The sequence below is a fragment of the Rhipicephalus microplus genome, chromosome 3 (genome assembly GCF_043290135.1).
Source record: "Rhipicephalus microplus isolate Deutch F79 chromosome 3, USDA_Rmic, whole genome shotgun sequence".
NCBI lineage: Eukaryota > Metazoa > Arthropoda > Arachnida > Ixodida > Ixodidae > Rhipicephalus > Rhipicephalus microplus.
This window is the reverse complement of record NC_134702.1, coordinates 117910590-118054768: the sequence shown is the minus strand read 5'-3', so window position 1 is coordinate 118054768 and position 144179 is coordinate 117910590. Positions and strand designations below refer to the sequence as shown.

The 144179-nt window shown below is 46.1% G+C and overlaps 2 protein-coding genes across 2 annotated transcripts; both read left to right on the top strand.

The window, feature by feature from the left end:
* Positions 1 to 10462: 10462 nt before the first annotated feature.
* Positions 10463 to 27638, top strand: LOC142803307 (neprilysin-1-like). Its single transcript, XM_075888436.1, has 4 exons — positions 10463 to 10774; positions 12701 to 12927; positions 21784 to 21912; positions 27030 to 27638. The coding sequence occupies exons 1-4, from the start codon at positions 10591 to 10593 to the stop codon at positions 27363 to 27365; spliced, it is 876 nt and encodes a 291-aa protein (XP_075744551.1). The 5' UTR covers positions 10463 to 10590; the 3' UTR covers positions 27366 to 27638.
* Positions 27639 to 49441: 21803 nt separating this feature from the next.
* On the top strand, positions 49442 to 129946 carry LOC142802920 (neprilysin-2-like). The gene is made up of 12 exons (XM_075888004.1): positions 49442 to 49629; positions 58409 to 58552; positions 68185 to 68469; positions 69908 to 70045; positions 74249 to 74428; positions 82168 to 82330; positions 85548 to 85643; positions 91432 to 91716; positions 95699 to 95896; positions 98648 to 98877; positions 103179 to 103307; positions 129535 to 129946. Exons 1-12 carry the CDS (start codon positions 49612 to 49614, stop codon positions 129847 to 129849), a joined length of 2181 nt encoding a protein of 726 aa, XP_075744119.1. The 5' UTR covers positions 49442 to 49611; the 3' UTR covers positions 129850 to 129946.
* Positions 129947 to 144179: the final 14233 nt, after the last annotated feature.

Here is a 144179-nt window from a genome sequence, read left to right as displayed (position 1 = left end):
ACCGCACAAACCAAACAGTTGAGCATTGCAATATCTCAGCTCACAAAAATGGTCGCGACGCTGCAAACGCGCATAGACAATATCGAAATGCGACTTCCGGGCGCAATGGGTCGCCCAGTACGAAGGACTGGGAAACCGTGCTTTAGGCCATTGCCCGACGAAGAGGCGCAGGATCAGCCGGACGGCAAATCAAAACATGTACAGTCACCATGGCTCGACACGAAACCACACAAACACAACGCCCACAACAGCATAACACACGAAACATGTTTACTATCTGGCAGTGGAACTGCAGGGGGTACAGGAGGAAACGGGTGCCTCTCCAACAATTCTTACGGAGCTGGCAACGACCGGACGTAATACTATTGCAGGAAACAAATGACCCGGTCAAGCTGGCGGGGTACAAATCTATAGACGAAGCTGTGACCGCGGGAGCCCCACCGGCCGCTGCAACGCTAGTGCGACGCAACCTCACCGTGGTGCAACGCGAACTTATGAACGTTAGCATACCGCATGTACTCATAGAGCTCATCCCGACGAAAGGGTGCGGCCCCGGCCTGTTTGTGCTGAACGTGTATAGCAGACCCAAAGCCAGACACCGCTTTAGCACGTTACTGCGAGAGGCGCGCGAGGCAGCTGCCGACGGGCCCTTGCTCATCGCGGGCGACTTCAACGTGCCCAACGCGGCGTGGGGGTACGGCTACGAAACGCCAAAAGGTAAGCGCCTTTGGGACGATGCGCAGAATGAGGGCCTCGAGCTCATCACAGACCCTTCCGCGCCTACGCGCAGGGGCAACAGCGTATGTGCAGACACCTCACCCGACCTCACATTTACCAAGAACGTTGCTAGCACGCGATGGCACAATACACAGGAAGACCTGGTTAGCGATCACTCAGTGATCGAGATCCAGGTCGACGCTGAACCTCACCACCGCGTTCATCGGGAAGGTACCAAGGGCAAGAACCACCGGCTGGTGGATTGGGACGCGTTTTGCAAAGTCCGGAAAGAGCAGAATCGTGGCAGTGCGGCTATTGAGGATATAGATAGGTGGACTGTGACGCTCAAGGGGGATTTAGAAACGGCGACGTGGGGGGTTCCGCCAGAGCACAGCTCGAAGTGGTAGACAGCAAACTCCTACAAATGTGGGAAGCCAAGCGCAGCATGCAAGACAGGTGGAAGCGCCAACGCCACAATCGAACGCTGCGCAGACGCATAGCACGGCTAAGCAGGGACATGGAAGAGCACGCGTTACAGGTATGCAAAACGCAATGGGAAGAAATCTGCTATGGGATGGAGAATCAGCTGGGACGGGCAAAGACGTGGCATCTCCTCCGGCACCTCTTGGATCCGGAGGAGACGAAAACATCGCACGCACATAAGCTTAACAACTTGCTGCACGACTACAAAGGCACCCACGCGGACTTTCTAGATGACGTGCGAAGCCGTTTCTTTAAGTAACCTAGCCCCCTCGCACACTCGGCATACGCCTGGGAGGGTGAGGGTAACGCGGAGCTAGACGAGAACTTCAGCGTTGCAGAGGTGAGGGTGGTGCTGCACAGGCTCAACACAAAGTCGGTGCCAGGCCCGGACGGGATAACCAACAAAGCGCTACGTAACTTGGGCGACGAATCGATAGAACAACTGACGGCTTACATGAACGAGTGCTGGACAGCGGGCGCTATACCGAACTTGTGGAAAACGGCGCGCATAATTATGATTTTCAAACCGGGCAAACGAGTACAGAATGACAACCTTCGACCGGTATCCCTGACGTCCTGCGTTGGTAAGGTCATGGAACATGTGGTTCTCGCTCGCCTTACCAACTACCTCGAGGACCGAAACAGGCTCCCACACACGATGCTGAGGTTCCGTCGTAACCTTTCCACGCAGGACATTATGCTTCAACTCAAGCACGATATCGTAGACAATCCCACACGATCCACCAAAGCGATACTCGGGCTCGACCTCAAAAAGGCGTTCGACAACGTTAGCCATGCTGCGATACTTGAAAGTATACGAGCGTTGGGACTGGGCGAGAGAACGTACCACTATGTACGGGATTTTCTTACGGGCCACCGGGCCCGATTAGCGACCGGCGGACTAAAATCGCAAGACATATACATGGGTTGTACGGGCACGCCGCAGGGCTCCGTAATCTCGCCCATGCTCTTTAACCTTGTGCTTGTCGGATTACCACGAAAACTGGCTGAGATAGAAGGCCTCCATCATAGCTTGTATGCCGATGATATCACCCTCTGGGTTGCCGAGGGAAATGACGGCCACGTAGAGCAAACGCGGCAGGAAGCCGTCGACGTGGTGCAGGACTACCTTCGCGACACTGGCCTCGAATGTTCCGCCACTAAATCGGAGCTCCTGCTCTATAGACCCTCGCGCAGGGGCCGTAAACCCAAGAACGCCGATGGCGCATTTGAGTGCGCATATAGAGAAATTAATGTACGCACATCAGACGGCGCTGTCATCCCACAAGTTAAGACCATTAGGGTACTGGGCTTGCGCCTGTCTGCCAACGGCCACAACGGCGAAACCATTCGCAGACTAGAGGGCACGGTCAATGAAACAATCCGGTTGCTGAAACGAATACCAAATCGGCATAGCGGAATGAAGGAAAGCAATACCATTTGCCTGGTACATGCTTTCGTTATGAACCATATAACGTACGTCGCCTCCTACCTCAAGTGGCAGGCGACTGAACGCACCAATTTAGATTGTTTCATCCGCAAGGCGTACAAATGCGCAATCGGATTACCGGTCAATACCAGCACGGAAAAATTTCTCGAGCTGGGGTTGCACAATACTCTAGATGAGATAATCGAAGCACACAACATCGCCCAGTACGAACGTCTGGCGAAGACCAGAACTGGTCGACACATCCTCGAGACACTGGAAATCAACTACCATACGCAGCGCGGCGAAAAGGTCGGGATAAACAGACGTATTCGCGAGCGCATCGTCGTTCTGCCGTTGCCTAAGAACATGCACCCGACACATCACATCGTTCGGCGCAACAGGCGCGCCCAAGACCTTGAAAAGAAAATCGGCAATAGCAAAGACACATTTTACGTGGACGCGGCCCGTTACGACTGCAACCGCGGCTTCGCGGTCGCGATCACGGATCATGTAGGAACTTGCGTCACGAGTGCAACGATAGGCACGGAAGAGACGGAGGCGGCCGAAGAAGCTGCCATAGTCCTCGCGATAGCCACCACGGACGCCGAGGTGATACTAGGCGACTCGCAGGCGGCGATACGCAACTACGCCAGCGGCCGGATCTCCCGCGAAGCGGCCCGCATTCTCCAAATTCACGAACGCAACATCTCCAGCAAAAACGAGTTTCCTCGTATGGACCCCCGCCCACACGGACCCTCCGCTTGCGGGCAACGCGACTGCCCACGCCGCGGCTCCATGACTTACACGCCGAGCTGCGACGCCTGCCGACAGTCCCGATGTCTCGCACACTTCGACAGCGATGCGGGAATGGACGCGGGGGGATCGCATAACCACTTTCAGAGCCATCACGCAACACTACAGACTGAACAGATGCAAATATACACCAACCCACGCGAAACTAAACAAGAAACAGCAGGTTGCCTGGAGACAACTACAGACACACACGTATCCCAATCCGGTGATCCTTCGCCTCTGCTAACCAGGCATTTATACGTCCGACGCGTGTAACGCATGCGGAGCCAGAGCGACGCTGCAGCACATGCTGTGGAAGTGTACCGGTAACGCGTAGTAGTCCCCTACGAACCCGGTAGACATGGCAGTCTCGAACCGCGAAGCGCGATGGGAGGCGGCTCTTCTCAGCCACGTACTTGCCGATTAACTGTGGGCCGTCCGGCAAGCCCAGGATGCCGCCATGGTCCAAGGACTCGAGGCCGTCACCTAGGCCGGGGTGCTTGTAGTCCCAGCCAGCTCAATGACGCCGGACATGTTCAATAAAGTTTTTACTCACTCACTCTGGCTCCGTGTTCTATCGTGTGGCTGGGAGCTCTTTTCGCACAAAACAAAAATCGGCAAATGTTCAGCGGTTGCACTTCACGACCTTAATATTGTAGATTTACTGTTTAAAATCGGGTCATGAAGTTCAATAGGGTTCGTCCTTTCCTTCAAAACAAAAAACGAAACACAGCGATAGACGAAGCCACAAGTGCCATTCGCCGTCCACAGTTACGGAGACAGGGCAAAGTCGTGTAAGACCCTACAGTACTATTGTCTCTGAACGACTGCAGCGCCAGAGTCCCCTCTAGTTGATTTTGACTGATATGTGGGGTTTAACGTCCCAAAACCACCATATGATTATGAGAGACGCCGTTGTGGAGGGCTCCGGAAATTTCGACCCCCTGCTCTAGTTGATTTTAATAAACTCTATGCCTCACCTGCTTGCGCTCGCTACACCTTTTCTTAGGCATTCCTCGCAGTGCCGTTACCAACGCCATTGCGCATGCGATCCCTCCTTTCTTCTCTTCTAGGCTCCCCTCTCCTACCTCGCCACGCCGATGCAGGGAGTGTCTGTTAACCTACGCTCGCTCTCCCTCTCCTCTAGTCATTCCTCCTCACAGCGTCTCGCAAAGACGACGCTGGCAGCGTCTGTTAGCGAGCTTCTTGATTGAAAAAAAAATGCACAGCTTATTTACGGAGTGAATGATGATAAGTGGGGTGAAACAACCGTCAGTGAATTCGATCATCCGTGCTCCCATCCATCCATTTGTTCTTGCTTCCGTTCATCCGTGCGGCCGTCCGAGTGTCCATGCTTCTGTCCATTCCTTCGTGCTTTCTTCTGTGCGTACATCCGTCTATCTGTCTGCACGTCTCTTCGGCCGTCCGTCCATCTATTGAACTCCCCGAGAACCGTCATCTCACATATTTCCTTCATATGTTCATCATATACATGTACCGCCATCCAGCGGACGTTCTAAGGACTGAACGAGAGATGGCTACCTACTAATACTACTACTACAGCTACTACATATATCGGTAACGCTCGAGACACGGCCTAATGAAGCTTCACCCTTGAAACCGACAGCTCGCGCTGCACAACTGTTTACTGGCCACTCCGTACTTATAGCCACTGTATGTGGACCTCCAAGGCAGTGCCAGTAGGACATGTGTCTTGTACGCTGTTGAACAATAAAAAATCGGACCGCATGCATAACCTGACAGCATGTCCTCAGAGTTAATAGTGAGAAGTGTGGCGAAGCATCCGTCAGTACGTCCGTGCTGCTGGTCGTCTATGCCTCCGTCCATCCGTACGTCCGCCTGTCCAACCACACATTCGTCCATCCACACGTCTCTCTTCCATGCGTGCGTCCCGCTGTCTGTTCGTCCATCCGTCCACTTGTGCGTCTGTCTATCCGTCTTTCTGTCCGTCCCTACGTCCATGTGTCTGACTGTCTGCCCGTATAATGAACACTCAAAGAACCACCATCTCGCATCTTTTCAACATGTATTCATTATATAGAAGTACCGCCATACAGCGGACATTCCAAGGACTATACGAGAGGTGGCCACCTTCTACTGCTATTACTACTACCGCACTACCACTACTGCGAATGCTACTACTACTACTACTACAGATAATGCATACACACATCGGGGATGCACGACCCATGGCTTAAGAAGCTCTGCACCTAAAAATACACCATCCCCTCAGTGATGATATTAGGGTGACGCGGAGCATCGCGAGTGTCTCCAAAACAATGTTCTCGTGATACGTGGTAACGAAAAAGTTTTTAAAAAATGGCAGCATATCCACGGAGTAAATGATGGAGAGTGGGGCGAAGCATCCGTCCATCCATGCGTCCGTCTGTGTGACCGTCCGTGCGTCCATTCGCCCGTCCATGCGTGCGTCTGTTCATGCGTACGCACATCCATGCGTCCATCCGTCGGTGCAGCCATCCGTGAGCCCGTCCATGCATCTGTCTGTGTGTCCGTTCGTCCATCTATTCAACACTCCAAGTACCACCATCTCGCATCTTTTCATCATATATTCCGCATATGCACCGCCATCCAGTGGACAATCCAAGAACTAAACTAGAGGTGGCACACGCTTACTTTCTTTATACGGCTTGCGCCTCTTGTGTACTTCCCACCTTTACCCAGATCGAGTTCATGGTATATACTAGTTCATTGTAATCATGACACTGCGTCTCAACGCTCGCTAAACCTTTCTAAATCTAAGGAGGTTACACCCAGCGAGTATAACGTAGCAACCCTTTCTTGTCAGATAGTGCTTAATGTACATGCCAATGGCTGCTAATCAGGAATAAGAGACAGGGGCATTCGGCTTTTAGTTAACGCAGACGCCACGAAATTTTTATTGTTCAACAAAGCACAGGAGAAATGTCCCACCGACACCACCTTACAGGTCAAAATGTAACACTGGTTCCACATTGCGACTACGACTACGACTACGAGGGACGAACGGGGGCCGCTCTAAGGAGCTTCGCCATAAAAAAATATCCCAACGCGCTCAATAATTCCTGCGCTTCATGCCGATCGACCGACGATGTCGGCCGAAGCAGCGGTCCCAAAATAAATTCGTAGCACACTGCTACAGTGATCACCATTCACTGAGATCTTTGAAATGGGGATTTTATATATGCAGTAACGTGTCATAAAATGGAAACTGTTTTCTATATCAACTGATCTGCTAGCAAAACTGACAGCAGCCCCGAGGAGCAGAAAAGCACTCCAGATCATTTCGCTGCGATAAATAAGTTGCCTTACGGTTCATGGCTTTCGTAGCTTGACATAGTCACAGTCAGGGTTAGCAAAAACAAAAAAAACTACTTCTAAAACACTAGCATTGCACGGAGAGGTGCTTTTCTTTAACAGAGCCGTACAAAAATGCGTGTGTGCCACTGCTAACCCACGTTTTGCGTCGTACCGGAAGCCGTCCTATTCCACAGTTCCTTGCGATTGCCCATATTACCGGTCACCTATTGCCAGGCCCGTGGGGCACTCGGAACACACACGTGCTGCAAAAGTGCCAGCCAGTACAAGGTTTTAGAATGCTACTGTAACGCCAGCCGAAAGCTCGTGTAAATTCGCCTAGTGACAGTCAAGGCATGTCGTATTTCAACCGAGTCGAAAGTCATGTTTTCCGCACCGTTCACATTTCTTTTCATCGTGATAGTTGGCCGTTACGGTTGTATCAAGCATGTGGGGTGCTTGCATCTACGCGTGAGTCGCAATAAGTATATCATATATTATTGACATGCGGCGTGCGAAAGAGTACGGTAATAGTTTTGTGCCTCGTACTACCTTCATACTGCACGCAAATCGCTGCTCTAAAGTGAAACAGCTGGAGCAACGCTTGAATAAACGCAATTAGTGTACTAACTTGTACACTTCACTGAGCTCGTAGTTTTTCCTGCTGATGGGGAATATATCCTAAGGAGGCGGAACTCGACGTTTTTCGTTGTGGATGGAAATCTGTGTCATCGCAAAACACCCTACTGGCACAATTCAACCGATGCGCTGTAAGCTTCACAGGCGGTGCTCAGCAATCTTTTCCACTTGCGCTGATTTTTTCGCATCAGATGATGCGAAGCGTTGACGAAGCGTGATGCGAAGCGTGAATGGTGGCGCAGCGTGAACAGGTGCTCTTTTGCATTTTAAGCTCTAAGAGCCACTGCATTCTAGGCCAGCGAGGCGCGCCTTGGCAGTTGCAACAAATTATGGCGTCTCTGGGAGCGAGGGTATACCACCGAAACGCCTAGGTGTAAGATAGGCGTGCTCTAGTCTATAGAGTGCTCGCGTTTTGATAACGTAGCGTCACTGTACCAAGCGTGCGCGCGCGTCATTGGTACATTGGAGTATAATGAGCCATTCTTTATGGGCTCGCGGCCGTTTTGATAGCTCGACATTTACCAAATTTAGTGTTAAGTGACCTCAATGGATGACAAAAGTATATGACTGGTGCGAACATGATAATCCCGACACGCGTGTCTTGTAAGAACATGACAACATACCACGCTCATAGCGTGGCTCGCGGTCGTTTCGCTAGCTCCACATATACTAAATTTGGTATCACATGATGTGAATAGATGGCGAAGGTAAACGACACATCCAAACATGATAATCACGTGGTCATCCAGCGCTACACAAAAAAACGCACGCCGTAGCGACGCCGTCCAAAATGGTGGTGTGCTGTGATCTACAACTAGTCCATGCAACGAACCCTACGATTAGGCTTCACCTGGAACGCTGACTAACGCGACAGAAGAAACGATAGACGCCGTAGCGACGCCGCTCGATAATGACTCAGTGCTGTTACGTACAACGTTACACTCATTAGTCAGGTGTCAGAGAAAGAAATTGTCACGGCTTTCTTTTTTTTAAAAAAAGGAATGAGTGCAATGGTAGCCAGGCACGCAAAGCTTTGTCTTTTGTGAGTGACTCGTCACACAATCCGTGATTCGGGTGAACCACTTCAATGCACCTCCATAAAAAATAGGCGGTAAAATACCACCAAATGCTCGCACAATGTATTGAATATAGTTTTGATGTACTTATGTGTAAAATGTCTTCGTGTTGACGATTCCGGCCGATTTTCAAAGATCACAGGAATCTACAGGCCAGCATTTCATTCAAAATTCACAGCTTTACCGGAAAGATGAAGCAATGAACGCGATAGCAACAAATTGAAAGGTCACGCGCAGAATGGAAAGCAAACCGAAGCATGCCCCACGTTCCTCACACACAAATGACGGACAAAACTGACAGGTACGGATGCACGCGAATAAGCGTCTCATTTCTTACTTCGCTGACTCTGAAAACACGTGCTTTCTTGAACGGAGACAGCAATGATTGGAGTGACCTTTGTACACCAAGTAACTACAGCATAATCATTCCAGGTAAAGCCCAAGGCCGTCCAAGGCCTACGACTTTCCCCTCCTCGCCACAGCTAGATAAGAGCGCGTGACGGAGCTCCGTTCTTCTCTAAGCCGGGAAAAGTGTGCGTAAGAGATTAAATCGGGCACCGCCGCGCAATGTAGCGACGCTAAAGCTCTGGATATTCTTGGGAAAGTACCGTGTTTCTTTTAACTGGAGCCGCCACGCTGAGCACCGTCCTCTCCCACCTTCCACCTCTCCGCTACACGCGCTGTCGCCCGGGAAATACGCACGAAACTCTTTCTTTTTTATGTTTTTTTTTCGTTGTAACCGGCTCTCGCCACTATTCTATCAAGAATGTCGTGTCACACTGATAATGAACGTGCTGTGCGTGACGGTGCGTGCGTTATCAGCATCACAAGGCATTCTCGATAGGAAAGTAGCGTGGGCTGGGTTATAAGGCTGGCGCCCGCACGGTGGCCGTTTGGGAGAGGATACTAATATGGTTTGGACACTTGGGAGAAGAGGGATGAACACTTTCGAGAGGAGGTTTGGACACTTTTGAGAGGATATGGAGGACAGTGTTGCTACTTTCTCTATAAGGGAACTTTACCCCGTCGCGGTGGTCTAGTGGCTCAGGGACTCGGCTGCTGACCCGCAGGTCGCGGGATCGAATCCTGGCTGCGGCGGCTGCATTTGCGATGGAGCTGGAAATGTTGTAGGCCCGTGTGCTCAGATTTGGGAGCACGGTAAAGAACCCCAGGTGGTCCAAATTTCCGGAGCCCTCCACTACGGCGTCTCTCATAATCTATGGTGGCTTTGGGACGTTAAACCCCAAATATCAATCATTGTAGAGGAACTTTATCGCGACGCGCGCTCATCGCGCCATCTCGCGGGTGATGCTGAAAACACAATTTCCCCCGAGATGCTCGTGAGCAGCGGTACGTGGAAGGTATAAGTAGCTTGCCATTTAAATGGTGAAGGATGTGGTCCGGGGTGGCTAAGTGGTTATCACCTCGCTTTCACGACGCACAGGTCCCACGTTCGACATCGCGCGCCGATGTGTTTTTCTTTCCTTTCATAAGTTTTCTTATATATAAATACGTATACATATACGGTGCGTGACATTGACGCTGATGCCCACGCCGACGTCGACGCCGACGCCAGGGGCAAAATCCAGCCAAGAGGGACTATATTGTTGTCGCAATAAAAGCCCTCGCGCCTCCAGCAGGCGACTGCTCATGGTGGTGGGTTTCGGGACACCGATGGAGTCTTCCGGTGGCTTCAACCACCCGTGCTCGATGCCCCATCTAGCTCCCCTTAGTAGAGATCAATGGGCTGGACTGACTGACACTTTGCCTCACTCATTATCGTTTCCTGTGTGGATATGCTGTGATTTTTTGTTATTTCTTATATATTGTTCATTTGACCAACTTGCACATAAAAACCATACGAGCTACAGGGTCTTCGTTCTTTCTGACCATTTTGTTGAAAGTGAATTAACTGCGTTCATTTTTGTTGAACATTACCCAAGAATTAGGTCACTTGTAAAGAAATCAACTTGTTAACTAAAGATGAATATAGCCGGTGTAAAGTGTTAACCTTCACTTGATTAATGTTCACCCTATTATAAGTCAGCTGAATGTAATTGACCCTTGTACTGCTATTATGCCTGCACATTTAGGAAGAATGCCTTTTGCGTATTTATCTACTAAACAGTACGACCAGCGATGCTAGACGAGGTGAGGCACATGGTGTTTCGAGTCAAGGCAGTCTTCTCCGAGGCCCTCAACTCCTCAAGCTGGCTGACTTCCACTTTTCGAACACGTTTCAAGAACACGCTGGACGGAATCAAGGTTTTAATAGGAAGCCCAGGAGATCGAATAAAACCCGAGTTCGTCGAAAGATTTTACGGTCAGTACACTCTATGTTTTGTCATCAGCTCTCTAGACGTTAAACATCCACCGTTAAAATTACTCCTAGTGAGCAAAGTGACATAAAACATGGAAATTACCATATGAAGGACAAATAAGTTGAACGGAATAGGCAAGGTAAAAGTGTTTGTGGCACCGAATACTCATAAGGCAAGTTTCCGAGGTGATTCTGCGCGTCACAATTCTGGGCATTCAATGCAGTCACTGAAATAACTGAGCGTAGTAATACACTTCACAAAGCTCACAATAAGAAATATACAATGCAGTATGATGTAGTAGAATAGATCATTGCCGCAAGCTTCTTGATAAATTCGTGTATAATCGCGAACGTGCGGTTTCATGGAAGCGTGTGAACGTTTTGCATTTATTAAGCGTAAAAAGTCAACTCAGTCGTTCTTATCAGAAAAGAACTAAGCTTTTAGTTTCCACAAGCTACCATCCGCTATGCCTAGAGACGCAAATCGGACACATCTGATCATCTACCTCACGGCATCAGATATTGAAACAGGTGTTTAAATATAGAAGGCGGAATATTTGCTTCCTTCGGCGTCGTTGATTGATTGATATGTGGGGGTTTAACGTCCCAATGCCACTATATGATTATGAGAGACGCCGTAGTGGAGGGCTCCGGAAATTTCGACCACCTGAGGTTCTTTAACGTGCACGCAAATCTAAGCACACGGGCCTACAACATTTCTGCCTCCATCGGAAATGCAGCCGCCACAGTCGGGATTCGAAACCGTGACCTGCGGGTCAACAGCCGAGTACCTTAGCCACTAGACCACCGCGGCGGGGCTTTCTGCGGCGTCGTACTCAAGCGAGTACTGACAAATTGATTTTTTGTGTGTGAAAAGTAGCACTAACATTTCAATCTGATCATATTCTCTTTATTTTTGGACTCCGATTTTCTCGCAATTTCCACACGTGTTTTACGCAGCTGCATGATGAACACTAGTGGTGCAATGTAGCTTGCGAACCACTGTGAAATAAGAATAATGTGCCACTAATCTTTCGTGCAACAGAGGTTTAATATACGAGCGTAATTTCCATTCAATGTCCTTTGAGATAATATGAGAGGCGTGTAGGCTCTTACGTTTTGCTGTTTTTGATTAGGAATTGATGACATACGATGGGGTTTCCATAAAAGAAACATAAAAAGGTGTTTTCTAAATTTTTATTATTAAGTGTCATACAGAATGAGTACACCTAAACTCAAAGACTGTACAGAGAATATAAACTTATTTACAAGACAGTTAAACCCATACATAAATTTGCACTATGATTAACAACAAACTTAAAGGCAGCCTGTCACATTTCATTAAACACATAATCATTTTACCTTAATACTTCGTTGGTCATTTAGGTGATATTGCTCCCGCTGTGTCAAACTACTCTTTTTCAGTACGCGTATGCAGTGTTCAAAGGTCCAGATTCGGGTGCACGTTAAAGAACCCCAGGTGGTCAAAATTTCCGGAGCCCTCCACTACGGCGTCTCTCATAATCATACGGTGGTGTTGGGACGTTAAACCCCACAAATCAATCAAGTGTTCAAAGGTCATTTGTTATGTTTCGGGTAAAACAATTGTACGGGTAATATGTTTCGGGTGAAAATAAAAGTTCGTAATATTGTTCCAGTTTTCCGGAAACAAAAAAATGTACTATGAATCATTCCCTGATCTGTTTCCTTAGCTAATTCGCCATCCGTCATAGAGATCCTGCCCACGCACGTCCACAATATTCATCCCATTGTAGGCAAACTTGTGCATACCCCATGACACATGCTGACGTTAGTTGTCTTGCTACAATGTTATACTTTTTATCATGAATCACTCGTAGGTAGTTTTCCTGAAGCTTCCATGCATTAAGAGTGTTTCACATAACAATGTGTTGTCATTTGTATGCGCAGAACCCCTTCACGACGTACCAGTCGACCGACTCTTCCCCTCATGGATACAAGGTCGTCGTCTTAACACTCACTATCAGTGGAAAGAACAGAAAAGTTGGCTTTATAACGAGCAGAGCGCCCGTGCCTTTTACACGGGGAGTACGGTTGTAATTCCAACGGGACATGTGCATCAACCAATCTTTTACGAGTACGGACCACCCGCACTCAACTATGCTGGCATAGGGATGGTAAGCACTCATTTTCTTTTCTATTAGGCATCAAGCATGCTGAACTTCTGGCTCATTCCTCTCACTTTACTAACCAGTGCTACCGTATTCTAGGGATAAATCAACTGCTGGTTTTTACATCCACAAAAAACAAATTGTTAAGAAGGACCGCTTTTCATTCCTGAAAAATCTCTTCAGTGTTCGTTCTCGGAGTAAACCTCGCTTTGCGCGGATATATTTTGACGCCTAAGTGCATCTTCCAGCCATCAGGAACGTGCAGCTATCGGTTATGGTTAAAGGGCCACTCACCAGGTTTGACAATTTTGAGCTGACAAGTGCATTGCGTAGACGAGGCGTTCATGATCACGTCTGCCAAACTTTGCAACGCTACGCGCCACGGAAATGGGTCAAATAGCAAGATGAAAGCTGCCCCCCTCCCTTCTGCCGGCGCACGCGTAGAGAATGAGGGCATGACGTAGGCGTAGGAATGGCCCTACGTACACGGCAATGCAGGGACGTTGGTCCTCTACGTAGACGAGTCTGCTCTGACGTTATCAACAGTATACCACGTGGCACGTCAAAAATTATTTAACACAACAAGCGTAGTTTATGTATTTGTTGCTTGAAGAGATAAATAAAACTTGAAATGAATAATGAGACGCAGTAAAAACTGTGCGCGTTTTTCTTTCAATTTTTTCCCGTGAAATGCTACGAGATGCGGGGCTAATGTGCCACCGTTGCGCATGCGTTCGTTTCCCCGCGGTCAGCGCATTGAGCAGACGTCCGCCGTGGAACGCTCCTACGCGTTCACGCACTCATTGTGCTCATGTACTCTACCGCGTCTAAGCCAGCGTTTCCAAATCATCCCGCAGAAACAGGCAGAAGGCCACAAAACAACACTGTTCAACAAAGCAACGCTGCTCGCGTGCTCGGGGGCTGGGCTTGTTCGGCACGTCATGCGCACGTCACCTCTTGGTCGGATGCCGGAGAGCGTGGGGAAGAAATTTGGCTTGCGAAGGCTAAGCGGTGTAGCACCAAGGATTTCGAGCTCGCCTCCTCTCACCCTCGTTTCGCGCCACTTCAAAAAACCTGTTTTCTCCGCTGGTAATGAACCGATTCAAAAAGTTTTTGTGGCAAAACGTTCCTCATCGGGCACCTAACAGCTTTCTCTGTCTAACTAAAATTCTGTATGGGGCCCGGTAAATGGCCCTTTAAGGCTCCAGTAAACGCAGATGAGTGCGTGTGCCGGGACAATACCGAGTGTGAGCGAACTACGCCTACGATGACTCCGGACCACAGCCAAGAGATAGCACTGCGGACATGCCTCGTCCACCTAATTTTTTAAATCAAAGCAGCTGATAGTCAGGGCTTGTTTCTTATCCGTCGTCGCACCCACGTTTGTACTCGGAGTGTTCGTTGGTTGATTTTTGGGGTTTAACGTCCCAAAACCACGCTATGATTATGAGAGACACCGTAGTGGAGGGCTCCGGAAGTTTCGACCACCTGGGGTTCTTTAACGTGTACCCGAACCTCGGAGTGTTCGTTAAATGACTCTGCGGTAGAACTCTACCAGAGCACGTCCACTCGGGCGCATCCTCTAGCATGAGCGGAGACCGTCAGCGGTACTGCTCTGCACTGTATCATAAAGGTATTCACGCCTCGTTGGTGTCTCTGCTGTAGAGCGCTCGTTCCATTCCACCGCGTGGTCTGGTATGAGTGGAGACCACTAGCGGTGCCTCGCTGCTAGGTATAATGAAAGTTCTTACTCCTTCTAGGTGGCTCGTCGGTAGAGCGCTCACTCCACTCCTCCGCATGTTGTGGTATGAGTGGAGACCGCTAGTGCCGCTGCACTGCATTGTAAGATAATGTTTCCTAGTATATAGAAAGTAGTGACACTTTCCTTCATAACTTCAGCAAAGTATCCTAGTGTCCCAGACGTATTCTTATCCTCTCCTTAACGGCCACCGTGTGGACGCCGACCTTGTAACCCATCTCGCGCCACTTTCCTAAGAAGAATGCAATGTCATGCTTATAACACGTGTAATGTCCGTGACCTTTCTCGAGTGGCGGCCTGAGAAGCGAGATGCAGGAGACGAGGTGCATGGCGTGGCGGCTCGGTTAAAAAAATGACGGCACTTTCCAACAAAATATGCAGTGACATTACTGTCTAATAAAGTGCATAGATGCACTCAATCGCCCCTGCTCTGTCGAGGGTGGAGAAGTGCGTCGTCTGCTGCATTGGTCCCCATTATTTGGCCCGCTCCTCAGTGCACTTACTTCCAGCACACGAATTCGCAGCGTCTTGCTCTCGGGTAAACGTCCTTTGGGCTGGACTTGCCTTAAAGATAGCAAAATGATTCACGGATATTACTAGTTATGTGTTTCAGAGCCTGATGACCCATGGACCCATATTGACTTTTTTTATTAGATCACCACCACAGTATGTGTGTACACACACAGCGCACAAATATACCAAATAGGAGTTCACCTGCCTTCTCCCTTTCACTCCTTCATCTAAGACACTTGAAATATATCCATGCTACAACTGTGGTGTCCCGGGTCACATCGCACGTTTTTGTGACCACGGCCCATATCAGCGACAGTCTTGGCACATGTCTCACCAACCTTTCGACCATCCGCTCTCCACGTCATGGAAACCACGCGCACCTACCGGATCACGCTACCCCTCACCGGCCTCTGATCGAAGTTTGACACCACCACCAGCTCCCCGTGCTCCACGATCGCCATCGCCACGGCGACGCGCACGTACACCGCCGCCGGAAAACTAGTCGGTGCGGCCAGTGGGGGTGAGGCCGCGAGATCACAGGTGCTATCTACAGGTATACCCCCGTCAGCATTTATGTTGAAGAACAAAGTTCATGTAGTTGTCGATGGAGTGGCTACTGTGGCACTTGTGGATACAGGCGCGACAGTCTCGGTGATGAGTGTAAATTTTAAAAACCTGCTGGGACCAAAAGTGATGTTTTGCCTGAACCGTGGGGTGACATTTCGTGGTGTAAGTTGTGAGGTGTTGTGTCCGGTGGGAAATTGTACTGTGGACGTCTCGCTGTGTGGCAAGGTGTTTTGCACAGAGTTTGCGGTTATTCCGCGGTCTACTCATGACATTATCTTAGGTATTGACTTCTTGTGTGAGCGTGGGGCAACTGTAGACTGCAGAAGTGGGCATCTTTCTATACATGGTACTTTCCCAACGACGCTCTTGGAAAATTCCCGTCCGGAGGAATGCATCTGTTTCGTCTCCATGGACACAGTCGTTCCTGCATTTTCTGCTGTGTGTGTTCCCGTGACATGTTCCAGCAACAACTGTGGCACGTTTGACGCGACGCCCGAACCGATTCCCTTGGCATGCCTGAAAAAGAACATTCTCATTCCCCATTGTATAGGACGAGTCGTTGATGGACGGGCCGGTGTGGCGACAATGAACAGGTCCATGGAGCCTGCAATTCTGCCAGGCGGCATGAAACTTGCAGTATTTAGACCCAAATCATGTACGACGCTAGTTGCGCTTCTTGATGCTACAAGCCAAAATGAACATCTAGGCTTTGAAGGATCAGAAGATTCCCTATTGCTACAAATGGTCAGCAAGTCACTTGACCAAAGCGAACGTCATACACTGCTCGACGTTCTATCCAAGCACTCGAAAGTGTTCGATTTTTCTAAAAACACGCAAAGGCTCTTAATCCCAGCGTCCCGAATACGTCACCAGATCCACACCGAGTCGGCGCATCCCATTAGGCAGAAACCTTATCGAGTGGCACCATCGGAGCGCAAGATCATCAACGAGCAAGTCCAAGAAATGCTGGAAAAGGGAATAATACAGGAATCGGCAAGTCAGTTGGCTGCTCCGGTCATTCTAGTGAGGAAAAAAGATGGTATGTGGAGATTTTGCGTTGACTACCGCCGACTGAATTCTGTTACCAAGAAAGACGTTTATCCACTGCCGCGCATCGATGACGCTCTAGACTGCCTGCATTCCGCGTCCTACTTTTCATTAGTCGACCTGAGATCAGGTTACTGGCAAATTCCGATGCACGCAGCTGACAAAGAAAAGGCGGCATTCGTTACGACCGACGGACTTTACGAGTTCAACGTTATGCCATTCGGATTATGCAATGCTCCTGCGACATTCGAAAGATTTATGGACTCTATATTGCGTGGTTTAAAATGGCATATATGCATGTGTTACCTTGATGATGTCATAATTTTTGAAAGTACGTTTGACGAGCACAACACTCGCCTAGACCTCGTGCTAAGCTGCATTGAAAAAGCTGGCCTTGTATTGAATTCAAAAAAGTGCCACTTTGGCGAGCGACAGACATTGGTGTTAGGACATCTCGTCGAAAAAGATGACATTAGACCTGACCCACAAAAGACAGCGGCCGTTGAATCGTTCGAGCGTCCTAAATCTGTGAAACAACTGCGTAGCTTCATCGGGCTCTGCTCGTATTTCCGCCGGTTCGCACCCAAGTTTGCGGATGTGGTTCACCCCCTGACGAGCCTTCTACGCAAGAACAGCCTGTTTCAGTGGACCTCCGAGTGTGATGCCGCTTTTCACAAGCTGAAGTGTTTGTTAACTTCGCAGCCAATACTTCGGCCCTTCAATCCTTCGTCGCCCACGGAAATTCACACAGATGCAAGTGTCATTGGTATCGGTGCCGTTCTCGTTCAGCGTTCTGGTAAGAAGGAACACGTTGTGGCGTACGCAAGTCGGTATTTAAGCAAGCCTGAACGCAACTACACAGTGACCGAACAGGAATGCCTAGCGGTAGTCTTTGCCGTGCAATGGTTTCGCTCATACATCTATGGTCGCCCGTTCACTATCGTCACAGATCACCATTCCCTGTGTTGGCTGATCAACCTTCGTGATCCATCCGGCCGCCTCGCATGATGGGCCATTCGTTTGCAAGAACATGTCTTCACCATCTCATACAAGACTGGCCGTCTACATGCTGATGCGGATTGCCTCTCCAGGATGCCGCTACCATCAACAGATTGTGAAGCCGATAATTTTGACCACCTTATCGCTCCTCTGTCGTCTGGTTTTCACGATGCCGTGACTTTCGCCGCTGAGCAGCGTAATGACCCAAGCTTAAAAGCTCTCTTTCCTGGAGCAAGAAATTCATTAGGCGAAGGCCGATTCTGCGTCCGAAATGGTCTTCTTTACCAGAGAAACTTGTCCACGACGGGCGCCCGCTTTCTGCTGGTTGTTCCTGCGTCCCTCCAAACGTCTGTTCTGCGTCTCATGCATGATGACCCCACCTCTGACCATCTAGGCACCGCACGAACACTTAGTCGCACGAAAGAGCGGTTCTATTGGCCGAAAATGAGCAAAACAATTCAGAAGTACGTGGCCAGCTGTACGCAGTGCCAGAGCCACAAGCGGCCCTCCTCGGGTCTAGTTGGTCACCTGCAACCGGTAAAGTCTCCCGGTTCCCCTTTTGAAAAGGTTGGCATTGACCTGATGGGACCATTTCCACGCTCCTCAAAAGGTAACCGGTGGATAATTGTATGCGCCGACTACCTGACGCGGTACTGCGAAACGGCTGCCTTACGCTCCGCCACGGCATTCCAGGTTTCGGAGTTCCTGCTGCATTCAGTCATCCTCCGACACGGACCTCCTCGCGTGATAATAAGTGACCGTGGACGACAATTTACCGCTGATATTGTCGAATCATTACTTCGTTCGTGTGCCTCCAAGTTCCGACACTCATCTGCATATCATCCACAAACTAACGGCCTCACTGAGCGCACAAACCGAACGTTGATCAACATGTTGTCAATGTACGTCACCTCCGACCACAAAACGTGGGATGAAGTATTACCATTCGTCACGTATGCCTTCAACACGTCGAAACACGAAACGACAGGCTACTGCCCTTTCTATCTGCTCTACGCTCGCTCACCTCGACATACGCTGGACATTATCTTTCCTTTTGTCGTCCATGACGATTTAACAATTGCGGAAACTTTGTGTCGTGCGGAAGAGACACGTCGACTTGCCTGCTTACGTACACTGGCAGCGCAAGAGTCCTTCAAAACTCGCTACGACAGTCAACACAGGCATGTAACCTATGCCCCCGGTGATCTAGTGTGGGTGTGGACCCCAATACGCAGACGAGGCTTGAGCCAAAAGCTACTGGCACACTATGCCGGTCCTTTTGTGATACTCCGTCGTGTCAGCGAGGTCAACTATGAAATTGCACGCGTCACCACTAGTGGCCGACGTTCATGCAAGATGGAGGTGACGCATGTTGCCCACCTGAAGCCGTTTACACGAAGGATGCAAGAATGACTCGCCCAGAGGGCTTCGTCTGAGACGGGAGGAATGATACGGAGTATCACTACCAGGAAAAACAAGGGAAGCGCGGATAGAAAAGGAAGACGACGTTGCCTCAACTGCGATTCCCCTGAGTGGGTACGAGCCATGGCGGTGGAGATCATCATCATTATACTGCGATCGCGGACTCAGGGCCCATTAAAACCTTCCCATTAAGTTACCTTACTTTGTGTAACAATATTCTTGGATAAATAAATCGGATACATTATTCAAAACCTGAAGTGAAGAAAGGCAACCATTTGGATGTAATTTATCCACAATAATTCAAAAAAATTAACCAATGTCGTCAGTCTGGCAGCGTGTAATTTAGCTTGGTTCTCAATATTTGAAGGCGAGAAACATATAATGCATTTTTTTAGTGTTATAACCTTTGTGATGCAATGGCAGGGTTTTATAAGGGCCGTGTTACGTTTTGATTTACATATAAACGCATTGTGTGGTGAGTGTGTGTGAGAACGAGAAAGTGAAGGCATGCACCATTCCTTATCATCAGAAACTCTCAAGCATCTTCTTTTATTAAAAAAATCAACTAGAATGTCTATTGCACGCAAAGAAATACAACCGTCTCTCTTAGATTACTTGAAAGTTCTACCCGTCTTGCTTCGTCTAACGTAGGACCTCGCCTTTCCGGAAGAGTTAAAAGAATGTCCAATGAACACTCGCCAGTAAAATTTGTCAGCATTCGGAATAATGTGGTAAGCTCTGATTTTAAAATAATGTTTTCTAATTACAAACAGCATTTTCCAATCTGATGTTCATCGGTTGAATATAGCAAACATCCATCAGTGGCAGCAACCTTGTAAAATATCGTAGCGTCCATTAAAAGAGGCTAACAAACGTAGGTGTTTTGTATTCAAGTGTGTGTGCTTCTGTACATGTTTTTGTGTGTTGAAACCTTCTAGCCATTTAAAATATCTATTAAGTGTGTTGTCATGTTGTCATATTTTGATACAATTTTATATACTATTTGGTCGTATGGAATCTTCAAAATAGTAGACGAAAAGAACAATGATGAGACTGGCGGCGAGATTTGGAAGCATCGTAACTTTGGCCCAGGCAATAAAGTAGCCGCTTTTCCATTTTTTTTGCACGAAAAGCCTTAGTTTCTTCCTTATGGAACACATAAATATTAACGGGTGCTTTATTATTTATCAAGATGAGGAAAGAAAAGCAGCTTTTTTAGCTCTTGCCCCCAAAATGTATACTTGGTGGAGTTCACAGCAGCTACGAGCAGTGTTTCATGAGTAAAATACAGCCTTGTTAAGAGTATTATAAATTACAAGTACGAGATAAATCACAAAAAAGGGAATAATCGGCAGCATTGGAATGTTTTTTCATTGAAATAGAATAATAAGTGCAAAGTTTACAACTCAGAAAGTTTACAACTTAGAAAGCGCTAAACTTACAAAGTTTACAACTTAGAAAGCGCTGAATCTCCTCTTCATAAGTGAAATCTGAAGAACACCCCGCAATTTTCAAGAAAAATAAACCTCGCAAACACAGATCCCTAGTTATACGTAAATCCTTTTTTGAATTGCGAGAACAAAATGATATCACACTGAAATTTAGGGACGCATCAAAGTCCTAGTTCACACAAGGAATATTGTACGCATGATGCTATCATGCTATAATGCAGCGTGCTGAAGAACCCTCTAGGGGCATGAATGAGAGCAAATTTTCAACACGAACACAGGAAACAGAGAAATCCGGAGCGTGCCCAGTAAAAAAAAAAACAGAATAAGAAGGGCAGGGCGGGAGAGCACCACAAGGAAGGATCGTGCCTCCGTCTTGTAATTATTACGTCTGCACAGCTGAAAGTTCTGATAAAAGGCGTCCATGTGTAGCATAGCGGACGTCAACCACAACCACCGTTCTATCTTCTGACTGTTATCACGCGATACCAGGGCTTCAGTGACACGGGTACCGAGTTTATCTATCGGAGTGGTTGTCTCCGCTTCGATTTCACACTAGTATCTTTTTGAACTGACACGCTACGCTGCAGCTTCTGTAGTCGCTAAGCACGGCTACTGAAGACGCTAAGCGTTCTGAAATCCAGTGCTTGAAGCCATGCACTCAGAAGTGCCCCCGTTTGCTCTAAGCGCACAGGGTGTTCTTTTTATTGATTGATATGTGCGGTTTAACGTCCCAAAACCACTATATGATTATGAGAGACGCCGTAGTGGAGGGCTCCAGGAATTTCGACCACCTGGGGTTCTTTAACGTGCACCCAAATCTGAGCACACGGGCGTACAACATTTCCGCCTCCATCGGAAATGCAGCCGCCGCAGCCGGGATTTGAACCCGCGACCTGCGGGTCAGCAGCCGAGTACCTTAGCCACTAGATCACCACGGCGGGGCAGGGTGTTCTTTTTTTTAAGTACAAACTACATGAATGTTATTGCAGTTCGCAGCACTGATGACTGGAGGGATATTTTCATTGGGCATTGATGAATTGCTATAACGATACCATGTCGGGCTTAACTGCGACTTTTAATTACCTCTATATTTTTACATTGCAGACATTAGGCCACGAGTTCATGCACGCATTTGACGTGGGACACTTGCGCAAAGATTTCTGGGAGTCTAAAGAGGTGAAAAACGAATACACGAGGAGAGCGCTCTGCTTGCGGAGATCGCATAGATCAGTTGTAAGCTTTTTTACCTCTTTTATATGCTTTTACACCAACATACGCAAACGTAGGATGTTCCAACTATCGCGCAGCGCGATCTGAAAACAATGTAACGGGGTTACGCAGAGAAAGCATGGAACATACCGCACTGTACCTACTACAAAGTTTTTGCCAAGGGTGTTTCAATAATTAGTCGTTATTATGCATGTACTTGCATGAATACTTGTCTAAATATTATAATGTCATTGAGTCATATGTAGGCATATTCAAATGACACCTAACTGCGCTGTTTTATTAATGCAACAAATATTTAGTTTTATTTATTCAGATACCCTCTATACGAAAACGGTAGTGTTGGATAATGAATGATTAGAGTTTGTGACGATGACAGCAGGGTGGTAGCTGGTGATGTCATCGGTACGCAATAGTGAGTGTTCGATATGTTGGTCTGGCAGAACGACACCCAGACTTCGAAATTATGGTCGACGCGAGAAGAAACGTAACAGGGTGACATTAGAGGTTTTTTGTCTGTCCGGTATTCCGGTAACGCAAAGGATGGACGTATTACTGTATAGCGTGTCCCGTAGCTGCCACCACGCCATGCAGCGCCCTGTATAGATGAAAGGAGACAACTAATAAACACGTGGTTTCACACCTCTGAGATTCCGGGAGCATAACTGACTAAGCCTACAACAATGGTTGCTTCAGTAAATTTCTTGAAAACATTGCCAAATCGACACAAATACTTCACTGTCGAAGACTAACCCCTGTTTTCTAGAACATCCCTTCACTCAAGCTTCACCTTCACTTGAGAAAACCAGTGGAAGCGCCATCTCTAGGCACGGCAATTCACTGCATATCAGAGATAATCTGCTGCGATTCCTCAGGATCAGCACGTCATTTTCAGCTGAGTGCTGGCGCAGTAGTCAACTCTGTCAAGTGATGGAAGAAAGTGGAGTCGAGGACAGTTTGTGAATACGGTGATAAGGTGATGAATCTCAAGCAAGTGAAAGCATCTACTGGAAGCTATCGAGCTACAAAGCGCGCGAAGGCCACTCGATAGATTCGAGGTCGAAAGCAATCGATTTCAGCGGCGCACCCATGTCTTACAGGAAAAAAAAACACTCGGTACACGCTCAGTATTTTTTGTGTAGTGGTGGGCTGGAGTGACTAAAAACGTTTATTAATATTGATGATTTTATTTCAGGATTGCGTGTCGTGCTTATTTTTTTCCCCGTTGAGAAAGTAGGCTCGCGAAATCTGACAAATGCATGTAACTGCTTCCAACCTACAAAAAAGAGCATCACGCTGAAGTGAGCTTACCGCTAGCAAGAACTTTGCGCGCTTCCGTTGCCAGTGATATTGTTGCACTCTTCACAAAGAAAACGGAACCAGACGCAACAACATGCATAGCATTTTACACGAAGTCTTCCCACTCTGTTGTACTGCACTATTGATATCCACACCTCCAGGCCAACTGTTGCCATTGATAATGTAACCAAGTCACTGTCCTTATTACAGGTGGCATTAAAAGAACAAAAAGACGTGTTTCTTATGCTGGCGAGTGGTACAGTGGGTGAATCATTTTTTCACATTCCTTCATACAGGCTACCTCCCAGTGAGCATAGTTTCGGACGTTGTTTCTTGATGCGCCCTCGAATCTAGTCACCTTTATTTACTTCATATTTCATGAGATGTCTCATTATCTTGCAAATATTTAGGAATCACTACGCGTCAAGAAGAAGCGGCCTCAAACATGCTCAATGTGAGGCAGAAAGTGAAAAAAAAATGGTGTGCACCGCGCAGCAAATGATCGAGTTCGAATAGCTCAATTGTTAATTAAAAGTTTACGAGGTCGTGCTTTATTGAAAACATTATGAGCAAAGTGTTTTCATCTTTCTTTGTTAGTTTGATGGTGGAATTTTGAAAGAGCGGAGCAAAATAAAAATTGTCTTTGTTTTACGAACTTCAAAAGCAACCTTCCCTTGATACTGCACTTACTTTATCTAAAATTCTACTTTAATGCATACATTTAAACATGTAGCAAATTCCCCATATCAGACAGAAGCGAGGGCCCTGGAACAGAAGACGTGCTAGAAAACTACGGAACGAGTCCTCTGGTCCATCTTGGGTGTTTACACAACAAACAGACAAAATTCTTTGTTGTACAACTTACGTTACCGATTACACACAGGACGAAGTGAAAGCTGTTGCACGTGCTTCACGTTCTTTGCCATCAGCTACAAACAAAAAGGGTTATACCATAGGATACCTTCCACTAGACGGTGCCACATTTTTCATGCTGAAAGCCACCTTCCCTGTGAGCACTTCGGAGCTGCTAATAAATGCGGCACTCATTTCGTTTCTGGCTTGCTCGAAGTTATTAATTCTTGACACTCAGCAGTAAAAGGATTTAGCGGATCGAACATAGCCCCTACTGACAGTGTGGTTGCTACATTTCAGAAGTTGAAGGGTCATACACAGATTTGTACCAGAACACTTAGATTCGTGTTGGCAAGAGAGAGTGTCGTGCGTTCATTTTCAGGAAACAATGATGTGCGGCAACATGAAATGTGGTACATCGACGAAACGTCAGATTGCCGCTTGAAAGCAGCTAATAGTATACAATCCCACGCTAGCGCTACAAATCGGTGAATTAAAGGGCGTGTTATCAGAGCATCTGATTTTGATGGCCTCGGTGACACTACACAATACTTTCCTTCTTTTTTTTCGCAATTTCGCTGGCCGCACGTATAAGACAACGAGATTTACAAGACAACTCGAAAATCACCTGAATATTCAATGCTTGGAAGCAAATGGGGATACGCCAGGCTGTGCACCGGAACATACGGGCACGATTTACGAAGGCATTCCAGTGTCAGAGCTTCAAAAGCACGAGGTTTTCGGCAGTGTATCAAGCGATGAGCTGTTATACAGTCAATAGAGAAAGATACTGTCCGTATATTTGTTAACGTGCAGCAAACTTCAGTTTGGTGGAACGCTTCATCCAGGCCTCTTTGGCCTTGTACGACACTTCGCGTGTGCTGGACAAGCTGCTGCTGTCCCTGTCCGCATAAGCTGACCAGTGCCGACTCTCTAGAAGAAGGCAGAGGTTGTGGATGGAATTGACGCCCTGTGCGTCAGGGCATTCATTCCCTCGTCCAATAGTACGATTTGATGCAGGTCAATAAAGTTACTAGAGGAGGCTCATTGTGTTAGATGATCGATATTTAGCATGTAGGCGCAAGCAAATGAGTTAGTTTGCACTTACCGTCAAACGAAAATATCTGATATGTACAATGCAAGATCACGAGCATATGTCTAACGGCATGGTCAGTAGTAGTAGGTCGTAGCGCAGTAGCTTAGTGTTGGTGTGTCGTGTGGGTAGGATATTTCTTCAATTGGTGCCCTTGGGGTCATTTTTCAGGCAACTGCATGAACGGGGTGATTTCCAAGTTTAGATTCACGTCCAGGTGTGCAGACGATATACACTGAACTTTGTGCTTGAAGCGACACAGGAGACATGATATTTTTCGTATGCGCTGCCACAAGTCTCAGTGATGACACAGCAAGCGACCTGTGAGTCTATCAATATTGCTACAGAATCATCAGGTGACAATGTCGTAGAGCGTGCAATTGCCATTATGGGAGGTATGGCTTATGCCTAATCACTACACGTCATTCGAAGGGTGACGGATGCCAAAAAGGCACCTGTGTTTTCGGTCACCTGTAAACACATCACTGGCTTCTCTGAGTATCATAGCACTGCAGTGTAGAAGACTTGCACGCCTGTGGTGTCATCAACAAAATGTATGTCATAATCTGAATACGGGTACATCGATGACCTGCATGGCTGTGGGGATTCATGTTGCGTTGAATCGGAGCCACTTTAATTACAGCGCCAAGACGAGCAGCAAGTTTATGTCATGACGCCTCATTAGGTTTTCCAAGAATTGCGTAGCCAAGACAAAAAAGAATGACCCAGCCCTGATGCGTCTGCTTCGGGCACTGGAGCTGAGTTTTGCTGGGCCTCGAGTTGTTAGTTTAATTAAAGCATTGTGGACATATGTTGAAGGAAGTATTGCGCAGGTGCCCCTGGAAGTAAGCCAATAACCACCCTAAACTCCATCTATAAAAGGATGCTCATATTTTCGGTTCGGGCTGGTGTAAAATTATGTAAGGAACGGGATAAGTGAGCCGAAAACACATTAGTGCTTGTACCAAACGGAGGACATCCTTCTTACAGATACCTCTCCTACGATTGGTGATGCCGTGAAGCATGTGTGTAACTTGTGTTGCAGCCGAGTCACAGGGCGTGCAGCTTGCGAAGCCCGAAGTACGAGTGTTCGAAGCTAACTTGGAAGCTGCTTTGTGTGCTGAAGATAATGTGCCCTACTTTATTCTAGCTGGTCGGATGTAAAGTTATCTAGTAGTACCTGAAGTCTGGTACTTGTGACAAATTTCTATGCGTTTTATGGCTTTCTCTAGAGTGCCTTGTCACTGGCTTTTGGAGTGTCCGGAAGCCCAGTGCATCATGGCGTTAGCGTAAGAGGCATATATGTGAACGTGCGAATGTTTCAAGAAGTAGGACGACTTCCGTAGGTCCACTGCTGAGATTCTCACGAGGAATGTTATTCGACCATGACAATGCTAATAGAGATTCCGTTTGTTTTGCGGAAACGACGGGTTGTGGATTTTTTTTTTCAACTGAAGCATCCAGAGAAGGCATTCAAAATGGTGCTTCAACATCCGTCTCATGAACAGAACAAGCATGTGCGGATGTGCAAAGGTATTTAAATACCTGCCAGATTTCTCGACTCCGCGACAGCGCAAGGCAAAAATACTTTCACGAGACTTCATCAGTGCAGGAGTGTTTTTTTATCATGGTGCAGGCAGCTCTCGAAAAGTGCGTCCGTCGCGGTATGCTATCGAGTGGCGAAGCAGTGCACGATCTTCGTTTCGAGGGGGAGAGCCGCTCTTGCACTCAATTCCTTGCTTGTGCCAGTATTAATTCAGAATAAAGGTGCACTTAGTTCTAGAATAACGTCGATCATGCCAAATCGCCTTCTTGGTTGTATGTTGAGCAGCGCTTCACTAAATAACCTTATAAATATGCAATGTGACTGTTTTCGCAGCTAACTGCAGGTGGCCAAGAAGCGTTGAATAATACTTTGGACTCGGAGAACCTAGCTGACTTTGTGGGAACCAAGCTTGCTTATGCCGCCTACGATTCGTTGCCGGAAGAGGATAAGAGGGTTAAGCTTGCTGGCTTTATTGCGTCATCTGATCAGCTGTTCTTCATGAACTATTGCGTGGGATGGTGCGCCCGGTATGCCAGTCTACCGAAGCGCTACTCACCCTACCGTTCACGGTGTATAGTGCCACTGATGAACATGCCTGAATTCGCCCGTGCATTTGGCTGTGATGCAGGGACACCGATGAATCCTAATAACAGGTGTACTTTTTGGTAGTGCATGAGCATCGACGATATGTGTCTATATGTATTAAATCAAACTTGAAAAGTAATTGAGATGCTGAGAATGAGTAAGTGATGAAGGGTGAAGAATTTGTGAACTTCAGCTCTTGGACGGACCGTCATGACTGGGCGGAGTCAACGCTTTTGCTTGGGTTGTTATCATCCGTGCATTTGTATACTTTTCTTCATTCAACCAAAATCCGGCAAAATAGCCTGACCCGTCAGTTTCCTCATATTACAGGCCTTGTTATTGAGATATATAACACAAACGTACCAGCCTTTCGAATTAAAATAAACGCTGACCGAAACCGTATACTCCATGCTGGATGCCCTGAATTTACAGACCTTTTCGCGCGCATTGGGCTGTGCGGCAGGAACACTGATGGATTCAGATGAAAATTACACGCTTCGGTAGCGCACAACGCGTTTGAATTTTGATGTTTAGCCAAGTTGTATGCGGTTTTCTTCCACGTTTTAGGCCGAATAGACTAATAATGACTTTAGGTTACAACGAAGCTCTGAAAAATAGCAGGATGTGTGGTACAGTGATTGAAGTAGTTTGCAAAAAAAGTTGTTTCTTCTAAAAACTGCAATTGCTCATTGCTGCCTTAGAAAAAAAATACGCACCCCCCAAAGAACAGCAGGGCATCTGCCAATAAGGTAGCAATGGGGGCTAGTTGGTACCCTCCAGCGTATCACAAGCATGAGGGCATCTGCCCTGGATCTACGAAGGAGAGTTGTGATTCATGTTTTCTGTTGCAGCCTATGTAATCTTTCTCGTTGTGCGTAAATGTCTTGCATAAAACCAATTATAGATCTTCTTTATTAGATGAAATGATATTTTCCGATTAACGAAGATGTCACAATTTCCGAGTTACTGTGGCAGGCAGTCCAAGTCACCGGCTTACAATGAGCGTCGATGACTTGTGTTTGTATAATAAAATAAGACTGGAAAAGTAATTGACATCTTGAAAATGAGTGTGTGTTATTGCCCGGAGCATTTTTGCCAATCAGCGCTTGGACAGATAGCCATAGGTGTATGTAGGATGGACGTTTTAGTTTAGCTGTAATCAATCATACCCTCCTAGTGCTTCTTTACATTAGTCATAGCAGATGCAGCTAAAAGCTTCATACCACTAAACTCCCTTCAAACAGTATACTCCGCTTACCACCAAATAAAACAGGGTTTGTTATTCAGATATGGTGCACAAACGTACCAGCGTTTTGAATAAAGTCGAGGCCTGACTGAAACCGTAGACGCTATAGATGCAGGATTTCTCGAAATAGAAGAAACTCGTACTTCTGAGCACAAATTGAAGAACTGGGATAAAAACAACGTTCGTCCATAGGTGCACTTTAGTTTTGTTTTTTATCCAAATTGACTGTGGACTGATGTCATGGTGACATATTATGCTCAAGTGTTCAAATCGTTGATGGTCTTTTTTTTTCGTTTTATGAATGCTCCATGGAGTAATTTATTTTAGCAAAGAGTGTGTTTGCTGCCATGACAGTTGACCACAACAGCTTTGTAACTATGTTTGAGGTAGTTTATCTGAGTTTTGCAGCGAAAGCCATTATCTGATCACAACAACAGCGAGGTACGTAGTTGTGAACCGCCCCTGGCGTCCATAACGCCATCAGAAAAATAAGAAAATATTGGCAGATCCCACATGCAGTCGGAATCGATGATATGCCAATCACGAATGAGAAATATTGATATGTCACTTTAAAATCAGCACAACGTTACGAGGTTGAGGTAAATGACGCCGTACATGACTTCCGTGTTATGATTATCATGTTGGGATGTGCCGTTTACCTTCCTCATCTATTCACGTCACGTGATACAAAATTTAGTATATGTTGAGCTAGTGAAACGGCCGCGAGCATGCATGTGCGTGGTATGCTTTCATGTTCTTACACGACACGCGTGTCAGGAATATCATCTTTGCACCAGTCATGTATTTCGTCGTTCATTGACGTCACGTAACACCGAATTTGGTATATGTGGAGCTTGCAAAATGACCGGGAGCGCATCATGAAGGGCCCAGGCGTCGGCCCAATATACTCCAATGTAGCGTTGACGCGCGCGCACGCTGGGCACAGCGACGCTAAGTTAGCAAAATGCGAGCACGCCAGGCGTGCTCGCGTTTTGCTAACTTAGCGTCGCGAGACGCCAGGCGTGACCAGCGTCCGTCGGCGCGGCCCGATGGCAACCGTCGTGAAATGCGACATGCTGCATTTCACGCCGATTCGTTACCCAGACAACACTGCGTCTCCCTCTTTTCGTGATGGAAGGACGCCGTGCGCGCTGAAATGCGCATGCTTCAAAGCAACGCAGCGTGGCACGCGCCTGCGAGTATATGGCAGGACTGCAGACACCATGGTGTCTGACGTGGCACGCGCCTGCGTGACGCGACGCAATGAACGCTTGCGAGCAAGCGCACCACGTGACGTCGAAGTGTATTAGCGCCTTGACTTTGGCGTGTAGTCATGTTCTAACAGGACACGCATCTCATGATTATCACGTTTCACCAGTCACATACTTTCGTGATTCATTGGCGTCACGTAATACCGCATTTCGCATATGTGAAGCTAGCGAAACAGCCGCTATCGCATCATCAGTGTGGCATGTAGTCTTGTTACATGACAGGCATCTCTTGTTTATTATGTTTGCACCACTATCATACCTTCGGCAATCTTTCACGTCCCGTAATACCAAATTTGGTATAAGTGAAGCAAGTGAAACGGCCGCCAGCGCATCATGAGCGTGGCTTGTACTCATGTTGTTACATGACACGCATCTCATTATTATCATGTTTGCACCTTTCGCATACCTTCGTCATTCATTCACGTATTGTAATAACAAATTTGGTATATGTATCCCAATTGAAACGGCCGCGAGCGCATAATGAACGTGGCATCTAGTCACATTGTTACATGACACGCATCTCATGATTTTCATGTTAGGGTCTCTCGCTTGTGTTCGCCATGCAATCATGCCCTACCATACCAGTTTTGCAGCATGCCATGTGAACAAAACCACCGCGAGAGCTGCAGGACCTCGAAATGTAAATCATGATATACATAACATGCATGTCATGATTTTCATGTTATGACCAATCAAATATGATCTGCACACAGTCATGTTATGCCACACTAAGTGTGATATATATGCCATTATCGAAACGGCCAGGAGAGACAAATGTCGTAGGGGGCTAGATAAATAGATGGATAGATAGATACGCTCGAAGTCGTCGAAGCTCGCTATGAAATGCTTCGCATTTATTAATAATATTGTAAAGCAGCGTTTGGGCCACGGGACACTTCCTTTACTCGCCGAGACTCTGCCCCACAATACCGGTCAGGCTCGTGATGATGAGCATATATATATATATGAGAAAACGACAGCTATGACTATTGCACATGCTAACCCCCCCCCCCCCTCACGCGAGCGGCCAGCCCGGCCGCGTTTTAGGAAACAAAGCGTCAAGCGAAATACTTCATGCGTGCTACACGGACAACCTCCTAACCACGACATTGACGATCCGAAGAAAGCAACAAAGCTCGGTGAGAGTGACACGATAGTTAACAGTTGACGTTTATTCATTGATTATATAGGCTACATTGAAGAAAGACCGTAGCTTGTCGCACAATTCTTACGAATGGGCAACAGTTTATCCCAAAGTTTGAAGGATACATCGCGATGACGATTGTCATAGCCTTGCTTGCGATCTTCCCTTACTGACGTCTGTAATAAGGCGAGCTTGTTGCCGACATTCCTCAAGCCCTGATATGAAATGATCTGATATGGCTGCCGAGATATCAGTTAGAACATTCAAGATTGAGACGTCGATGGTGAGTGTCGTGGAACGGCCATCACGAGTTAGAAAAAAAATTGCCCGCAGCTTCCCTCGGGGGAACACTGAGGAGGATGCGGAGCATATAATTGGTTAACGGGGTGTTAAAGTGCGACTTACTTGGGTCGATGGCTAAATTGGTTAACGTGGTTGTGAAATGGGGTGTTAAATTGCGACTTACTTGGGTCGATGGCTAAATTGGTTAACGTGGTTGTAGGAGGGGGTGTTAAATGAGTGAACACGTACACACGTATGCGAAAGGACGGCGCTGGTCGAAGGGACGTCGATCATTGTGTTTGTGGATTCGTTGGAATTCATTTCACCGCGACCTTGGACGTCGACGCGCCGTACAAACCAACCGACGAGCGGCAACTGAGCGAGCGAGCGCCGACCTTGAGTATATATACAGCGATACAGCGCGACGGCGCATGCACTGTCAGCTGTTGAATGTTCTCGAAGGAGAAGCGCGCGCGCGGCACAGATGGCGACGTCGCGACGGCGCATGCGCTGTCAGCTGTCGAATGTTCTCGAAGGAGAAGCGCGCGCGGCACAGATGGTGGGCGACGGCGCGACGGCGCATGCGCGCGCGTCAGCTGTCGAATGTTCGAGAAGCGGTGCGGACGGCGCGGACGGCGCACTACAAGGCGCGAGTATAAGATGCTTCCGCATCTAAAAGTTGCCTGTAATTTCTTGAACAGCGATGCTACGGACAAACACCACTGAAGGCAATATTGAATGCCAGTTGTTCGGTGCGATATACATCAAAAGCATGTCTGTTAGTGTACAATGAAGTCTCTGAGTCATGCCATTATATAGGAGGTGGTAGAATGACGGCGTACTACGTACTGCGGGATAGGTTGTGAGCAGGTTTTCGATGATGTTGGACAAGAACGTCTTGCCACGATCACTCAGGAGGACGCGAGGTGCACCGTCTTGGAATACAATGACATTGGCTAAAAACTGGTTGCACCTGAAGCAGAACGTGTGCGTAGTGGAGCAGTTTCTGTGTACTTTGTGAGGTAATCGAAAGCAGTCACAATACAACCATCATCAATACAATACATCAGTAGCCGCTAGGTTGGATAATGTGTGGGGTGACGAAGTGCCCTGCCATCGTGACGAGCAATCACCAGACGTACTCGGCAATAGAGTGGTAGGGAGGCAGCGAGAGAGAGCGCCTGCATTTTGGTGTTTTTCACCATTTTTTATATGACATCAAAATATTACTCTTTCAGAGGGAGCACCCAATGATTCAGGCGACCAGACAAAGTTTTTCAGAGATGCTAGCAAGCATAAGGTGTGATGGTCTGTTACAATTGTGCTGTGGCGTCCGTAAAGATGTGGTCGAAGTTTCTGTATAACCCGAAACACAGCATGACACTTCTGCTCAGTTACCGAGTAGTTTTGTTTAGCAGCAGTGAGAACATGACTTGCGTACGCAATAACTCTCTCTCGTGAAGTGGCATCGCGCTGTGGAAGAACTGCACCTATTTCATGGCCCCTCGCGTCGGTGTGCAGACATGTCAATGCGTTCTCGGCGAAGTGACACAGAACAGGGTCGAATATGTTAAAACATGCTTCAGTGCTTTAAAGGCATCCTCGCAGTCGTCGTTCAAGCGAAGGCACATCCTGATGTCAGCAGCTTGTGCAGTAGCGACGCCATGGTAGCAAAATGACTGATAAAGCGGTGGAGGTATAGTGGCCAGGCCCAGAAAACTTCGTGTTTCCGATTTTCTGCTCAAGGGAAATACATAACGGAAGCAAGCTTGCCAGGATCCGACCAAAAGCCATTTTTGCCGAAAAGGTAGCGCAACACCTTCAAGTGCTTGTGGGCAAAATGGTATTTATTATAGTTTAGCTGGATTCCTGCGTTGCACGTCTTAAATTTGTGCAAACCATCGAGATGCCGAAGAACAGAAGAGGAGAAAATAACGATGTCATCTAGATAACAGAGCCATCTTTGTCACCTAAGGCCACCTAGAACTGTGTCTATCATGCGTTCGAACGTGGTAGGAGCATTACATAAACCAAACGATATGACGTTGAATTCATACGGCTCATCTGATGTTGAATTTATTGATTGATTGATATGTGGGGTTTAACGTCCCGAAACCACCATATGTTTATGAGAGACGCCATGGTGGAAGGCTCCGGAAATTTAGACCACCTGGGGTTCTTGAACGTGCACCCAAATCTGACCACACGGGCCTCATTCATTTCCGCCTCCATCGGAAAGGCAGCCACCACAGCCGGGATTCAAACCCGCAACCTGCGGGTCAGCAGCACAGTACCTTAGCCACTAGACCACCGCGGCGGGGCATAACAAATAACCGGCTCATCTGACGTTGCAAAGGAAGTATTAAAGACGATAGTGTTTCTTGGGGACCTTCGACGGAAAAAAAAATTGGTCTGTCTGTCTGTCTGTCTGTCTGTCTGTCTGTCTGTCTGTCTGTCTGTCTGCCTGCCTGTCTCTCTGTCTGTCTGTCTGTCTGTCTGTATGTCTGTCTGTCTGTTTGTGCGATTGTCAATTAAAAAAGCAATTCTTGTGCCTATCTGAAGTGCCACAAGAACGCTTCGATGTTATCAATGTCTGCCTTTATACTAGAAAAGGCACTCACAAGTAACTCTTAGTATTTGCGAATAACCAGACTGTAAGTTAAAACTGGGGAAAAATGACAGCATATCCACAGAGTGAAGGATGATGAGTGGAGCGACGCGTCATTGCGTCCATCCTTGTTTTCATCCATCCGTCCGACCAGCCAGCCGTGCGTGCGTGCGTCTATGCGTCCAGTCACCTGTCCATCCATGCGGCCGTCCGTTCATGCGTCTGTCTGCCTTTCCGTCCGTCCAATCGTCCATCTGTCTGTCCATCCGTCCATCTAGTGAATACTTCATGTACTGCCATCTCGCATCTTTTCATCACGTATTCATCATATACAAGCACCGTCATTCAGAGGACACTCTAAAGACTAAACGAGTGGGGATTTCTATGACGACATGAGACGTTTGACACACGGCATAATGAGTTTCGCCCCTGAAATTCAGCGCCTTGTAGAGAGGCAAGTGCGTCGGCGATTCGTGGCATCGGGTACACGTCTTAGTGTGTGGCAGTAAGTGCTCAATAATTAACGCAGAATCGCACTGAACAGCCCTTCTTCCGGACCAGCACTATTGGTGATAACCATGAGCTGTACAAAGGCCGGATAACATCTCATTTCAACATATCACTAACGTTGTCCTTGACAAGGTTAGTGAAGACAGTCGATATGGGTGGTGACACACAGTTGTATTGCCTTCACTTTCAATGCGATGCACGGTGAGAGAACTATGGCCGAAAAGCCTGGAATTGACATGAAATGAAGCGCTGTGTTCTTTAAGTATACCCAAGTGTTTTTGCTTTTGCGCATCTTTGAGATTTGAATTTATTGCGCCTGCTAAAGCAGCCATTTTAACATAGTCATCATTACTTATAAAGGAAGATGGCGAGTCTGTTTCAAAGGGCACCAAAAAGTGGTTTGGTATCTGTATAGACAACCAACGGCCGTAACTAATATTGTCCTAATGAAAGTGCACCGGGCTAGGAGGACTAGTAGTTCCTCCATAGATGTAGCGTCCACACGGTCCTAGGAACATATCACCAGTAATTATCTTGTCCGATGTCAGGGTCGAAATATTGTCATTTTTTGATGGAATAAAACAGTCATCAGCAGTGATGATGCGCTGGCTACGAACAATGTTATCAGATGAATGCACCGTATTGGCCATGCGAATGACCCTTTAACGGAAATAATTCATGGCTGAAGCTGAGGCGTAATAATTTGATTGATATGTGGGGTTTAACGTCCCAAAACCACTATATGATTATGAGAGACGCCGTAGTGGAGGGCTCCGAAAATTTCGACCACCTGGGGTTCTTTAACGTGCACCCAAATCTGAGCACACGGACCTACAACATTTCCGCCTCCATCGGAAATGCAGCCGCCGCAGCCGGAATTCGAACCCGCGCCCTGCGGGTCAGCAGCCGAGTACCTTAGCCACTAGACCACCGCGGCGGGGCGAAGCTGAGGCGTAAATGTTCCATCTTAAAATGAGTGCATTAGTACACAAAGACAGAACGAGGAACTGTATGTGGTGAAGTAGGCCCTCAATAAAGACTCGTGCGGTGAAAACACCAGATGCCAGCACAAAAACCGCATTAGCACGGCGAAAGTAGATCGGTGGGCGTTACGGAGAAGTTTGATGCAGTCCGGAAAATGAAGCTTTCATTCTGAAGCCGTACTGGGCAACGAGGAATGGCACATAGACAATATGAAGTCACTGCGCGAAGAACGGAAAGTACCAGCTGCATCGAAATGCTGTGGATATAGTGAGCTACGCTGGTAAACTTAGTATGAACAGCTATGTTATGGAACACAGCCAAACTCAATATAGCTGCGCCTTTCATATTGTTAGCGTTGATGGTATAATCTTTATATGTGGCCACGAATTTGGCAGTATTAGCAAATCAGTCAAGGTGAACGCCAGGCATTCAAAGAGAGAGGCGTTGCCCAGGGGGCAAGAACATTCAGTGAAGGCTGCATTGTTGACCAATGCAGCGGTGATTGCTGTGAAGGTGATGCTGGTGCAGCAACCTGGGAGTACGTGGGCACTGGAATGGTATGACGGCTCAGGACTTGCTCACAGATCATGTATGCTAGTTCCTTTCTCATAATGTTGCGGATTGTACCTGCAGAAGGCGTCGGAAGGCGCTCAAAATAAGACGAGATAGCTGGTAGATGCAGCTTCTCGCGGATAATAAACCATATAAACGCACACAGCTCACTGTCATGCATTGGGCTGAGATTAGCTGCGTCAGGTTACAAACAATTGAGCTGACGGCTATTGAGTCGTTGACACATACTGGTGATATCCGCGACTATGGTGAAATTATTCTCCCCTAGAGCGTTGAATGCTATGGCGCCTAATATGCCCTTGAGCAGGATGTGAACGTGGTCATGCTTCACCATCGAGCGGTCGACGCAGCAGCATAGGGCAAAGACATCTTCAATGTATAAAACGTAGGACTCGCCGGAATGCTGGACCCGCTAAGGAAGCTTCAGTTTTGCTATTCGCGCAAACAGAAGGGTTCACAAAGATCCGACGGAGCAGCGGAATCCAGCTGATGGTTGAAAAACAAAGTCTTGGCAACCCCTGTCAGATGGAGCGACACGCGTGACAGTTTCACAGAATCATGTCAATGATTAGGCGAACTCATGTAGTTGTACTCCTCCAACAAGTCTCTATCGTCTTTACCGCGAAGGCCGGTGAACGCAGAGGGATCTTTTTGAGGGGTGGTGACAGTGCAAGAAGTTTTGACCACGGGAGCAGGCCGCGTGGGTGGAGACGTGTTGTAGTGCTCGTCTTGGGACATGACCGTGGGTTGATTGTTTAGATGGTAACCCTATTGAAGTTTCAGGAATCATTTGTAGTTGTGGCTGACGAAGAATTACTGGAGAAAAAGGACAAAGAGACCGAGTAGCGTTCTCCACCACTTGTAAAGCAGCATTTAGAGAAGAGTAAAAAGTTGCACAGAAGCACACACCCATGCTGAAGATTGGCCAAGAACCGGGTAGCTTTGATAAAGAATTTTAAGTATATGATTAAATGTCGTCCAGTTAAATGAATAATACTACCATAATAAGCAGAAATTTATAATATAAATAAGCAGAATAAATAATAAATAAGCAGAATAGAATAAGCAGAATAAACGCAATTTAGAAAATAGAGTGAGTTTGCCCAACAATATAACTCTCCTTGAACATTTATAAACTCCGCCCGGGCATCGGCAACCTTCTCGTCACTGTGGCCCACGGACAAGGCCCCAAACTAAAGCACATTCGGTACATTAAGATCTTGTCTAGGCAGTTGGAAAATGGTACCTAAAGTATTATTACGCAACGTAGAACATCTTTTGCAGGAAATTTGATAATGTTCCGTTGTCTCATGTACGCCGTAATAATAACAGTTAATAGAAGCCGCCAGACCAGCTCTGTGCATATAAAGTTTAGGATATGGAGTCTGACAACGCAGTATAGTGATTGCAAGTTCAAGACTTCTTGGTTGACAAAATTTGCTGCTGCCACTATAAACCCACAAACTTTCTATTCTCATCTGCCTACCCAATTTTCTCTCTCCCCTCACCCGCTTGACTTCTCTGGCACTCGAGTCAGTGACCCTTAATGACGAGCAGTGATCCTGCCTACGCGCTACGTGCCCGGCCCATGTCCATTTATGTTTGTAGATTTCATTATGATATGCCCTGACCTACTATGCTCTTTTCTTATCTTTTAAGGTTACGCCGACCACTTTCCTTTCCATAGCTCTCGGCGTCGTCTTCTATTTACGATGACCACTCTTTGTAAGCCTCCAGGTTTCTGCTCCGTAGGGTGAGTACAAGCAAGATGCAGCTGTTCTATTTCTCCCTCTGCAGAGATAGTTGTAATCTACCAGTCATGATATGAGAATGCTTGCAGAGTTTGATCCACATCATTCTTGTCATTCTAGTTATTTATAAATATATTGTGGTCCAGCTCCATGGTTAATACCAGTCATAAGTGCACTGGCACCGATCTCAAAGCGCTGTTCTTTTCTGAGGTCGGTGTACATTACTTTCGTGTTCTGCAGAATAATTTTAGGACCTGCGTTTCTGCTCTCCTTGTCTGATTCAGTAATAGTGAATTGCTATTCCTTCCCTGAGGTACTCAGCCATGCAAAGGCATCAGTGAAGCGCAGGTTACTTATGTGCTCTCCATTAATTCTTATTACTAAGTCTTCCAGTTTTAGGCCTCTGAAAGAACTCCTGTAAGCACACTGTAAATGGCACTTGGGAGATCGTTTCGCATTGTTTTACACTCTTCTTTATGGATATTTTGTCGATTTCTTTATGGAGCACTCTGGTGGCAGTTGATCCTCTGTAGATTTCTTCTGGCATGTTTATCTATCCTTCCTCGACGCGCTCATCGCGCAGTGTTTCAATGAATGCTGGTGTCCTGCATGCACTGCATACAATACAGCAAGTATGATGGGTGAGTGTTGCGCGAGAAAAGCTCACGGAACATCTTGCCTACTATACGAAAAACTCTTAAGACGCAAGGAAAATAAAGACGGAACGAAGCTATGAAGGGACATAAGTGGGAAGGAACACGTGTCATCGTGAACACGGGGCCTTTGTGTGTCGATTGGCGTCTTCGCTCTCTTCTCGTTTCCTTTAAGCTCGAAAGTCGCAGAGTGAATTTAGGGTCATGGATCTTTGTTGATCTTTCACAGCCGCTTCTTCTGAGGAAAAGGTGAAAAGTACCACGACGTTTTAATATATCATGCTACTCAGCCGCAGCACGCCATCCAATATATTAGACATTGGCATTCTAGAGGGACTTTTCGGGGAACAGAGAGCAGGGCGTAGTTTAGCCCAGTGACAAAAATGACATTTTGCAGAAATGGATAAATGAATAGACTTTATTTAAAGTCCAGGTGTTTCACCGGGCAAAATGGGGGAAGGTAATAAACCCCTTTTCTTTTCCCACTCTCCGTTGATTATGATGGCGGAACCTCAGGTGACCGCTCGAATCCTTGCACTCGGGCGGCATCTTCAGCTTGCCGGACGGCCCAAAGCTGGCCGGCCAGCTCGGCGCTTGTGAGTGCCACCTCCCGGCGGCAGCGCAGCTGACGCTGCCGATCGGCAACAGTGACCGCAGACGCAGCGGAGGTTGGACCCTGCCATCGCGTGGTGGTGGCAGCAGCAATTGGCCTCGGATTTTGTCCCTGCCTAACATGCGTCGCGAAGGTAGCAGCGGCAGTGACGTTTACTTTTTCAGCACTCTCCCAAAGCATGTGCTTAAGCGTGGCCCTTTCCCCGCACGCTTTACGCGCGTCCGTTGGGTATAGATGAGGATAACACAGGCGTAGGATCACCGGGCTGGGGTACGTATTTGTTTGTATTAACCTCAGAGTTACAGCCTGTTTTTTGTCCAATTTGTTGTGTGGTGGTGGATATTTGCGTCTGTTTAGTCTGTAATTTTGCGTAATGTCATCGAATGTGGTCAGGCGATCACCCTACGACCATTCATGTTGTTGTTGTTGTTGTGTGGATAGTGCCATCGCCCCTCTTTCGGAGGTGAAGGCGGCCACCGAATCGGCTGCAGCTCGGTGAATGGGATCTTGAGCCGTGGTGTGGCCCGCCTGGTTACCTGCGAGCAGGAAGCTTGTGTGAGCCGGGGTCCACAGGAGAAAGACATTCGCACTTTCAGTTTGGAGATACGAGGACGATGACGCTGAAGCCATTGCTCCTCGAAGCTCGCCGCCGTCCTTGTTGCCATTACTTGATTGTAGTATCCGGGCCGCCAGACACGAGATGCGACCACGCGCGAAGGCACGGATGGCAGCTTGCAAGTCGCTGATCACGACCGCAGCCTCCGGTGCTGCGACCAGTGCAAGAGCAATCGCTGCCTCTTCGGCCACCTCTGTGTGTTGCCTACGCACCATGGCGCTCGCGAGGCATTTGCCTGTGCGATTCACAACGGTGATAACGTGAGCACGCCTTTCCTTTGGGTGTCGCGCGGCGTCCACGTACACCGCTTCGTCGCCGTTGCCATAAATTCTTTCAAGGTCACTCACTCCTTCGTTGCGGCACCCGACGTGGTGTGTGGGGTGCATGTTCCTGGGGAGCGGTGAGACGATGAGATGGTCGCTGACCACGATAGGAACCAGAGTCTTCTCCCCGCATTGCGTGTGGTATGCTATACCTAGAGATTCGAGGATGCGCCTACCCATCTGGGACTTGGACAATCACTTGTTTTGCGCAAAGCTGTGCGCTTCTATCAGTTCGTGCAGGGTGTTGTGCAGGCCCAGCTCGAAGAACATGTTGGTGCTCGTGTTGACATGTATTCCAACCGCTCTCTTGAACGCCTAGCGAATCATGCAGTTGACCTTGTTCCGTTCGGACGCCAGCCATTTTAGATAAGGGGCGACGAACGTTATGCGACTCATCGCGTACGCCTGTACGAGGCGGATCGAACATCTTTTCCGCACACCGCTGCACCTGTTCGTTATGTGGGGTAAGAGTCGAATCGTGTCGTCTACCGAACGTTTAAGTCTTCGAATTGTCTCACCATTGTGTCCTGTAGATGTAGTCCCCATATCCTCATGTTCTCTACGCTCGCTGTGGGAACGCCGTCCGCTGTTATTACTCCAATTTCTGATCTCCCTCCACTGGAAAGAACGGTTTTGCGGCCACTTCTGGTTGTTCTGTATATCAATAGCTCGATTTCACCGTACATTCGAGGCCCATATCTCTCAAGAATACCTGCACCGCGTCCATGCTTATCTGCAGCGTTCGCTCCACGTGGTCATCACATCCTCCTCCGGGGACCCAGAGGGTGATGTCTGCGTAAACGCTGTCATACATAGCCTATATTGTCGCTAATTTATCGGGTAGGCCAAGGAGGACGAGTTTAAGCAACATAGGCGACACGACGAAGCCCTGCTGCGTACCCGCAGGACCTATTTCGAATATTTGCAGGACAAATGTTCTTTTATATAGTGTTTTAAAACCAAGAATACAATTATAATAGTAATATTAGTGTAGAAAGCTTGTTTATAATACAATTAGACGTCGGCGTTATTGGTTGTGATCGTAAAAGCATCCTGTCTATCAACGAAATTCGAGAAAGATCTAAGCAAGACAAACGATAAAAGTTTCTGGTCCAAGTGAGGATCAAACCCGTTCTGTTTGCGTCGCAAGTGGGCCGTTCATGTGGCAAACACACACAAAAGAACGAATAAGTGCCTTCTTAAAAATACAGTGAAAAGAAATCTCTCTGTTGAGCAATGCAGCGAAAGTAATCTCCATGATTTCCGAACACAGGCGTCATGTGTAAAGGCTGCAAGATATAACATTTAATACTGCAGTAATATTGCTTGGTACAAGCATACATCGCCATCGGTCGTCAAAACAAGTGATAATAACTACCTCCTGGTTTAAAGCTGACCCCTCTACAAGAGGGACAAGTATTATGGTGTTTATTTCCTGAAGACCTCGTGGAGGGTGCATAGCAAGTTCGAAAACAATTCACGTGTAAAATAACTTGTGGTTTAAATCACACTATCCATTTCAGAGAATGCACTGGAGACCGCATATCTCTGTCACCTTGAACTCATAAAGGCAATGAAAAGGAATCGGCAAATTTTCTGAGCCGTGGCAATACTCTCTCAGGGCCAATTACTTAAAAATAAAAATAAAACGTAAAGTTTATATGCAGCAAGACGTAAAATTTACACTGCAGCAACAAAAACATATTACTTCTTGTAGAGCAGTAAAGAAGCGCACAAGGGTACTGTCGCGTACTTGTGGTCATTGCGACCCAATGTATATTATATAGAACATTGTCAATATGTCAACGCATATAATAAAACTACCACAATTTACGCTCATATATAAATTATCTGTGGGCTTCAAACGTTTACGAACACAACTTAGTGCCTAAATACACTTTGGGACATAAAAATGATATAAAACTAACTTATGTATACGCTGTAAGCAAAAACTATCCGATTTTGGGGTTTTCATGGCTCATGACCTCTCAAAACTCTCTCACGTTTAAAATTACTACCTCATGTTGGAGTAAAAGGTGGTACATGACATGGTTCAACCACCAGCTCCGAGGTGCGTAGTCAAAGGATGTCAAAATCCAGTTTCACCTCGTGGGGCTGTAGGCCCGTGTGCTCAGATTTGGGTGCACGTTAAAGAACCCCAGGTGGTCTAAATTTCCGGAGCCCTCCACTACGGCGTCTCTCATAATCATATAGTGGTTTTGGGACGTTAAACCCCACATATCAATCAATCAATCAATCAATCAATCACCTCGTGGGGACTTTTCTATCACGTGATTTGTAACCTACGTTTCAGAGTTTATTACCACAAGACGGCAAGCTGCTGCTGCTTCGGTGGCTTTTGGCCCAAACCCCCTCACTGACGCTCTCACTGAATCGTGAATGTAAGCTAGGACCACAGATGTTTTTTTTAAGTTTGGTATGGCATTGTTGCGCCTAATGACTGACCGCGAGTCAACGCACTTTCACTGAAACTGGGAGCAGCATGAGCACGACGAGCGAGGAAAGCATTCTGTGAACGAAAAAAAAAGGGTGGGGCTGGCACTCCAAGAAAAAAAAAGCCTGCTGGAAAGTTGTCCTGCACATTTTCGCAAATCGTTGACTTTTGCTGTGCGGCGGTCCTGGAGACAGGCGTTGGAAGAAGCTCGGGACCTGTATGTCTGGTTAAGCTGATGATTCTCACGTGTTTCTTGCATCAACTAGCGACCGTGAGCTTCTGAGCGCGAGCCTCCGAACCTGTACGTCGTGGATACCTCGCTTTCGTGCTGATACGCGAAGAGCTGCCAGCGGTAACAAAATCAAGCTGGTGTCATTGTCTGTGATTGATTCCTGAATAGCGACCAGTTACCGAAGCGATAAGCGAAAGGCTTCGCTACGCCGTCGACACGAAGCCTGCCAGTGTGAGTGCGTCGCCGGGGCAGGTAAAAGAAGCATCGCATATGTTATGTTCCACAGAAGACGATGTCTGCTGGAGTGAAGTGCAGCCCGAATCGTGCAGCACGAAATGACGACGAAATTCGGATAAGAGATGTGTTCTGTGATCGCCAGCTGTCGTTCATCGCATAGCCGTGCTCCTCGAAAAGGCATAGTATGCCGTCGGTAACAAGCTTTTATACAGGCGTGCACCGCTCTTTTACGCTCGTTGTCATGAATACGTGCTGCTACTGTGTTGTGCACCGCCACTCAATGAAAACCATTGAGCTGACGTGGTTTGTGTGTACATAGGTATATTTTATGGACTTGTGCATCAGCAGTGTTAACACGGGTGGGGCCTATAGGGCGGTGTGCGAGCTAAGAATTAGATATTAAAGAAGGTGAGATTGGGTGGATTTAAATAAAAGGTCAGTGTGACTCCTAGCGACCTGCAGCCCACCAGAAGTGTATGCTTGCACGTTTAGCCTTTATTGATAATCCATGCAAAAAACAGCTTTCCTACCGACACTACATGGCAGGTCAAAAAAGGCATGCCTACATATACCGGATTGTCGAAGTACAGTCGAGTAACGCGTGCAGTTTTAAGTTTTTTTTTTGTATTGTATGTAGTGAATTGTAATATATCTTAGTAATCCGTTTGTGAAGTTTACCGGAAATAAAGAAAAAAAAATAACGAGTGCAGTCTGTTGAAGTGGTGTTATATTTTGCACTTGTTGTATGTGTGTGTTTGTCTGTATGTTAATCTATGTGTCATCAATTCTACCGTCATTTGATAATTGATAAACTTGTCGACTCTTCTGGCGAATGCACCCGTTAACATTAATTTTTTTACCACCTTAAATAAATCCCAAAAATCACATGAAAAACTTTGTTAAGGCAGTAAAAATGTACTCTCTCTATACTCGCTCAAAACTTCAGTGGGGTAAATAATTACTATCCTTCCTGCAATCAAAAAATCAACGCGAGAGTAAATGTTTACTTCGGCTGGTTGAGGGTAAAAAAAAAAAACCCCGTAAAAGGTATTTCGCTAGAGGACAAGTGGTTTAGCCCGGTTTTGAGGTTTTTTCAGGTCATTTTCGTTTAGTGTCAAGGGGTTAGCAGTAAAAGTTGTTCGTGCCTAATTCTGCTATTTAGAGTGCTCATGGAAGGTGGAAACGCACCGATTTTGATCATGTTCACTGAACTTTTCACGGTGGTTGACTTTTTTGACGTTGTACGAGTGTGTGTGAAGTTCGGACCACGCCAAGGCACAGCTAAACCTATCGCGGTATACCTTACCCCGGCGAGGCAGCGCGGGTAGGCCTAGGCCTAGCCCTGCGTTTGCGGGTGCTTTAGCCCGAGGTGAATATCGTGGAGAGAGAAAAAATCTCTCAAGAGGAATGAAGCACACCCAGCTGGATGATGGCATATGGCTGCAAGAACAGCAAGGTAATGAGAGCGTCGACTACCACCCACGAACGCAGTCCAACGTGCGACGTACTAAAGGACGGTGACCGCACCACCACCCGGAACACGCACCAGCGCATCGTCGCCACCTCAAGGCTTCCTCAGCTGCCGAGAGACACGCATCGCGTCATCGCCAGACCGCGGGACGGCCTGAATGTGACCAAGGTCGGTCAAATACGATTCGAGCAAGCCCGGGCTATTGATGGACCCCTAGCTATGGATGCCGCCCTGACTCCAGCTGACATTGAAGAGGACACCATTTGTCCCAATGGCACCCAAAACATATTTGTGGTGTGTACTCATCACGAGAAGAATGCATGCGTTTACATAAAAGTGTGGCAAGTCCGACTGGGCAAACGCACGTACCGCACCTCCGGGTACCCGATGACACATGCAAAGCTGTCATAAGGGGTGTCAACGTGGATATCAGCGAGGTTAATCTCCGAGCAAGAATCGTCAACCACCGCTACCCAGGAGCGATCGAGGCTAAAATAATCAAGAAAACCACGGCTGTAGTAGTACTGCTCAAGGGTATGAGGGTGCCCAATTATGTCTATTGTGGCACGAGCATGTTTCGCTTCACGCTGTACTGGAGGCAAATGAAGGTTAGATACGGCTGCGGAGGTTTAGGACATCGTGCTGACGTTTGCCCTAACCCAGACAGCAAGCGGTGCCGCACGTGTGGACGGAAATCACCAACGGAGGAACATCAGTGTAGTCCAAAATCTTCGCTATGCGGAGGTCCGCATCCCACAGCAGACAGAGCATGCAGAGGAAGTATTTTAATCCCCTACGACGACTGACCAAGACGACTTCAACGCCAGCGGTGCTCCGAGAGGACGGAGGTGGCCCGAGAAACGCTGTCCCGAGACTCGAGTGTCTCTTCTAGCGTTTTGGCTTCTATGGGAGAAGCCGCTGTGTCGCACCAGCTTTGCAGCGGCGCAACGCCATGAGGAACCACTCGCGTTCCAGTGGGCGTTCGGCATCTCGTACGAGATTCCAGGAGCAGCTCACATGGGCTGATTGGGTCAATAAGAAGAAGTCGAAACCAAATAGGTAACATGGTCGGCACCGCTAAAGTGAAATTGAGCAGCTACGTCAGGAGATTTCTAGTCCCAAAGCTCGTCTCAAAGAAAAAAAAAAGCCACGCAGGTGATTTCCAGCAGGGTTGAGAGCACGAGTGTGGGGGATAAGGTCGTGCATAAAAGCACGCAGGAAACAAAAGTCGAGGTTAGCAAGCCCAAACGGAGCCCCCCCCCCCCCCTCCAATGGAGGATAAGAGTGACTCGGATATGTCTGCAGAGCGAAGCTCGCTGAACAAAATTCTAGAAGAGTTACTTATGATTTCTAAACACAATCAGTAAACCATCATTCAGCTAGCGCTACCCATCGCATCACTTAAGCGCAAAGTAGAACCTATAGAGCATATCGTGGTTGCGTTTGAGCATAGTGTAGCGAAACTTCACCTCGGGGTTGACTGAGATAAACACACCTGAAGACCATCGAGACGAAGAAGTGTCGGAGTGATTCCGCATAGGCGAGCGAAGACAAGTCGACATGATGGTTTAGGGGAGAACTCATCGGGGCTTTATTTATCTAATACAACTTAAATTTACACAATGCACTAAGTCACAAAGACAAAACATAGAAAATAATGACATACCCCTCGGTTTGCATGACTGGTCACCGGTGGTGAGATTCGCTGTTGACCCCGAGCCCACTCTTCCCAAAAAGGGCCCGAGTCGCTGCCTAAATAGGGTTTTCCAGCATCCACGGGTGCGTGGACCACGCGGAAGACCACTGTTTTGTACCGATTGGAAAACAGCTTATACGAACCAATCAGGCAAACCGAGGATAACCAATCCCAACACGAGTTTCCATGGTCGAGTGGATCCTGCCACGCAACAAAACTGTAGCAGCTTCTTGAAAAGAGCACATTCAATAAAACAGCCTTGACGCGCAAACAAGTGCTCAAATTTCAGTCCCCGATTGCCCCGGAGGACCCAAGCGGCAACTCGCTCGTTTGGGGTGGTGGTGGTAGTGGTTAGAAGAGGAGAAAGGCACCTAAGTACTGCAGCCTGGTCGTGAGCACGGCGCAGTGCCTGGTTTGGGGCCTGGGGCGCTCAGGGACCAACCGGATGCAGCTTTTTCTCCTCAGGCTCTCATTCTTTCTTGATGCTCCCACCTCAAGAAAAGTCGTTAAATAACGCCTCTATCAAGAGCATCCAGCAAAAAAAAACTCCAGATGTAGCCGAAAAAGTGAAAAGCTTTTCACGAGACAATGCCTCCGCGACAATAAGATGACTATTAAGGCAAGCCAAAACTGGTACATAAGCTGAAGCTAACGATGATACGGGGGGGGGGGACCCGCAGCGTCAATAAAACGTAAATTATCAAAATGGCGGGCGCTGATGAGTTTCTAGTAATTTGGCAGTGGAATTGTACTAGCTTCGAATGGCACAAGGCTTCACTGCGACGGTACTGCGACGGTTTGGGTGCTGGGCACGCCAGCACCCAAACGTAAGCGGCTAGATAGATAGATAGATAGATAGATAGATAGATAGATAGATAGATAGATAGATAGATAGATAGATAGATAGATAGATAGATAGATAGATAGATAGATAGATAGATAGATAGATAGATACGCTCAAAGTCACCGAAGTTTGCTAAGAAATGCTTCGCATTTAAAACTCGCTTACGTTATGCATGACATTCCCCCAGGACGCAGCAGTATGGAGGCGCTTCTTGTGGAGGTTATCCCTAACAGGTTGATTCAACAGAGTGTGTTCATTTCTAATGATTACAGCCCACCATTCGATCAGAGGCAGTGTTTTTACTCCCTGCTTGTGAAAGCCGCTACAGTTGCTGCACACTCACTATTAATAATCGCGGGAGACTTGAACACCCAACACAATGCATGGGGGTACATCAGGCAGACGCCTAAGGGGGCAAATCTAGCACGAAAGGCTGCCTTCATTGTGGAAAAAAGAACAAACCCTGGCACTCACTTCATATCTTGGTTTCCCACCCATATGAGTGCAGACGTCTATCGGACCATACCTAACCTCAACGAGCTTGACTATGACGGCACGTGAGATCTCACGTGCCACGGCGGCATGAAGGCCTCATGGGAAAAGGATGAAATCCAGTTTGATGACCCGCTCCTTACTGTCAATGAAATCACCTCTCACTATCGTTTGAGTAGAAGGACCTATTCTCTTCCTCACCCGAAGTTAGATAGATATCAGTCAGTCACACTTAGATGAGTTCATTCCCTTCGCGGGGCTTTCTCTGTCGTATCTTAAAAGAAATTAGGTCAAGTTGTCCGGACTGCAACGAAATTAACTGTTCTTTAGCGCACATGCTTTGGCAATGCTCGCGTTATTTAAGGGCTCTCTATCGAATGAAATTGACTGGGAAGAAGCCCTCCAAACTCAGCGCTCTATGCACAGCTTCAGGCTATCTAAAGGGCCCAAGAAAGGGCGGAACATCACGGTGTCCCAGCCTCGACTTGGATCGGGTTCCCGATAACGGTTCACGCAAAAGCTGTTCAGGGTCTAATATAGTGTCTGTCTGTCTGTCTGTCTCTCTGTGTGTGTGCGTCTAATCTCGCTACTTCTAGTGCTCATGAGAGGCGGTAAACGCACCGACTTTCACCATATTTACTAGAAAGCATCATGGGTCTTACTAGTAGCCAAGAAAACACTCTACGGTAGCAGGCAAGCGCTTTGAAAGCTGTGGTTTGTTGTGTTACAATGTCCAATAAAGTGATAATTTTCCAAAGCCGGAACTGAGAAGGTAATTATCAATGGCAGCTTTTACTCAATAAATCAGCCATATAGCTCAGCAACAAGTAATGGCTGGAACCACGCAACAGCGTCACGCGACTGCAAGCAATCTAAGATTGGATATAACCTGTAAATATGACCAATAATATGTGACATGACGTAACGACTATTCACGTGAATAAAATCACGCAACGTGGTGTAACAACTAGTCAAAGTGACTAAAATCACGGAGCATGTCGTAATTGATCATAGAACCTACAAATCGAATACTCATTACGCTGACTAAAATGGCATAACATCATCTGACCACAAATCTGGTGTCTAATGTCAGTGTAATTTCACCTAGAAACCTCTCTCAAGACTTAAGTCATGCGAAATCATGCAACAACGAGGCACGTGCCTAAATTGGCGCAACATCGCCTGAAAGCTAGTCACGTGGCATGTCACTACCATAAACCAGATAACTACTGACTTGAAACTTTTGACATAACACAACGGTATAGCTTATCACAATACATCTTCTAGCCAGAAATAACGTGAACGTACAAGAACAAAATCACATAACATTTAGTTAGGTTCCCGAAACCACAAAGATAAAGTAACAGCTACTCAGGGGATTGAAATCATACCTCATAAAGTAACGGCAATTCACGCGAGAAGACACTAACCATAAAAAACAGCCTGGTCATATAGAAATTCCCCCAAAGCGCCTAATTGACCATTTCAATAAAATATCAACGAACACCTGTCATGTGCATGTTTCCGCCAATAGCCACGTAGGCTGCCGTAAAAGAGATTGCTAGTGAGGTAACTAAAATAACATTACTTAGCCAAACAACTACACACAGGAAATCTTGGTGCCAAAAGTATAACAAATCACGTGACTAAACCAAGCAACATCGGCACACCACCAGTCCCGCGACTAAAGTAAGGTCCTATTTAATGTCCGGTGAAAAGTGCCTGCCGAAACTACGTGGCACGGGCTAATTGTAACCGAAAACATATATACCAAGCCTAGCGAAAGTTGGTAATATACCAGTAAAAATTTATCATCTCTCAAAAATGCTCATTATACTGCAAGATTTGCCTACATCGAACGTTATTTCCGCATTTGCTTACAGCCTTCCGACTTTAGTGCAAACTGTCTACTTGTTCTGGAGATTTCTCTTTAAGTGTTAGAGTCAATCCAGTTCAAAGCAAAGGGTGGTTCACTGATAACCTCACTGATCACTGATTTGATTTTCAACTGAAGTGTGCCAGCATTAAGCTCTTCAGAGCTCAGCGGGGGAATAAAAAAAACTTAGCACAATTGAATAATTACTTTAATTCATGGTAGCCAAGGTGTTATTTCACTCTACCACTCAATTCTCCACCTACCCTCCGTAGAGGGTACGCCCCAGGAGCACAGAAAGCATCTTTATCGTCGACGCACGTGCACGTGCTACCTTGCGAACGCATCACTGCCAGTCCTATGTCGGCAGCTGAATACTCTGCTTAATCGAGGAGTGAAAACGACCTCGTTCTTCGAAGCAAACGATCACCGCCTCTGTTCCTGGAACGCCCCAGCATGCTCCGTTCAAACATGGTGATGTGCATTGCCTTTTTTACTTATTTTATGAGGTTAATGTGATCTAAAAGACAAGCGCAGCAAGCGAAGGTCGTATGAAAGACGTCAGTTTGATTTAAGTATTTTTTATTTGGGTACTATAGGTAGCGTGCCTGGAAGAGCAGTTACGAGCAATATATTTAGCGAAACAAGAGCAATGCCATAATGAAAAAGCCGAGCGTAAATATTGAGCTGAATATTTCGGGAACAGATATGGTATATACGTATTCCTACAATGATTTAAGTAGAAATGTAGAATTGTGGCAGAAAATATTACTCAATCACGAACCTGAAGAACCACACCACAGCGTCGTAGGTGACGCCCTGAGTGCCGCCGAGTGCCACCGGATTTTGGCCGATGGTTAAGGGTAAAAGAATTGGGGTAGTGGCCAACACCGTTTCTTCCGTCGTTTACGACGTGTCTTAAAATATACATAAGATTTCTCTCTCCTATTAAATTTTATCAATAAAGGGGTAAATTAGGATAACCTAGATTACTTAGTTGCGGTATTTTTCGGTAATTAAGAGAATTTTCCTAATAAAAAATTCTCGTGGATTGCATTTCGGCTTCATGATACGAACAATCAGTTGTCTTTTTTCCTTTTCCTAACATATCAACTACCTCGCGGGCTTCCGCAAAGCTAATTTGCAGCAAAAATAAGAAATTTACCATCCGAGCTCTTCATGATTTGGAGTGTTGGTATCCTTTTTTTTTTGTGCCCTGCCGCGATGGTGTAGTGGCTAAGGTACTCGGCTGCTGACCCGCAGGTCGCGGGATCGAATCCCGGCTGCGGCGGCTGCATTTCCGATGGAGGCGGAAATGTTGTATGCTCCGTGTACTCAGATTTGGGTGCACGTTAAAAAACCCCAGGTGGTTTAAATTTCCGGACCCCTCCACTACGGCGTCTCTCATAATTATATGGTAGTTTTGGGACGTTAAACCGCACATATCAATCAAATCAACCTTTTTTTTGCGTAGTTTTGACGTTCATTTCTGTAGAACTCCTACTGTTGAGCATCGATCAGGGATAACTAAATGCGTGATTGGAAACATAAGCTTGTGCGTGACCCGTACGAGGCGTTCGAACCTCGTTCATTTCAAAGAAGAATAACAGCTGTCTCATCATCAGTGTCCTTGTTCGACGCGTGCTTACCTTGTCCAGAATGAAACAACCACCCTGGTCTGTCAAAATTCTTTAAGATGGTTCCAGGCGGCGGCGCTATAGTGTGCAGTTTTTTGTCGGGGTGTATGAAACCGTTTTGCTATCTTGAAATACCACGAATTCTTTCGCGGAAAGGTAGAATTCTGTGACTTGGGAAGGCGATGATTGTGAGTAAAAGCCTAGAAGAAAGAAGATGAAGAAGCAAGAAAAAGAATCTAGTTGAAGTGCTATGGGTTGGACGCAATGTCCTTTTACAATCATATTGCGATGGTAGCCAGAATTTCAAAGAGGTCGAAGAAGTCTTGGAAAATTTTGTCATCCGCGGATCCTGCGTATTAGGGGACGGCGAGGTGTGTCTAAGGGCCAGTCATGATGCCAGAAACTGAATATAGCTAGGATCGCCTTCTGTGTCGATGTTCAGGCAAGACGTCTCATCGATGATCTTGTGAATGATGTGAAAGTGGTGAGCGACTGCCTGTCGACTTTTGTGACGCTGTGATTGAGCGATGTGCCTTGTCTCATACGCCACATTTTTTCGCTCCATTTCCCCTCTTATTGGCTTCCAATAATTGTCACTACCTTCATACGACACACACACACCAAAGCCTACAGATACATAGAACAACACTGCCCACGTAGAGTGTTCTTTAGGCAATTTATTGCGTCGCCTAGAGCATATATATATATATATATATCTATATATATATATATATATATATATATATATATATATGTGTGTGTGTGTGTGTATATATATATATACATAAGTGTGTGTGTGTATGTGTGTGTGTGTGAAAGTGGTGAGCGACTGCCTGTCGACTTTTGTGACGCTGTGATTGAGCGATGTGCCTTGTCTCATACGCCACATTTTTTCGCTCCATTTCCCCTCTTATTGGCTTCTAATAATTGTCACTACCTTCATACGACACACACACACCAAAGCCTACAGATACATAGAACAACACTGCCCACGTAGAGTGTTCTTTAGGCAATTTATTGCGTCGCCTAGAGCATATATATATATATATATATATATATATATATATATATATATATATATATATATATATATATTGTAACGACGAGAAATAAGAGACAACGCCTTTGCTGCAGGCCGGCTGTTCTTATTCTGCTTCGTCTTCCTCGGCTTCCTTCACCCTGCCTGCGCCCTTGCCTGAGCCCCACTATTTATTATCATTACACTCGGCCCCGACTGCGAGCCTCGTGGGCTACCGACAATGTCTCCGGTGGGCGGCATTGACTATTCCGGGGTGGCCGGGCTCGGCCAAGCTGATATTTCACATGGAAGTTTGTTGAAGGAGATTCCGGAGGACGACACTGGCTGTGACGTGATGGTCGGTGCAGGCGTCGTCCACGATGGGGCCAACGCTGTTGACTTGGACAAGATGCCGCTAGCAGGAGATACAGACTCCTGCAAAGTGGCCGCGTTGGTTTAATCTCGTCGGTTTGAGCATCCTGTCGCAGTCGTGTTACAAATGCTGGAAATAGTCCACGCTGCACCGTCACCTGCTGCACTGAGCGTCGACGCCTGCGTTGCTTGCGGTGTGGCAAGGGGCGTCGGGGTGTCTTTGTAGTCATCTGAGAGCCGAGTTCAGGTTGCAGCTTGAGAGGCAACGCGTGCTCTTGCAGCACTGCCTTTGTCGGACTCATGCTCAAGCTGCTTATTCCTATAGTTTCACGTGCAGTAGAGCCTTCATTGTCAGATGACCTGTCACTAACCGGAAGTATTACCTTCTCTGGTAGGTCTTTGCTGACAGTGACTTTGAAGGAGGCGGCGCTTAGCGTGTGGCAGACGTCCGCACACTCGGCCACAGACTGACGTGATATCAGGAGATGTCGCTTCGAAGTGAGGGTCAACACTGTAGGGTTGTTCGTCCCAGGGTAGGTGGTTAAATTGGCTGTCGGGAAGCTGCAAAATACAGCTGAAGCCGCGAGGGTGGTCTCCTTCTGGGATCTATTCTCGGTAGCGGTCGCGTAAGACTGGGTGGTCGTGGAGAGGTGATGGTGACTCCGTCCAAAAGCAGCTATGAGCTTGTCACTCCAGTCCACCCAGGATGTCTGCCGCACGCCTTCGTATCGATGCCAAGCCGCGGCAGCATTCCGAAGGCGGTCTATGGCCATGCCCCACTTCTTTTGGTCCGTCCACGCTGCGTGATCTCCGACAGCGTTGACGGTTGCCACCCATTCCTTGGCATCGTCCTGGAAGCCGCGAAACTCCGGTAGCTCGAAGGAAATCGGCGATGGCGGGACTGCGGGCAAAACTCCGAAATGTGCCCACGCCAAGCAGTTCACGTGCTCTGATACCTCCGTGAGAGAACGCCCGAGATTGCGACGGTTCTCGGGCGAGCTTACCTCGAAGTTTTGTGAGGCGGCCGCAGCCAACATGGCATTGAGTGCGCACAATGTTGGCAAGATGGCAGGACATAGCTGGGAGCTCGACGCTATGAGGGCGTTGGTCGTGACGCGGAGTTGCGCGATGGTATGCTGCAGCTCCGCTGCGCTGTCGTGTGATCCGCACGAAGAGCCAAGGCCCGCCTCTGCGGAGGATACAGTGACTGCGGTACTCGAGGTGGTACAATTGCTGACCAAGGACGCGTGGACGGCGTCCCTTGGAAATCCAGCTGTGGTAGGAATCGTGGACATGGGTTCCAGGGCGCTGGAAGCGTCAACGACGTTCCCAGGCAAGCGGAACCCGTGTGATGAGTTGTGACCTGGTACTGTGGCGTAGATGAAGCGGTCTTGCGCCGCCGGGTAGGCCTCGACGCCGTACACGGTGGGTGCTTGAAGCGCCGACAGGTTGCCAGGTATGGAGGAGGCATGTACGCCATCCCTAGGTGAGAGAGGCCCGTGCGCATGGTTGCCGCGACGTGTCGCGTCCCAGGACAAGTTTCCCGGAACCACAACGGAGGCCTGGACGCCATCCGTCGGTGCTGGGATCGATGCTGGCCGCGACGGACGCCTTGCGGGTTCCATCAGCGAAGAAGCGTGACGGCGTTCCTTATCGTGAACTGGTACCGGTAACGGGTGCTGGAGCCGCCGAGGAGGCCTTGACGCCGTCCCCGAACGGTGGTGTCAGTAAACAGCTGCCGAGGAGGGCTTGACGCCGTCCTCAAGCGACGCTTACCGCGGCTGCACGTCGGCGGGCGTTCTGGATGACGAAACCGAGACGTAAGCCGTTTTCTTCGTCGACTGCGCCATTGTAACGACGAGAAATAAGAGACAACGCCTTTGCTGCAGGCCGGCTGTTCTTATTCTGCTAGAGTGTAATGATAATAAATAGTGGGGCTCAGGCAAGGGCGCAGGCAGGGTGACGGAAGCCGAGGAAGACGAAGCAGAATAAGAACAGCCGGCCTGCAGCAAAGGCGTTGTCTCTTATTTCTCGTCGTTACAATGGCGCAGTCGACGAAGAAAACGGCTTACGTCTCGGTTTCGTCATCCAGAACGCCCGCCGACGTGCAGCCGCGGTAAGCGTCGCTTGAGGACGGCGTCAAGCCCTCCTCGGCAGCTGTTTACTGACACCACCGTTCGGGGACGGCGTCAAGGCCTCCTCGGCGGCTCCAGCACCCGTTACCGGTACCAGTTCACGATAAGGAACGCCGTCACGCTTCTTCGCTGATGGAACCCGCAAGGCGTCCGTCGCGGCCAGCATCGATCCCAGCACCGACGGATGGCGTCCAGGCCTCCGTTGTGGTTCCGGGAAACTTGTCCTGGGACGCGACACGTCGCGGCAACCATGCGCACGGGCCTCTCTCACCTAGGGATGGCGTACATGCCTCCTCCATACCTGGCAACCTGTCGGCGCTTCAAGCACCCACCGTGTACGGCGTCGAGGCCTACCCGGCGGCGCAAGACCGCTTCATCTACGCCACAGTACCAGGTCACAACTCATCACACGGGTTCCGCTTGCCTGGGAACGTCGTTGACGCTTCCAGCGCCCTGGAACCCATGTCCACGATTCCTACCACAGCTGGATTTCCAAGGGACGCCGTCCACGCGTCCTTGGTCAGCAATTGTACCACCTCGAGTACCGCAGTCACTGTATCCTCCGCAGAGGCGGGCCTTGGCTCTTCGTGCGGATCACACGACAGCGCAGCGGAGCTGCAGCATACCATCGCGCAACTCCGCGTCACGACCAACGCCCTCATAGCGTCGAGCTCCCAGCTATGTCCTGCCATCTTGCCAACATTGTGCGCACTCAATGCCATGTTGGCTGCGGCCGCCTCACAAAACTTCGAGGTAAGCTCGCCCGAGAACCGTCGCAATCTCGGGCGTTCTCTCACGGAGGTATCAGAGCAAGTGAACTGCTTGGCGTGGGCACATTTCGGAGTTTTGCCCGCAGTCCCGCCATCGCCGATTTCCTTCGAGCTACCGGAGTTTCGCGGCTTCCAGGACGATGCCAAGGAATGGGTGGCAACCGTCAACGCTGTCGGAGATCACGCAGCGTGGACGGACCAAAAGAAGTGGGGCATGGCCATAGACCGCCTTCGGAATGCTGCCGCGGCTTGGCATCGATACGAAGGCGTGCGGCAGACATCCTGGGTGGACTGGAGTGACAAGCTCATAGCTGCTTTTGGACGGAGTCACCATCACCTCTCCACGACCACCCAGTCTTACGCGACCGCTACCGAGAATAGATCCCAGAAGGAGACCACCCTCGCGGCTTCAGCTGTATTTTGCAGCTTCCCGACAGCCAATTTAACCACCTACCCTGGGACGAACAACCCTACAGTGTTGACCCTCACTTCGAAGCGACATCTCCTGATATCACGTCAGTCTGTGGCCGAGTGTGCGGACGTCTGCCACACGCTAAGCGCCGCCTCCTTCAAAGTCACTGTCAGCAAAGACCTACCAGAGAAGGTAATACTTCCGGTTAGTGACAGGTCATCTGACAATGAAGGCTCTACTGCACGTGAAACTATAGGAATAAGCAGCTTGAGCATGAGTCCGACAAAGGCAGTGCTGCAAGAGCACGCGTTGCCTCTCAAGCTGCAACCTGAACTCGGCTCTCAGATGACTACAAAGACACCCCGACGCCCCTTGCCACACCGCAAGCAACGCAGGCGTCGACGCTCAGTGCAGCAGGTGACGGTGCAGCGTGGACTATTTCCAGCATTTGTAACACGACTGCGACAGGATGCTCAAACCGACGAGATTAAACCAACGCGGCCACTTTGCAGGAGTCTGTATCTCCTGCTAGCGGCATCTTGTCCAAGTCAACAGCGTTGGCCCCATCGTGGACGACGCCTGCACCGACCATCACGTCACAGCCAGTGTCGTCCTCCGGAATCTCCTTCAACAAACTTCCATGTGAAATATCAGCTTGGCCGAGCCCGGCCACCCCGGAATAGTCAATGCCGCCCACCGGAGACATTGTCGGTAACCCACGAGGCTCGCAGTCGGGGCCGAGTGTAATGATAATAAATAGTGGGGCTCAGGCAAGGGCGCAGGCAGGGTGACGGAAGCCGAGGAAGACGAAGCAGAATAAGAACAGCCGGCCTGCAGCAAAGGCGTTGTCTCTTATTTCTCGTCGTTACAATGTAACGACGAGAAATAAGAGACAACGCCTTTGCTGCAGGCCGGCTGTTCTTATTCTGCTTCGTCTTCCTCCTGGGATCTATTCTCGGTAGCGGTCGCGTAAGACTGGGTGGTCGTGGAGAGGTGATGGTGACTCCGTCCAAAAGCAGCTATGAGCTTGTCACTCCAGTCCACCCAGGATGTCTGCCGCACGCCTTCGTATCGATGCCAAGCCGCGGCAGCATTCCGAAGGCGGTCTATGGCCATGCCCCACTTCTTTTGGTCCGTCCACGCTGCGTGATCTCCGACAGCGTTGACGGTTGCCACCCATTCCTTGGCATCGTCCTGGAAGCCGCGAAACTCCGGTAGCTCGAAGGAAATCGGCGATGGCGGGACTGCGGGCAAAACTCCGAAATGTGCCCACGCCAAGCAGTTCACTTGCTCTGATACCTCCGTGAGAGAACGCCCGAGATTGCGACGGTTCTCGGGCGAGCTTACCTCGAAGTTTTGTGAGGCGGCCGCAGCCAACATGGCATTGAGTGCGCACAATGTTGGCAAGATGGCAGGACATAGCTGGGAGCTCGACGCTATGAGGGCGTTGGTCGTGACGCGGAGTTGCGCGATGGTATGCTGCAGCTCCGCTGCGCTGTCGTGTGATCCGCACGAAGAGCCAAGGCCCGCCTCTGCGGAGGATACAGTGACTGCGGTACTCGAGGTGGTACAATTGCTGACCAAGGACGCGTGGACGGCGTCCCTTGGAAATCCAGCTGTGGTAGGAATCGTGGACATGGGTTCCAGGGCGCTGGAAGCGTCAACGACGTTCCCAGGCAAGCGGAACCCGTGTGATGAGTTGTGACCTGGTACTGTGGCGTAGATGAAGCGGTCTTGCGCCGCCGGGTAGGCCTCGACGCCGTACACGGTGGGTGCTTGAAGCGCCGACAGGTTGCCAGGTATGGAGGAGGCATGTACGCCATCCCTAGGTGAGAGAGGCCCGTGCGCATGGTTGCCGCGACGTGTCGCGTCCCAGGACAAGTTTCCCGGAACCACAACGGAGGCCTGGACGCCATCCGTCGGTGCTGGGATCGATGCTGGCCGCGACGGACGCCTTGCGGGTTCCATCAGCGAAGAAGCGTGACGGCGTTCCTTATCGTGAACTGGTACCGGTAACGGGTGCTGGAGCCGCCGAGGAGGCCTTGACGCCGTCCCCGAACGGTGGTGTCAGTAAACAGCTGCCGAGGAGGGCTTGACGCCGTCCTCAAGCGACGCTTACCGCGGCTGCACGTCGGCGGGCGTTCTGGATGACGAAACCGAGACGTAAGCCGTTTTCTTCGTCGACTGCGCCATTGTAACGACGAGAAATAAGAGACAACGCCTTTGCTGCAGGCCGGCTGTTCTTATTCTGCTTCGTCTTCCTCGGCTTCCTTCACCCTGCCTGCGCCCTTGCCTGAGCCCCACTATTTATTATCATTACAATATATATATATATATATGTGTGTGTGTGTGTGTGTGTATATATATATATACATAAGTGTGTGTGTGTATGTGTGTGTGTGTGAAAGTGGTGAGCGACTGCCTGTAGACTTTTGTGACGCTGTGATTGAGCGATGTGCCTTGTCTCATACGCCACATTTTTTCGCTCCATTTCCCCTCTTATTGGCAATTTATTGCGTCGCCTAGAGCATATATATATATATATATATATATATATATATATATATATATATATATATATATATATATATCTATATATATATATATATATATATATATATATGTACTGAAATGGATAGATAGATAGATAGATCACAGGTGTTTTTATCTTTCGAACACACAAACGAAATGAATAGGCAGCCGAATAAAGCCCGCTATGTTTTACACAATTAGGCTCGAAAAATTTTTCGACCGTGCATAGAAGTAAGGTGTTAATAACTACGTGATGAATAAAGTGACTGAGTACCACTAAAACGTTTGCCGCACCTCCTAATACCCCACTTTTTGATATCTACATGAATGCTGAGGCGTCAAAGGATCATTTCCTCAAACATTGCTGACTTCCGCAGGTTGACACTGGAGTGAATGATATACGCCGTCAGACCACCATATTCCTAACGACCTTGATTGTTCTGCTGGTTGGACTGCTGAGCTGTATATTTCTTCTCCCATACCTTGTCTCCGAGCAGACAGCAGTTAAAGAAGACATGACGGTGAGGACTCTAGAACTTAAGGTGCAGGTAGTATACTAACGGAAACTATGTTCCTTATCGCGTTCACGTAGTAAACTAGAATCGGCAGCCGTCGTTATGCCTTTTCGGTCCTCGTCATATTTTTTCTTCAATGACGTTCGTTGAACTATTACACTCATTCTCCAGTCTTTGGAGTTCGCACAAAAAGTAGGCAAAAACTCGAAAGGCGCACTGCGATGGAAGACAGAAGAAAAAGACATATAGACACCACTGAGCAGATAATTCAATTTATTTTCAGCCGACGGGCAACACCACTGGACCGGCAATTCGTTCTATTTCAGCGCATTGTTTCCCGCTCATTTGGTCTGTACCAACTGAGTCAAGCCTGTCGTGGTGTTTTCACTGCGTTAACGTTGTCATCCAGCCGTGGAACAAGTGAAAGAGTGCCTCACTAGTGACTTTTTGTTATTAGGCATTCAGTGTGCGATCAGCTTCAGCGACGTAGTCATCCTGAATGATGTAGGTGTGGAGACGGGGAAAAATGACGTCTGTAACGATACGGTTCTTGAAGAAGCTATACGTCCTTGCTAGTGACACCCATATTATGAGCTTAATGAAATGACGGTTCTTAAACTGCAAAACAGATAGGTTTGGAATGTCAGGTAGTCTCATTTATAAAAAAAAATTGTTCAACGAGACTTTTTTGATGCGAAGCATTTTTTAGCGAACTTCGGCGAGAGTATCTATCTCTCTATTTAGCCGCCTACGACATTTAGCTCTCCTGGCCGATTCGAAAATGGCATCAATATCAAACTTGGTATGGCATTACATGACTGTATAAAGAACTTGTCATATCAAGAAACTCATGACGTGTATGTCATGAATGTCATGATATACATTTCCTGCTCCTGCAGCTCTTGCGGTGGTTTCGTTCACATAACATGTTGCAAAACTGGTGTGATTTGACATGATTGCATGGAAAACACAAGCTACAGACCCTAACATCAAAATCATGACATGCGTGTCATGTAACAACATGACTACATGCCACGCTCTTGATGCGCTCACCGCCGTTTCTCTAGCGTGACATATACCGAATTTGGTATAAAGGTACGTGAATGGATGACGAGGGTATGGGGCTGGTGCAAACATGATAATCATGAATCAAGTAGTCATGTAACACATGACTACTTTCCACGCTCATGATGCACTGGCCCTCTTTCGTTAGCTTCACTTATACCAAAGTTGGTATTACGGAGAGTGAATGGATGACAAAGGCATGTTACTGATGCAAACATGATAAACATGAGATGCGTGTCATGTAACAACATGACTACATGCTACACTCATGATGCGCTCGCAGCCGTTTCGCCAACTTCACAAGTAGCAAACTTGGTACTACGTGACGCGAATGAACGACATAAATAAATGACACGTCCAAACATGATAATCACGACAGGTGTGTCATGTAAGAACATGTCTGCACGCCATACTGATGATGCACTCGCCGCCATTTCGCTAGCTTCACATATCCCAAATTTGGTATTGCGTGACGCCAATGGATGACGAAGGTATGAGACTGGTGCGAACATGATAATCATGAAATGCTTGTCATGTGAGAACATGACTAGATGCCACAGTCAAGGCATCAATACATTTCGACGTGACGCGGTGCGCGTGATCGCTGGCGTTCATTTCGGCGCGTCACGCTGGCGTTGCCATGCCAGGCGCCGGTCCTGTCATATACTCGCCGGAGCGTGCCATGCTACGTTGCTCTGACGCATGCGCGTTTCAGCGCGTCCGGTGTCCCTCCGTCAAAAAAAGAGGGCGCAGTGTTGTTCGGCTAACGCAACGGCGGAAATGGAGCATGTCGCATTTCGCGCAGGTTACCGTCGGCCCGCGCAGACGGACGCTAGTCGCTCCGGGAGTCAGACTGTATAGAGTTCTCGCGTTTTGCTAACGTAGGCTCGCTGTGCCCAGCGTGCGCACGCTTCAACGCTACATTGGAGTGTATAGGGCCTTTCAAGATGCACTCGCGGCTGTTTTGCTAGCTCCACATACGCCGAATTTGGTGTTACGTGACGTCGATAGATGACGCATTATATGACTGGTGCAAACATGATAATACTAACACGCATGTCATGTAAGAACATGGCAACATACCACGCACATAGCGTGCTCACGGTCGTTTCGCTAGCTTCACATATACTAAATTTGGTATGACGTGACGTGAATAGATGACGAAAGTAAACGTGATAACCATGACACGAAAATCCTGCACCGCATCATTTACCTTCACCTCGTAACGTTGTGCTGATTTTAAATTGACATATCAACCTTTCTCATTCGTGCATCGCATATCATCGATTCCCACTGTACGTGGGGTCGCCAATTTTTTATTACTGTGTCTACTCATTGCTGCCTGCAGCACCTTGGCCGCCAAGATAGGAGTGTTTACAGTGCTGCACTGAGGGGATATTTCCTACAAGGTAAAGTCACTTTAGAAGTACATAATACAAAAAATACAGAAATACCAAAAAGCATAATAAAGGAGCAGTAAACTTCAACTTACTAATTTGGAATATCAAATTTGATTATCAAAGCACATACAGAAGTGGAATCCTTGTAAGCATTTGTTTCGCGTTTAGATTTGAGCTTCGACAGGGTAGATTATGACCTGTTAAATTTCACGCATGCGTGATAATCTAGTCAATTTTATTTGTTAAAAATGTTGGAATAATCAGGAGACTGTGCAACTTTAGCCGTGATTTGAGAGGGCAAAGACAAATAGAAATTTAAAGCGCTGATATAGACAGGTTCCTGCCATATTTACTGGAAATGAAACGAAGCGCATTTTTCTGATTAAGCTCTTTGCGGGTAGTCTCCATGTTTGCCACTGATCTTGAGAAACACTTCCTAAAGGATGAGCGAAAATTTGGCAAACGTCATCATTTCCTTTTGAATTTCTCCAAAGAAGTCGCCACTCTGTATACTGACGTGCCTAGTGATAGAAAGTCTTAGCTTTATATAGCACCTTTAAAGCGGTGTATACTATCAATAACCGCTAATTTATGTTGACGTCTTGCAATGCTAGTTACATTACTCGCTTCACCATGGCAACACAAAGGAAGGGCATCTGTGCACCAGCTGCGTCCCTGAATGCTTGCGCTAGGTAACAAAAGTTTGTGATGGTTTCGGTTAGGGAATATAGGGCGAAGCAGTCGCTGCCCCAAGAGAGGGATGTCGCGACATCCCTCTCTTCGCACGCGTGCGAAGTTTTTCGTCAGATATAGAGATTTTTATTGCAGTCGAATAATGTGTTCGTTAATCGAACAATTGAAATTACGCAAGGTAAATTACAAGGTCAAGAAGATCAATTCGACAGTGCTTCATAACAGTTATAATACCCACACCACGCTTTATGTGCAGCTATGCTTACGCTATACCTTCGCCTCATTGCAGTCTGTGAAGGCTTCCCAAAGAAGCCGATTTTTTTATCCTGCCCGAAAAGTGCGTTAATAACAAACTTGAACTGTACATCCTGAATTTGGCGTGCCACAGTAGGGAAGAAGTTTTCAAGCTATTCAGGGCAGTTGGAGGTGTGATCGGAACACTCGGCGTAACCGCCACCTTGCCACTTCAGAAGCGAAACCTAAGAGAAGTTTGAAGCTCTGAAAGCCCCGCTACCGCCTCGCGCTCTCGAAGCAGTCCCTTTACGTAAGTTTCGCTGCAGGTTCCTGGCGGACGCACCAGTTTTTCTTCTGTGGACTTGCGTTCTGGGTATTAGCAGCTTCCTATGCATTCTTCAGATAAAGCGAAGATGGCCTTCGTAACACCAGACGGTGTTTTAAGTGTGAATACACTTTATAAGCGACCCCCCACCATCCACCGCCGTCGGCGGCGTCCGCAGTCTTCTCTCTATATTTATAAAAAAGAGGACTTGGCGGGCCGCAGCGCGACGCTCTACCGAATAAGCCACGGACGCGACGCTGATATCGGTGTCAGTAACGCGCCTTATACCCCCTCCCCCTTTGCTCGCTCCTCCGCTCTCCTCGCTCGCTGCAGCTGCGCGCGCACCCCTCTTTCTCGCGTGCCCGCCTTCTCTCTCAGTCTCCCGTCGAGAGCGGGTCGTGCGATGGATGTCCCAGAGGCAACGCTACCATCAACAACGAATGCAGTACAACCGAATGCCAGCACTGCACCCGTCGTTGGAGGTGACGGTACCGCGGTGGTTTCGCCGACGTTGGAAGACAAGGCAGCGCTGCGAAAGGCTCGTGAGACCAAACGTAAGCGGACGAAGCGTGCAGCGGTTGCCGAACTGCGTGCTCGCGAGGTCGAGTGCAAGCGGGCGAAGCGTGCAGCGGATGCCGAACTGCGTGCTCGCGAGACCGAGGACAAGCGGGCGAAGCGTGCAGAGGATGGTGAACTGCGCGCTCGCGAGGCCGAGATGAGGCGTCAGCATCGAGCCGCGAACGCGGCCCAAGAAGCGGAACGACAACGCAAGCGTCAGGCGGAGAAGGGCGATGAAGGCCGGCGTCAAGACGCCGCTCGCAATCGTCAACGGCGAGTGGACGTTCCCGAAGCCGTTCCAGCCAGTGAACGTGCCGCGCGGGAGAGGGTGCGAGCCCTGGACATTGCTCGTCCGGACGCGTCGTGAAGTGTAAATAAATAATACTTCGTATATAATGTATCTGTGTACAAATGCTTCTTGACAAACAACACCTAAATTCATTAATTACACTTTAATCATCATCATCAGTAATAAAACTCCCAAGCATTTCCCGAGGGTGAACATGGTTAAGTGCGAATGCACGGGGTGATGCTATGAGGGGGAGTAAAGTTAAAATCTGTTGGCATTCGCCAGTGAGTTAACGTAAACTCCCCCGTGTGATCATATTGCGAATCCCAAGAACCATTACACCATAAAGGCACCATAGTGTGATTAATAAATATAATAGGGCGAAACAATAAATACCCCTCATAGCATCAGCCCGTGCATTCGCACTTAACCATGTTCACCCTTGGGGAAATGCTTGGGAATTTTTGAGTTTAACGTTATGCCCTCTGGTTTGTGCTATGGTCCAGTGACATTCGAGATATTTATGGATACAGTACTCCATGGAATGAAATGGGAAATTTGCATGTGCTATTCAGATGACGTGATTATCTACGGCAAGACTTTTCGACAGCATAACCACCGCTTGTCACTTGTGTTTGATTGCTTACGCGAAGCTGGCCTTGTTTTAAACTCGGAGTAGTGCCATTTTGGATAACGTCAAGCCCTCGTAAAAGGCTTTCTCATGGATTAAGAAGGCGTACGACCAGACCCACAGAAGACCGCAGTGGTTTGCAACTTTTAACAACCACAAACAGTGAAGAACCTGTGAATTTTTCTGGGTCTGTGCTCATACTTCTGCCGATTTATTAAGAACTTCGCACAACTTGCCTCCCCACTGACGTCCCTTATTCATAAAGACACACCGTACTTGTGGGATGATAAACACTGACCAGAGCAGAGAAGAACTACACCGTCACCGAGCTAGAGTCCTTAGCAGTCGTCTTTGCCATTCAGAAGTTCTGACCATATCTACATGGCCACGCGTTCACAATAGTGACCGATCATGACTCCCTATGCTGGCTTGTGGGACTTCACAACCCATCTAGCCGGCTGGCTCGTTGGGCGTTGAGCCTCCAAGAGTACAGCTTTTCTGTGACCTATAAGAGCGGACGATGTCACACAGATGCCGACTGCTTATCCCGCCTTCCTTTTGTACACACTAATGCTGACGACGATGACATTGATGACTGTTTAGTTTCTGTCTCGTCCGACTTCCCAGGTACCAGCATCTTCAAACGTGAGCAACAGCGCGACTCTACCCTGAAACCCTTCATCGAAGCTGCACATAACTCTGCCGACAAGGACTTTACAAATTCAAATGGCTTGCTGTATAAAAGAAACTATTCAGCCGACGGCCTCCCTTTGCTTCTAGTGGTGCAGGAAAGACTGCGCCAGGTCGTCCTTCGTTCTATGCACAATAACATACCATCCGGTCATCTAGGTTTTACACGTACGTTACATCGACTACGTGAGAAGTTCTACTGACCGAAAATGTGTAAGACCACAAATCGGTACGTCACCAGCTGCGCTATATGTCAGTGCCACGAGCGATCCACCACTGCCCCGGCAAGTTATTTACAGCCCATCCCTCCACCAACATCCCCTTTTGAAAAAGTCGGCATCGACCTGCTCGGACACCTTCCTAAGACCCCATCCGGCCACCGATATGTTATGGTGGGTGTGGATTATTAAGCTGAATATACGGAAACGGACGCACTGACATCGGCCACAGCAGCCGCTGTTTCTTCTTTTCTGTTACAACGGGTCATACTGCGTCACAGTGCTCCACGGGTTGTCATCAGTGACCCTGGACGGCAATTTATCGCCGATGTGGTTGAAAAATGTTGCGCCTCTGTGGCTCTTCTTATCGCCACTCCCCCCTTACCATCCACAAACTAATGGTCTTACTGCGAGAAGAAATCGAATTCTTACGAATATGCTATCGATGTACGTTGATGCTGACCACAGGAACTGGGACACTGTCTTACCGTTTGTTACTTACGCGTATAACACCGCAAAGCATGAAGTTACTGGGCATTCGCCCTTCTTTTTGCTTCACGCATAAAATCCACGGAGTTTTCTGTACGCTCTATTACCTTTATCGCATCAAGAAGATCTGTCCATCGCTCAGACGTTGTGTCGTGCTGAAGAAGCACATAAACTAGCGCGCCTTCGAATGTTGTTTTCTCAAGAACACAGCAAGAGTTGCTACGATGCCAAGCATATCCCCGCAGAGTTTTCTCCTGGGTACTACGTTTAGCTGTGGACTCTTGTCCGAGGAAAAGGATTGTACCGGAAGTTTCTAGCAAACTATCTCGGCTCATTCGTGATAGTCACTCGTCTCAGTGACGAGAATCACGTTGTCGACCAAGTCACAGCCAATAACCGGTGTTCTCGCACTACGGAAATTGTTCACGTAGCCCGCCTCAAACAGTACCATCATAGGCTTATTTAACTCGTTCGGCGAGCTTCGTCTGCCGCCGGGGGAAACGCAACAGAGATGCGCGAGCCCATGGGGCGCAGAAGAAGAATAAGTGTAGTGGAGCGGTGCTAGGACTGCGTGGTTGGGTGAGCCGGACTAGGCCTCTCCCAAAAGTATGCTGCTTTTTCCCAACGCCATTTCACCTCATCTGTATATAAACACAATATATATATATATATATATATATATATATATATATATATATATGGTATACCACGTATGTTAGCTCTTTTTTTATTAACCATTCGTAGACGTCTTGCCGTCATGATAGTGTTAATCGCAACTTCCTACTAAATATAATGTATTCTTCATGTACCATCAAAATATGTCTGTTGTGAAGCAAGAAATGAACGTAATATTACATATACCTTCTTAAAAATTCTAATAACTTCATATGAATGTGAAGAGGGTGACTATTTGCACAATGGGAGTAACGGTTATGTAAGCAGAAGACCCAAGTAAAAGCATTAGGTGCATGTACAAACTATGTACTTTATTAACGCTGGCGTTAGAAACAGCGGTATGTCTGCTGGTCTGCTTCAGGATAAGTCAATGTCTTGTCATCGGGAGCAACGATAGCAAAAAGCCATAAGACAATACTTATGTTACCAAAAAAGGTACTGCGATTGTTCGAGGGATACAGCGGTCAGCCACAAGATCTTAGCAAACGCCCGTTACTCTCGAAATATTTCATATTACAAGCAAACCGTATTTAATACATAAGTTATTCTTGTCAACGCAAAGTAACAAAATATATCCCATGTATGATTTTTATCGATGTGTTGATTGCTGCCTTCTTCCATAAAGGATAAAAAATTCAACTGGGAGCACCTATGATAAGCATCATGCCGACTATCATATACCGAGTCTCCCCAAGAAACTGGAGAACGCTGTCGAGATAAATAAAAAAAAACTTCAAACATACCTATGACAAATTTAGTCTTTAAAATTGCGTCAAATACGATTTATACAGGTATTTGGATCAGTTATAACTCTGTGTCTGTATTGTATAGTAGAGTTTCAAGCCTGTCTGTTTTATTGTTTTTGTTTTTTTTGTTTTTTGCTAAAAAGGTACGCGTCTGCAAATGCGTCCTTCACTTCACTTATGCTACACATTGCGATAATTATGTTTCTGAGGGTATTTTTTAAGTATATACTGTTCTGTTCTTTTTCAAATTTGAGATGTGCATTAAGCGATCAGACTTGTGATTGTGATTCTGCATAAAATTTTGTTTATTTTTTTGCGTCTAATATCTGTGTGAGATATTTTCTCTGTACGAGATTGTATTTCAGAGCAAAAGCTTCCGTCACGCTTTACAGCCTTTCGATTGGACACTGTTTTTCTTTTTTTCTGTCATATGTTCAGGAAATGCAACTTCAAATAAACTGAAAACCAGAATATGTAACGAAACCGACACAATCTAGAGATAAGCGCCTAATCTTAAGCGAAATAAGAAGGTGAACAAGTGGCCAAAACTGAAATTGTCAATGCTGGTAACTGCAAACACCATTTCACCGCGTTCTCGCAGGCAACTTCAACCACGTATCGTTTGGCTGTTCTGGAAATATTTATTTATTTATGTGTTTATTTATTTATTCAGAGGACACCTGCTTTGCCTTGAAGGCATTATCGCATGGAAGACAGCATCACAGTCTACCTATTTTGCAGTGAGAAGCAACAAAAAGATAGGTAACAAGGTCATCATAGAAGTAAAAAGTAGATTAGCTTGTTAAAAATTAGCAGAAACTTGAAAGAAAAAAACTAGAAAAATTATGCATAATTTTAAACAACTTCGCGAATAAAAATTATGTATATGATACATCGAAACATAGTTTTCCAGTAATATGTTTCAATTTTATACAGCTGGGGGAGGGTGAAGGAATGAAAAAACATTTATGTTGTGAATAAACGCGTGTACTTTCTTCGAGTGGATATGTCTAGCTGAAACATAAGATGGTTTTACCAGGTAGGTCTGACTGTCAATGTCTATTTGATTATAAAAATTCAGTGCAATAATATGAGTCACAAGTTTTTTTCTCTATATGCTAAACTTTCCCAGCCAAGTAACGTTTTCATTTCAGTGACACTTCAAAAAGTATCGTGGTTTACTAAAGACGATTCGTGCAGCCTGATTTGTAAGCTTTTCTATTGCTTGTTTCCAAGATTCCTGGTAAGGGTCCGAAATCATGGAGGCGTAACCTAAGAAAAATCTAATGCGTAGAAAGTACAGTGTTTCTTCCATATCGTTCGACGCTTATTTGAAATTTCTACGTTTAAAGAATAATATTATATTTGGTTAGGTATTGTGTTGTATATGTACGCTTCATTGAAGTTTCGCAATAAAATTCACCACGAGGTGTCTGCACTCTGAGACTTTGCTTAGTATTGTATCTTTAATTGCGTATTGTGCTTGTTGATGGCAGCTGCGTGTGTTCTCGTGCGGCAGTTCTCATGCTGACGTGTTTTTTTTTTAGTTTTGAAGCGAACTGCATAATAGCTCAATGCAGCCTTTGCTTCCCTATAAACTACTTTATTTTGCGCCGTGCAACCAGGTGGACACATTATCGGCCCTATATGTACCTAGATCTCGGGCGACAAAGCCAACATGGACAACAAAAGAGCCTCCAACGGTACCTAGAAATACCTCAGTGACTACGCCACCTGAACAGAGACATCTTGTTCCATCTTCCCTCCTTGAGGGAAACGAATGCGTCGGACTTCTTTGTCGATATGTGGCAATGACACTGCGCGCCAACTTTGACTATGGTGTTGAACCATGCAATAACTTCTACAAGTACGTGTGCGGGAAGTACAGGGGAACGAGCATTACAGAACAGGTGAGTAAGAATAGCTTCTTCTCAATTTAGGACCAAAACTGCTCGCACAAGGAATTCTGTTCGGATTTTTTGTGACTTCGTGCCATAAATGGGTTGCTGTTAAGTTCAATTTTTTAACCCTCCCATCACGTTGCGGATGTCCGCAGAACTCATTTGCTTTATTGTGTTCGTATAGTTCGAGTTGCCTGTGAATTGGCCCAAACGAATTCATCGTAAAACACGTTGGTGTGGTTGTTGTGGGCTGCTTCTCCTTTCATCGTATCGATGCACCTGCCGGCAATTCATCCGCGGAGTAGAGACTGGACAACTATTACCATTTTTGTCCCAAAAAGCTACACAGAACCTTCACAGGCAGGTATGTAACAGGCAATGAAAGATACGTCGAGTGTACAAAACGAAACTTGACCCCGCTCACCCTGTGTTTTTTGGTGTGAGTTGGCGTTGCTACTGAGTACTTTAACACACTATAGAGTGTGTCACCAATTACGTGAACAACGCTCGCCGCAAGGAGGGCCTCTGATTTAGACAACACTTATGGTTGACGCCAGCTGTTAGCGAACCGAGGGAATTGGTAGAAGACAGCCCTCAGAAAAGAGCGCCTGATCATCTGTATTGTGAGAAGGCGCTTGTGGAAGGGACCACTTCGTGCTCCGCTTTTGTACTGTATAGCTTGGCTGAGCTCTTGAGGGAAGTCTTTACTTTCTACTGTGTGCCTTTTTACTAAGAAAGAGGAATGTAAATGTCGACATAGGAGTTCAAGCTCTGCGAATACCTGACTGCAAAGAATCTGCTTGGATAAAATTATCTCGGTAAGTATATCAACGCCCTGCATAGCGCTGTGGTCTCTCATTGCCAGTCACACAGGCTGTTATCTCGGTGCTCTGTTGATGACGGCATCCGTCGTTCTCGGTTGTGTGTACTATGACTCATTATGAAACTTTTTTTGAAGTTGCCAAAAGTACGCAACTTCTGACACAAAATTGCCGCTCAATTTTTTTCAATTATTTCCTATTCGATAATTGCTATGTGAGAACCATATGTTGTATTCCCGGATAAACTGCTGTGAACGTGCGAAGGGTATTTACACGTACCTAAGCAATGAAGTGTTCTCACAAAAGAAAAATCGCAGCTTGCCCTCGGTGCAGTGTATATGGCTTAAAGGTGATGGAAAATCATGTGCAGTACCTACAGCTAGAAATAGGACAATTCAGGACTAAGTAACGAACACATTTTTGTTTCTACCATCTCGACTTCGAGTCATCTCGGCGTAATATCAGTGCGAACACGTAGATAGCAGAAAACATCATTACAATTAATAGTCGTCAGGAGATGGCGTCCTTAGCTCAAGCGGTTGTGCGAACATGTTATTGTGAAAAAAATCGTGTCGCGGATTCTTGAGTGCTGTGCACATGCCAAGTCATGTTTGTCTGCTTTACAGATTCAAGAAGCTATACGAGTGGAAGCATATCTGAACCTCAAATTCGTGGAGCCACCACAAAATAATCAAAGTGCGTTTGAGAAAGCATCTGCGATGTATAAAGCCTGTGTGTCCTTCGCCTCATCAAACCAACCAGAGGTATTAAGTAATATCAGCTAATTTCTCGTGAAATGGCTCCCTTCAAGAAGTCCGCCTTTTTGCATGTGATATATACTATCGTGTCCAGATGGTATCGCCTGATTCGACCAATACCTTTCGATCGAATTGGGCAAATAAAGTAAAGTACATGGCAATCGTATTTACAGTGGCACACCATCAATCTAGCATTATTCTTGTGCGGTGGCATCTAAGAGACGGTTGCCTGACATGAAGAAAAGAAAAAAAAGTGTTACTGACACAAACCTATCTCGGGAGCGCTTCTATCTGATGGAATTAAGCGAGTCAGGAGGTGGGCGTGGCACAATCAACAAACACTTTATAACGCAAAATTAAAAGGCGCAAAATCGAAAGCGAGAACAAAACCAACACTCGCGGACAAAAGACTTGCTTAACAACAGTACAAGCAAAACAGTCTGCAAACCAGTGTAAATCCGTTCTTAGCGCTAGCACTGCTCCGAATTTAATATGGCGTTTCAATCATCGAACGATCTTACGGTTCACGTCACTTCTCTCCGATGCCATGACGAGGTTTATCACGTACGTCGTTGACTTTCTCTTGAACCTCCCACTGTCGCCATTGGTCGGTCCGGCCCAACGAGCCTCTCGTCGTTCTCACCGGCGGCGAGGACGTCGTAGTCTTCTTCGGCCTCACTAAGATAGTCTTAGCGTCGTCATGGACTCTTTTGATTGCAAGTTCGCTCTGCTCATAGGTGTGGGCTGTGCCGTACTGCCGCTAAGTTGAAGAGATGCACGTCGACCGGGAAGTGCTGCGAAAGGGTGTGGCAAGTCCGGGCAGCCCCACTCGGAACCTCCGAGGTCTACGGCCACTTTCAGGGCCTCTCACGCTGACATCCTCAAAACCAGGTGGTCATCCTGCTCCCGTCGCGGTAGCGACTCTCGTTTCCCATGTCTTCGTAGCTAGGCGTCCCAAGGCAGTGTATGTGCTCTTCTTCTGGTACCTTTCCTCCCGGCTCGGGTCACGTGCTACAAGCTTTTCTCCGATCAATCACTTCTTTCTCGTGGCTGCTGCGCGTGCACTCAGGTGACTCCTCTCTTCGCGAACCGTCACCACGCTTACATGTACGGCACGCGCCTCGTGCCTCTCCTTTACTGAAGACAGGTTCTGAAACCAGGCTAGGCGTAGTTAAAGAATATTTCATTACCATGCGGAAATCTTGAGATTGAAGAGACACCCGAAAATGGGGACGGTACAAACATCACAGCATATCCACGGAGTGAATGTTGATGAGTGGGGCGAAGCATCCGTCAGCCCGTCCGTGCTTCTGTCCATTCGTTCGTTCTTGCTTCCGTCCGTCCGTGCGACCATCCGTGCGTCAATCGATGCGTCCGTCCATGTGTCCCTGTGTCTGTCCATGCACCCGTCCGTGAGTCCGTCTATCCGTCTGTCCGTTCATTCGTGCGTCCATTCATTCGTACGTGAGCACGTCCATCCATCCACCGTCCGTCTGCTAGTCAATCTGTGCAACCCTTGTGGCACATACCCACTCTTGAGCGGGTATGTGCCACCAGTGGCTACGTGAATACATACATACATACATACATACATACATACATACATACATACATACATACATACATACATTTTCTCTTCTCCTAATGGTTTATCTTCTCTTGAAGAGATCTCTGTCTCCTCAGATTATTTGCCATTGACATGTCTAGTGACTGTACCTCCGACTTCGATTGCACACACTTTGAAGATACTCGTAAGATAATTGTTTAGTGTGTCAAAACTAACTTCTGGTACCTCGTTTAGAGCCTCAAATTTGTTCTGGTGCTAAAGTCTGAATTTTAGTACTTCCCTCCTCACCGCTACCTCATTATTCCCTTCCTGCGTATCAGTTTCTGCCTTTGCTTTTTTTATGTGAATACGAGCTGTTACCATTCTACGAACACTGCATCAGATCTTTCCAACTTGTTCTACATCGTGTACAATGTCTGGGTGTGCACACAGAATCAAGGCTATTTCATTTTTAGTTTCGCTACCCGTTTTCTGAAGATGGTATTCAAGATTTGTCAATTACTACGTTCTCCGAACTCTACCAATAACTTCTCTGGGGCCTTGCTAGAGTCGATGCCATATTCCCCTACTGCATAGTCTCCGGCCTGTTTCTTGTATACTTTGGAATTGAAGCTGCGCCTTAGAAAAATATACTGTGTCTTTACTTTATCAATAACTTACTCCACGTCTTCATAGAAGCATTCAACAAAATGATCATAATGGCTTGATGTAGGCGCTTAGGCCTGTAACACCTTCATTTCGTGCCTTTTCTTCAAACTGAATAAGATACTTGCCACCCTCTCACTCTTGCTACAGTATTCTTCCATGTTGATAAATATACTTTTTCGTACAAGAAACCACGCTCCCAGTTCTCTGTCAACTAATCCTCGGTAATACAGGACATGTTCGTTCTTCAGCCCTGTATGAGCCTCGTTTATCGTCCTAACTTAACTGAGCCTTACTAGATCCCATTAAAAACCCTCTAATTGCTCGAATAGCACAGCTAGACTAGCCTTACTAGATAGCGTTCGAGCGTTGGCCGTAGCCAAGTTCAGATTATCATGGCAGCCTTTCCAGACCTAGAGATTCTTAGCACATTTCAATGTGTCGCAGGTCTGAGCGCCACCTTGGACAGTTGCTTAGCAGCCTCTGGGTACTCAGGGTGCAGGTTTAATTGTTACTTTCCTAAGGGACGTAGTGGTCAAGTACTCCACCAAGATGGTCAATGCTGCTCTGGTGAGGACCTGCATTACGAGCAGGTGGTCGCCAGCGAGGCTCCACCACACACCATTTCTTTCATTTTACTTTTTTCTTTTTTAACAATTCTTTCATTGCGCGTTTTAAGTAAATATACAATTGGGAATGGTCCGGTATGTGCAGTCGCACCAAAGTTCGTCATTCCATGCTAGGTTGCAGCGCTATCTCTAAGTAGGAGATTGTTTTGCACTTTCATAGCACTGTAGAATACCACCTGATAGACTATCAGCTCTCAACTTCACATGGCTCGTTGCTTGCCTGTCTTTAAGGGGCAAAGCTCTCTGGGGTGTGGCTCTGTCCTTCCTCCGTTGATGTATGTAGCCACCTTGCAAACATCCCACTACACCCCATCACCGATCCACCACTTCAGCGACCATAAAGCCAACACTGTTAAGACGTAGCTAATATGAAATGCAAGATGGTCGTGTACTTGTATCCAGGTGCACGTTAAAGAACCATAGATTTTTACACTGTGTGCATACCTTGTTTTTACATGACCACCTATAGTTTCACCTTTGCAAACTGCCCACTACTTCGTCCTCGCAAACACCCCGCTACGCCCCATCACCGATCCATCACTTCAGCGACCATAAAGCCGTTATAATGAAGGGGGAATGGGATGAACGTGTAGCTACCACCTACCAATAGTAATATTTCTTGTATAAATATATAGAGTGTTTTCACATCTTTGAAGACATAGTGAGCAAGATTCGCGGATGGTTCACAGTTTAGCGATGAAATTCTCCAGTGCTTTACCCCACTCATCATCATTCACTCCGTAGATATGCTTTGATTGTTGTCTTAGCTTATTTAGATTTAAAAAGAAACAAAAAGACGCGCGCATTCAAGCCTCTGCCTTTCCGTGCTTGGTGCGGCTTGGTGCCTTTGATGAGCTTTCTTCTCACGCCTTTATTTTTTCCTAACTTCTTCCCTGTTCAATTTAGTTCGGCATTGTTGGCTGCGAAGTCTTCACAATTTCCGACTTTTGTTGATATCAAGTGGTTTCAATCCTACTTTGACATTTCTATCAACTGATGATTTTGTATATACGCACTAGTAATTACATCTACGGCGATCCTAATAACTGGAAACAGTGAATGAAATTGTAAGGGGCGAATGATTTATTATTCTAGAGAGCGGCGAAAAAAGAGAAATTTCGCGCGAAAGCAATGCCGTGTTAGAATCACTCACCACATAGCGTCAGCTTGACGTGATTTACTCTCGGCACCACACACCACGATAAGTCCACGTGGCACGTTTGTTTACCACTAGTGCGAAGGTACGTTAACTTTTTCCACTACTCATTGAATTGTATTGAATATTGTAAAGCACTGTAACGTAGTGTCATATTTAAAATTGCGATAGTGTGTTGTATTTCACACAATTTTAACGCACCTTCATTACAGACCATGGAGCTGGTGAGATGGATGAACACGATGAACCTCGACTTTTTGAACATGCAAATTCTTCAAAGTGTCGATCCGGTTGAGATCATGGTGCGTGGCTCTCTTGACTTCGGAGTGGGTGTCATCATTTCCTTTGATCTCCAAGACACACGATTTGACCACGGGAAGAGAGTTATTGAGGTACTGCACTGATTTTTCGCTTTCAATGAGCTCAGATAAAGAGGTCACCTAAGTGATTAACGTCCATGACGGTTCTCAAGCTCTAATATGAACAGGATCTGGTTCGTAGCGTGCGTTCATTAATTCGCGTTGCAACAGTAGTGATACATGTGTATAGCGAAATGACTGAACGCGGTGTGGGAGCTTCGGTTTTGTTGCAGTGAACTGTTGAACAGCGTGGCTGGAGGTTATGAAATCGTTGCATTTAAATCGTGGCCAATCTACGTGGAGTGCTTTCTCTAATGCTTCTGTAATGATAATGGTTTATGTACGTTTTAGTATCTACAGGATATTGTTTTAAAACAGGAACAGCCTCACTTATTGGTCAGCTAACAAGGATGTTGGGCACACTTTGTATTTATAAGACCACGTGCACCGTTTTTGGAGAAACAGTTCAAAAATTTTAAAATTTGATGCAAAGAATCTTGTCTTCTTCTTTACAGTGACATTTCAGTTGCCAACAAGGTATCTCTAAACAGGTATCTTGAGATCCCCGGGTATGTCCGTACAGCCAGGTATCCCTATAGCAAAGTGAATACAGGAGGTCAATATCTCCTATGGGAGACACTCGTTCCAGGTTTCTCCGCGAGAACTTCGAAAGCATCGCGAAATAGTTCAGAAAGCAATGCTTTGCATCAGAAATACTGAAGTATATTGAAGAAAAGATTGTTGTTCAGGTGTGCTATCTCCAAAAGCGTTAAGGTCCTAGCAGTACAGGCACATAAAATTTGCTAATTTATTTTAGGCAACCATAATTTTGAATGACTGCCTTAATCAACATGTCAAAAGGCGGTAAATTTAAACGAGTCTCTACAAAATGACAAATAATGATTTCATCTTTAGAGAAAAAATCATTAGACTTCTGGCTATTTGTGTATTTTTATTCAATAATCAAACTTCATCTTCCTTGGGTGGTACACCAATTAAAAAGTTTCAACGTAACAATTCATTTTCCTTTATTTTGACAAAATGCTTGTTGTTTAGAGAGCTTGTTTCATTCGGCTACACTTAGAAAAACTTGAGGTGTGAACATATTTCTCCTGGACCGGTATGCATAAATTTCAAGTTCATGGTCGTTACATTTAGAAAAGTAAAACGGTGCATTTATGTAAGTTGCATCGGTGATGCCAAATGTATTGTAAAGTATATGAAGAAACAATTTATTAGATTCAGAGCAGCTCTGAATCACGTGTGTGATACCGAAGGTACGTGCGTTCGTAAGAACGCACCGCATAGCGTTGCCCCCGCCGCAAGTGTTGCAGTGGTGCCAAATAGATGACGCGACAGCTGCGCGTTGATGTCACGCTCCCTTCTCACGTCTTTCTAGCAGATGCGTGCTGACGTCACTGTCTCCCTCACCAGCAGCACGATCGCTGCAGTGCCCGCAGCGGCCAGTTCCTCCAACCAGTCACAACATACTTCTCTTTCGCTTCACCCTCTACACTGCCTGCAATCCTTGACCACACATCAAGTGGAAACACTCTTTCGGCTCGTTTAGCTGCGATTAAACTTACACGACAAACTTAATCTGGCTCTCATGTCCTTGCATTTCGAAAAAACGCTTACTCGTGTAAACGCAACACCGAGTTTCGCTTCAAGCAGTTTCTCAAACACGCACATCGGCGCCCGTTTTGACCGGATCAACCCCATGCGCACCACTGCTAATTCGCATCCTATCAGGGTTTCCTTCTGGCAGAGAGTCTATAGTTTTTATTTACTCATTTATTCAAAATACCTTACAGGCTTCTTATCGGAGCAATAAGTAAGGAGGCCAATAAATGGTTAGATGTGACATGTTATAAAATACAAAACAATATCCAATATAAGCTAAACATTCCCAAACATGAATTAAAATACGGCGATGTTATAAAGAGCCAGGAAAAGAAGAGTAACATTCACGTATAAGAACATAAATAAATAAAAAAAAATCATGCGTGAAGCGACAAGAAATGTGGACTCAATAAACATTGCCAGTTGGTGATTAGAAACACAGGACATTTTTGCAACAATTGATTGATATGTATCTTTTGACGTCCTAAAACCACCATATAATTATGAGAGATGCCGTAGTGGATAGCTCCATAAATTTTGACCACCTGGAGTTTTTTAACGTGCACCCAAATAAGAGCACACGGCCATCAACATTTCCGCCTCCATCGGAAATGCAGCCGCCGCAGCCGAGTATTTTTGCAACAATTACAATACTACCAAGCAATATATGGATCGTTACACAGCATTCACACAATGTACGAGGTAACACTTCTATTGAATAGAATTAGAAATGACTATATAAGGACGAAATCTTTGAGTAGGTGGCCGAGCGAGGTTTGCGATTTGTGATCAAAGTGGTATCGCCAGAGAGGTCGTTCAAAAGTTTGAAGGCATGTGGCCTCAAATAATAATAATCGCCCTTGTCTTACTAATGATGCGCTTGAATCTGTCTGGACTATGAAGGTGCGTGGAGATGCGCAATGGGAGTTTTCGAAATGAGTGAAAGGCACCTGGTGTTGTGGATATATGAGTAAAGCAGACACAAAAAGAAAAAGCAGCGGCATTTCTGACAAGGGTGCAGTAACGGGTGCAGCAAATTTTTGTAACACAGGACTGGCGCTCGTTATCTCAGTAATAAAACGAGAGAAGCTTTAAGTTAGCAATGAATAGATTTGATGTGAAAGCCAAATAGATGAAGCGAATTCTGCATGCAGGCAGGTGAACGTCAGGTACTCTACCTTGCGATTGTTAGGTGACAACTTATGCAGATTGCAGTAAGTGTACTCAAACGTTTGCGATGCTTCAGCACAAATAGCAGTACTGTGAAGTCTGCATGAAAGATTGTCCGTTAGGTTTGTCCCTAGATACTTGAATGACTGAACCCTACTTCATGTTTTATTGTAATCAAAAGTGAAAAAGTACATTAGGTTGGACAACGATGCGCTAAAAATACATAAATTTCACCATAAGACAACTACAGCATGTACAATATAAAACATAATTCCTCCAGAAAAAAGGGACAGAAGAGAAGACCGTACATACAAATAGAGGTGTTCACAAATAAATCAGATAAAATCATAAATTTACCGTTCTGAGTTAGTTAAGCTTACTTTATTGTCATAGTGAACCTGTCTAGTTAGTGAGTGTTAGCAGTTGATGGATCTAGTTCATTCCAGTCTCTCACGGCTCTCGGGAAGGAAGAATATTTAAAGCAGTTAGAATTGTGTGTATATTCAGTTGGTGTCACGGAGCGTGTGTAACGTGTAGGTCTACATGAGGTTACCGAATTATATGTAGTGGTATCAATGTTTACTTGGTTGATGCATGAAATTTAATCTAGTTAGTTCGAATCTGTATTCATGGCTAAGAAGGCTACCCTTTTTTTAGAAAGTGAGTTGGTGAGTCTGAAGTTTTATAAAAACATGCGACGCATATTTAAGCGAACTTCAGCGACTGTGAGCGTATCTATCTATCTATCTATCTATCTATCTATCTATCTATCTATCTATCTATCTATCTATCTATCTATCTATCTATCTATCTGTTTATCTATCTATCTATCTATCTATCTATCTATCTATCTATCTATATATCTATTTATCTATCTATCTATGCGCCTACGCCTTTCAGCTCTCCCGGCCGTTTTGATAATCGTACCAATACCAAACTTGGTATGGCATAACATGACGGTAATACGAGCATGAGTGACTCGTCATGACATGAAAGTCATGGCATATGGCCATGAATGTCATGATTAGCATTTCATGGTGATGCTGCTCTTGCGGTAGTTCCGTTCTCATGACATGTTGCAAAACTGGTATGGTATGACATGACTGCGTGGAAAACACAAGCGACAGCCACTCAAATAAAAATCAGGACATGCGTGTCATGTAACAAAATGACTACATGCCACACTCATGATGCGCTCGCGGCCGTTTCGCTAGCTTACATATACCAAGTTTGGTATTGCGGGACGGGAATGAATGGTGAAGGTATGTGACTGGTGCACACATGATAATTATGAGATGCATGTCATGTGAGAACGTGACTACATGCCACACTCAAGGCACTGATACAATTTGAAGTGACCCGGTGCGCGCCCGCGCCAGCGCTCATTTCGTCACGTCACGACGGCGATGCCACGCCAGGCGCCGCTTTGTCTGCCATATACTCGCAGGCGCGTGCCGCCTTGCTTTGACGCTTGCGCGTTTTAGAGCGCCCAGCGTCCGTCCATCACGAAGAGAAGTAGACGCAGTGCAGTTTAGGTAAAGTAGTCGGCGCTAAATGCATGTCGCATTTCGTGCCGGTTACCGCCGGGCCGCGCCGGTCTCGTCTGGCGACAGACTAGAGGCTGCTCGCGTTCTGCTTGCGTAGGGTGGCCCCGCCGCGGTGGTCTAGTGGCTAATGTACTCGGCTGCTGACCCGCAGGTGGCGGGCTCAAATCCCAGCGGCGGCGGCGGCATTTCCGAAGGAGGCGGAAATGTAGGCCCGTGTGCTCAGATTTGGGTGCACGTTAAAGAACCCCAGGCGGTCGAAATTTCCGGAGCCCTCCACTACGGCGTCTCTCATAATCTTATGGTGGTTTTGCGATTTAAATCCCACATATCAATCAATTAGCTAGCGTAGGGTCGCTGCGCCCAGCGTGCGCGCACGTCAACGTCACGTAGGAGTATATTCACCTTTTCATGAACGCCTCCCTGGGCGCCGCCATAACCCTTCTTGGGCTGTGCTAATTGGTGCGTCCTCTCAAAAATGCACTGACAACGCTGCGCCCTTAGCGTCTGTTTTACACCAGTTAGAAACTGAGGGCAGTGCTTCGTTTAATGATATGTGATTCCCGAAAGAGTTAAATTTGTGATAATGTATTCAATCGTCAGCGAACAATTTAATTTTAACAGCTGCGTTAGAATGTAAATCATTTGATAAAAGTTTGAAAAGAACCGAGGCACTCCAGATGGGACGCGTGAAAGAGTGGATGACTGTTAGTGAATTTCTGCAAACTGCAAACGGTTGGTGTAATAATATTGAATCCAAGACATGATAAGTTCGTTTCCTAAAGTTGATTCACTTTTCGTCATGAGTTTACTATGCGAGACCCGATAGAAAGTTTTTTATAAATCTAGCGAAAAAGGTCCATTTGTTTTCCTTCATTGATGTTAACTGAAATGTCGTGGATTAGCTCAACAAGCTAGGTGACAGTAAGTACAACTTTTGGGAAGCCTTGTTGATCAGTTGAAATGATGGCTTCTTTTCCAAGGTATGTGGTTATGCTTTTAACCACTATGTGTGCAAGAAGTTTACTGACTTAGCTGGTCAGGGAGATGGGTCTATAATTGGAGACTTCAGCTTTGTGACCAGACTTACGTACTGCATTAGTTTTCGCGGTTTTCCAATCTTGTGGTATAGTACAGGTTGATAACCAATTATCAGCATAGGTATTTGGCTAAACGATCTGCATATCTTTTTAGGAATATATAAGGTACACTGTCTGTAGCCAGTTCCTTTTTATTGTCATTAATGAGTAACAGTTCAAGCAGACTAGGTTCCGTTACAAGAAGTGTTTCTAAGCGTGTTACATGGTTTAACAATATGTCAGAGTTGTTTTGAAGTCAGAGTTGTTAATAAGGTAGGGGAAGTCATAGCTCAATAGTTTGCAAGAAATAGAAATGAGTATAAATTTTCCAGAGTACAACACCACGAACCATTTTTTACACCGCATTTTTTCCGAGGTTAGGTCACTTTGCAAGATGTCGTGATCATAAGGAAATGTTAATTTTCTACATTCAACAGCAAATAGTCCTATACTTGAGGAAGTATTACTTTGCAACCTGTACTGTAAATATAGAAGAGTGAAGATCTAGAACGCTGCCTTGAGGGCTCCGGATGTCACATCACCATGGGGAGAAGCACGATTCTTATTCACAATAAATTGATGTCGAGATGATAAAAAACTTTTGATACTATAATAAGCTAGAAGTGTTCACACCAATTAAATTTATTTGAAAACAACCAAGACAGGCCACCTTGTTAAAAACTTTAAAAGTATAAGAAAATGGTATCGCTTTGTAAATATATGTTCATGCTAAAGCGCAAGTCGATGGTAAACACGAGCAGCTTTGTATCACATGACGGATGTTTACGAAATTGATGTTCAATAATGAAAAACAAAATTATTAGTTTCCAGGTGTCTGTAGATATGTGATGCAGTTATGCGCTTCACCGTTTTACAGAAAATGCATGTTAGGGATTAGGCCAGTAGTTGTCTTGTTGATATTTGCTTTAAGCTAATACCTGTGATTACTAGGATAACGTCCGCAACGTTCGATTCTGAAGCCGGTCGTCAATGACTGATTATCGATTCTGCACAGTACTTTGCTAAAAGGGGTAGGGCGGAGAGAGTGGCCGCCTAAATGCTACAGGGCTCCGCAGAGGGTGGTGGCTATGCGATGATATCACCTGGTAAATGCGACCATCCATCTAATAATTGTTACCACTGCGTTTTGTTATCACTGTCGTTAACCCTGATGAGAGAAACATATATCTTGTAGATGAAACGTATTCAACCGTTGCACTCAGGGCAATCAATCAGACATGCTACCTGATATATTTTTCCTACCTTTCGCGAGTATCTGTAGTGCGCGGGAAAGCGCTCATACTCTGGAAATGTGAATGCCGAAAGTGCCAAAATGGCGTTTTTGCCAACGATCAACAGTGCCCCGCCGCAGTAGTCTTGTGGCTAAGGTACTCGTCTGCTGACCCGCAGGTCGCGGGATCAAATCCCGGCTTCGGCGGCTGCATTTCCGATGGAGGCGGAAACGTTGTAGGCACGTGTGCTCAGATTTGGGCGCACGTTAAAGAACCCCAGGTGGTCGAAATTTCCGGAGCTCTCCACTACGGCGTCTCTCATTATCATATGGTGGTTTTGGGACGTTAAACCCCACATATCAATCAATCAATCAAGATCAACAGTGTATTAGTGATATTTTTTGTCCAGCCTTGCTGTGTCAAAGGTTCATTACATGCGAATAAATAATTACCGAATAAAGCAGAATGCGATAACGCTGGTACTTCATGCAACATACGTGACATACCTTTTGTCGAGGTGTCACATAAAGCGTCAGCATATTTTAAACTCTCGCAAGATGTAGCTTTCTCGGCTTGCTAATGTGAAATGATAAGGCTAATGTAACAATAAATCCGGACTTGCATACTGGCCTTCAATGACGATGCATCAATCGCATGGCCGTCGACGTCGTAAAGAAAATGATATGAAGTAGAGGGCGTGGCAGCTCTACCAGCTGCGCACTATCACAACACATCTACAACAAAAATAAGGAGAGTATCAAATAGAGATATAGCGGTCACAATATTTTTGCTCCTTTTAGCGTGTTTGCATTGTTTGTTCCGTTGTATATATATACAAAGCATCGAATCAAGTCCAAGATGTTTTTAATGTCATGTTTTAGGCGTGGCTGTTCAGCTCTTATAGGCCACTCTGTTGAGAACTGCGTGCCTCTTGTGAGCCTGACTCTGTTATCTGACCGCCAAATTGTGAAAAAAAAAGTTGTTTTCTGCGCACTATGCAAATTCGTTTTATCGTGAGGTTTGTCTCTTGTAATACGCACCACGACTCTCATTAGTAGTGGCGCCCTCTTCAACACCACAAAGAACGACAGATACACGACCATTCTTTTTTCATTTATTCGCAGATGAGCTACAGCAGCGAACAAGAAGCCTGGCTACTGCGAAGGAGCAGTAAACCAAAATATACGAATGAGAACGACTACGCCCGGCTTTTCCGTTTATATGGAGTAAGGCATGATGAAGATCAGTTACGCTACGCTACGAAAATACTCGCCTACGAGGAACAACGTGAGTTGGCAAGTTTTATACATTTTCGGCAATGCATATATTTGAAACAAGTGTGCACGCAACTGCGAGGGAGGCTTCACTTGCGTTTGTTTTTCAATGTTCTCCGTTGGAAATATTTAGGTAGCTTTGTTTTAATTGTGAATCTTACAATTTGCTTGAACATCTCGTAGGTTTAATATTGCAGTATGAGATAATCGATGAAGTCCCAAAAATATCTGGAGAAAAATATTTTCGCAGGTCTCATGGGCTAAGCAAAGAAGTATTACGCAAATGATTCTGCGAATAACAAGTTCTGGCTTACTGTTTGTCTTTGGTCAATGGTACAAGGCAAGCACATTCCATTCTGCTTATGGCAAAGTTAGGAACCCTACATAAGCTTCCAGGACACGTCAGGGACACTCTGAAGAGTGAGTTGTAAGTTACAGCCACACGTTGTGTCAGCACTCACATTCAAGCGCAAGATATATCATTCGGTTGCACCAACTTGTGTTGAACAGCCACTATAAAGGCAGTACATTGTCAATACTTGTGGATTAATCATTTTCCTGAGATTAGAGTCAGTAGAAGCACCACTGTAGCGAACATCAACCAGATCGGACTATGTACAAACTATGGGCAGTTCAAAGAGCTGGCAATAAACGTTAGGAAGTGCTGAACAACGCCCAAAGACAACGTTTGTCAACTATACATGGCAGACAACATCAACCTACTGTAGGCTATACTGCCCACCGATGAGCAATGTTATGCTGTAGCGGTAAACTGAAACACCTCAAAAGAAGTAGCGCAAAAAAACGAGGGCCAAAACAACAGCGTTGTGTGAAGTTGCTTGTGCCAGACGTGAGAGGAAAATCTGTGTGCGTTAAAACATTTTTAAACTTAATATAGTCAATTATGAACTTAATATTATGAACGTATTACAAATTATTTTTGAACTTAGTAAAGTCTGTCCAATTTGAATTATGAGCTTCATAAATTGTATCTTCTTTCTTGTTATTTGTGAATGTACGATTTTATGTGTTCAGTATGTATTTTCTTGTCCCCACTTCTACGTGGGCTCTGAAGAGCCTGCAGAATATTCAATTAAAAAGAGCATTGGCGCAAAAGGTAATGATGGCATATCTCTGAACATTAAAGCAACCTTATGACCCATTGTACCAGATATACTACTAATAAAGTGCACGCTTTCACACGTTGGTATGACATGGCGGATAAATTATAGCGTGTACCAAACTCCAGTTTTTTTATCATCTATGTCGTACTAACAAGCCCAAGCATCCAAATTAAATAGCGTGAATTCGCCGATAAACGTGAGCCGGTAGTGCAGAACATACTAGCAGAAGCAAGCATTCCTAGAAACTGCCTCAAAGTTAGACCAAATGACTGAGCGCTTAGCAGCATTAGTCACTTGTCTCAGCCACTATCCTAATCTAGCATCCACAAGCCACCATTAGCCATGATTTAGTAAGGTATATTCACTGCTAAACAACAGTTTTCAGTCAGTAGGCATCCTTACGCAATCAGCGTAAGGATGCCTACTGGGCAATCAGCGGCAATAAAGATTGCTGGAGTGGAATGCTATGCACATTTTGACTGTCTGGAGGTATGTAACTCAAGCCAAACTCTAAGCACAGAAATATCAAACAGGACAAGGGCTGTTGATTGTATACAAGTAAATGCTGCTCATGACATGAATTACACCTTTTGGGATGTCGTGTGCCTCGAGACACCGCAATCGAATAATAGGTGCAATGAAATGCTTTCATTTGTGCGCTTCATTCATGCCATGCTATGCACGACATTTTTCACGTTATTCATGTGAGATCACGCGATCATGACACGACGCCTCATGAATGTTGCAAAGCTATTGAAAACTGATTATCGCTAGCTTTGGCATTCTTTTTGAGGCACTCATTGATTAAAAAACTATCGATTGTGCAGATATCAATACAATATGAGAAGGGCAATCAGACGGGCCATTGGTTGTATTACAAGCGTGATTTGTCCAATTGGGTGCAACTAGTAATATCATTTTTGGTCGTCAGTATTGCAAATACTTTTTCAAGAGCCTACTAATAGCAACACTCAATTCGCTTCATTCATGAGCAATCTTTCGCCACACAAATTATTTCTTCAGTAAGACTGAATATATATATATATATATATATATATATATATATATATATATATATATATATATATATATATATATATATATATATATATATATATATATATATATATATATATATATATATATATATATATATATATATATATATAATAAAGGATCAGATTAAAAAAGCAACCAGAAAATCTTTTGAAATAACTAGCATGAATACTTATAATTTTTTTTGAAATCATACAATTTACTAAATATTTGATGTCGTGCAGTTCGGCCTGATATAAAAGCTTCCCGCAACAATGAACCTTTCATCTCGAAGATCTTTGAGCCCAGTAACGTAGCGAAGAAGCACTAGAGTATCAACATTCTTCCAATTCAGCCCTCTTCTCATTCTCCACCATACAGCGTGTGCTGGGGAACTTCAATGAATTCACGTGGTTCCTTTTTGCTATCGGTAGTTTTCTCAAATCAACTCTTGATAGCACGATCTATTGCTTATTCTTACCACCAATAGTACAGTAGTGATTCAGCTATTAGAAGTATCGATAGCTGAATCACTACCAGAAGCTCTACATCACTACTGGTTATATACTTCATGAACACCTTGACATTTTGCCACGCACAAACCCATAAATTTAGCCACAAAGCCTATTGTCTAGGCAAGCATATGCGGCGGACACCTCCAAAAAGCCATGTGCTTTATGTCATGCATAATATGTAGGCATGATGCACGCGTAAATAGAAACGCGTGTCACCCTGAAAATTGCGAAATATGACGTAAAACCTGTTCAGAACTGGAAGCACTGAAGTAACTTTATCTCTTGCCCCACGGCTGCTTTGCACGAACTACAATGCGCAGCTGGTTACCGGAAACCCGCGCGCTGCAACTTGGCCGTAGAAGTGGCGTTTAATGAAGGCGTTAAAATAGGGACCCGTGTACTTTCACTTACGCGCATGAGAAATCACTCCAGGTGGCCTACATTCTCTGAGTCCTTCCCTATGGCGCGCTAAACATTATATAATAGTTTTCGCACCAAAAGTTCCCTGATGCGCTCTATGTGAGCATCACTAATTCTTCTTTTCTTCTTTCTGTAGTACGACAGATCGAGAAAGACACAATCAACATGACTAAGAAGCAGTTCATTGGCATTTACGATCTGGGCGAACACACGGCTCCACACGTCACTGGAAGTAGGTGAAATTACTGAAATCATTTCGCTGTACCAACCAAACACGTTGTTTTTCTGTCGGGAAACCATTCTTAGTTTAAGCTGGTATCTTTATTGTGATCGTCCTTTTGTATAACGTAGATGGAATTGATATGATGTGTATAATGACCAGCTATAACAACAACTATTGCAACACGCTATTTCAGGTGTCATTTCAGTACTTGAATGCTACATTGTCGGGAAATCACAAACCAAACATAATAGGAAGTGCTCATAAGGGGGAATATTTGGGACGTCTCAAGCTTTATGACACTTTTTTTAAACATCGCCCAGTGAGTCATAAATATGAGCTTATATGTGTACTACATAGTTGAGGCGAAGAATCTGATGTATAAGTTTAAAGCGAGTTCGTGAATACAGAAACTATCTTGTCAATGCGCCAGGCACCCGTCGACCTCCCCATTCGTGCGCTTGGTTTACATAATGAAGTTGAGAGACGTGGTCATGTAATATAAAGAACACTCCGAAATAGCCAGATAAGATTATCTACACTTTCGAGTTGTCTTTGGTGAATTTTCAAAGGAACTCTCCAAGTTGTAAGGTGAAAATTCACACGTATCATGCGAACATGGCATTGAAAAGTGTCTCAAGGCGACTCTGACAAATTATTTAAGTCTTGTAGTGGCAGTCTATAGTAGCGTCTATGTTGTATCCTTTAGCGCCTTAGGAGATACCGTCCGTGTCACGCATAGGACGCCCACTAACCCTACACTAGTTCACAGGACTACACACAGCCAGCAGAACTGGCCGCGTAAGAGACAGGATAAGCAATAAGAGTTTGAAAAAATGGTTTTTTTGCGTACTATTTCAAATATGCGGCCGGTGCTGCACTACAATAAATCGTTTATATGTCTTTTAGGAATCGTTTTTTAAATGAAATAGTTGAAAATTGTGCAGCAGCCTACTATTACCCTATTTTTAAGTAGCAAGATATTCGTTGCAGTTCAAGGGCTATACGCATATGGGAAGGCTACAGTGCATTTGTAGTTCCAGAAAAATATTGGCTCCGAAATACAGCAGGATCATCAAGCTTTATGATAGGAAATTCTATATGTGGTCGGGAACGTCTTAGTGGTGTCTTATTCGCAACAATAAAACGTATTATCGTTTAACCATTCAAAGGAAATAGAGCGAGCTTGGAGTACAAGTGGAAGGCCATCCGGGCCACACACGTCCGCACGGAATTGAAAGATGCCTATCAGTCACAAGGCCTTTGCCCGGAAGACACTGAAACTCTACCAAGGCAGTTGAATTGTGAACTATACGTGGATAAAGAACAGCATCGAGAATTACTTTCTAAATGTCTCCATGAGGAAACCGAAAAGCCTAATGAGCCTATGAACTTCCGTGCAAGATTACGCACTTAAAACGCTTTCCTCGGACATTGAAGGAAAGAAATATTCACTCTTCATACTGTGCTTACTTCTATAACGGAAATATAACCAATGTCGATGCGCACAACTTCTTAGTTAAGTCAGTGACCTGCACAGTTGAAGGCCTACGCACCCTTGACCTACCTCAAAAGTACTTTCCTGACAGGGCTGCATAGCAGGCGACCAATGAAGCTTGCCAGTCGAGACGTTTCAACAACAACAAAAACAATGGTAATGAAGTTAAGTGTCTGACTTGTGCCTTTTGAACGGGTCTGTGAATTGGGTGTTATAATGTTGTATTTTTTGATGCAATGAACATTTACAAATTAGAAAGCTTTCTTCTCAAAGCAAGCTTATTGTACTTTTGTTCCTTTATCTCAGCAAACACAAAATCTAGAAACGTCAATTGCGACAGTACTTCGAGGAGGTGCTAAGGAAGACCCTGAAGAATACATATTGTTGTGTAAACAACGGCTCTTCTTCAACGCAACTAATTCCTATTAGCGAGTTATAAGTAGGTACTTGGAGCAAAAAACTATCAAAAACTAGAACGACAATTTTCAGTTCTGAATTGGTATTAGTAAGAAAGAGAATGACATATAATCAAAATGACCGTAAAATAACTGCTGTGGCTTTTCATGTTATAGAGAAAAAGGCACATAAACTTTGCCTAAAATTTATGGTGGCTATACGGCTCACCTTGTCTCCTAAGCTGTCTCGAGTCAATACACCACATGCACTAAGTAAAAGGACAAGTGTAAAACAGCTCCGCTGAAACAAAACATTATTTATTGACTAAAACAAACATCAAAATAAAGCTCAGAAGCCAAACGCACGCAATTTACACCAACCATCTAATAAACTATGTAATGAATTATATATACCATTTTTAATGTGTGAAGTACGTAAAATTTGTGGCAACTAGCCCTATTGGCATCATACTCACGGGCACAAAAAAAAAAGTATGTCTCAAATCTGGCCTGGCATGTTAGTCCATTTCCAATTACTCTAGGCTCCACGGTCATCTCTATCAATTTCAGTGAATCAGGGTCGGATGTTTATGTAGCTCCTTGGAGGTACCCCATTCGCTGTCCTAATCGCCTACGGCACTCAAGCTCGATGCTCTCTAGCCTATCACTTTGACTGCTCCCAAGTGACACGGACGCTTACCACGAAGAGGCTCCTGCGGATTGTCTTTTGGGTCAATCGCGTTGGGCCGTCACAAAGAGCAGTGTTTCAGGTACTGTAGGAAAAATTTAAAAAATGTAGCGTGATGTACAGGAGGTTTTTCTGGCTGTTGACCCGATACTCACCAGATACTCTACGAACTAAAAAGTGCTGTCGCCCACTGCTCTCACAGTCAGTGCGATGCTGGCTTGACGACTTTCGCCAACCGGTGCCATGTGGAAAATACGCACTCCGTTGTTATCAGTTGCCAACCAGAACTTATGTCCCGGGGTATGAGCTCTCTCACAGCCAATCAGTCGTGTTGGTGCGTTGCACATGACAAATATGTTTCTACTTCAGTGCACACATTGAAGTACCAGCGTGCTGGCTGCCTTTACTCCGGTGTGCGAATTTGATTCCAGCGTACCGGCTGCCTTTACTATGGTGGAAAAACTAATAGAGGCCTGTCTACTTTCATTAAGGTGGCACATTTGATAATTCCAGGAGCTAGAAATTAAGCGAGCCTACGCTATGTGTCTGTCCTAACTTCGTTGCTCCTTCGGCTCAATAAACCTGAATAAATATTATAATTTAAGCTTTTAGCTTAAACCAGCCCTTCGATTTCAGATGTCTGTTCAGCACTTTTGTCCTCTGGTTTACTTTTGCATCATGTGGTCGCGAATCTAAGTCAAGAGATTGCACGGTTGAGACGTGATTTGTGGTAGTGACATTCCTGTGGAAGAAATATATGTAGTTCTGTTTTAGAGTAGTGTTTCCACATTGTTGATCATTCAGATATAGCCAACAGTAGGGTCGTGTGCCGTTGGTAAATGTAGAGAGAAGCTTAATATATGCCATATCACACTAAAGCAAACCGCTAAAATTCATATTTGTTATTTTTGCATGGATTCTATCACAATGCAATCTTGTGCTAAACACCTCATTTAAGCAAGAATAGGTAACCTGCTATAGAAGAAATGGTTTGGACAATCAAACCTAATATGAGCCATGCACAACTATCCACGAAAAATGCTGGTTCTTATATGGCGTCTGTCACACTTGGAGTCACTTTGGGGTATTAATGTGTATTACCCATCAACCGTTCTTTATTTCCCTTTCAAGTTTAAGCAATGGCCTTGCAATACATTCTGGCTATTAGGTTACCAATATTGGCATTTAAATCAGGTAGGGAGCTTCTTTTAGACTACAGATGCACGTCCCAGCTGATCGTATCCTGCAGAAGAATGCATTTCCGCTCATGCATTCGGCTTTAACTGTAGATAATGTCCGGACTGCTGTGACGCTAACCCGACATGCAAAACACGTAGTTCATGCGTCGTGACACAATAATTCGACATCTATTAGCATGTTGCCAATGCACTTTAGATTACATTAACTAGTCGCGATGCGCATTTACAGTACCCTCACTTTCACTTACTAAAATTGGCTGCAATATAAGAACACTCGCCCATTGTGGGAGTTGTTGAAGAGGAAGAGCGTACTGGCATATCTCGTTTTGACACGTAATGAAGTCGCTATCACTTGCAGGCCAGTTGAAATGTGAAGTAGGTTTCGTCTAGTGTCGTGTTAAGGACGGTAGACACTAAGCGAGTGGTACATAGCACCTGTTGTGGTAAATAAAAGCGGGAGTCTTGTAGTACGGTCACATGCTGAACGAAGTGATGAAAATGGACGCTTTTATACTGCGCTTATGTAAAACCAGACAGGACTTGCGTATATGTTAAATATTGAAGGTTTATAGATCTAACATGCATGTGTTGAAAAACATTGAAAATAGGGCGCTTTCCGTGTTTGACTCCATACCCAAGATAATTATGCACTACGCGGGCGATTGATTCTATATTGTGAAGTCTGGCCAGGTCGACAACTTGCTCGCATGCCTGAACTATCTTAAGCCTGAAGTACAGTCCGCAGTAGAAAGAGGGGACCAATCGGTTCTCCCTTTTTAGACGTAGTAGTGAGAAGGCAACAATATAATCTGTCCTTTTCGGTGCTCAGAAAACCCACCTATACATCACGCTACCTCCACTGCAGCTCGAACTACCACCCACGGCTTAAGCTTTCTGTGGTGGGAGGGCCGAAATAATAACCACAGCTGCGGAAAGGGGAAAGCGATCAAATCATCAGTTACGTCGGCGCCAGCAGCTACACAAAATGGCCTGCGCCAGCGAAACAGTTGCCCATACACTGAAAAAGGCAGGGTTCAACGTCGCACACGAGACACCCACCAGCATCGCCAGCTTCATTCCTCTCCCAACGATCATGCGCATGCGGAAATATCTTAGGATGGCGTATACCAGATCCTGTGCGCCGACTATCCAGCTTCCTTTATTAGGGAAACAAACAACTTCTGTGAAATGATGCGAGAGCACAAGAACGACCTCCTTCGAATGTATAGCCAACCGAGCGAAGTAGCGGAACACTTCGAATGGTTTCACCACCTCATTTACCCAGACGGCGTTTGGATTATAGTACAAAAAATTAACACCTGCCAGCAACTCCTCCTTCAATCTTGGCACATTAAGCAGACAGCAGACAACATCAACCACTCCACGGGGTTTTTGCCCTGCCTTTACTGCCAGGGTTCGCGACGGGTCACGGCAAACCCCTACGGAAGGCGAGCAAGCATATATAAGCGCTGCACATCTCTGGCTTTCTCACCCCCGAGGGATAAGCCCGTCTGACTTTAGAACTTCGAGTTTAGAATACAATTTTCGGATGGAGTTTCCATATTGCCTCATGTTTTGTGTTGTTTACATACCTTCGATAATTCGTACATTTGAGACCATTTCCTGTACCGTCCAATCATGACTTTATAACTTTCTCTTAACAACAATTATGACGATTTTCACCACACGCAAGGTAGTTCGCAAAGAATATATGCGGTTTCTGTTGCATACGATCTGCATTTTCCTCCTCGTCTTATCACCCTTCGTGGGATCCAAAATAAATGTTTGGTAACTTATCAGTTCACATTCACCATTAATTTTCGGTGTCATATAGTTCTTTACCAAATTTCGCGATATTTTAGCGACGGGCTGTCGAATATTCAGTCGGTAGCAACTATCAAAAAAGGCATAAGGGGAAATAAGTATGTGCGACTCAAATCTGATATACAGCAATCAACCTTTCAATAAATTAATGATGTGAGAATACAGTCTATTACCATATTTGTCCTTGTTTTTCCAGAGGATTGGGAAAATTTGTTTCACAAGTATACCGAGGGTACCTACAAGGCGTCGCACCCAATCTGGACAATCCTACGCAGTACCAGTGTCATTAAGGAGCTCTTTGATAACCAATACGTGGGCAAAACTGGCCTGCAATACCTGGTTGCTTGGAGCATCTATAGACAGTTGGTCGAGTTCACTGAGCCGTACAGATTCCGCGACGGAAAGAAGGCCGATGAAGCTTGCTTCGTGCACGTCAAGGACGTCATGAATCTAGCGATCCTTAGCAAGTTCTTCGAGTTGGGTAAGTACATTCACTGCACCTCTTCAAAACAATTGCCATCATTATTTTGGAATTGTGCCGAGGTGACATGCAGCAAATACAATATTTGCAGCAACACGGTACCTTCTTGTTTATCTCAACTAGTGTTCATCGCTCCAAATAATGAGGGGTTGAGTCAGATGGAACACGTGCGACTCGGAATGTGCGTAGAGTGTCAAGACGCCAAGCGTGTGTTAATTGAACCCCAATGAAGGGGATCACGGACCACAAACTGGCAGTGTAGGCCACTGTTACCTTCTCCATCTCTCCAATTATTATGCAGTCTGCATAAAAGAAATACTGCGACTTTGCATGTTTCCTTCATTGGTGAAAACTTCGGGCTCTTTTTGACGCAAGGCATTCATGTCGCTTCCACGAAAAAAAAAACGTATAGCAGCTCCAGTGCTATGACACCTGAGAAAATGTTGCACGAGAATCCAATGACATCTATTGGGGAAGTAGCCAGCACTGTTTTTACCTAAGCGTCAATGTTTCTATTGTTTGAGGAAGGCATGAAGGGTTTGCTCATTACGAGAACGATCTCTTTTGAGAGATTCGCAAGCTTATCGTACATCATGTGGGCTACTTTTTGCTGTGCCTTATCGACTTCCTGCGTGCTAAGGCAGTCCAGATGCGCCTCTTTCACATTCGAGTTTCGTCAAGTTTTGTTCTCCATCAGACGTTGGCACTTAGCGAGTCAGCACCGACAAAGAAATGGCGCCAGGGGAGGGAAATTTTTTCCCTCTACGAGATAGTGTTACTCCTTACTGCGCACCGCTGAAATCAACCTCAGCTTTCGAAAAGATTTGGGCAGTATTAGAATAGTTCGATTACTCCTTGACTATTTCTGCCAATGATATAACATTATACCATCTTCCTTCAATTTAACAAACATTCGAGTGTTCCTACTCTTGTTTTGAACCGTGTTGAGTGGTTTGATACGAGCGTGATCACGAGACTAAACATGTATGAATGGACCACTTGTCAAGTGGTGCTTTCAAAGATAACCTATCCTATGAAACCTATCAAAGATAGCCTAGCCCTATCAGCTTCGCCAAGTTTATGTATCCACGTGGGTTAGGTAAACATTGTCACCCTACCTTTCCAGTTCAAAAATTATTTTGTTTTTCTTGCATAGAGCCTTCTCCAGTGCTTTTATTGTGTATGAATCTCGCAACGTCGTTAACGAGAAATCGCCCAGGCTAGCGATGTGCACTGACTTTGTCGGAAAAGCGCTCGTATGCATCGTGCCAGCGACGTTCCAATCATTCGAAAACGAAATCGATGGCTATTGTCTGCCACGAGTCACGTATACTTTATGTCTGTGTTGCTTTCATCGGCCGCGCTCTGCCATTCGTTTTTATACTTCGTTTATAAGTGACACTATACTGCAAGAAATGTTTTTCGTCACATTTTGAGAAAAGGATATTTTATAAACTAAGATTGCTCAGTAATTTAAACTTGATGACGGCTGAAATCTCTCGGCGGAGTTTTCTAACGTAGCGCGCTACAAAGATCAATATATATATATATATATATATATATATATATATATATATATATATATATATATATATATATATATATATATATATATATATATATATATATATATACATATATATATATATATATATATATATATATAGGGACGGCCGCTGTGATAGCTCAGTGGTTAGAGCATCGAACGCGTTATTCGAAGGTCGTGGGTTATTCCTGCTCACAGCTGGTAATTTTTTCATCCACTTTTCTTTCTTCTTTCTTCTTATTTACATTCCATTGGTTCTAATAACTTCCCCTGTACATTCCTTGGCATTACTGTCTGTTATATCTCATTAATATTGTGTAAAAACACGGAAATACGAGCCCTTAGGTATACACTTTTCTCCCTTATATATATATATATATATATATATATATATATATATTTATATATATATATATATATATATATATTGTGCCCGGCTTCCTTAGGGGTCGAAGAAGTAGAGGAAAATGGGCGACGTGACGGTGACGTATGTGATTGAACCGTTGTCTTCGTCCCCGTCGGCTCATCCCAGCACCGAAATCGTTCACGTTGTGCGCCTGAAGCCTTCGCACATCGAACCTAAGCGATGCATGTGTATAATGCACATTCTCGCTACAGCCTTTTTTTTTTAATGCACCGAGTCGGGGCCTTCGCCGCCGGAGGGTATTGTGTACTATTTGGGCCGCATACCTAGAGGTTGGAGAAGAGGAGGACGGGGGTTGTCTACTGTTTGCGCCATCTTGGCTGTTTAAGTTTCGATCACTTTGTTGCTGTGTAAATATTGTAAATTAACCAGTCTTTTTTTTGTCTCCCCCTAACAATATATTTGGGTATCCTGGAGATGACAGCAACGGCAGAATCCCTGCGCGAGCGTTCATAGATCTTTCGCGAGGCGACGCTTACCCAGCGATTTCAATGTTGAGGAGTTTCACTGACAATGAATGCATGACACCGAACAGAAGTTTCGACAGGATATAGGACATGCGCTCTCCAGAACTTGAAAACGAGTATTTTATGTTAGTAGCACCATATATCGGTAGCTGACCTAACGTGTCATTTCAATGATCCCGAGCGGGAGTGCCTTAGAAGCAGTGCGCATTAGCGAGCGAGCGGCTGCAAATTGCTGTAATTGATATCCAACTATAAGGTTTATCTTCAGTGAAGCGTAAACTGAAGTCATCCCTACTAACATTGCGTCTTTTATTTTCTGTCTCTCATTCTTCAGTGCGTTGTTATAGGCACACTATCAAGAAAAAAAGTGATTACCCTATTTCTGTCTCCAGTGGTACCACACCACCAATTCCCCACACTGCGGTTGCCGTTCGATGTGATTATGTACTACTTTCCACCAAGCACCAGGCTAATAATGCCCCCAATCTTTTTTTTTTTTTTGCTGGTAGGTACCCGTTGGTAGCAATTTTGTGCTTCTCAGAGCAGTGTTGGATGCTCGATTGTTTCATCAAGGCTATTTTGGGTTCAGGTGCACCATCACTTTTTTACAAAAAAGTTACGGGGTGACTTTCGAAATGAGTACCATGAAAGAAGTGAGTGCCAAGTCTTGGTATACCTTTACTCACTAGCAAAAATGGTTGGTCGCTGGTCATTTATTTCAGTGCAAGTCGCATTGGAAGCGGACCCTAAATCATATAGCCGCTGCTTCGGCAGTAAAGTTGAATCTTTCAGAACCGAGCTCAATCATCGGGCAGCACTTTTGTTCTAGTTTTTCACACTTTGATTAGATTTTGGCCAAAACACTAGAGAAAGCCTAAGGTATATCAGCCCAGCATATTTTTATATGATATTAGGCAAACAATAACAAAGAAATAGTGCAAATAACGGCATTTCGCGTATTTCTATTCTAGAGGCTCCTGAAGCGACCAGATCAATACCCCTCAAGTTCTTCTTACGGGGTTTTCAAAAGCACTGGACCTATGGCGATGAATCGTGGACATCTTATAGGCTAAAAAGCCGTATTTGTAAAAAATTACAAACATCAAGTACAGTTACAGCTTCAAGCGTGCAGTTTTGCTTCGAAGCTTGATGTTCTACAATACATTTCTTCAGAATGTTTGATAGGCGCTAGCCAGCTCTTTTTGTAGAATATTAAGGTGTTTTGTTCTTTCTTATTTGTTATTTCTTCTCGTTGCACATGAAAGTATTGGGTGAGCCAATAAGTCCTCCTGCTTTCTGGACGTTTCACTGAAGTCAATTTGAACCTGAGTAAATTTTAAGAAAAATGAAGGTCAATCTGTTAGGTCAATTCTAAAGAAATCACTTTGTATTAAATACCTAGTGAATATCGTCAGTGTACATTGTTAACGTTTTCTTGATCATTATTTGTTCTATCCTCATTGAACTAATGTATTTGATGTTTGGGTGGGTAATATACCTGCAGATTCAGCTAACATGTTTTTTACATATTTTTCTTTACAACAGTGGTTACACCTCAGATGGTAGAAGAGGTGAGGCAACTGGCGTTTCGAATCAAGGATGTCTTCATTGAAGCCGTGCAATCTTCAAGCTGGCTCCTTCCCAGTGTTCGAACACGATTATTTCAGAAGTTGAAGGAAATCGATGTCCTAGTAGGAAGCCCAGGAGATCAATTGGAACCCAAGTTCGTCAAACGTTTTTATGGTCAGTACTATACGCTTAGGCAGCAGTGCCGGAGACAATAAAGATCAGCAATTAAAATTATTTATTCCTCGTGAGAATAACGTGACATAATATAGAAATTGCTATTTGAAGAACAAAACAGTTAAACGCAGTTGGCAAGGCGAAATTGTTCGTGGCACTAAATACACTAGTGGAAAGTTGTTTTTGGTCATTCTGCGTGCCACATTCATGGCATGGCATTAAAATCAGTAGCTGAATAAACTGAATGTGCAATTTTACTTCATACGGCTCGCGATAGCAAATGTATGATCTAGTCCAGAATAGAAGAACAGAACAGTGGTGTATTATTTAAAACTCATGAGGCGATGATTGGAAACATGCTGTTTCATGCCAATGCCTCATGTTTCTCTCCTATCTGATAACGGTAGAAACCTGTTTCAGTCATGTGTTGAGAATTAACCAAGCTCGTATTTTTGAAATCCTTCCATCAACTATGGCTAGAGACCTGAATCACTTGTGTCCCATCATCAACTTCATCCCATTTGACTTCGAAACAACTGTTTGGGTATAAGCGGCGGAATATTGCAGGCTTCTACAATTAAAAAAACACATGCAGAACCAAAAGCTAGGCTAAATTCCATGAAAAAGTAAAGCACGCCTAGGTATCTTCAATTTCTAGAACTGTTCTAATCAAAACCAGGCTATTGTGTATTGCATCAACTCAAAAAGGTAGTTTTCAATCAAGAACGAGTGACAGATTCACTAAAAAAACTCTATTCTAAAATAAAATAGGTGCACTTTCTTCCTCCTTTTTGCCTCTTAGTGACTTTCTATTAGTTTATCACTACAGTATCATGTCCTCTGTTCGCTCCAACACGGTACTTGAAATAAAATACACATGAATTGAAGATATTGGGCACCTAACTATTCTCTAAAGAAGAAAAAAGTAGTCCGAAACGGCGTGGCGTAAAATGAACTGGAACACTTTTCAAGGTCTTCAATAGATTTCAAGAAGGGGAAAACATTGATCACAGTTCAGACGAGTACACTTTCTGCCAGGAGGGGCAACTCGATCTTCCAAACTAGTAATCTTCATTACACCCCTGCGACGAAGTACGGCACCGATGCAAGCGCACGAAATATGTTATTACTATCGCCAACTACTGCTATACTGTACATTTGAGTTGCTTTACATCTATTTCACAAGCTAATGCACGCTTAAATAAAATAGGCAATTTGCTGTTTTAGAAAATAAAAACGGCTCATTCACGTAGCGCAGCATCGGACTGCAGATAGTTTATGAAAGTTGCTTTTCTTTGACAATATTCACACAAATATACTGCTCACCTTAATTTGGGGATCCTGTTTGATCGTAATGCTAACACATGTTTTTAGTAACAGCATGATCATTTCGGAATCTTCAACTAGCGAACTGTTTTGAACGCAGAATATTCATCTGCTAAGAGTTTTCGCTACTAAAGTGAAATACAGCCGTGTAATCAGTGTTTACTTTCTATCCAGTGCACAATATAGAGCCACAGTTTTTATCTCAATGTGATACGGCAATAATAACCTGCAGTGCGCTTCCTGTAAAACAAATATCAAAAGGCCCAAACTGGCCCGAATCGCTTTGGACGAGGAGAGATCGCTTACAGCAGATTAAAGTTTATGTAGTTCACTAAATGACAAGACTTACTGATTTATTGTGTATTTTAGTTTTTTGCTACACAAGGAATGCGGTTTTTGTATGGAAGGATGACGTTCAGTGGCGCCAACCCAAGATAAAAAAGTTTTTGGCTTTCGCCATCTTCTTCTATTCTGGATGATTTCAATACAGAAGTTTATCTGGTGTGCGGAAACAAAGAAACAGATGACAGTGAATTCAGCAGCTCCTCCCGAGATGGTTTTTTCAGCTCGGAAGTGAGCATCGCGGGTGCTCACTAGTGAAGTTGTACTTTGCGCTATTCCGCTCTTTGAAATTTCTCACCTAATCGTGTATCTTCACTGGTGAAAGAGCCTGAAGACGCTTAGTCTTCACAATGAAAGAATGATGTGGTGTCTTAAACTCTTATATTCGGTCAAAATTTTTAGCTACACATATCTGGCTTAAGATGTTTTTAGAAGTACATTTTGTTGTGTATATTTGACTAAACATGTGGTAGAACATTCTGTCACATGCATTAGCTGATTTTCCGTCCATTCACACTCGACGTCATGAATACAAAGTAGGCAGTTTTGGTCGGGGAACTTTTCAAAATATTGAGACGTAAGTACTTGGGTGTCACAAAGTGCGAGTGCATGTGAGCTCAAAGCCTGTTGTAAAAATATACACCAAATCACGGGAGAGTTCGACCTCAGACAGGTTTTTTATACTAATACGGAACAAATGCTCAGAACTCAATGAAAGGCAGCTGTTTTTTATTTCATTAGGTGCTATTCAGTGGTCTTTTATTAGGTTCCGGGCAAGCTCCAAGCTGACATTGTAAAATAATGTCACTTCTCTGAAAGTATAAAAAAACTACTAGGCATTGATTGCCTTCTAAATCTTTTTCTTCAGCCATTGTCCCATTCGTCATACTGATGATGCCACCACAGGTCTTCATTATTCATCGTTAGATAGCGAAACTTGTGCACATCCAACGAAAGATCTCATGCTGTTGTTTCTGTTGAAAAGATCTCATCTTTTCAACAGAAACAACACGCAGGTGTTCTTGTGTATCTTCTATGCAATGTAAGTTTCACATACTCATATGTGTTCAATTGCATGCGCAGAAGCCCTTCCTGACGTGCCATTCAACCGACTCTTCCCCTCATGGATACAAGGTCGTCGTCTAAACACACACTATCACTGGAAAGACCAGAAAACTAAGTTTTACGACGAGGAGAAGGTCACTGCCTTTTTCATGGGCTTAAATACCGCAGTAATACCTACAGCACAACTTCTTCGTCCATTCTTTTACGAGTACGGACCATCCGCACTTAAATTTGGGGGAATAGGAACGGTAAGCACTTATTTAGTTTTGCATAAGACATCAAGCATGCTGAACTTCGTGCCTGTTCTCCTGACTGTACTCACAAGTGCTATCGTACTGCTGTAGTAAACCATGTGCGGGTGTTTACATACAAAAGAAGAAAGTCACAAAAATGAAAGCACTTTCTTTCTGAAAAACAGCTCAAAAAGTTGCTCCGAGAATAAACCCCGCTTTGCGCTGATGTATTCTCACATCGAACTGCTTCTTCCCGCAGTCAGGAACGTGCAGCGAGCAGTAATTGACCACGCCATTTAGTGATGAAAATAATCCTTTGAGATTCCGGTAAATGCGTGTCAGTGCGAGTGCGAGTGCTCGAATTGTACCGAGGGTCCGCGAACACAGTCCACGGCTCCAGTGGAGAAAATATCGCAGCTACAAGAACGGCAGAAAAAAGGACGGCAGAGAAGGAGACACTGCGTACAAAAGGCGCTAGCTTGAGAGCCGTTCGAGCAGTCACCCCTGAGGAAGAGACCAAATCGGTCGCGAAAACATCGGGTCAGTTTAAAGTGTTTGATTTTAACGCTAGAAATTGATATAAAAGGAGGTCGAATGTTTGCGTTTCCGTTTTAGTTTTCACCCAGCCAGAGAGGTCTGCATGGAGTACGCTTACCTTTAAATAATGTAGACTTAGACGAAAGCGCAAGTTCAACACGTAACTTGTATCTTCATTAGTACCCGGGCAAGTTGCGATCGGCGAATGATAGTGCGCGATAAGCGACTACATCAGTCATACTACGGTAGCTTGTACAACAATGTTTCATAATTGTTGAACTCAGTAATGCGGTAATTGAACTCCGTAATGTGCAGTTCAGATTGGGCATGTACAAAAGCCCTGCGGACGCAGTATACCATAAGAACTGGTTGAACCTTCGTAGAGCTGCGGGAGACTACCAGATGAAGCTGTATAAAAGCAACAGTACACCCACCGTTAAATGGTGTACGTTTTTCGTGTTTCACAGCATAATACCAACTTTCTCTTCAGGAACGGAACCACCACGCACAAAATTAGGCGACCGCAACCGAAGATGCACGCTTTCTCCAAGCGCGCATTCACAATTGACAAATGCAGTGAAAACAAAAACGCCAGAGTGGCAAGAAAACCACGACCGAGCGAGTCGAAGATGTTCACATTCCTTCTGGCCCGTCCCGCCGCTACTGACGTCGCTATCTTGAAATACAATTCAATTTTTTCTGCTTTCGAAGCTGTAAAGTTTGTACAGAATTCTAGTTATTCGCAGCTCGCACCTTTTCAAACTTTGTTTTGGGAGATAGCCAGGCAGAAACAACACGAGTGCACGCACCGGTTGCGGCGGTGGCAGATATCAGATGGCTGTACACTAACGTGAGTCACGTTAAAGCATGCCGACTCGCCGCTGCTGCACTGTCTTTTCAGAGTTCTCGGCTATCGTAATCCAAACTAGGCTCTCTATGAACGTGCCCTTGCTGAGGCTGTCAAGCTCCGCCAAGCTGCAAGGGTAGTTTGCAATTGGAGCCAATCCGAGCCACCTCCGACGCTTTTGCCGCTAAGTTGAATCTGCAGCAGGCTGGTTATATCACGTGCTTTCATATAGCGCAGTCAAAGCCGTGAAGCGGAAACCAGACCCGCTTTCGCATGGAGGGAAAGTTGGTCTCGGACCAATTCTTGCGTGCTGGCTGCGTGGCATGGTTTTCGGGCCGCTTGGTCTGCTAAACGAGCCAGTTTGTGGAGAGTTTGGGCGCTTTCGCTCTTTTCGAGGCCAAGTGTGAATGCGTCCTAACGCTTAACTAGACACGTGAGATACACCAAGAAACGTTGAATAGTAAGAGAGGAGGCGTCGTCGCCACCGGCCACTGTTTGACCGTAGCCGCTACGGCTATCCACGGCCTCCGGTCGCAGAGCGCAGACGAACAGCGCCGAAACCTAGCCGCGTAATATGAGGAATGTCACGGTGTCTTACCTCGAAATGTGCTACAGTATGTGCAGGTGACCATTGCAAAATGCATATTTCTTTCTTTAGATTTGTCTATCGTTAAAGGGGCATCAAATAGAAACTCATAAAGAACCCGGCCATCATGCCCCTTATTTCACACTTCTTTAATGGTATACCACAGCACATTCAGTTGGCGTCATCACTGTCTCGTGCCTTTTACTGGAAGTACGTGTGCACGCATACAGCCTGTTGTAACCACTCGTGTTGTTCAGTCTTCCTTGGTGATTCGTCTCTGCGCTTATTCGTTATGAAAACACAGCGCACGCGAACATTCCAAATAGGAGATCGCTTTTCTGCCCACCACCACCTTCGCTCCTTCATCTAGGATACCTCTGGATGCGCTCTTTAAGTATTTATTCAAGCGAAGAAAGGCGACACCTTGGACGCGTTTTATGCACAGTAATTACGAAAAACGTGCTGTGTATGACATGGCTTTTCTCTCAATTTTTGATGGCGTGAACCACACGAGACACATTCTTTCTATGGTTTTACTTTATGTAAAATCGTGGTTCTCGATACAAAGCGTTTCACACAGTGCCATTATACTTTTATCGACATATACACGCAACGTGCAGTGTGTGTTGGGGGAGGGAGAGTATGAGAAAGGCCAACTTTTCGATAATCATCAGCATCTAATCAAAACCTTCATTCATAAGAACATCAAAAGTGTTTATTGTACGCAAAGATGCACAAACATCTAGTTTCAAGTTCCTTCAAGTACTACTGTTGTTATGTTGTTACACGTGAGAGGTATTTCTTTTGTACTAGCAAATTATTACCTTATTCAATCTCACGGCATCACGACCCTAGTCCGTACCCCAATCTTGTACACAAGAGGATTCAGTCACGCTCTGCATACAGCGAGCTGAAGAATACGTTGGTGACATGAAATATAGCACGTCACTAAGACGAACACAGTAGGTGGTGAGAAGGTGAACTTGGTCACCCAGAAAATCGAGGGGGTGAGGAGAGAGCCGCACAGGTGAAGAGCTTGTATTTTTCCTACGAACGTGCATTTGTCTTAATATTATCATGCCAGATAATGTGAGCATTCTGAGAGAAGGGGTCTCCTTTGTACGACAGACGGCGTAAATGATCCGACATGATTAGTACTCCAAGTAATATTCAACAATACCAGGGCTTCAGCAAACAGTAGCACCAAGCGTATACTACGGAGTGGTTGCCCGAGCCGTCATACCAGTATTTTTAAAGACGATAGCCTTTTTGGGGGACCTTCGACGGAAAGATTTTGGTCTGTCTAATGGTCTGTCTGTCTGCCTGCCTGCCTGCCTGCCTGCCTGTCTGTCTGTCTGTCTGTCTGTCTGTCTGTCTGTCTGTCTGTCTGTCTGTACATTTGTCTGTTTGTCCTTCATTAATCATACTTCAAACGGCATCAAACGGCTGACCCCATCCACAGCACCCACCAATAATGCTTAAGGTTTAGCGTTCATAGTTGTGCGATTGTCAATTAAAAAGAAATTATTGTTCATATCTGAGGTGCCGTAACAACACGTCGATGTTTTGTGTGTCTGCCTTCATACTGGAAGAGGCACACACAACTCTAAGGACTGTAGCGTTAATCGCGCTGCGCTGACAGTGCAACGCGATGCTCAAAAAGTTGTTTCTAACGCTTCGCTACGACGACACGGTGGTGGCACCTGCCCGTCGCTTTGCGTTCTACATCTTATCACCTACAAGACAGGAGTGCATACTTCTCAGCGGACGCGCACGCTTTCATTTTTGAAAATAACTGCCAGAGGGTACTCGTGTTTAACGTGCCTCGATGTGCTTGTTTGCCTCCACTACACGCTCGAGGCACTCTAACGCAACGCCTCTAGAATACCATTCACCAATTCTCTTGCGCAGAACATCGAATGAATGTTTTTTTTTTCACTCTCTCCAGACGCAGGACTATCATCTTTCAACGACATTAGCAGTGTAAGATGCAGATTCGGGGCCAATTGTTTTTGCCGCTTTCAAGCAATCCTCAAGTTTGTGCAGTCGCTAGGAACCGCTACGCGAAAAGTCGTCTTTTTTTTGCTTCTACGCGCTCTGTTAGTAAAGTGAGCATTCTCGAAACCAGTCCCTGGTGTCCTCAATTTCGAAATGACCATTTCGTTTTCTTTATGCGCACAGAGTGTGCTGTTCAACCTAGCAAGCACTCGAATACTATTGCAGTTCAAAAGAACTATGCCTACACGGACATTTTGAATAGTGACTGATGAATTGCTATTGCTCTAAATTGCTGGTACACCGGGATAAACTGCGTTGTATATTACCTATCGCACGTTTTTATTGCAGAAAATAGGCCACACGCTGATGTGGGGATTCGATGACGCACAATTGGGAAGCGAGTTTTGGAAAGCTAAAGATGTGAAAAAAGAATACACTAAGAGGGTGCTCTGCTTGAGGAGATCGTACAGATCAATTGTAAGTATTGTTACCTTTTTCTGTTGTTTTTAGCACAATTATGCACAAAATTATGGTGTGCCAGCTATCGCACAAAACTTTCTTAAAGAACAGAGAAACGGAGAGAGGCCAAGCTGATCTGGTACCTACTGTCACGCACTAGAGGCCACGGAGACAAGAAAACAAGAACAGTGAGACAGTAAGATGCGAATGTCTACTGTCATCGAAAGACTGATACTCCTTGTTTTTGCCATCTTCGCCTGTTTTGGCTGGCCAAGGCTTGGCGCCTCAGAACACCGGGTGGCGATGTTATTCCCAGTGCATTAGAAATCCACTACATATTTTTCGTTAAAGCTTTTAAATAATCAGGCACCGTGTTGGTTGTATCTTCACGAATAGTCACTATATTGTGATAATGTCAATGAGGCACATACAGCCTTGTCAAAAGTATATGTCTGTGTTGTTTCCAAAACGCGCATATTTAACTATATCATTTATTTCATATACTCCATTCCATTTAGCGTTACAGAAGGTGCTACTTAAGATTAATAACGCAACTCTTACCTGACGCATGAATAGGACTACTGGGGATGCGAGCAGGGAAGGGATTCCATCCAGGTGTTGTTTTATGTACGCAGGATTGAAAATATATGTTGGTCTGGAAGAACGCCACCCACACTTTGAAGCTGCTGCTGACACGAGATTGCACTCAGTCAGGGGTCTCTCAAACGTTTGTAATATATATAATGTGGGTATTAATTAGGCACATTTATTTTACTCACACAAGTTTATCATCATGAGTGGTCGTCGTCTTCACCTGGTGTGGGAATTTGGCTTGTCTGGGTTCTGAGCCTTAAGTGTGGTCACTTCATCGTGTCTTCTGTGCCTAATAAGGGTTGCCTTCTCCACTGCATCACAAGTGGGGAAGTGTGCTCAGCGATCTTCCGTCCCCTTCCAGCACACTGTACCTCCTAGACCTCTGTTCAGGTGGTCGTCTGTACCAGGTGTCCAGCAACATGCCTCAGGACGAGCCAATCGGCGCTCCTGAATCTGCCTCATGGCCTCGGCTACGACGGCCTATCCATCGTGGATTATCACTGCACACCAGCGTGATATGACCACGTTCACCGGACTTCGAAGTGAAGATGTAGAGAATTCGTTGGAACAGTTCAATCGAGCGAGTCGCACTAACATTTGAGATGTTTCTGCCAAGCCTCGCCATGTTTAATTCTATCTGACAAGCGTAGCAAAAACGTGGTTGTTTCTTCATGCAACGCACATCACGCCGCGGACACATTTCAAGCAACAGCTTCGCCACATCTTCGGAACTCTGGCGGTTCGTTCAGCCCTCGCGAAGAAGGCACTGGATGCTCGCAAGCAACAACGCGATGAGTCTTAACCTCGTACATAGAAGATGTATTTGCTCTCTGTCACCTTTCAGCCCATTCACGCCCGAATCAGAGAGGGTCCGCCATCTATCGAAAAAGATCGGCATGGTCGCGTTCGATGCCTTGGTCATACAAAACCCGACCACAGTCACTGACATTGTTGGCATGTGTTAACTCTGCGAGAAACTTGAGTCCCGACGGTTACCGTTGGACAGACCTGAAAACACCACCACGACTGATTCCTTATTGCGTGCTATGATCCTGGCATATATACGGGAAGAGGTCGAATCTTTCGGCTTCTCAGGTTCCACCCTCCAACACTTTTTTGCGCGACGTTATCAGAAGGGAGTTGGCGTCCATGACCAGGCCAGCACGTGTAGACTCTCCGGTACCTCGACTCCAGCCGACGTACGCGAAAGTCCTCGCTGGTTCACCACCCGTCGTACAACCGATGCCTGCACACTCGACGCCTGTCCCCCTGGCTTCGATGACTCCGAATGCGCCTAGCCAGCCCTTTCACCCATCATAGCGGCAGCCTCGCCTGAACTGTTATTACTGCGGCTATCGGGTCCGATTGCACGCTTCTGTCGGAAGCGTCAGCAGGAGGAGCGTCGTGGATTCGGCCCCTACGAGCAGGATGATGGGACAGGCGGCATCACTTTCCAACGCCTACTTATGACCCGTTGCTACGGCGCTCCCCGTCGCCAACTGGGACTTCCGACACCATTCCTCCTTATTGCTCTACTATATGACACTCACCATCACTCTTCCGCCACTCTACGTCTCCATTGTGACCTGTCTCGCAATTCACCAACGAACGCGCATAAAAGTCACTTCTGCAGCTTTTGAAGGAAAAGCTGCAGCGAACGAAAAGACAAATTTCTTCAGTGCGTCCATATATTACGATATCTGTTTTAATAGAAGATGTGTACGCGGACGCTTCAGTAGACAGTTGAGCTTGCTTGTCCGTGATTGATCGTTCCTTGTGCTCACGTCTGCAAAAAGTCGCCGCCTCTTCTGATGAGCCTACACTGCTTGCTGCTTAATGGTATGGTATTAGACCTGCCTATATATGCACCACTCGGGTTTTCATTGCTGGTATTTTCCATTTTGTACAATTGTTCGTGCTGCGTGCCTTTGCCCACCAGCTTATAACAGGCTGGTATTTTTTAAGGACGATAGTCTTTTTTAGAGACCTTCGGCGCGAAAATTTTGATCTGCCCGTCTGTCTGTCGGTTTGTACACTTGTCTGTTTGTCCGTCCTTAACGGTACCCTAAACGGCACCAAAGTGGCCAAACGATTCTCCAAGCGGCCGACCCCATCCGCAGCACCGACCAATAATGCTCAAGGTTCAGTGTTCACACTTGTGCAATTGTCTATTAAAAAGCAATAATTGGGGATATCTGAAGCACCTTAACAACACGCCAATATTATGTATGTGTATTTTTTACTAAAAAAGGAACACATAGGTATTTCTAAGAACCGTAGCGTTTATCACGCTGCGCTGACCTTGGAACGCACAAAAAAAATCAAGTGTTTCCAACGCTTTGCTAAGAGGACACAGTGGTGACACCTACCCGTCACCTTGCGTTCTACACCTTATCACCTCAGACACCGATTTACACGCCGTGCGCTTCAATTTTTTGGATAACTGCCAGATAGCGCTCATGTCTGACGTGTGACGCGACTTGATGCGCTCGTTTGCCTCCGCTCCATGCTCGAGGCACTCTAACGCAGTACCTTCACAATACAATTAACCAATTTTCTTGCACAGAACATCAAATAAAAGTTTTGTTCACTCTGTCCAGATGCAAGACTATCGTCTTTCGATATTTGCTGTGTAACATGTAGATACGGAGCCAATTTTTGGTCTACGACAAACGCTTCCATCTGCTGTCGAGAAAATGTTCATATGATGGAAACGGACTATCTCTTTATGCGGACGACAAGCACGTTTACGTGCTCACTGCGGAAGATGCCGAGCTACCACCTAGTCATCAGCGAGTAGTTACCACCGCTTCTAACATAATTCACTCTGCGGACGTGTTTGTCCAACCATATGCGCGCCGTCTCAAAAGAGGTATTGCCTTTGGTTCAGATCTTGTGACAATGGCTCTGGACATATATGCGCTACAAACCAGACGTCTGAGAACATTCTCATTACTAAAGGCCCCACAATGGCTTGCGTTACCGAATTCCAACCTGTCTGTGTTGCCCCGCTTATGCCAGGGTGTTCCGACTTTCAAGCTATTGGACGTTCATCGTGCATTCCTGCTCTTGATGCGACCATTAGTCCAGAGTTGACCTCTTCACAGAGTTGCTTGCCATGCAACATAACCATAGGAGATTGTTTGATGCCCAATCCTCATCTCTGGGACAGACGTTGATTATCACACATCATATCGAGACCGATGGCTTTTCCCTTGTAGCCATCGACCATATCGCGAATCTTCATCTGTGCGCGAGGTCCTTAAGCAAAATGTTACCGGCATGCTGCAACGGAACGTTATACGTCCTTCCGCGAGTCCTTGGTCATCTCCCGTTGTTTTAGTGAAGAAAGAAAGGTGGCTCCGTGTGATTTTGCATGGAATACAAGGCACCTAATACATTTACCCTCAAGGATGTTTACCCCGTGCCGTGTATAGACGATGCTTTGGATTCACTGCATGGTGCCGAGTACTTCTCAAGCCGACCCTGCGTTCGGGTTATTGGTAAATACCCATGCACGAGGACAACAAAGAGAAGACAGCATTTCCAACACCAGATGGGCTGAACGAATTCAACGTCAAGCCATTCGGTCTTTGCAATGCTTCAGCAACATTTGAGCGGATGATCGACACTTTTTTACGATGGTTGAAAAGGAAGAGTTGCTTGTGCTATTTAAACGATATTGTTATTTTATCGTCAACCTTTCCTCAGCATTTTTAACGACTGGACGATGTTCTCACGTGCCTCGCGAACACAGTCCTTCACCTGAACACCAAGAAGCGCCGTTTTGCGAACAAGACAAATAAAGTGTTTGGCCAAACTATGAGCAAGGATGGTATTCGCCCGAATACAGACAAGATTTGCGCTGTCCAACACTTTCCGCGTCCTGAAAAAGCTACAGATTTGCGTAGTTTTGTCAGCCTCGCTTCCTATTTTCGCCGATTTATTAGAGACTTCGCCTCAATAGCTTGGCCATTAGACAAGTTGATCGCATCAGGCGTCGCCTTTGTGTGGTCTCCTGAATGTGAATCGGCATTTTACCAACTGAAGTGTGCACTCACATCCTAACCAGTCCTCTGTTGTTTCGACAAAACCACGCCTACGCACCTCCATGCAGGCGCTAGTGGTAATGGCATTGATGGTATTTTACTACAGCGAGACAAATCTTCACTTGAGAAGGTCATCGCATACGCAAGTCATACACTGACTCCTGCCAAAAAGAATTAAACTATCATCAAACAGGAGTACGTAGCAGTTGTGTGGTCTATACAAGAGCTTCGACATTATTTCCACGGCCGCCACTTTACTGTAGTTATGAACCATCACGCCTTGTGCTGGCTCTGGACACTCAAGAACTTGTCCGGCCATTTTGGTCACTGCATTTTTCGCCTACAAGAATAGACTTGATTATTACACACGTCAGGAAAAAACATCTAGATGCCGAAGTGCTTGCGGGTTGCCCGTTACTTTCGGAGCCACTTAAGAAACCCATCACTGCCACAGTCGAGGAGCTTTTGGCCGTCCCTTCCCCACATGTTTCGTCCTCAGCTACTCTGGGCCCAACTTCTCCGAACGAGTGTGGTTTGTTGTTATCCCACCAAGATGCTGACCCTTTTTGTCCCCGCATCATGCACCGTCTTGACGGGAGTTGTCGGCCCCCTAACCCCTATCTTCACCGACAGCTGACGAAATTCAAGCTCGACAACCACGTGCTTCCTGTACCGCCATAGTTACCACTCTGATGGTCAACGCTGGGTGCCCGTTTTACCTCCATCTTTTTGAGCTCAAGTTTTGAAAAGCTATCATGACGACATGTCTGCTGGACACATAGGTTTCCAGAAAACGTACGACCGCATATGATGTCACTACTACTGGCTGGGCTTGTCCACCGCTGTCGCGAAGTACGTTGCCTCAAGCGCCCTTTGTCAGCGTCGCAAGCTCCCTACATCAACTCGAAGCGGACAATAACAACCGCTTCCGTGTCCTCTGCAACCATTTGGAGTAGTTGGTGTTGACCTGTATTATCTACTTCCTATGACTGTCACAACCAATCGATAGATAGTTACAGCTGTCGACCACCAGCCGGCTGCGCCGAAACAGCTCCCGTGCCTTCTGCATCCACTTCGGAAGTTGCTGATTTGATCCTTCGAGCAATAATCTTTTGTCACGTTGCTCCTCACGTATTCCTGAGCGACCGTGGAAGAGTACTTCTTTCAGAACTTGTCGAAGAAGTGCTCAAGGCATCTGTCACTACACACAAAACCAGCTCCAGTTACCATTCTCACATGAACAGGCTGACTGGCCACTTTCATCGCACACTGTCTGATATGATAGCCATGTATATCAAACCAAATCACAAAAACTGGAACACCATTTTGCCATTTGTCACTTTCACCTATATTACCTCTGTACAGCGCACGACTTGTTACTCGCCGTTCTACCTCGTCCACAGTCGCTTCCCCTCTTCTTTCCTCGGCGCTTCGTTCTCCTTTGCGCCTATTAAACCATGTTCATCCTCAAGGGAAGAATACGTGTCTCGTCAGCTTCATTGCCGCCAGCTGGCCCGCGTCAACACTTAAGCCAAGCAGCTGGATTGCAAGCTTGAATATGATGCCTCTCATCGTGCCGTGTCCTTAATCTCTCACGACAAAGTCCTCCTTCTTACACCTATTCGCACTCGTCCCCTGTGCGACAAATTCAAATTACGCTTCATTGGCCCTACCCTGTCTCGAAGCAAACGTCGGCTTTCAATTATCGCGTGACACCCGTTCTTCTTCCAGCGGATCACCGCAGCCGGGCAGCAGAAAAATTTCATGCACACAGTATAGATAGATAGATAGATAGATAAGAAGTTTATTCAGACAGTCATGGTCTGAGATGAAGGGGCTAAAGGCAGATGCAACTGCCTGACAAAGGCCCCCCTACCCATACATTGCTCAGGGGTGAAAAGCCGCGGTACATGCGCAAATACAGGTAACAACATAAAGCAAAAAAAACAAAACAAAAAACAACAGGCGCACAGGCGATAAAACAGAATCGGTAGAATAGTTACCTTCGATACACACTAATGATGCGTGACATGAAAATGTTTATACAAGCCTTGATGATGATCAAAGTTACAAAACAGTATAGGACAAAATAGGAAAAAATCAAAAGACAGCAAATGCACAATATAAAGAGAAGATTAGGAGCTAAACAAGAGGTAATCTTTAACTATTTTCCGTAAGCTGTATGTCGAACAGTTGTCTTGGATCATATTGGCGATTTCTCGATTATTATTCAGAAAATGTGGCATTAAATAGGCTAGTGTCTGAGTACCATATTTAGTTCGGAACATAGGTGTTCTGAGTCTATTTTGCCTTAGGTGATATTGCGAATGTACAGATAATGATGATGAGGACAGGATTTGGGGGTCATGCAAAATTTGCCTGTGTGTATGCATTGCAAGTCTTAGTTGGAATAGCTGATCTATTCTGAGTATATTAAGCTTTGAAAAGGATGGCGCTGTGTGGTCATTTCGCTTAAGATTTTCAATGCAACGGACAGCTCTTTTTTGTAAAATTATTAATCTATCAAAATTTGTTTGAGTAGTGCTACCCCAGATTAGGAGACAGTATTGCAAATTAGAGTGAACGAGGGCGTAATATAAGTGCAGTTTCAACCATTTAGGCACCAAGGAGCTAACTTTATACAGTATTGAAATTGACCTGCACATATTTGCATGAATCTTATTTACGTGAAGTGTCCACCTCATATTCTCTTCAAAAACAACACCTAGAAATTTATAACTAGGAATCTGTTCGATAGCGCAGTTTTGAAATATTATACAGGCATTATGATCGTCAGGCTTATTACGGCTCTTGAAAATAATATATTTAGTTTTTTTTTTTGCATTAAGTTGAAGTTGGTTTAGATGCAACCAGTGTTAAAGTTCAGTTAGCCATCTATTAGCTACATTTTGAAGTTCAAGTAGATGTTTACCTGAAAAAAAAGTACTCGTGTCGTCTGCATAGAGAATTATGTCAGGATTTCGCGGTATGTTCACAATATCATTTATGTAAAGGAGAAAGAATAAAGGTCCCAGAATGGAACCTTGCGGAACGCCATATTTTATTGGCTGAGATTGAGAAGAGTAGCCATTTAGACTAGTGAATTGTACCCTGTCAGATAAGTAACTGCGGATCAAATTTAATACGATACCTCTAACACCGTAGTAAGGGAGTTTGTGAAACAAAATGAAATGCTTTATGGAATCAAACGCCTTTTTGAAGTCTAAAAATATTGCAAGAGCATAATGCTTATGATCCACGTTACTAAGTATCTTTTTTTTAATATCCAAGAGTGCCATTTCAGTTGATTTCTTTTCACGGAACCCGAACTGTTGCCTTGCAAGCATTTGATGGTCACCAAGAAACTTCATTAGTCGTGATTTTAATGTATATTTTAAAACTTTGGAAAATAAAGGTAGCACGGAAATAGTCCGATAGTTATTCAAGTCGTCGTGAGAGCCACCTTTGTGGATGACTACCACCTTAGCTGTCTTCATGCCATCAGGAAAAATACCAGTGGCAAAGCTTGATTGCAGATATGCTGCAGTGGGCCACACAGTAATTCGGCGACATGTTTAATTGGTTCTACCTTAATGTCATCGTAACCAGCGGCAGTATTTTTATTTAAAGACTTCAGGTACGTAAGTATTTCTAATTGACTACACGGAGTCAAGAAAGTAGAGTTCGCAGAGAAAGAAGAAAGGTATTTTTGGCAGTCGTTTGCTGCGTCCCTTGTCTGAGCTGCTGCACCCGAGGTTAAGAAATGATTATTAAATTTATCCGCCAGACGAGCTTCTCTAAACTCAACACCGTCAATTGGTAATGCTGAAGAAAGAGAACCTTTTGTTGTTCCTATGAGTGTACGTACCGAGTTCCATGCTTTCATTGGATTGAAAAAGACCTCTGCGAATCGAGCCTGATAATACTGAATACGGGCCCTCTTCAAATCAGCGTTTAATTTGTTGCGAACTTTTTTATATTCATGTAATATAGATATGTCTCTTATCCTAATGAATTTATGGTATAGTTTATCTCGTTCTCTGATTCTGTTGTAAAGACCTCTGTTAATCCATGGTTTGCTAGACTTTCCGTGCTTTTTATAGTATTGTAGTGGGAAGGCAGCATCATAACAGCGCTTTACATGCTGCAGGAACAGATCATACGATATATTAGGGTTTTGCTCACTGTAGACAATCTCCCAGTCGATACTCTCAATAGTACCATGAAATGCTGACAAGGCATTGGTATTGAAAGAGCGATATGGAACAGGAGCATCGTTAACACTATTTTTTTCTTTCTTAGCTGCAGGAAAAAAACAAAATATGGACAAGTGATCGCTCAGATAAGTTGTTATCACACCAGCACTAACGTCGTTTCTATCATAATTAGTTATACATAGGTCTAGCATAGTTTCACTTTCTGCTGTTATTCTAGTAGGCAAACTTATAAAGTTCCTACACGAAAATGATTCGATTACATCTAAAAATTGTCTACTTTGTGGAGTAAGAAGTAACAAATCAATATTAATATCACCGACAAACACAATGTGCCAATTTCTCAAGGACGCATATTCAAGCATCGAAATTATAAAACACAAAAATTCTTGAATATCCCCTGAAGGGGGCCGATGAACTGTGACAATCAGGGACATTACGCATTGAACGGCAATGGATTCATAATGTGCGCTGACACAACAAAATTCGGAAAGTACGGCATATGAAACTTCTTTTTGTATATATAGCGACACACCACCACCCCTACGATTCGGTCTATGCACGCTTTCATGCTTGTATCCTTCGATGAACACTACATCGGACGTGCAAGAGTACCAAGTCTCAGTGAAGGCCAAAAAATCGAACGTATGATCTAACGAATCAAACAGCATATCAGTTTGCTTGTTTCTCATACTACATATGTTTAAATGAAAGATCGAGATTCTGTCTGGCTCCTTAAAAGAAGGGCCCTGCACAATTGATTTAAAAGTTTGGGCGTCATAATATATGGCTTCATGGAAGATAGCCATTGAGGAGGATAACTGAAAATTAAAGTAACGTAAGTGATAGAAGACACGGTTCAACGAATCTTATCTAGGTCGCTTTCGCTGTCTATGCGCAATGCTCGATCACCGGGCACCTTGCGCACAAACAATTTGCCGGATTTTTGCCACGCGAACTGATAATGGTATTCCTCTGCCTTCGCCTTCATTAGCCAGAGAACGCCGTATGAAGCCTTTCATACGGCGTTCCTCTTCGCTTTAAACAGATTCGAAGAACTGTGGTCAGAATAACCGCTTTGACGGGGAAGGGGGGAGTTAGTGTTCAGCACATCTACTTTCTTCACACATGTTCATCATGAGTGGTCGTCGTCTTCATTTGGTGTGGGAACTGGGCTTGCTTGGGGTATGTGATTCGGGTGTGGTCGCTTCATGGTGTCTTCTGGGTCGCTTTCACCGTTGCATTACAATATATATATATATATATATATATATATATATATATATATATATTGTGGGCATTTAGTATACGCATCCTCTTCACCGGTACATTATCATCGTTATCATGTGTGGCTCATGCATCCTCATCGTTGTCGCTTAGCATCATCATCTTGGCTCATTCATTGTAGCTGTCGGCTGCCGGTTCCTCGGGCCTAATAAAAGGTAATCCAAACCAAGACTTCATACGTGGTGGAGCGTGCTGTTAGATCCCCCGCCATCCTCTCAACCACTCTACCCCCTGGAGCTACGTTCAGGTCGCCGCTTGGGCCAGGTGTCCGGAAATATGTCGCACCAAGATGAGGCTGGTGCTACAGCCGTTCCCATTCAATCACCGCGTGCCGCACCTTCTCACGTCATCAACAGCCTCCAGCGTGAGCCCCATCCCTTCGCTGGTATGCGCGGGGAAGATGTGAAAGAATGGCTGGACGATTTCGAACGTGTCGGCGCTGCTAACTGGTGGGATAACACTTACAAACTCGCTCACGTGTCCTTCTACCTCACGGGTGTCGCGGAGACGTGGTTCCTCAACCACTTCATCGACATCCCCGACTGGTCAGCCTTCACAGATCAGCTTCGCCATGTCTTTGGCACACCGGCTGTTCGTTCGGCTCTCGCAAAGAAAGCTCTCGCGACTCGGTAACAGCACATCGATAAGTCGTACACATCCAACATGGAGGATGTTCTTTCACTTTGCCGCCGGGTTGACACACCAATGACAGAATTAGACAAGGTGCGCCAGCTTCCTAAGGGGATTGCACCAGTCGCATTCAATGCCCTTGCAATCCAGAATCCGGCTACCGTTGCTGACGTTGCGACAACCTGTCAGAGCCTCGAAGAACTTGAGTCTATGCGCCTACAACCAGACAGTGACAGGGCCCGTATTACGACTGATCCAAACCTGCGAGACACGATAAGGGCGATTATACGTGAAGAATTACAATCAATGGGATTCACACTACCTTCAGTTTTTCCCATTCAGTCTTCTTCAACGTCATTGCGCGATGTCATCAGGGAAGAGCTCACTTCGATGACCTACATAGCCAACCTGCAGCCCATTGTCTCTCGTACTCTACCATCGTTCCCACACACCGCCGCCGCACCACCAGGCACCATCAGCTCGACGTCCCCGCCACGAACGTACGCGTCGGTTGCTACCGCACCTCCCACAAGCTTCTCCACGAGCTTTTCATCACCACCGCGTGAGCTGTCACCTGTCCCTCTGACTTCTCTCTCTCCTGGTGCAGTTAGCGCAAGCTACTACCCTCCTCATCGATCGACTCGGCCTACGTGCTATTACTGTGGCTATCGTGGTCACATTGCACGCTTTTGCCGCAAGCGCCAGAAAGACGAGCGGCGAGGGCATGACATACGCGAACGGGACTATACCACAGGAGCTTTGTACCAGGGCCGCCGTTATTCGTCACCGCCGCGTCGGTCTCCATCTCCGCCAGCATCGGGTGAACTGTGCAGTAGTCACCGATCAACCCGTCGCCGTTCACCGTCGCCTTACCGGCGCTCTTCTCCTCTTCAGCCTGCTTCCCTTACTTCTGATCGGCGTCCGGAAAACTAAGCGATGCATGTTTTTGGAGGACAAACTGCATTCCAACACAGGACTCCCATTCCTCTAGCGCGCCCCTACAATATTATTGCGGTCACAGTTGAGAGAGTGGACGTTGATGCTTTGGTGGACACTGGGGCTGCGTTTTCTGTTATTCGTGCTGATTTGTGTGCCCGTCTTCGAAAAGTCACGACGCCTTGTGATGGACCGACACTGATTCCAGCCCAGGGAACAATGATTCGCCCTTCCGCTCTCTGTACTGCCCGTGTACTAATCGACGAAATTCTTCATCACATAGAATTTGCTGTGCTATCCCCGTGCTCCCATGAACTCATTTTAGGCTGGGACTTTCTTTCCTCTGCTTCTGCGGCTATTTGCTGTGCACAGCGTGTCGTCCATCTTACTGACACAGACCACTTGCTCAACGACGAAACCTACAGGCCTATTCGACTCATCGCTGCAGTAGACATCGAGTTACCACCAAACGAACATCAATTAGTTACAGTTTTGTCCAACGACGTCGACTCTGGTGACATTTTGGTAACTCCGTCACCGCGTTGCCTTAATAAAGGCATAGCTCTCGCATCAGGTGTGGCTCGCTTCAACAATGGATCAACTGTCCTCGCTGCTACCAACACCACACAAGATAAAATTTTTCTGCCACGGAGCACTACTGTCGCCTGCGTTGCCGATCTGCAGCCTGTGTGCGTTGTGCCTCTTACCCCTGTCTCCTCTAAAGGCCATCCTGCAGATCATGCTGCTTCCTCGGCCTTTACAGCAGCCATCAACAAAGACTTGAATGACTCACAGAAGCAGCAGCTGCTTGATTTGTTGGAAAAGCATGCAAACTCCTTTGACGTTCATTCATCCACCCTGGGCCAGACAACTGCTACAGCACATCGTATTCAGATCGACGGAACGTTCTTTGTGCACCACCGTCCGTACCGCGTCTCTCTAGCCGAACGAAAAATCCTTGAAGAAAACGTAGACGATATGCTCCAACGGGAGATAATCCGACCCTCAACCAGTCTATGTTCGTCACCCATCGTTCTGGTACGTAAAAAAGACGGTTCCGTACGATTTTGTGTCGATTACCGAGCACTCAATAAGATCACTAGGAAGGACGTATACCCCATGCCACGCATCGACGACGCCCTAGATTCCTTACAGGGTGCTGAATACTGTTCGAGCCTCGACTTGCGTTCCGGCTATTGGCAAATCCCCATGCACGAAGTTGATAAAGAAAAAAACTGCGTTTGCAACCCCGAACGGCCTATACGAATTCAATGTTATGTCGTTCGGTATATGCAATGCGCCCACAACTTTTGAGCGCATGATTGACACCGTGCTGCGTGGCCTTAATAGAAGACTTGCCTATGTTACCTCGATGACATTGTTGTCTTTTCATCGACGTCTCCTCAACATCTGCAACGCTTGCACGAGGTCCTGACTTGTCTTGCGGGCGCGGGTCTTCAAATTAACACCAAAAAGTGCCATTTCGCCAGCAGATCTATCAAGGTACTTGGTCATGTTGTGAGCAAGGACGGAATTCGTCCAGACTCTGATGAAACTGCTGCACTGGTTCGCTTCCCTCGCCCTGACAAACCAAAAGATTTGCGAAGTTTCCTTGGTCTCGGCTCTTACTTTCGGCGATTCATACAAAACTTTGCTTCCATAGCCGGACCACTTCATAAGCTACTTGCTTCCGGTATGCCCTTTCAGTGGTCTCAGGAATGTGAATTGGCTTTTGACAGGTTGAAGAGTGCCCTCACGACCGACCCTGTACTTGCTCATTTTCACGATGATGCACCGACTTCCTGCACACAGACGCTCCACCACGGGAACCACGTGGTGGAGCCACGTGGCGTCACAAGTGGCGTCTTGCGATAATTCACTGGTGAAGTCTCTTCAAGAACTGTGTACGGCCCAATAAACCAAGGCTGAAATTTGTCACATAAACCAGGTGTGCGAACAGGCGTCAAAAAGAGCACTTTGTCTCCAGCTTGGAATGATACAGCGCGATGCGATTCATCATAAACTAGCTTTCTGTCTTGCTGGCGGGCTTCAGTGTTTATACAAGCTCGTTGGCGGCACTGTGCGAGTCGTGACACGTATTCCTCTGAAGAGGATGGAGATGAATTCGCTTGGCAGGTAAAGAAAGAGACGTCCAGGAAGAAGTAGGGGAGCGTCCATAAACTAGGTAAAATGGCGAGTAGCCGGTTGTTCGCTGAATGGCCGTATTGTAGGCGAAAGTGACAATTGGTAGAACAACGTCCCAGTTTTTGTGGTCTGGTTGAATATATGCGACGATCATGTCAGCAAGAGTGCGGTGGAATCGCTCAGTGAGGCAGTTAGTCTGGGGATGATAACTAGAGGCAGTCTTCTGAGTTGTGCCGGAGGCGTGAAGAAGTGCGTTCACTAGTTGTGAAACCAAGGCCCTTCCACGGTCACTGAGCAATACACGTGGAGCACCATGACGCAGTATAATGGCTCGAAGGATGAAATCGGCAATCTCAGAAGCTGAACCAGTAGTAACGGATGCCGTCTCGGCGTAGCGCATCAAATGGTCAATGGCTGTTACTATCCACCGGTTTCCAGCAGCACTGACTGGGAGGGGGCCATAAAGATCGACGCCTACAACTTCGAATGGTGTGGCTGGGCACGGAAGGGGCTGTAGTGTACCGGCGGGAGCAGATGTTGGTAGTTTGCTACATTGGCAGGTAGTGCAGGACCCGACGTACCGAGCTACACTAGTGGTAATGCCTGGCCAATAAAACCGACTTCGAAGGCGATCGTAGGTTTTATGGTAACCAAGGTGACCAGCAGTCGGATGGTCATGAAGCGCCCTGAGGACTTCGGACCGAAGCGATCGGGGTAGAACGGTAACCCATCGCTGACCGTCAGGATGGTAAATTTTGCGGTACAGCACCGAGTTGTCCAGCTTAAATTGCGAGATTTGGCGACAGAGCCTTGCATTAGTTGGACGGGAACTGCCAGTTTCCGTCCCGTGGTGTCCACAATTATAACAAATGTCCACAATATATATATATATATATATATATATATATATATATATATATATATATATATATACATATATATATATGTAAGCAAAAGTGAACCAAAAAAAAACATCGAGTGACACGAGCACACCAGGGTTACACTAAAGAAACATAAATACACGGGCACAAACCAATATATGGTGTGCAATAAAAAAATAAGTGAAAGCAAAATAAATAAACTATTGCATTGAGAAAAGACCATGAAATAAGGTGAACTAGCCTCAACTTGAACAACTTATGTTCTTTTTTGGGTTACGGGTGTCATCTTGCGTGACTTGATTGGGTACTGAAAGAGCTACAACTATTTTATATAAGAAGCATCTTTTGCTGGGGCCTATAGGGAGCCAAAGCTCTAGTTTGGGAAGCAACGACAACGCCGCGCCTGGATCCAGCGGCAAGGTCTGGGAAAATTAATGATAGGTATGGTAGAAGGCGCAGGTGATTCAGTGTGTTCCAACAAAGTGGGAGCACGCACGACACGTGCAGATTTCGTTCTGAAGTCGGCACGGTGAACATCGGTGTTGTGTCATCCGCTTGGCGCACTACAACAAGACGTTCACTGCACGAAATGTCCTTTTCGTGATGAAAGAAGCAACCCCATGGAAGTGTCGGCGAGGTACGAAGTATTTCTGTGTTGTGAGCTCCCACAACAATGCAGACAAGGGACAATGCAGACAACAACAAGGTTCATGTCTTCCATTCGGTGCTCGCCGAAAAGATACGCTGGACGCAGCGGTACGTTTTCTTGGCAACATAGGCCCCACCCTGTTCGTAGCCAAAACGATGCCATGTAGATCATCCACTGACATCTGCTCGGCTCTACACCAAGCAGCTGTATGTCGCCGTACGTTCGATACCTTGGTAAAATGTGGTACCTAGGACTCAACATTGGCGAGCAGCTCTAGTGGGGATGTGTGGTCAATGTATCCACTTCAAAGGCGCGTCGAGTGCAGGAAAGCAGTGAGAAAGCTTTACTATCGTGGTCGTGGCTGCTCTACAAAGTGGGCGCTTCGGCTCTACTCTGCTGCATCTACATCCATACTACTGTTTGCCCTACCACTTGTCACTCTCACAGCAATTAGGAGGAAGCAGCGGGACATTTTTTTACAAAGGCGCTATCTGTAGTATCCTAAAACTTCTAACGCACTCACTGCTCTTGGCAAGCCCTGGTGGCAGCTAGAGAATGGACGATTTCTCTGAGCATGCTCGAACTAACATTGAGGAACATCCACCGCCTTGACCGTGCTCCGAATGTGAGACCCTGCTGACCAGACTGCGCTGCCAATCATCCTCATGGGTGGGAGGTTTTCGTCAGCTGTATGGAAATATTACGGACCCACCTGTGGTAGTCGCCATGTCTCCGCCACACAACCGTGCGCTGGACTTGCATCAGTTGCTGTTTAGTTCAACACAATCATGGAAACCGGCTGCTGCGTTGCAGAAAGCTGCTTATTGCAAGCTTTATGATTACCAGGAAGAAAAGGTCCTGGTGTTTACTCATGAGCCAGTCTGGACTGACGGCTACAGGGCTGCAACCTGTACCATCTCGCATAGGCCACAGAGCCAGCAATTCCTGCTCCCGGTGGCGGCGAGCTCCTCCGCAGCACAGCTGACATGTTTTCGTCTAGCCGCTGACGTTCTGGCGTGGGGACTTTCCTGAGCAACCAGGGGTGGTTCTCACCGACTCCAAGTCAGTGTTTCAGAGCCTCGTGAAGTATTGACCATTTGGGCTTATGCCGTCTTTGAGGAGATACAACTTATCAGCATTGTGTGCTGACTGAGTTTCCATTTCGTTTATGTAGATGCTGGCACACATTGGAATTGCCGCCTACACGAGCAGTTGCTACCTCATATTTTTCGAAAAAGTGGATGAAGCAACTGGTCGCATTCCTTTAATCAAGCAAGCGTCTTAAGCCTCTCCTAAACTGCGGCATACTAAGCGGGAGCATGCCTCTATCTTTCACCTGCACACCGGTTGTGCGTAAGCGGTGCCTCCCCTGAACAGCCTACAAATGTTCCGGCAACTCTGAGACACTTGAGCGCGTTCTCTGTGCTTGCTCAGTGTTGTCGCAAGAACGCACAGGGCTGACGACTGTCTACAGGCAGGCGTTCGCACGACCAAATTCAACAACTTCCCGTTCCCTTCACATCCTAACCTCCAGACTCTCCGCAACCTGTTGAAGCTCCTGGAGGTAGCTTGAATCATATTCTACCGTTAGGTGCTCCCCACTTGCTAGACAGCGACTTCCTTTTTCACGTCCTCCTTGAATGATTGATACCCGGCTATAATCCTTCAATTACTATCTTTGTTGTGACTTTCAATTATTTTCCGCTTCCCCTCGCCGGACGCCGTTCGGTGCTCATTATTGGGATACAGAATAAAGGATTCTTTCTATGGTAAACCCTACTACTAATTCATTATCTACCCATACTGTGGCTATCCTGGAGCGAAGCCCACGGTAGATCACTCCTCTAAAAAATGTTTACAACCACTGGACTGCCGTTCTGTTTCCCCATGCTCACGTTCCTCCAGGGAGAATGCACCGAAGTCACTTGAGCAATGTCGTCTATCCAGCGGGCACGTGGTGTGACGCGAACCGCTGGATTGGCACCCTACAGGCTTCACCTGATGAGAAAGATTTTTAGGCCTATATAAGTTAATGTTTCTCTTTCTGTATCTGTTGGTGCGTCCTGTGAGTAGGATTTCTCTTCTCATGGTTGCATCAGGATTACACCTCAGGCAGCCGAACAAACGCGATCATTGTCATGGAAAAAGGCACATGCAGGAATGCAGACTATACGCAATCGACAAACGTGGAAGGTAAATCAAGACAGAATCCTTCATGTACTTGCACCCCAAAGTCTGAGAGATGGACACTAAGCATCTTGTGAGACTGCCAGGAGGCTCAAAGTAGTGCAGACGTGCTCACTGGCGCTCTGAATTTTCATAGTTCTTCAGTGGCTATATCCGTCTGAAACCACCTGAAAGCGTTATCTTTAGCCTCAAAAGTTCTGAAGAACTTCTTTACTCCACCAACATAAGTTTCCTTCTATTCAGAGACACCACCCTATCGGAAAAATTGCCATGGTGGATACTGGAAAACATGGTGGGCGTAGTGGAAATAATAGTGGGCGTGGTGGAAATAATAGTGGGCATGGTGGAAATTATGATGGCTATGGTGGGACGTAGTGGAAAATATGGTGGTTATGCCGGGACATACTGGTTGGTATGGTGTACAGATGATGGGTAAAGTGGAAATGATGGTGGAAAGCAGAGGCTAGATAGTGGGCAATAATGGGACACTCTGCCCACCATTGCGATAATGCTGGGTAGCCCTAAGCATATAGTGGGTGGTGCTTATTATGGTGGGCTACATGGTGTACCAAGTTGAGAAACTCTTCCCACCATTGCGATAATGCTGGGAAGCACTAAGCAGATGATGGGTGCTGCTTGTTATGGTGGGCCACATGGTGTACCAAGCTGAGAAGCTCTGCCCACCATCGCGATAATGCTGGGAAGCAGTAAGCAGATGATGGGTGGGCTTATAATGGCGGGCAATTTATATAGTGTACCAATCTGGGATCAGTACACTACATGTTCTACCACCATGATTTCCATCAAAGTTAGGCCTACCGACCGAGCCCGTACAATTGTGGTATCCATGCTTCCGGGTTTCAGAATACACGATTTCGACGATTAAGTATGACAATACAGCACAGCCATGGCATCAATTAACCTAAACGAAGCATTTTTCATTGTGTATGGTGTCCGCTCAAGAAGCACCAAACATCGATGCGACGCGATTAAAGCACTCCCAGAGAACGTAATTAAGTGTCTTCTCACCGACAGCCGCCGGTCGCACTCGCCGGCACTTCTCTAGCTTTTGTACGAGAACTCAGACGTGGCAATTCATACGCTTGGTGAAACAAACATGAAGCGTAATGTTTCCGGCACACTGCATTCGTTTTGGCCAAGCCGCTATGAAGTTGCTTTAGCGAAAAAGCTACAGCATTGCGCTGGCGCGACCGCCCTCTACATTGCGCGAAAAGCATCCCAATACTCAATCAAATAAATTAGGCGGGCGTATCTATGGAATGAGACTAGAGGCGTCATAAAGCGTGAGCAGATGTCACCCTTTAGAACGAGCGCGAAACGGATATTAAACTTGGCAGACCCCGCCGGAAAACTGTTGCTGCTCCCCAGTCCACTTGGTTTTTTTCTTGAAGTTGTGAATTGTAAAAAAAATAGCACTAGTGCCGTTAACATAGTGGCAATCGTTACAGGCCGCAGTTGCTTGTGTTTAATAAATGTGCAATTTTTAGTAGCCGGTGTAGATCTTGTCTATGTTGTGTACACGACAAACATAACTTAAGTTGAACCGTAAGTTGGTATGCCAACTAAGTATTTAACACCCACACAACGTCATGTTGGTGTGGCGCAGTGGTTAGCGTCTTCGAATGGGAATCCGCAGGTTGCACGTTCGATCCTCCGTAACGCCTTGTTTTTTTTTTACGGGACGGGTGTTTTTATACTGTTTTTATAGAATTCTTTTTTTATTTTTTGTGGCTGCTCGTCACGGTGATTATGACGTCATTTCGCGCTCAAGTGTTGCCGGCACTGCAGCACCCACCATACCCACCATGCGCCATGGTGGGCGTTTCCCACCATTCACCCACTACACTAATCCACTATAATGGTGGGTGGTGGTTTCCACCATGCCCACCATTCGTTTTTTTCCGATAGGGCAAAATAGTCGAAACTTCATCACCGCTTTTGACGCTTCCCAAACGCTGATTGTGGGAGTGTCCTGTAGCTGCACTGACTCTGGTGATTCCAGCATCGGAGCTTCATCTAGGCAAATCTGTCGACGTGGTTACTGACCACGAATACTGCCACCTAAAACAGGATGGTACAGCTGATGACCAAATGGAGCAAGTTCATTAATTACAATGACAAAGAAAGCCGAGATGCTACTGGCCGCCAGACCCATGCACAAGAGAAAGTTAGCTGACAGGCAAATAACTCAGCCAAACAAGGCAAGTAAGAGGCAATGGACCACAGGCGCAGTATGGCAGGGCTCCAGAACAAATTTAGGGCCATCACATCAACATTCAAGAAATTTTCAAAACTACTATAAGTCTACTGCTACTAACTTTTAAGCTTTACTGCTATGAAAGAAGAATTTAATTGGGAGCTGCTTTCATCGCGTAGACGAAAATTGCGATTAAAACTTTTATATCTAATATTTAATAATAAAACTGGAATCAATAAGGATATGTATTTACAGACGCCGTATTATTTGTCAAATCGAATTGATAATCCTTTTAAACTGAGGGAATACCGTTTAGGACTGAAATTTTTGCAAATTCTTTTTTTTTTGTCAGAACAATACATGAGTGGAATGGGCTCACAAGTGTACAAGTGTCTGCTGTAAATGAAAATTTGTTTCTTTCGAATCTGTAACCCCCCCTGCTATAACGCCTTCGGGCGCTGCAGGTATACTTCGAATAAAGAATAAAGAATACTATCATAGCTGAAGGATCAGAACAAGATCGTCATTCGTCCAAACCAGGTCTTCACACTTGAAACATTCCGACTCCGACGCTTGTACGAGCAATCATGAAGGCATATAAGCTACCTTCAGAGCTAACCAGTTCATCCTTAGAATCAATCTAGGGTTCAACATAGCAATACCATCAACCAAATATGAGGCAGTTGCGGACAAAGCACGTCTCAAAAGGTTATTTTTGCTGAATGACAGGACTAATGCCATTGGTGCCTACGCTGCAATAAGATACGATGCTCTGAGCGGGGCGATTCATGGTATACTAGTGAACACCTCTATCAAAACGCTGAAGGGCCACATACGTTTAAGAACGCGCGGTGTACAGATGATCACTGCCAGAATAATAGCCACAAAGAAAAACACCGCCATTACTTTTTTCTGCCCAGCACTCCTTCATACCATTTACCACAACAAAGTTGAGCTCTGTCGCAACCCCTTTCGATCCACGCTTCAAGTCTGCAAGATATGTCAAGAAAAAATACACCACACGGACGTTTGTCTCAGTATTGCCCATCCTCTTTGCAGACCGAGTAGACTGACCGATTCGACAGATGAACACACGTGTTCTATCAGTTGCGCGTTGTGTAGAGAGGATCAATTAATAGACGATTCAACTTGGAAACACAGAGTTAAGCCACTGAACATAAGCAGCCTCAAACACAAAGAGCCCACACCGATAAGATGCAACACGGTAACACCAACAACCCACCAACCCACCTTCGTCTGGTTTTGCTCCGAAAAGGAAGAAGACGCCCCCAAATTGACCGATGACAAGCGCTGGCCGTAGTCGCACTCCCTGCTTCGGGCAAAAAGGCAAGCTCGCCGCCCTATAGAAGCAGACCAGCATCGAGTCAGCAGAACGTCTACCACAGTCTATTTGGAGAAAGCGTGAAAAGCAGTGACGGGAATTACAGACACACACAAAAGGCCTCATTCCGGCAAACTTGGTGGAATCCATGACACCCAAATCTGCACGTACACCCCCGATAACAGAAAACAAACACAATGAGCAGTAATCGCAGTAAACAAGAAAGGTAAACAATGCCCAGAAAAACACAAGAACAGAACAGTGTGGTTAGCCGGCGCAATCAATAGTACCCTCCTCAAAACCTGCAAAACAGGCTTGGTGAAATCTTACAAGCAAACGAGAAAAGCCACAACACAAATGGCAAAACTTATCACAATTGACACCACTAAAAAGATCATTTGGTGTTTGTGCTTTCTGTACAGAAGGACAACAACCATCAATAAGCCTAACTCTACAACAACAAACTGCAGCAAACAGCAGTACAATGAACAGTGAACTGAAGTTTTACTTCAACAAAACCATCAACAAGTAATTGCAGCGTGGGCGTAACTACAGCCATTATTGGTGTCAGTAGTCCAATGAAACAAGCATGCTTAGCCCCACCATGGTGGTGTAGTGGCGAAAGTACTCGGCTGCTGACCCGCAGGTCGCGAGATCGAATCCCGGCTCTAGTGGCTGCATTCTCGATGGAGCTGGAAATACTGTAGTCCCGTGTGCTCAGATTTAAGTGCAATATAAATAACCCCAGGTGGTCGAAATTTCCGGAGCCCTCCACTACGACGTCTTCCATAATAATATGGTTGTTTTGGTACGTTAAATCCCACATCACATCAATCACTCAAAGCAAGCTTATTCTGATGCTAATACCACAGCTATCTCTCTTCATCATGGCAATTAAACGACAAAGTGCAAAATCGAATTTTACTGCCTGTTCCTGCAGCTATAGTTCTCTGCAAAACATGTGTTACACTTGCTGTATTCATAAAGGCAGTCGGGATCCCTCAAGACATAGTCTGCTTACAAGATGTGGGAGCCAGTACTAAGACAGCTGCCATTGTCAGATTGCACATACACCCAAACAATCCTTGAGTTGCGACACTCCTCCAGAAAGAAATAGCAGCTACACTAGCAACTATAGCACACAAAGAGACACAACACCTTATCGTATTGCTTAGGCCAACTGAAAAAAAAGAACACTCGAGTCCAGTTAAATGCAACATATCTTGCAAGGAAACGTAAATTTGCGGATATTTACGATGTTTACACGCAACGCCAATGGTTGGCACACTGGCGGGCTGGGATCAGTCTCTATCCACTTCGTAGTCTTCTTCCAGAGACCTTTCACCGCTTTACGCCACAATCCCCCTACTGCCTTGTGGCATTACCCCGCGGCGTTAAAGCGCCTATCCGGTGCACGTCACGAAAGCGGAGTGTTGGGTGACAGATAGGGCTTCAGTCTTACGACGTACACAACAGTAGATGGTGGTGGCGTTGAGTGCGCTTCATCGTCGGCTCACTGTATCTCCTAGGTGAGGTTAGTGACCTTGCGTAGAACTTGGCATGGTCCGTCATAGCGAAATGAAAGCTTTTCTAAGAGGCCGATATGACGACACAGGTCCTCCAAGGATATTAGAGAACCGGGTGCATACGAAACTTCACGGTGGTGACGATCGTACCAATTTTTCTGAGAGGCTTGAGAAAGTATGAGTCATTCTCGGGCAATTTTTCGTGCTGCGTCAGCTTGTTCGATGGCATCACGGACGTATGTGACAGGGGAGCTTGAACCAGCGCGAAGGAATGTATCAAGAGGTAGAGAGGGTTCACGTTCATAAAGAAGGTAGAACGGGGAGTAGCCTGCGGTGTCATGTCTGGAGGAGTTGTAAGCGAAGGTGACGTGGGATAACGTTGCGTCGCAGTCGCGGTAATCTGGAGAAACATACATCGACAACACGTCGGTGATAGCGCGATTCAGTCTCTCTGTAAGTTCATTAGTTTATGGATGGTACGCCGTTGTGAACTTGTGGTTTGTGGAACAGTAACGTGCGATATCCTGGACGACGTGAGACAAAAAGTATCAGCCTTGGTCAGTAACGAGCTGTCGAGGAGTACCATGATACAAAATGATGTCGTGGATTAGAAAGTCGGTGATATCGGTAAAGCAGCTGGTTGGGAGAGAACGGGTAATCGCGTAACGTGTCGCGTAATCGGTCGCCACGGCAGCCCATTTGTTCTCGGATGCAGAAGTGGGCAAAGGCCTCGAAAGGTCTAGCCCTACGCGGTATAATGGTTCAGCAGCGATATCAACAGGGAGAAGGAGGCCAGATGAGAGCAATGCTGGTCATTTTCGACATTGACCAAGGTCACAGCTTGCAGCATACTTTTGCACAAAGCAATATAGGCGTGGCCAGAGAAAATGGCACTGGACGCGATCATAAGTGCGGGTGACTCCCAGGTGACCATCGGCAGGTTCATTGTGAAGCTGTCGGAGAACATCTACACACAAATGAGAACGCATGGCGAGAAGGCGGTTAGGACTGTTAGGGCCCATGTTGTGGCGGTGGAGAATCCTTTTATAGGAAAGGAAATATCAATTTTTTAAGGAAATACCAATTCAGAGAAGTGAGTGGAGTAGCGCAACTCAGGCATGCTATAATGGGAAGTAAATCCGGGTAGCGGCGTTGATCAGAAGCGGTTTCAAGAAAGTCTGATATTGATAAGGCGCAAGCCTCAGTAGCTCTCTCTGTGGTGCCTGGCGGATCCACTAGATACCGTGACAGGCAGTCGGCATCCTGATAGAGGTGACAAGATTTATACACGACTGGGAAGGTGTATTCTTGGAGGCGGAGAGACCAATGACCGAGACTTTCCGTAATTGATATGTGGTACTTAACGACATGTAGTATTTAACAGCTAGCAGAGCGCATGATGATCAGTTACAACAGTAAAACTGCGGCCGAACAGGTATGGGTGAAATTTAGCGACAGCCCAAACAAGAGCAATACACTCTCTTTCAGTGATGAAATAGTTCTTCTCGGCAGGGGACAAAAGGCAGCTGGCGTAGGCGATGACGCAGTCACGTTCACGCTGACGCTCAGCTAAATCAGCACCAATTCCTAGTCACTCGCGTCAGTACGAACTTTCGTCGGTGTGGTCTTATCGAAGTGAGCCCATATTGGCGCAGTAGTGAGGACGGCAATGAGCGCCGAAAACGCAGCACTTTGAGGCGAATTCCTAGTAAATGGGGCATCTTTTTTAAAAAGCTCGGTGAGAGGCCGCGCAATATCAGCAAATTCTGGATGAAGCGGTGAAAATAGGAGCACAAACCAAGGAAGCTCCGGAAATCCTTAGGAGAAGAGGATACGGGAAATTGAGTCACTGTGCGAGTTTTGTCCGGATCAGGCTGTACCGCATATGCGTTAACGAGTACAGTTAATTCGCAACGGCCGAAACGGCATTTGGAGGAGTTCAGCTAAAGACCAGCGTTGCGGAATACTTGGAGAATACTGGGCAGCCACTCAAGATGGCTCGCAAACGTCAGTGAAAAAACAAATAAATCTGTAGTGAAGAGGAATGCCCACTACTCAAGCGACATCGACACGTTGGCGCGAGACACGAGCTAAGACTGCCTGGTTGTTGCTGCGACGCTGCCCGTACACTCGGCCAGCTCTTGCTGCTTTTGTAAAGACGCTGATACCGCTGTTAACCTTGCATTTACACTATATTTTGGTGGAGAGTGCTGCGGTCTTCCTCAGTCCTGGAACTGCGTAGCCGAAAGCTGCCGTCCGTCATGCCTGACGACGCTGTCTTCACACCCCCACCGGCTTCGCCACGGTGGACCTGTCCCGGTGCCCAGCTCTTGCGAGAGCCCGACATCTTCAGCGGCACCGATGAGAAAGACGTTGAGGCCTGGCTGAAATCTTATGAACGAGCCAGCGCTAGTAACAAATGGGACGATCCCACAAAGCTTGGTACCGTTATGTTTTATTTAACGGATGTTGCCAAGTTGTGGTACAGAAACCATGAGGCGGATATCCCCACCTGGACGACCTTCAAAGCCTGCATCGCCTGCAAAGCCTGCATTTTTGGACGCCCTGTTGTGCGCAAACTTCGCGCAGAACAACGTCTATGAAGCCGGTCCCCACAAACTGGCGAGACATTCACTAGCTACATCAAGGACATCCTCGACCTCTGCTGGCGTGTCGACCCGACGATGGTGGAAACTGACAAGGTACGACACATCATGAAAGGCATTTCCGACGACGCCTTTCAAATGCTGCTCTCGAAGAACCCTGTCACTGTCTCTAAACTCATCGAGTTGTGTCAGAGTTTCGACGAGCTCCGATGACAGCGTCTTCTCACGCGACGCCTTAACGTCGCGGATGACACACTATCAAGCCTAACCACCACATGTGACCATGAGTCCCTGCTATCGCAGATGAAGAAGTTTGTTCGTGCTGAAGTCGCTCGTCAGCTATCGCTGCTATCTACAGTCGGCCAACTACAGTCACCTCTTCCAGCAAACCTTCGCCAGGCCATCCAGGAGCAAGTTTACGCGGCTCTGCCATCTGCCCGTGACGCTTCACCGTTGCCGACCCCCGTTGCCTGTGCCGAGGTAAATGCACCTCTAAGCTATGCTGAAGTGGCCGCTCAACCACCTCTTCAGACTTTTACGTCACTGCCATCAGCCACAATGTCATCAACATGAAATGCATATTCGAACGTGGGAATGTTTTCAAGAAGTGAGATGATTTTTTTAGATAAAGAGCTGAAAAGATTATAGGGTATGTTATTTGTACATCACAATGAGTATCGAACTTTCTTTATTTTTGTGGTGACGATACGTTACGGATATTTTGTCAGCACAATCATACAAAAAAGGTGTAAACGGCGCTTCAACATCCGTCCCAGGCACGAATATGCACGTGTGGCTGCGGCTAAATACTTATTAAATACCCGATCAATTTTTCATCTTCTCCTGATTACAAGTAGGAACCCAGGATAAAGGTGAATTATTTCTGCAAATAACTCTAATCGTGTGTAGTGTGTCGTGTTATTTGTATCCCGAGCAGTGCTTTTCTAAGTAACCTAATCCACATTGTGATTGCTTTTGCAGCTGTTTGTGCACCTGTCAGACGCGGAGAACCTTGCTGATTTGGAGGGAGCCAAGCTTGCATATGCGGCCTACAACTCCTTGCCCGAAGAACATAAGAGAGTTAAACTTGCCGGCTTTAGCGCGTCACCTGATCAACTATTCTTTATCAACTATTGCGTCGGATGGTGCGCCTGGCACGCCAGTACGACGAAACAGCAATCACCATACTGGTCACGGTGTATGGTACCCCTGAAGAACATGCCTGAATTTTCCCGTGCATTTAGTTGTGCTGCAGGGACACTGATGAACCCTGATGAAAAGTGTTCTTTTTGGTAGTACACGTGAGCCGAATGCATGCCTATTTATAGATAAGTAATTTCTATTGCCTAGATAATTTTTGCATATCATCTGTTGGAGAGACAGCCATGGCTGTTCGTAGGCAGGATGTTTCTTGCTTCCGTTGTGTCTAACTGTACCTTTAAATCAAGAGACCAAACTCAGGCAAAAGCATTCTGCCTTGCCAATTGCCAATTTCAATACTGGCAATGGTAATAGGATATAGTACACAAACAGCAGAATTTCGGATTAAAATCGAATGCTTACCAAAACTTCAAAGGCTGTACAGGTCTGCCTTGACTTTGGAGAAAGTGGTTTACGAGCGAATTAACATTTATTTATACATCCGGTGTAGGAAGTCCCCGGCCTCACAGGGCCATATCTTAAGGTTACGGCCATTAGAGTCCGATAATATTAGAGCCTAGACCTCGAGAAAGTTGTTCTCCGACTAGGTGACAGTTACTCGGGTGCCTCCGCGCCCGTTAGACGGGTCGTCAGCTCCTTTTCTCCGTTGCTCCGTCAATGCCTTCTCAAGCCGCTGGATGGCCCTTCATTGCGTCTGAAGGTCTTTGGAGCGTATCCATGCTCTCACCTCTTCGGGATAAGTGGCATCCTGGCACTTCCCGTTCCCACTGTGCAGAGCACTGTTACACCCTCCCCACATGATGGGGTGGAGAGTAGCTAGTTCACTTTCGCACACACTGCATTTTGCGTCCACGGACATGTCGGGGCACGCGTGCCGGGCCAGAGCGGTGTCAGCATGGCCGAACTCGAAAAACTATTGAGATGAAAACGACGTTCATCTATGGGTGCATTTCAAGTTTTTTTTTGTTTTATTCAAACCGACTGTAAGTTGATGAAATAGTGACGCGGTACGCTCACGTGTTCAGTTTTTTATTTCCCTTTCGCTTGAATATTGCTACCTCGAGTGGTTTATTTCAGGAAATAGAGTGTTTTTTGTTACCGCCACCTTTTAATGAAGTTTTTTTATAACTCACTTGAAGGTGTTTTTCGAAATGTTGCAGTGGAAGCCGTTATCAGATCACAATAACAGTGGTGTGCGTATGTGAGCCGCCGCTGACATTCCTAACGTCAGTGCGCAAACTAGTTCATAAAACGAGAAAAACTTCTTGCAGTGCCGGCATTCTTACTGACGTTTTTCGTCAACCAAGTACGAGTACCTTTAACACTCAACTAGGTTCCATGCCCCTCACCTCGTTTTACAGCCAAAGGTGTTCTGAGATCAAAACACGGGTCACGTGCTCTGCCTTAGGTGTGTACCACCGCTACCACCACCGCCAGCGTCCGTTACTGGTTTGCCGAGTAATTGATTGATATGTGGTGTTTAACGCCCCAAAACCTCCATATGACTATGACAGACGACATAGTAGAGGGCTTCAGAAATTACTTCACCACCTGGGGTTCTATAGCGTGCACCCGATTCTGAGCACACGGGCTTACAACATATACAGCTCCATCGGAAATGCAGAGTATCCTGAGTAATAGAAAAAAACCCTAAATAAATAAAAAAAAACCACTGAAGACACAATGAAATCTGAACCTGGGCCCAGTACTTGCTGCCGAGTATTTCAAGACTAAGCCACGCTAGTGCTTGAAACTCAATTTAAAATTCACCTTAGGCTTGATGTCGGGAAAAGAGTCGCGCTAATATAAGTAAAAAAAGGGTTTACAACATCAAAAGAACAACCAGGCGTCACACATTGCGAATTGCGTAAAAAGTGGGCCGTCCAATGATCCAAACCATTACAAAAGTTGATTTTTGTTCACCTAATAACTGTGGCGCATACGTGCATTGGGCATAAACCTTCACCATGCCCAGCCACTGCACGAACTTATTGCACAATAATCTCAGCACGCACGTTGCGGATATCACGCTTCTCACAAAAATGTTTAAGGACAGCATAGTGAATACCAGCCTACAACACAAAATATTGGATATGGCATAGTGGCTACACAGAAAGTGTGGTTGAAGAAGTTACTCAAAGATTGATAAGAAATGATTCTGAAAGGTCGCTTTTTGAGCTCTCGATGTGACAGTGCTGTGCGTTGCACAGGCTGGGCGTTATCTTTTTTTTTTACAGCGAAGCGATGACGCCACCCTGATTTATGGATAACAACAGTTGTGCCTGTTATTCTTTGCTTCCACAGACCACCTACCTAGTCGCTGGGTATCAGCCAGCCTTTGCTCGACAGTTTCATTGGTTGCAGTGGAGACTAGCAGACTTAGTCCTTAAAATATTGAATAAAAAGTCATTATGCAGAATAACTGACACCGCTGAAGTTGCTTTGGAAAAACTTCGACGGGTAATATCAACAATAACTCGGACGCGGATGTTCCACAGGAATACCCACTACCTCATTCAGCAGGGGCGAGGAAAGGCAAGTGTCGTAAAGATGATAGAGCAAAGTGAAGGAGGAGGATCTAGAGTAGTGGGAAGTTCATGAATGTTTTGGGTGGAACGAAGTAACTCCTTGTAATGCAGTGATGGCTGAGCCCACTCAAATCAGTGAATGGGAAAACAAGGAGGAAAAAAGTTCAAAGTAACGACGAGGAAGATAAGTGCTAAACTAGAAATAAAATTGTATCTAAAGTCAGCTTTTCACTCTGATTAGACAGAGTGAAAAGGCGACTGCCGAAGCTACTTGGTCATTGACAGAAGATAACGGAACAAGCATTCACGGGAACCACATTGTGATGCTATTATGAGTGAGTTTTGGAGCAAAAAGAAAAGAGTCATACAAACAGGTATACGACAAAATAGAGCGAGAAAGAATGAAAATGAAAAATAAACCGACAGCCGAAAAGACATCGAAATGAATACAGAGAAAATGAATAGAAAGGAAGGCTGAACTTGGAATCGCAAAGTTTAACGGACCTTCCCCTCCTAGCAGGTCTATACCCATGTTTAAGCGCCCATGTCTAATCTAGTCTAGGAAGATAGGCATAGAAAGGCCTCCCAGCGCCAGTGCTGACTCAACTTTGGTGCCAACACTGTGGTGCTGCCCAAATTTTCAGGGTTTCAAAATCAATCCTATTGAATTGTGGAATACTTGAAGGGCTCGCTCTGTCGTATGGTGTCATATGCCGTCGTTGTCTTGTATAGCTTGGTGCAACACTCGCAAACCAGTGTCGTAATCTAGACTGTCCGTCTCAGCGACAACAGTGAAGTCTGCAGATGCACGAGTAGACCTGCAGTGAAGTTGTTTTGGGGTTCCAAAATATACTGCCAATAGTGTGTTATATCAAGAAGCCCGAACTGTCAGCCTAGCAGTATCCATTTTAGATGAGGAGCATCTAATACTCGAGGCTTGTAGTGCGGCGCCGTCCGCAAGCTTCCTCCTCCTTCTTCCACCATCTGTGCATCCCTTCCTCCTCTACACACCGCGCGCGCTTCACTCCTCCACCATCTGTGCACCCTTCCTCCTCTACACACCACGTGCGCTTCTCCTCTTCACGAACATTCGCTAGCTGTATAATGTAGCGCGCATGCGACGTCACGCTTCGAGAACATCGGCAGCAGACGCGCGCGCATGCGCCGTCGCGCTTCGAGAACATCGGCAGCTGACGCGCGCGCATGCGCCGTTGCGTTTCTCCCCCTTCTCGAACATTCGACAGCTGACAGTGCATGCGCCGTCGCGCTGTATATATACTCAAGGTCGGCGCTCGCTCGCTCAGTTGCCGCTCGTCGGTTGGTTTGTACGGCGCGTCGACGTCCAAGGTCGCGGTGAAATGAATTCCAACGAATCCACAAACACAATGATCGACGTCCCTTCGACCACCGCCGCCCTTTCGCATACGTGTGTACGTGTTCACTCATTTAACACCCCCTCCTACAACCACGTTAACCAACACCCCCTCCTACAACCACGTTAACCAATTTAGCCATCGACCCAAGTAAGTCGCAATTTAACACCCCATTTCACAACCACGTTAACCAATTTAGCCATTGACCCAAGTAAGTCGCACTTTAACAACCCGTTAACCAATTATATGCTCCGCATCCTCCTCAGTGTTCCCCCGAGGGAAGCTGCGGGCAATTTTTTTATTCAATATCGGCCTCCAGAAACTAGTCCTCCAGCTGGAGACTGTACCAAACCTGGGCTGTGCCTTTTACGCGGACGATATTACGCTATGGGCAACAAAGGGCTCCTATGGAGAACGACAAGATGTACTGCAAACCTTTATAGACATGATTCAAGGCTACCTCACTGATGCAGGCATGTCGTGCGCACCTAGCAAATCGGAATATTTGCAAATAAGACCCCCACGCACTCGGTCCAACCGTGCACCCGCGCTGCAGCTAGAAATTGCCGGACAGATCATCAACAGGACCCCAGTAGCTCCAATATTAGGCATGCACGTGCAAGAAAACAACATCGCAAAGACTGCAATAGGCAAACTCAAACACACCGTAAAGAGTATTGCATCCCTTATAGCTAGAATTGCGCGACGTAATGATGGGATGACAGAGGCCGACACGGTACGCCTTGTACATGCCTTCGTTCTCAGCCGAGTCACGTTCGCTCTTCCCTTTCAATCAACACGCAAGCCCGAAATAGAGCAGATTGACAGACTCATCAGAATTGCGTACAAAGCAGCATTGCGACTTCCGAACAGCACAAGCACAGAAAAACTCATGGGACTCGGCATGCATAATACGTATGAAGAATTGGCCGCCGCCACGCTAATCGCACAGCGAGAACGACTCACCACTACGCTCCAGGGAAGAACACTGCTACAGAGGCTGGGATACCCTCTCACCCCTCAATATTGTGGCGATGAGACAGTCATTGTACCCAAGCAAATACGTGATCAAATAATCGTGGAACCAGTTCCAAAAAACATGCACCCGCTCTACAACAAAAAGCGCCGTCAAGCGCGAGCACGAAAACTCCTGCAGAGAAGTAGCGATCCAGACGCTTACTTTACCGACGTCAGTCTTTATCCCGCGCCACCGCAAGGCTCCAGAAAACAAGCATATGCATTGGCAGTGACTAACCAAAGCAAAGTCGTGGCCTGCGCGTCCCTACGCACCAGATCAAGTGCCACCGCAGAGGCAGCAGCCATAGCCTTGGCAATCAGAGAAGCCGAAAGAAGGGGGCGCTCAGCGTATATTTTGACAGACTCACAAGCTGCATGTCGCTTATACCTTAGAGGCACACTTCCAAGGTGCTTCACTGATATTTTGGGGTCCATGTTGATGGAGGCACATGGCGTCACTTGGTGCCCAGGGCATGACGGCATGGGGGGGAACGAGGAGGCAAACTGCGTAGCTCGCGGACTTACTGGCCGAGACGCAGGACTCTCCTCAGGACACCTCACAGGGCATCATGAAGAGCAAAGTGTAACAAGCAGGCAGATATTGGAAAACCAACGCCTTACAAGACGCACGTACGCCCCTCCACATACGAACTTAAGCAGCCAACAAGCCCGGGATTGGCGCCGCCTCCAAACAAACACATACCCCCACATATCAAAACTACACGCAATTTTTCCACAGATAAACACAACAGAGGTATGCCCATGGTGTAGTAACCACACAGCCACACTTACACACATAACCTACCAATGTACCGAGCGGCCAGCCAATGCAGTATCTAGGTTGGTGCGCTCACTACAAACACTCACAACGTTGTCTTGGGAGGCACGGCTTTCCGAGCTGGCACTGGGGAGCCAACTGGTGACCCTAGACCAGGCCCGGCGAGCCGCTGTGGCCAGTGGGGCTCTACAAGAGGGCTCCACCCGGGATTAGTCACGTAATTTTAATTCTTCAATAAAGTTTATTCTCTCTCTCTCTCTCTAGCTTGTAAATTTTGCATGCTTACTGTCAAAGCATACTTAAAAATTTACGCTTCCTCACTTAGACGATTACAGTTTGCATTCATATCTGAACCGAGACCTAGGCCTCAAGTTTTTTTTTGTTCAAGATCAGTTAGAACATTTAAACGTTTAAAGGTGCAGCATTGTTTCTAATTAGTTATTGATCAACATAAAAATGAATTTGATGATATATTTTTGTTTAATGCCAAACTGCTCCCTCATATTTATACATAATAAATTTATTAGAAGACTATCTACTCCAAATGTGAAATGGTAATGTCATTTCCATTTATGTACCTATGCGTGAAGAGAAAGCGGGTGTAGGCATGTCCTCAAAAAATTCGTCTTGGTAATCTCAGTAGGTACTAGGCTCCCTTATTTGAAGAATAGTTTTAAAAAATCTTTTAGTTCTTCGAAGACTTTCAGCAAATGATTCGACAATTGTTATCGTTACTGATTCCCTCTCTGCATACAGGTCCACAACTTCAGCTTTTTGTTTCCAGTCTTCCGTTTGGAATGCTTTTGTCTCTTTCATCTCTAAACACTTCAATACAGTGCGGTTGGTATGGGTGCCACAACACCAAGACTTACTATGTAAACGAGATGGCGGAAGCTCTGGCGCCGTGGTCCCTGGATGACACCGCAATGTCAATTGTGCATTACACCGTTTTTTTATTGAATCTCAATTTTGTAGATATTCTTCACTTCAGGATTCTAAGAAAATCAGGTTACGAGTTCAAGAGTACGGTCACTTTAATTTTCTTTGGAATAATAAATGGTTCCCCACTCGCGATTTGGAAGCATGCTTCACAAAATATTTTTGCCAAAGTCCGCCTCTTAAGTTTCATATACATAGGACTAGTTAGGTGCCATCTCCGCTCTGCTTTTACTGTCAGCAAACTGAAAACATTGAACATTTTTACCTACATGCCGACGTTTCACGAGCAATAGGAGAAACATTCAGAAAGTTTACTCAGAAAATAAATAACACTGCTAATTCTGAAAACAGCCCCGCCGCGGTGGTTTAGTGGCTAAGGTACTCGGCTGCTGACCCGCAGGTCGCGGGTTCTTATCCCGGCTGCGGCGGCTGCCTTTCCGATGGGGGCGGAATGTTGTAGGTTCGTGAGCTCAGATTTAGGTGCACGTTAAAGAACCCCAGGTGGTCAAAGTTTCCGGAGTCCTCCACTACGGCGTCTCTCATAATCATATGGTGGCTTTGGGACATTAAACCCCACATGTCAATCAATTATTTTTGCAAACATTCTTTCTCTTCGGGATTCTTATTTGGGCCACAGCAACAAGACCGTCTGCACAGCAGTCTGCGAATTCCTTAGAGACACGAGAACATTTTTGTTAGGATAACCTAATTGAAGTCTAATGTTGTTTTATATTCAGTTAATTATTCCAGTAAAATTTGTTATCTATTTCGATTGTACGTGACTCTAGGATTGTTAAATTTAAAATGCTCTAGATATCTGTTTAATTCATTTTTCTTTATCAAATTTGCAACTATTTTTATCCTCAATATAATAACCACCGGTTTATTGACAAATGCACCGCAGTGGGTACGAGCCAAGCATACGCACGAACAAGCAGTCAAGGTGGCCCTGCCGCGTGCAAAGCTAGCATGCCGACGCAGCGCTAGTATCACGTTTAGCATAGCCATGTTTAGCACTGCCACGCATAGCGAAGGCCCAACAGAGAGAGTTGATGCTATTGAATACCGACGTCAGCATTAGGAAAAATATAATGAGGACAGGAGGGAGAGACGAGGCGGTATGCAACTTGCTGTCTTTTTTTTTGTTCCCGATTAGCGTCCCGCGAGCAAAATAGCTGATAACATAACTGAAAGAGATGACACACCATAGTATCATATATGGTGTTAGACAGGCAAAACCATGTAAAGCGTAGTCATGTTTTCAAAAGAAAGAAGGAATTAAAAAAAGTGAGGGTGAGAATGGTGAGAAGAAGCAAGGGAGGGGGTAAAAAGTTAGAAGTCTTGTTTGGTGTCAAGCACTTGAAAACATTGATAGTTGAGGTCTCAAACTGAGCTCAGGTAGTAGATCGAAGCGACAAAATATCCTTCCTCAAGTGCTGGCACCGTGGCGCCTCACTTGTTTGTCAAGATGTTTATTAGCACAAGAAATTATGTCTATTAGGCTTACTGAGAAGAATGCACCAATGTTTCTCTATCCTTTCGCACTTAGCACTGTAGTGGTTTCGAGTACACTCTAAAAAATATCGAGTAAAAAGGGTGTCTTTTTGTACCTCAACAATAATCATCATCAGGCTTGCGTGCGCTTCCTTTCTTGAAAACTCGGCGCTGGCCACATTCCTATCGAGAATGCAATGTAACTCTGTTGATGGGCATCTTGATCGTTACCGGAATGTACCGTGCGCGGGGCGATAGCGCAAGGATGGAACGCAGTATAGTTGACGACGATTGTTGTGGGACAAAAGGACACCCTTTTTACTCGCTGCTTTTTTTAGAGTGTAGACTCAGCTGGTCGGTTCAAGGTGCCATTAAACATGTCCAGCACTACACTTAATTCGACAGCAAGCTTAAGGCGTCATTTTTTTTTCAAGTACTATATAGCTTCTAACTGAAATCCTAGCTAACGTTTTATGAGCTCATCTGCGTAAGATTTTTATTGCACTGGGTAATAACAGCAAAATTTACCTTCATCACGAACCGGATGGGATAGCTTTGTCTTTTGATCTTATGCTTCTATTACGCAATACGAGAGCTGACAAGTCCTCCATACAATAGAAGAATTATGATGAATGAGTCTGTTGCCTGAGTAAAATTCAAGTGATATGCCGTAACTACTACGCCAAAAACTGCTACGGCACAAAGAGGAAGAGGAGAGGGACAACACGTGCCATACACGGGAACTCGTGTAATGGCGCCCTTGTGTTCTAATTAGCTTGTTCGCTTTCTCATTGTACTCATCAGTCAATGCCAGTTTTTTCTCAAGCAATGAACGACCTAGCTCGGCAAGAAGCCCTATCTGAAACCACATAGTCACCCTACTGAAAGCAATACAAGATTGATTAAATCTGGAACTATGACAAATGTCATTTGGCATCACGTACAGACTGGTCACGTGAATTAAATCATGCAACATAGCGTCACAACTAGTCACATGACTAAAATAACGTAGCATCGTCTGAGCGAAAAGTCGCAGCACACCTAACTATTCACCTGACTAACATTACACATTATAAGACATTGAATTAGGTGAGTAATACCTGAGTAGCGTTGCGTAAAAACTTCTCACGTCACTAAACCATGCGAAACCACGTAACAATAAGGCACGTTTTTAAAATCACCGCAACATCACCCAACAGCTCTTAATGTCTCATGTCACCGCCATAAACCAGGTACTAACTGCTGACAGGGCAAATATCGCATAACAAAAATTTATAACTAGCCACGACCCATCTTCCAGTCTGCAACGACATGAAACACAGTCACTACAATAAGGGCCAAACATCATAAGCGCGAAAATGCACGCGACAGCGACGAGCCACGCGACGTAGATTGTCTTTGCGCGATCAGTCGCTAGCGCAGGCAAACTTCATTCACGTGACGGCTTCGGCGAGCGAATCCCACTGTTGCTGGCATGACGCCTTTTACTCACACCAAGAAAACCGCGTAGCGAGCGGTATGCAATTTATAAATAAGATATACTGTTGTCTAATGGAACGAAAAGTGTTTATGAGTGCCTTGCAGCACTTTTTTTATATGGACATGCATAAACATTGCGTTATTTCTTGTTGCGCATACGTGACTCGGGCAGGGTCACGTGCACCGGTTTTTCGCTATTGGCTGCTTGAGCCCAGCACTTCCGGGCGATGAGCGACGGTTTCCAAATCTGGAGAACCGAGGTGGCGGTAAAAAACATTTATTTCAGAAAAAGTCTACTAGAGAGTGCCGACGTGGCCCATCGGCGTGCTAGAGTGGCCAGACCCTATTCCGGGACGCCAGTGGAGCTGGAAGCTACCCGTGCGCGCTCCACCAAGGAGCGTTGCGCAGCCAAGGTAGAGCAGCTGAACAGGTGCTCCTCCCAAGCCTCTCTAGTTGGAATAAGAAAAGGGGATGACAAAGGGACGGGATCAACTGGGCACGATGCTACGACGTGATATGCGTCGGCGAGGACATGACAGGTCAAGCAGGTGCCATTGATTTCTGGCAAAAAGTGCCTGGCGACCGCCGGTCTGATAAAGGTGTTCGTCTGCAGGCGGCGTAGCAGTCGTTCGTCCGCTTTCTCCAAACCGCGTGCGGTGTTCGGGTAGAGGCGGCGCGAAGCCTGGTAATAAGCCAAAATTTCGCGAAAACGCGTCAGGTTGGTATTGCCAGATTCCGTCTCGGGACATGGAGGGGCAACGGCCCGGACAGGAGAAGCGCGGGCAGCGGCATTTGCCGCCTCGTTGCCGGGCAGGCCCGAGTGGCCTGGGGTCCAAACTATACGATTGGGATGAGGGTTAAAGCGCCAAGAGGCTGCCTGTAGTAGGCTAGCTGCCAGCGGGGCAATGGAACCCTGAAGGTACTGAGAACAGGCCGAGCGCGAGTCCGTCAGGATGGTGCGTGAGGCAGGGTGAGAGGCGGCCAAAGCTATGGCAACCTCTTCAGCGTGCGTTACTGTGTCTGCTCGAAAGGAGAGGCCATCAACGTGTTTGCCCTCTGTAATCACGGCAGCCGTGAAGTGACCCGAGGGGGGGGGATGCCCGAGACGTCCACGTAGAAAACACCAGGACGATCGGAGTGTCGCCTATGAAGGGCCGCCGCGCGTGCTAGTCTACGACCAGGATGGAGTTCGGGGTTCATATTACGGGGTAGAGGTTCCACCCATAGCTTTTGACGCCAGAGCTCTGGTACCGGCTGCTGAGGGTCTTGGTCAGATATCGGGTTAAGGCCAAGTCTGTGTAGAAGACGGCGCCCTGAAGGCGTCTGCGACAGTCGATTGATTTGATTAACGCGATGAGCTTCGCGCATCTCTGCAAAGGTGTTGTGTACCCCCAGAGCCGCGAATCGGCTGTTGGAAGTTGCAATAGGTAGGTCCAGAGCGCGTTTGTATACTGAACGAAGAAGGACGTCCAGCTGGTGCTCATGTCGACCACGCAGGCGAAGGTAAGGCAAGGCGTAGAGGACGCGACTGGTCACAAACGCGTGGGCTATCGGAGGGACTGAGACCCGCGGAGGCCGCCGCGCTTGGTAGACACTCGCCGTATAATGCGGCTCACCTGCTCGCTGGTGCGTCGGAGGCCTACTATTGTGCCTTTTGGATCCAAGGACGATGTGAGGTGAAGGCCAAGAACCCGAATATTTTGCACTGACGGGACCGGCCCGGACGGAAGAAAAATTTGAGGTGGCGGTAGCGGAGAGACTGAAAGAAGAGGCGATTTAGCTGAAGAGCACTCCAGGCTGCATTAACCAGCGTAGGTGTTCACCAGAAGGGCAGCCTTTTGCAGGCGTTCTTCGATTTGCGCTAAGGAGCCGGCGTTGGTCCACATTGTGATATCGTCCGCATATAGTGCGTGTTGTATTCCCTCGACCTCGCTTAGAAGAGAGAGGAGGTTCATCATCGCCAGGTTAAAAAGCAGAGGAGACAGGACTGCCCCTTGAAGTGTACCCCGCGTGCCTAATAATACTAAATACGGGCCGTGTTCGGTAGAATTAAGGCGAATGAAGGCGGTGCAATGTGATAGAAAGGCGCGAATGTAGTTGAAAGTCTTCTGCCTGCAGTTTGTGGTAGACAGGTTAGTGAGTATAGTGCTGTGTTTGACGTTGTCGAACGCCCCACGGAGATTGAGAGCGAGCACGGCTTTATCGTCATGGCGCATAGCAGTCGGCTCTATGATATCGTGTTGAAGCTGGAGCAGGACGTCCTGCGCCGACAGATGCGGACGAAAGCCAAACATCGTGTCGGCAAAGGTCCTCCTGGCTTCCAAGTAGGCGGAAAGGCATTCGCGAACCATGGTTTCCTTGAGTTTGCCTGCGCAGGACGTAAGTAAGATTGGCCTCAGTGCCTCGGTACTAACGGACCTTGCCGATTTGGGTATGAATGTCACGACCGATATGGTCCATTCTGTTGGAAGCGGAGAGCCATCCCATATCGAATTTACAAGTTGGAGTAGCGAGAGGTGTGCTTGGTCGGGAAGATTTGCCAGGAGCGATACTGTGATTCCGTCGCGTCCAGGGGCCGTGCCCCGTCGCATTTTCATGAGTGCAAATTGTAAATCGGAAAGCGTGTATGGGGCGTCGAGGTCGTTGTTAGGGGCGCCAGAATACGTATATGCTGGGCCTGCGGGATCAAATGTGCGGCAGATGTAGCGGTCACAAAGTTCTCGCGCGAGTTGATCCGTAGTGCCCTGAAAGGCATGCAGAGCACGGCGGAGCTGGCGTTGCGTTTCTCCCCTGGTGGTGGAGGGATCGAGAAAGCTTCAAAAGAGTCGCCACGCACTCTTAGAGCTCATCTGGTGTGCAGCCTTCGAACAGGTGTCTGCCCAGTTAGCATCGGAAAGTTGTGCAGAGTATGCAGCCGCCTCTGCAGTGAGCGCCTCAATGCGAGCGCGAAGTTTCCGATTAAGTTTGTTGCTTTTGCAGCACCTTACGAGCCCGCGGCGAGCGTTCCAAAGATGTAGGAGGTGTGGATCGATTGCAGGAGTCAAATTAGAGGTTGCAAGGGTGCGAGTGGTCGCTTGTTTCATATGGAGGGCGTATGATGCCCACGCTGCATATTCGGTCGAGGAGAGGATAGCGGGGAATGGTTGCATTCTGAACTGAGTCCAATCGGTGAGACGGGCTTGGCCCCAGTAGAGTGTACTAGAACTTTTGAGTGGCGCGACCGAAACGCTTTCCCCTTGCTTTCTTTATCCCCAACTTGTGGCGAAAGTAGCGGCGGCGCTGCCATCGCCCAATCTTCCCACTTGGTTTACTCGGCTGGCTCGGCGGCATGGCTGGCATCTCGGTTTTAGTCGCGAAATGACGAAGAAGTAGCGTCTAAACCATTGTTAGGCGCTAGGTTGCACAACTGGTTATCCGCGTGTGCAACAAAGTCGGAAGTATCACTTTTCAAGGCCCCGAAAGACGAAGAACGACGACGGCTTTGGGAGCGGAACCTCCATGGGCTTGACAAGCCGCTTGACGCCGATTGTGCTGTGTGCGATTTACATTTCAAATCGCATTTCATTGTTAGAGACTACGTACACGTTATCAATGGTGTTCAAGTCCGAATTCCTAGGGGAACACCGACACTTGCCCCTGATGCAGTCCCGACGATCGTGCCCAACCTGCCTGCATATTTGACGCTCAAAACTCTGGCTCCGCGGACCCAAACAAAGCGGCATCATCAGTGTGTGCCGGCTGAGAATGACAACAGAAAACGGCGACGCATTAGCACTCCTGCACAGCTTCTTGTGGATACCAACGGTGCAACTTCTGCAAATGGCGACGAAGCTGACGAGGCAAGCTCAAGTCCCTCGTCTGAAGCGGTTGTCACTCTCGGTGACCTTCGTGGTCTTGTCCTACCATCAAAGTCATGGGCGCTGCACGAGTTTCCTGGATTTGCCGGCGTGTCGTACGTAGCGTGCTCACTGAATCCTAGCACTCGTGAACTTTGCATTCAACGAGATGTATACTTCACCTGTGCACACAATGGAATCGTGCAATGTGAAGCGTTCGTGCAAGAGAAACTAATCTGCAAGTCCAGTTTAGTAACTGTTCGAGAAGCCTCAGATGCTCTGCAGCTTGTTGCAAGCATCCCACTCTGTTGTGCAGCAGCAGAAACTTCATTTTTGCCACTATCGGACCTTACCCACGGTCTACACGCGCAAATGAAGTCAAGATGAGAAATCTTCTACATTGTGAAAAGCGCAAAGAAGCACCTAAAACTGAGTAGGCTATAAATTGCTACAGTGGCGTAAAAAGGATGTCATTTTTCGTGCATATTTTCTCACACTCTTAATTTTTTGACGGTACACCAAGAAGAAAAACAATTTTTCTTAGAAGAGGCTTGTAATTGAGAGAACGTGCAAATAATGACGCGAAATCTCAAAATAAATCTTTGATCTTGAATCTTTTTGTATTAAACCTGTGATGGTGAATTTAGCAGCATTAGGGATCTCGGTGCATAATTCATCGATTTAAGCCAATTCATTGTTGCACTTCAGTGTCCCTTCAAACGATCTTTCGACCATAACATCTTTTTTTTAAAATGCATTTTAGAAAGACAACCTTAACTCTGTCGTTCTGATTGCTTTGCTTTATGTTATCTTTTGTATCCTGGCTCTATATTTTACGTTTTTTACAATTTACCTAATTGCAAATGTATTGTTTTATAAATATGTAAACCTTGCATTTTATGTTATCAATTATGATTAACATTAGTTACGACTCTGCTTTGCAGTGTTTTTCCGTTTTTTAAACTCTCAAAATCTCCCACTACTATGTTTCACCTAAGACATTCTGTTCCAGTATTACGTA

Coding starts and splice junctions, on each gene's coding strand:
- LOC142803307 (XM_075888436.1), top strand. CDS start 10,591: ATGCTAGACGAGGTGAGGCACATGGTGTTTCGAGTCAAGGCAGTCTTC. Junction 10,775..12,700: donor GTTCGTCGAAAGATTTTACG/GTCAGTACACTC, acceptor TTGTATGCGCAG/AACCCCTTCACGACGTACCA. Junction 12,928..21,783: donor ACTATGCTGGCATAGGGATG/GTAAGCACTCAT, acceptor TTTACATTGCAG/ACATTAGGCCACGAGTTCAT.
- LOC142802920 (XM_075888004.1), top strand. Junction 82,331..85,547: donor ACTCGCCTACGAGGAACAAC/GTGAGTTGGCAA, acceptor TTCTTTCTGTAG/TACGACAGATCGAGAAAGAC. Junction 103,308..129,534: donor GGAGATCGTACAGATCAATT/GTAAGTATTGTT, acceptor TTGCTTTTGCAG/CTGTTTGTGCACCTGTCAGA.